At 36.6% G+C, this 138,028-nt stretch overlaps 19 protein-coding genes, 1 long non-coding RNA gene and 1 other non-coding gene across 34 annotated transcripts; 12 read left to right on the top strand and 9 right to left on the bottom strand.

Annotated features, from left to right (window-relative positions):
• Positions 1-908: 908 nt before the first annotated feature.
• On the top strand, positions 909-2,832 carry LOC117630372 (probable pectinesterase/pectinesterase inhibitor 20). 2 transcript variants are annotated; one of them, XM_034363115.1, is made up of 3 exons: positions 957-1,558; positions 1,661-1,959; positions 2,076-2,767. In XM_034363115.1, exons 1-3 carry the CDS (start codon positions 957-959, stop codon positions 2,765-2,767), a joined length of 1,593 nt encoding a protein of 530 aa, XP_034219006.1. The 2 variants fall into 2 exon arrangements, with proteins under 2 accessions (XP_034219001.1, XP_034219006.1); XM_034363110.1 differs by having other exon boundaries at positions 909-1,959; positions 2,076-2,832.
• Positions 2,833-6,739: 3,907 nt separating this feature from the next.
• Positions 6,740-6,821, top strand: TRNAS-GCU. The gene has a single exon. It is a non-coding gene; the product is annotated as a tRNA-Ser (tRNA).
• A 2,261-nt stretch (positions 6,822-9,082) lies between these two features.
• On the top strand, positions 9,083-10,641 carry LOC117630361 (mitochondrial uncoupling protein 5-like). Its single transcript, XM_034363100.1, has one exon. It carries the CDS (start codon positions 9,553-9,555, stop codon positions 10,510-10,512), a length of 960 nt encoding a protein of 319 aa, XP_034218991.1. The 5' UTR covers positions 9,083-9,552; the 3' UTR covers positions 10,513-10,641.
• Positions 10,642-10,914: 273 nt separating this feature from the next.
• LOC117615240 (rho GTPase-activating protein REN1) lies at positions 10,915-23,271 on the bottom strand. 2 transcript variants are annotated; one of them, XM_034344292.1, is made up of 23 exons: positions 23,056-23,271; positions 22,783-22,869; positions 22,499-22,582; positions 21,844-21,957; positions 21,140-21,207; positions 20,971-21,049; positions 20,017-20,164; positions 19,293-19,412; positions 17,847-17,924; positions 17,346-17,401; positions 17,167-17,245; positions 16,309-16,393; positions 15,922-16,165; positions 15,128-15,319; positions 14,235-14,552; positions 13,954-14,003; positions 13,439-13,499; positions 13,278-13,361; positions 12,909-13,022; positions 12,659-12,828; positions 12,472-12,541; positions 11,934-12,074; positions 10,915-11,604 (listed from the first exon to the last, which is right to left on the bottom strand). In XM_034344292.1, exons 2-23 carry the CDS (start codon positions 22,810-22,812, stop codon positions 11,248-11,250), a joined length of 2,742 nt encoding a protein of 913 aa, XP_034200183.1. In that variant the 5' UTR covers positions 22,813-22,869; positions 23,056-23,271; the 3' UTR covers positions 10,915-11,247. The 2 variants fall into 2 exon arrangements, with proteins under 2 accessions (XP_034200183.1, XP_034200184.1); XM_034344293.1 differs by lacking the exon at positions 11,934-12,074.
• A 3,024-nt stretch (positions 23,272-26,295) lies between these two features.
• Positions 26,296-29,112, bottom strand: LOC117621059 (putative disease resistance protein At3g14460). 4 transcript variants are annotated; one of them, XM_034351329.1, is made up of 5 exons: positions 27,791-29,112; positions 27,477-27,652; positions 27,282-27,388; positions 26,983-27,136; positions 26,296-26,833 (listed from the first exon to the last, which is right to left on the bottom strand). In XM_034351329.1, exon 1 carries the CDS (start codon positions 29,082-29,084, stop codon positions 27,795-27,797), a length of 1,290 nt encoding a protein of 429 aa, XP_034207220.1. In that variant the 5' UTR covers positions 29,085-29,112; the 3' UTR covers positions 26,296-26,833; positions 26,983-27,136; positions 27,282-27,388; positions 27,477-27,652; positions 27,791-27,794. The 4 variants fall into 4 exon arrangements, with proteins under 4 accessions (XP_034207220.1, XP_034207212.1, XP_034207230.1 ...); XM_034351321.1 differs by having other exon boundaries at positions 26,983-27,388; XM_034351339.1 differs by having other exon boundaries at positions 26,983-27,388; positions 27,521-27,652.
• Positions 29,113-29,127: 15 nt separating this feature from the next.
• Positions 29,128-30,710, bottom strand: LOC117619874 (putative disease resistance protein RGA3). Its single transcript, XM_034349933.1, has 2 exons — positions 29,180-30,710; positions 29,128-29,144 (listed from the first exon to the last, which is right to left on the bottom strand). Exons 1-2 carry the CDS (start codon positions 30,708-30,710, stop codon positions 29,128-29,130), a joined length of 1,548 nt encoding a protein of 515 aa, XP_034205824.1.
• Positions 30,711-31,911: 1,201 nt separating this feature from the next.
• Positions 31,912-35,805, bottom strand: LOC117615893 (putative disease resistance protein RGA3). The gene is made up of 2 exons (XM_034345068.1): positions 32,661-35,805; positions 31,912-32,544 (listed from the first exon to the last, which is right to left on the bottom strand). Exon 1 carries the CDS (start codon positions 35,643-35,645, stop codon positions 32,718-32,720), a length of 2,928 nt encoding a protein of 975 aa, XP_034200959.1. The 5' UTR covers positions 35,646-35,805; the 3' UTR covers positions 31,912-32,544; positions 32,661-32,717.
• Positions 35,806-37,199: 1,394 nt separating this feature from the next.
• Positions 37,200-40,930, top strand: LOC117614060. Of its 2 annotated transcripts, none has more exons than XM_034342739.1 (6): positions 37,200-37,877; positions 38,498-38,591; positions 38,730-38,893; positions 40,037-40,064; positions 40,227-40,335; positions 40,542-40,930. In XM_034342739.1, exons 1-6 carry the CDS (start codon positions 37,578-37,580, stop codon positions 40,621-40,623), a joined length of 777 nt encoding a protein of 258 aa, XP_034198630.1. In that variant the 5' UTR covers positions 37,200-37,577; the 3' UTR covers positions 40,624-40,930. The 2 variants fall into 2 exon arrangements, with proteins under 2 accessions (XP_034198630.1, XP_034198631.1); XM_034342740.1 differs by having other exon boundaries at positions 37,204-37,877; positions 38,733-38,893.
• A 1,495-nt stretch (positions 40,931-42,425) lies between these two features.
• Positions 42,426-44,989, top strand: LOC117616755 (phosphoribosylformylglycinamidine cyclo-ligase, chloroplastic/mitochondrial). The gene is made up of 8 exons (XM_034346161.1): positions 42,426-42,917; positions 43,027-43,121; positions 43,217-43,318; positions 43,411-43,470; positions 43,655-43,827; positions 43,951-44,053; positions 44,161-44,319; positions 44,451-44,989. Exons 1-8 carry the CDS (start codon positions 42,578-42,580, stop codon positions 44,619-44,621), a joined length of 1,203 nt encoding a protein of 400 aa, XP_034202052.1. The 5' UTR covers positions 42,426-42,577; the 3' UTR covers positions 44,622-44,989.
• A 306-nt stretch (positions 44,990-45,295) lies between these two features.
• LOC117637857 lies at positions 45,296-54,934 on the bottom strand. The gene is made up of 23 exons (XM_034372900.1): positions 54,495-54,934; positions 54,338-54,407; positions 53,514-54,125; positions 52,992-53,215; positions 52,723-52,788; positions 52,479-52,613; positions 51,815-51,933; positions 51,422-51,727; positions 51,060-51,147; positions 50,887-50,992; positions 50,688-50,795; positions 49,929-50,092; positions 49,691-49,811; positions 49,295-49,519; positions 49,018-49,208; positions 48,239-48,406; positions 48,044-48,149; positions 47,656-47,793; positions 47,161-47,322; positions 46,881-47,081; positions 46,139-46,333; positions 45,976-46,047; positions 45,296-45,878 (listed from the first exon to the last, which is right to left on the bottom strand). The coding sequence occupies exons 2-23, from the start codon at positions 54,383-54,385 to the stop codon at positions 45,726-45,728; spliced, it is 3,708 nt and encodes a 1,235-aa protein (XP_034228791.1). The 5' UTR covers positions 54,386-54,407; positions 54,495-54,934; the 3' UTR covers positions 45,296-45,725.
• A 2,046-nt stretch (positions 54,935-56,980) lies between these two features.
• On the bottom strand, positions 56,981-62,658 carry LOC117638374 (glucose-6-phosphate isomerase 1, chloroplastic). The gene is made up of 14 exons (XM_034373509.1): positions 61,946-62,658; positions 61,720-61,842; positions 61,298-61,396; positions 60,793-60,876; positions 60,250-60,393; positions 60,106-60,171; positions 59,477-59,545; positions 59,251-59,358; positions 58,708-58,760; positions 58,483-58,621; positions 58,214-58,370; positions 58,048-58,126; positions 57,372-57,438; positions 56,981-57,275 (listed from the first exon to the last, which is right to left on the bottom strand). The coding sequence occupies exons 1-14, from the start codon at positions 62,483-62,485 to the stop codon at positions 57,141-57,143; spliced, it is 1,863 nt and encodes a 620-aa protein (XP_034229400.1). The 5' UTR covers positions 62,486-62,658; the 3' UTR covers positions 56,981-57,140.
• Positions 62,659-65,030: 2,372 nt separating this feature from the next.
• Positions 65,031-70,723, top strand: LOC117630299 (chaperone protein DnaJ). The gene is made up of 5 exons (XM_034363043.1): positions 65,031-65,325; positions 65,460-65,537; positions 65,644-65,719; positions 70,054-70,127; positions 70,234-70,723. The coding sequence occupies exons 1-5, from the start codon at positions 65,212-65,214 to the stop codon at positions 70,303-70,305; spliced, it is 414 nt and encodes a 137-aa protein (XP_034218934.1). The 5' UTR covers positions 65,031-65,211; the 3' UTR covers positions 70,306-70,723.
• A 502-nt stretch (positions 70,724-71,225) lies between these two features.
• On the bottom strand, positions 71,226-74,371 carry LOC117630275 (pentatricopeptide repeat-containing protein At5g18475). Its single transcript, XM_034363024.1, has 2 exons — positions 74,200-74,371; positions 71,226-73,325 (listed from the first exon to the last, which is right to left on the bottom strand). The coding sequence occupies exon 2, from the start codon at positions 73,250-73,252 to the stop codon at positions 71,699-71,701; it is 1,554 nt and encodes a 517-aa protein (XP_034218915.1). The 5' UTR covers positions 73,253-73,325; positions 74,200-74,371; the 3' UTR covers positions 71,226-71,698.
• Positions 74,372-75,804: 1,433 nt separating this feature from the next.
• Positions 75,805-78,515, top strand: LOC117630284 (14-3-3-like protein GF14 kappa). The gene is made up of 4 exons (XM_034363029.1): positions 75,805-76,478; positions 76,768-76,890; positions 77,910-78,023; positions 78,100-78,515. The coding sequence occupies exons 1-4, from the start codon at positions 75,981-75,983 to the stop codon at positions 78,118-78,120; spliced, it is 756 nt and encodes a 251-aa protein (XP_034218920.1). The 5' UTR covers positions 75,805-75,980; the 3' UTR covers positions 78,121-78,515.
• Positions 78,516-78,946: 431 nt separating this feature from the next.
• LOC117630289 (protein CutA, chloroplastic) lies at positions 78,947-81,911 on the bottom strand. The gene is made up of 6 exons (XM_034363035.1): positions 81,693-81,911; positions 81,459-81,568; positions 80,642-80,704; positions 80,004-80,035; positions 79,717-79,811; positions 78,947-79,416 (listed from the first exon to the last, which is right to left on the bottom strand). The coding sequence occupies exons 1-6, from the start codon at positions 81,878-81,880 to the stop codon at positions 79,335-79,337; spliced, it is 570 nt and encodes a 189-aa protein (XP_034218926.1). The 5' UTR covers positions 81,881-81,911; the 3' UTR covers positions 78,947-79,334.
• An 8,432-nt stretch (positions 81,912-90,343) lies between these two features.
• On the top strand, positions 90,344-93,333 carry LOC117637174 (cyclin-D3-1-like). Its single transcript, XM_034372371.1, has 6 exons — positions 90,344-91,181; positions 91,640-91,726; positions 91,852-91,950; positions 92,071-92,272; positions 92,370-92,500; positions 92,677-93,333. The coding sequence occupies exons 1-6, from the start codon at positions 90,864-90,866 to the stop codon at positions 92,911-92,913; spliced, it is 1,074 nt and encodes a 357-aa protein (XP_034228262.1). The 5' UTR covers positions 90,344-90,863; the 3' UTR covers positions 92,914-93,333.
• LOC117638041 lies at positions 92,220-96,499 on the bottom strand. The gene is made up of 3 exons (XR_004587289.1): positions 96,417-96,499; positions 95,938-95,994; positions 92,220-92,423 (listed from the first exon to the last, which is right to left on the bottom strand). It is a non-coding gene; the product is annotated as an uncharacterized LOC117638041 (long non-coding RNA).
• An 11,136-nt stretch (positions 96,500-107,635) lies between these two features.
• On the top strand, positions 107,636-111,146 carry LOC117633362 (transcription factor bHLH145). Of its 2 annotated transcripts, none has more exons than XM_034367025.1 (4): positions 107,636-107,813; positions 108,058-108,732; positions 108,903-109,052; positions 109,159-111,146. In XM_034367025.1, exon 4 carries the CDS (start codon positions 109,163-109,165, stop codon positions 110,255-110,257), a length of 1,095 nt encoding a protein of 364 aa, XP_034222916.1. In that variant the 5' UTR covers positions 107,636-107,813; positions 108,058-108,732; positions 108,903-109,052; positions 109,159-109,162; the 3' UTR covers positions 110,258-111,146. The 2 variants fall into 2 exon arrangements, with proteins under 2 accessions (XP_034222916.1, XP_034222915.1); XM_034367024.1 differs by having other exon boundaries at positions 109,146-111,146.
• A 1,486-nt stretch (positions 111,147-112,632) lies between these two features.
• On the top strand, positions 112,633-123,715 carry LOC117635082 (WD and tetratricopeptide repeats protein 1). Of its 6 annotated transcripts, none has more exons than XM_034369418.1 (20): positions 112,633-113,020; positions 113,153-113,221; positions 114,384-114,461; positions 114,851-114,985; positions 115,079-115,186; positions 115,352-115,480; positions 116,513-116,628; positions 116,713-116,830; positions 117,350-117,455; positions 117,711-117,856; positions 117,986-118,156; positions 118,255-118,365; positions 119,399-119,510; positions 119,867-120,219; positions 120,805-120,895; positions 121,751-121,846; positions 121,934-122,004; positions 122,104-122,231; positions 122,894-123,004; positions 123,320-123,715. In XM_034369418.1, the coding sequence occupies exons 1-19, from the start codon at positions 112,949-112,951 to the stop codon at positions 122,979-122,981; spliced, it is 2,298 nt and encodes a 765-aa protein (XP_034225309.1). In that variant the 5' UTR covers positions 112,633-112,948; the 3' UTR covers positions 122,982-123,004; positions 123,320-123,715. The 6 variants fall into 6 exon arrangements, 5 of the variants coding, with proteins under 5 accessions (XP_034225309.1, XP_034225319.1, XP_034225315.1 ...); XM_034369424.1 differs by having other exon boundaries at positions 112,774-113,020; positions 122,900-123,004; XM_034369437.1 differs by lacking the exon at positions 112,633-113,020 and adding an exon at positions 113,797-114,230 and having other exon boundaries at positions 113,156-113,221.
• A 3,193-nt stretch (positions 123,716-126,908) lies between these two features.
• On the top strand, positions 126,909-128,075 carry LOC117614212. Of its 2 annotated transcripts, none has more exons than XM_034342938.1 (2): positions 126,909-127,098; positions 127,245-128,075. In XM_034342938.1, the coding sequence occupies exons 1-2, from the start codon at positions 127,043-127,045 to the stop codon at positions 127,756-127,758; spliced, it is 570 nt and encodes a 189-aa protein (XP_034198829.1). In that variant the 5' UTR covers positions 126,909-127,042; the 3' UTR covers positions 127,759-128,075. The 2 variants fall into 2 exon arrangements, with proteins under 2 accessions (XP_034198829.1, XP_034198828.1); XM_034342937.1 differs by having other exon boundaries at positions 126,909-127,124.
• Positions 128,076-133,356: 5,281 nt separating this feature from the next.
• On the top strand, positions 133,357-135,409 carry LOC117616592 (serine/threonine-protein kinase-like protein At1g28390). The gene has a single exon (XM_034345957.1). It carries the CDS (start codon positions 133,735-133,737, stop codon positions 135,253-135,255), a length of 1,521 nt encoding a protein of 506 aa, XP_034201848.1. The 5' UTR covers positions 133,357-133,734; the 3' UTR covers positions 135,256-135,409.
• Positions 135,410-138,028: the final 2,619 nt, after the last annotated feature.

Below are 138,028 nucleotides of genomic sequence, written 5' to 3'. Positions count from 1 at the left end.
CTAGGTCTAATAATTAAATATTTATATTGGCTAATGCTCATTTTGGTGACACCATCTCACACATTAAGCTTAATTTTCCTCACCTTTACAATATTTCGGGGGTATGCATGTGTGTCTTTTTGTGCCCCAACACCTATCAATGACCTTCGCCCCTAATTGTCCTTTAAAAGTTCGTAAACCAAAAACATCCATGAAATGAGGGGTTTACATCATCTAGAATGTTGATTATATTATGTGTACCTAACACGTTTAAAAAGCCTAAACTTAATCCCTATCTAAGTGCATTGGATCTAATTGACATTGAGGAATGTTAACTGTATCACATTGCAGTGCACCAAATAGCTCTTGCAATTTAGTGGTATTTCTCTTATATATCACATTACTCTCACGACAATGTTAGTTGTATTTTTTACAGAGACTAAAACCCAATCGCATATATATATATATATATATATATAGCGAATCATAGGTTATTTTCATTTTGATTCAATAGAAATTATCTTTTTCAAGATCACTCTTAAATCTCTGGATAATAAGACAAAATAGGGAGAATTAAGCTTCGTACAAGTATCATTATAAACATATATTTGTGTTTGTAGGTTTAAACATATATGAATATATGGTTGAGAAAATGTCAATAGGGTAGGAATACAAGTTCATTAATAAACCTAATTAATCAAGTGGATCATCCGACACTACTTAACATCTACGTGACACCTACTAACTTCCTCTCTCTTTCCTCAATTATCTAGTCAAGAAGCAAAATAAGCCTACCAAAAAAAAAAAGAAAAAAAAGAAGAAGCAAACTGAAGAGCTAACATTGAGCTTTGGATAAAGTCATGCACTTCCAAATACAATAATAATAATATTATTAAATTACTTCCTCTTCACTATATATGTAGATGTAGACCCCATGACCAATTACACATTCCTCAAAACTCTCTCTAGCTATAGCAATGGCTTCTAAGCTTTTTTCTCTTGCAACATTTACATCATTTCTCATAATCTTCCATTCCCTTAGCTCCCCATCTTTAGCAGATGTCCCTCTAGACACTCCTCTCCCACCAGAAACAATTTGCAAGTCCACTCCACACCCTTCCTATTGCATATCTGTCCTTCCCCACAAAAATGCCAATGTCTATGACTTTGGCAGGTTTTCTGTCCAGCATGCACTTTCCCAATCCCACAATCTCTTCGATTCGATTGAAAATCATCTTCAACTTGGCTCAGTCTTGCCACAGCCTGCAATCCAAGCACTTGAGGATTGCAAGTTGCTTACATTGTTGAACATTGATTTCTTATCAAGCTGCCTTGAAACTGTCAACAAGACAAGTGGTGTTCTTGCTAGCTTGGATGCTGATGATGTCCAAACATTGCTTAGTGCCATTTTAACCAACCAACAAACTTGTTCCGATGGCCTTGAATCTCTGCCTTCTTCAGCTGGCAGTCTCATCAATGATCTCTCTGCCTCAATCTCTAACAACTCACAATTGTACAGTGTCTCTTTGGCTCTGTTTACCAAGGGTTGGGTGCCTAAGGACAAAAATGGAGTGCCAAAGCAACCCAAGAGGCATCTCCAATTCGGGAAGGGACGCTTGAACCTAAAGATGTCAAGCCAAGCTCGTGCAATTTATGACGCCGCTATCAATCATCGGAGAAGAAGACTTCTTCAGGTAGGAGATGAAGAGGTTTTGGTTAAGGGCATTGTGGTTGTGAGTCAAGATGGAAGTGGAAACTTTACCACCATCAATGCTGCCATTGCTGCTGCACCAAACAACTCCGTTGCAAGTGGTGGCTACTTCTTGATATATGTCACTGCTGGTGTTTATCAAGAGTATGTGTCAATTGCATCAAACAAGAAGTACTTGTTGATGATCGGAGACGGTATCAACCAGACAATCATCACTGGAAACAACAGCGTAGGAGATGGCTCGACAACTTTCAACTCTGCCACTTTAGGTGAGTTAATAAATATTCTTAATTCACGGTCTAATAACATAACATGCCAGATTATGACATTTGAACTAAAAACTATTATAGAATGTTTAAACTCACAAACATCTTGGTCAATGCAGCTGTCACAGGACTAGGGTTTGTAGCAGTGAACATTACTGTTCGTAACACGGCCGGACCAAGCAAAGGGCAGGCAGTTGCACTCCGAAGCGGGGCAGATTTGTCAGTTTTCTATAGCTGCAGCTTTGAAGGCTACCAAGACACCTTATACACACATTCTCTCAGACAATTCTACAGAGAATGTGATATCTATGGAACAGTTGACTTCATATTCGGCAATGCAGCAGTTGTTTTCCAAAATTGCAACCTATATCCTCGTCAGCCAAACAAAGGGCAGTCCAATGCCATCACAGCTCAAGGTCGAACCGACCCGAATCAGAACACGGGGACTTCAATCCACAACTGCACCATCAAACCGACGCCGGATTTGGCTTCGAGTAATTTCACTGTCAAGACCTATCTAGGGAGGCCATGGAAGGAATATTCAAGGACAGTTTACATGCAAACTTTCATGGGTAGTTTGATTGATCCTGCTGGCTGGCTTGCATGGAGTGGAGATTTTGCTCTGAGCACATTGTATTATGCTGAGTACAATAACACAGGCCCTGGATCCAACACTACAAATAGGGTTACATGGCCTGGCTACCATGTGATCAATTCAACCGTTGCTGCTAATTTTACGGTGACCAACTTCTTGATGGGGGATAATTGGTTGCCTGCGACTGGTGTGCCTTACACTGGTGGATTAATTTGAGTAACTTGTTAAAAAAATTGTTGTCTGTAATTTTCTCATTTTGATGTCATTGTTTGAGGAAGCATATTCAGATTTGCTTGCTCTCTTCTTGTAAAATGTGGAAGCATTTATCTCTTCTAATTGGAAATTAATGTGTGAGTTCATTATGAACTTCTAATAAATTTTATAGTTTCTTTCTTCTGGGATTCAAATTGACCAAGGGCTCATTTTGGAGTGATTCTGGATAGGCCATAATCACTTTTGGGAAGAAGCATCTCTTATGTGTTTCTCCATATAATCATTTTTAGTGATTTTAAGTGATTCTGGGGAGAAATGTCTCCTATGTGTTTCCCCATAAAATCACTTAAAATCACTAAAAGTGATTATATGAAAAAATGATTTCTTCATAAAATGATTATTAGTTTATCTAGAATCAATCCCAAACGAGCCCTAATAATTTTGAGCTTGATAAGTTAATATTCTATGTTAGCTCAGTCAAAGATCAACTAGCTCGTTTGAAATTAATATTGGGTGGAGTTTTCGTGACTTTACGCGGCTGAACGTTGAATAAATTGAATTCCATAATTTATAGTCAATAGGAACACAACTTGCTGTTTACAAATACTTGTTAATTGGGATATGGTAACTTATTGTAATGCCCACATATATTTCCTTCATCTCAATCTCCTCTTAATTAGTTTCACTAAACCTGTTTAAAATATGTTAATATCACACTAAGTATGTCATGATTCAATTGTCTACTTTTTAAGTAATTCTCAATTTATTATTAGAGAATTTTTTGGGTGTGAAATAAGTATGTCGACTCATGTTACATGTGCATTTATTAATATCTAAACCCTAACTAAATTAATACCAACCATGTTACTGTCATACACAATAATTTTTCGAATGAACGATGAATAGCTCAAAACAAGAGTAAATCCAATCCAATAGATAGTAAAAAACTTAGGTTTATCCTGTTTGTAGCAATTGTTTCCAACATTATGATGATCTTTGGAAATTATAAACCGAAAGTACAGTAAAAACTAGCAAAATATGCCAAAATGGAAGTTTGTCCAGACCGAAAGTATCAAAGTTTTATACTTAAGTAGCCCGCCCCCCCCCCCCCCCCCCCCAAAAACATTATGATGATCTTAGGCATGGTTGTTGTTTTCTTCTTCTCTTCTTTTTTTTTCTTTTTTTCTTTTTTTTTTTAAATATTTAAATTTTTTTTGAATTTTAAATTATTTATTTTCCCGTATGAAATTATAAAAGTTATTGGTATATATATATATATATATATATCTCTCTCTCTTTATCCTGTAAGTCAAAGTTACAAATTGTGGTAGCCACGTCTTTGAATATTCCTTCATTCATCTAATTCTTTTGGCTATAATGTTCTGGTTCCCAATCATTGAATTATATTTTTGAAATGAGGTTGAGAGGTTATGATGATCTAATCCCGACCATAGCAAACATAATGTCATTTTTATTTTTAAAATTTATTTTAATAGACCAAATCGAATCTCTAATCAAGCTACAAAAGATTTAACAATTTAATTAGTTACGACCTACCCACAAACACATTGAACTTATTTAATTGTCAATAAAATTCTAAATATATTATTTGAGACTTGTTAATTATCTTGCAAGGAATTCAGTCTATGTTTTTTTTCTTGCCAACGTTAGGAAAGAGGGAGAGGAGAAAATTCACACACACTGGTGAGCAAACCGAAGGCCACAATTTCATCTATGTTCTTTTTTTTATAGCCCAGGACCACTTTAGAGCACATCAAAAGTCTAGACCAATCTAACTAACACCCTAAGGCCCTGTTTGGTTCATGAAACGGATTTGAGGGGAAATCACCTCATATCTTATTTCTCAAGGGATGAGAAATGGAGATTCATTTCCCATGTTTGGTAATCCTGGAAAAGTAATCGAGAAATACCCCACTTTATTCCTTTCACATGTATGGTTTGTGTAGGAATGTAAAATAAAGTTTGTTTAATTTTATAATTATACCCATATGAAATCAAATAAAAAAAAATGCATTTAGAATTAGAATTCTCATCATGAATTGAATTCAACTTATAGAGGATTCATGCATTTACTTCACATAAAGGAATTGAAAAGTAAGTGGGGCCCACACAAAATTAGGAATTGAATTCCTAATTTTGGAGGAATTCAATTTTTGGGTGGGAGGTGGTATTCTAATTCATGAAAAACTAACCCATTAGGAATTCATCTTTTTTACTCATTATATTCTCACACAATTTTCAAAATTTCAAATTTGCCATCTACTTTAACCCAACAACGAGGACATTTTAGTAATTAGTACCACTGATATTCCAATTCCGTATGGTTTAGTAAACGACTTTAATAGAAATCCGGAATTTAATTATCCTCAATCCAACTCCTCCTTAATTCGATTCCTCATAATCCAATTATGGTTATTAAACATACCATTAATGCTATATTTTAATTCTAAATTGTTAATGAGGACAATATGGTCATGAAAAATGTGCATTTAATATTGGCTCATTTTCTCCAACTTTCCCATAGGGAGGAAAACAAAACCCAAAGGGGAGGAGAGCTTTACTTTCCCCCTTACTTTTTCATGTGCAAGGCAACGATTTCTCATGTCTATATTTACCAAACATGAGAAAACAATTGATTTCCCATGAACTAAATGGGCCCAAGAATGTGATCAAGGTAAAATATAAATGAAGAATGCAGAATATATGGAATGAAGTGAAATTTTTCATAGACAGGGTGTATGCAATATTTCTCTATATCTCTCGTTACATTACGAAAGAGATGAAAGAGATAATGTTTGACTTTGTAAGCCGGTTGGGTGGACTGATTCTCACTAGAGTAACTTGCAAAATCAGAAGCAAGTTGCAGGTCCAATGTTCAATCATACACAAACCTTGTTTATTACGTCGGTGAGTTAAGAAAGACTTAATGCATGAATACCAAATCCAATGGAATAGCGATTGCATCAAAGACCAAGTCCATGAGATCAAACAAACAAAATCTAAATCCAAGTTGCCAAGTTGGTTGGGTCGGCAGCTGGTGATTGGATCCATATTTGTATGCATAATTTAGTATTTGTATTTTCAATTTAGTCAATTTGATTTGTCTATTTTACTTTGTTAGTCAATTTCGTCTAATTAAGCACTCTTAGCCACGATTGTATGAAAACTAAATACTTAGAAGAAGAATTGACTTGAGCAGATTGAAATTATTGATTCTCACATGAGTGGATGTGGAGTGTGGACACACCTACATTTGTCCTTTCTTGAAATTCATTTAGAAATATCATAATGACCCATGTGTAATTTGGTGTGTGAGTCATTCTATAGTGATGACTTTTATCTAAAGTTCTTAGATGAGATCCTATCTTTTAACCGTTGGATCAAATTAAACTAACTAATTTAATCTAACGATTAAGAGATAAGACTGTATCTAAGAATTTTAAATAAAGTCCTCACTATAGAATTCTACACTAGTGATACGGAGGTTTTTCTGATAGCTTCGACATTTCGTATAATTCCATTGGGTATGCAAGTCTTCCTCCTAATGGATTCAAACTGCTAGTTACACAAGCTGTGCAAAGAGATGCCAGGCCTTAATTTGTTTTTGTCTAGCTGGGGAAGCCCATTCATTGTAGTTACTTTATATTGGGCATTTTGGCCCACATATTTCTTTCTTTGTATGTTTTTACTAAAGAACCCCTTTATTATTTTCCTTCCCTCTCCTTTTCTTCTTCATTTTTTGCCCGCATGATGACAAACCTTTTAACATTTTAACTCCTTATTTTGGTCCAAAAATCCAATTTCACTCCCAATATCACTTGTATTCAAATATATATATATATATATATATATATTTATATATCATTGGGCTTGGTCAAGTACAGTAATCCAATATAGTCCACGCTTCACAAACAAGGGTTTATATAGAATTGAACAACAAACACTAACAACAACGACGCTTTGGCCGAGTGGTTAAGGCGTGTGCCTGCTAAGTACATGGGGTTTCCCCGCGAGAGTTCGAATCTCTCAGGCGTCGATTATTTTATCAAATTTTTTTTTCCCTGGGCCCCAAATTGAAGATACGTTAATTCCACAAACCACAGCATATCAATTTTCACACTTGAAAGTTGAAACCAATACAAATAGTTTGAAAGTTGATTGCGAAATGGAGACAAAAAATTGAAAGCCCAAAATTAGATCCACAATTAGTGGCAATTCATTGGGAAATGGGAAACGGGAAAAAAATGGAAAGAAGAAAATTAGATCCAGAATTAGTGGCTAGGCTTCCTCAGTTCCTACCTCCCCAGCTCCCCAGCCTAGTTTCTTTCCCTTTCCCATATGGAGCTTCAATTCAATTAGGTCCAACCAAATTCTGATGAGATATGATTATGCTATATATATATTGGTCAACCACAAAAATTAAATTCCTTGAAATCTTTTTGGTGGTGGATGTCATTTGCTCATTCATTTGTGGCTATTTTTTATTTGACATCTCTCATTGATGACCTCAAAACTTTAGCATGGCCAAGGGAATTTTGAGTTGATCAAGTGAGAATAAAAAGAAATGAATAAAAGCGCACATATTCAATATCTGTGTAATATTCTCTCAAGTGGGCAAAGAAGAAAACTACTAGATTTTTGTGGGGGGTTCTCTTCTCCTCCACACACAATTGAGAATTGACATTGAGAATTGACTGTGAGTCCTGGAGTGCTTTTGAAGCTGAGGCTGGTGTGGAAGATGCTTCACTCTCTTTGTTATGCATGCTCATGTTCATCCCCTTTGAGAAAAAAAGAAGAAGAAAAAAACATCATTAGAGATCAATTATGGGTTTAATTATTATGCTTAAGGCACGCATAATCAATTATTATTTTCTCAAAATGGTTGAATTTAATGTGAACTAGGATCATTTGTTCACGCCAAACACTCCTGAGATAAGACCATATGGTTTTCCATATTAATTTTTCCACACCCAAATGGACCAAAGTTTTCCTCTTTGATAGTGATGCCATGAGCAATTGACAACCAAAGCAACTCGGGAAAGCAAAACAAATAGGAAATGTAAAGGGATGATACCGATGTGGTTTCAGCAACAATTCTCCAATACTTTCACTAAATTAATCTTTCAAATACTTATTCATAATCTCATTATTTGAACCCTTTATTTATTTATTTTTATGTCCGTATTAAAGGACTTAGATGAATATAGTGTTTTCAACAAACATTAAAATAATGGTAATGAAAAGCAAAGTGAGTAAACATTTCCAATTTGGTTGACATATAGAAATGATGCTTAAGGGAATACCTAAAAGTAGAGTGTGGGTCTGACTCCTTGGCAGTGAGTTTGTTTTTTTGCAAATGTGGATTAGGTCAGTTAGTGGAGGCATTAAGATTAGATTATCTCCCTCTTTATAGATTAAATTAATTTAAATTAGTTTAAACTATATTATTTGTATATTCTAAAAAAGAGAGTATGAGTCGGATCTTGGCATATGAAATCAAACGGACTAGAATTGAGGTAGGGGTTTGCCCTAATTCTTTCGGATGCTAACACATGAATTCCCAATCTGAATTTATAATCCGACCCATGTGTGAAGTGAAATACAAGCAACATATAAAATATTCATGAAAGAATCTCTACGCATATCATTACTAATTTTCATTAAACAAATTATGATTCTGAGCTTAAACCTCACTTGAAGAGCGATCATTTTCCATATATAAATATTTAGTAAATTTAGGTTTTAGCCACACAAAAATTTCACTTTTGGAAAAAGTTAAAATTTTTCCTAAAAAGACAGAAAAATCCCTCAACTTTTAAACTAAAGACATGCAAATGTAAAAAATTCTTTAGGAAATCCAAAAATAAATAAGGGTATTTTTGTCTATTTTTGCTTCTTTTAAAAATATTACTCTCTCATTTAGCCTCGTTCAAAATGTCCCTAAATATTTTCCGATAATGAGAATATAAAGAATAAGTTTAACGCGTAGTAGATGCCTGAAAAAACCCGTCCAGAAGCCAAGGAATTTTCCATATTCGAATAAATAACGTGTAGAATTTTCAACGTTTCAAAGACCCGCCTCCTAGAACATTGGGAAGGCAGCAGGCTGACGGCTGTCTAGGGTTACAAATTCAAGCCTAATTAATTTAATTTAATTTTTTATGAAGCGTAGAAGTCAAGCTCAAGCCTAGTAAAAGCTAGCCAACACACAAAAGGAAATTATAAACAAAATTGAAATTATATTTAATATAATTCCATAAAAAGAAATGAAATGATGTTTTCGTGGTCTTGTTAGGGCAGCAACCTAAAAGGAAAGGAAAGGAAAGGGTCCCTGTCATCAAAACCCAAGCGCGTTGGAGAGAGCCATCCAACCGCGCGGCGCATCTGGCATCTGCTTCTTCCCTCCACTTTCTCTTCTTCTTCAATACCTTACTTACTGTGTGGGTGTGTGTATATATATACACTCCTCAGCTCTCTCAGCCTCAACTCACAACGGAAACCCCAAACACAAACCCATTTGGCAGCAGATGCTTATGTCTCAGAGGCCCAACGTCCCTCACTCTTCCTCCATAGCCTTTGCCCTCCATTCTCACCTCCGCATCTCCAGTGAAATGAACCCTGCCTCCTCTTGGTCCTAACCCTAATCTCCCTCTTCCCATTTCCTTCTCTCCAATTTTGCTCCTCTGTTTAACCCCATTCTTTCATTCTTTCAATTTTCTAACAACCCAGAAGAACAAAAATTCGACCATTGATTCTCACTTGAAGAAATGGGTGTCAAAGGTTTCGTTGAGGGAGGCTTAGCTTCCATTGTTGCAGGCTGCTCCACCCACCCGCTTGATCTCATCAAGGTCCGCATGCAGCTCCAGGGTGAGAGCAACAGCGCCGCCGCTCGGGCCCCACAGCCCGTCCACAATCTCCGCCCCGCTTTTGCCTTTAATTCCCACTCTGCCACTCTGGTGGGCCCATCACCACCACCGCCGGCCCCGCCTGCACGCGCGGGGCCCATCTCGGTCGGAGTTCGCATCGTCCGGACGGAAGGCGTCGCCGCCCTATACTCTGGCGTCTCCGCCACCGTCCTTCGCCAGACTCTCTACTCCACCACCCGCATGGGCCTCTACGAAGCCCTGAAAGTCCAGTGGGCCGACCCAAACACCGGAAACCTCCCCCTGACCCGAAAAATCCTCGCCGGGCTTGTCGCCGGAGGAGTCGGCGCCGCCGTCGGCAACCCAGCCGACGTGGCCATGGTCCGGATGCAGGCTGGCGGCCGCGACTACAAGAACGTGGTGGACGCGATCACGAAGATGGCGAGGAGCGAAGGGATTGTTAGCCTGTGGCGCGGGTCCAGCCTCACGGTGAACCGCGCGATGATCGTGACGGCGTCTCAGCTGGCGTCGTACGATCAGATCAAGGAAGCGATCCTCGACAGGCACTTGATGAAGGATGGCCTCGGTACCCACGTGACGGCGAGTTTCGCGGCGGGGTTTGTGGCCTCCGTGGCGTCGAACCCCATCGACGTGATCAAGACAAGGGTGATGAACATGAAGGTGGAGCCCGGGCGGGAACCTCCTTATAGTGGAGCCCTGGATTGTGCATTGAAGACTGTGAGGGCTGAGGGGCCCATGGCCCTCTACAAGGGCTTCATCCCTACGATTTCTAGGCAGGGGCCCTTCACTGTGGTGCTGTTTGTGACGCTTGAACAGCTCCGGAAGGTTCTCAAGGATTTTTGAGTTTTCCAACCCAAAGACGACGATGAAAAATAATAATAATTACTATGATTGATTAATGCAATTTTCTATTTTTCGTTTGGACAATTCAATAAATTTTCAAGTAATATATAAACCCAGTTAATGATTTAATGGAATCTCAACAGGTAATTAACAAGTGAGTAGCACAATACATCAACAAAATCAAAATTGGTTCTTTTAACAACACTTTGACATAAAGAATAAGATTTGATAGTTTTCGTATGATACTTCGAAAAAGTCATCATGCAATTGAGTGGAAAATTTCACTCAAATGAGTTTATGGTCCGGTGATGTGGGAATTGAACTTTGATCATGTCCATTAAAATTAAAAATTTATAAGCATAGACTAAGCAACTGGAATGGAAATTACACAACGCACACAAATAACTGGGCAATTCTGCTGTCTCTGTGGCAGCATAAATGAACAGTTTGGGGGTTGCAAATAATTCAGTTTTACATCAAGGAGATGCTTCATATCTGTACATCCTGAGCATTAGAGGGCTATAGGGGGGTGCATGGACTTGAGCAGCTATTTTGATATAGGCATCAAATGCTCAATTAAAAAAAAAACCAAAACCTATTCAATGAACTTCCTCACTCTACTCTGCACAATTTGGTCCATGTCTAGCAGCAATATTTTTCTTCTTCTATGAAATAAGAAGATCCCATTTGCCAAAAAAACTGCCCTTGAGCCTTAAGAGAACATATAAACATTTGCTATGATCTAGAGTCCGCCCTTGGAGAACCGAAAGTTTTAGTCTCTACGATTCGACCTTTCTCCACGCTAACGGACAGATGGCTTTCTGATTTTCCTCTGTCCAGGCTATGCTGCTGTTGGCTTTCTGATTTTCTGCCTCTCTCTGCGTACGAATGACTCTCTCCTTTTCTAAGCTTCTCTGGCTTTTCTGTGGTTTCCAAGCTCTTGTCTGAGTATTGGATTGATTGATTTTTATCCAAATTTTGGGCAGGTTGACCTGAACCTCGGCCTTGAATTTCATTTGCTATTTGGCTTCTCCGCTCCTTCAAAAAATTCAGTCGCGACGTCAACTTTGTTATTGCTGAAGTTGTGCCTCCCTGTTATGCACAGGCAAAGAGGGATGTAACTATTTCTAGCCTTGTATCTAGTCAGAGAAATAAATAAGCTCATCCAGCAGAAACATGAGTAAAATCCAAAGCAGCAAGTAAGCATAAAGTAGAAATTGGATTATTTTTTAGTCTATTTAATTGGTATTGTCATCCTACCCAAAAAAAGAGAGCAAAGAAACCTTAATAAAAAATCATCATCGGGCAATCTGGCAAGATGCGGTATACGCATGAAAAACGAATCTTCAAATATTTGGTTACAGTTCTATTGAACTAGAACAAAACAAACCGGAGCCAAAGTAAAATAGGACGAATCCTACCTCACCCCCTGTACCACTTTTCTTGGAGTTGCTTGGAGCACTAGGCTTAGGCCCCATTGGCTCTACAGCACAAGAATCGGTTGGCAACACAACCGACCGATACTGGCTTCTATGTTTTTCTGCTCCATCTGTTTGAGTATCCTGTTGAACCATGCCCATAAATTGGTTTAAACGAAATTACTACTTTTACTTAATCCACTTTTGCACAAACTGCTCGCTCAAAGATTAGGCTCCATTTAGCTTAAACATAATCCACTTTTGATCTAGAAGTTAAAATAGAAGTAAACAATGATGTTGTAACTTGTAACTACAGCTCTTCAGAGCCAAACACATTCTCTGAGCAAGTTTTGTCGGTTCATATTATTGTTCTTGAAATAAATCAGTCTGCTTCACTTTTAGGTTAAAAAATATTAGGCAATCAGTTATCATTTGTTCTTCTCTTAATCTATCTTCTCTTTGAGGTTAAAAAAGTGTGTAACTTAAAGTCAAGCAGTGACCTTTGTTCATGAAGATATCTCAAATGTCAAAATATATCTACCTTACTTCTTGATGATTCATCACGTGAAGGGGCTATGGCTTCACTGTCCTGTTTTTTATCCATCGCGTTCCTAAAAACAAGACACAAAAAAGGGGAAAAGAAAGTGCAGCTAAGTTACCAAAGGATGACTACATAGAAGACAGGGTGATCCAACAAGAAAGGACCACCAATTAACTAAAGATCTTACGGTTTTGCATGAAGATCCCGATTGTGTTGGGACAACGTGGATGCATCAGCCATAGAGCCATGGTTTCGCTCTCGTTGTTGGTTAAGCTGTACACCTAGATCATCAACCTTCTTCTTCAAGTTGGCAACATTTGCCTCTGCCTGAGCTATTTCATGAAGCCCTGCCCTTGTCTATAGCACATTCTCAAGTTAACCATTTGGTGAATAATGAAAGATCTTATGCCATACCAGTTAAAGGACAGAAGACTAACTTTTTCATCAACAGCGGCTAAATTGGGTACACATCCTCCAGAAATATGAAGTCCTGCTTCAAGAGCTGCTGTTAAATCCCTCTCCTTCTGTAACTCTTCCTGTAGCCTTGCCACCTGCGAGTACGTTTAATGTCCAATAACAGTATATTATTAGCTTCATCATCATGGCTAGTTACCACTGAAGATCTCAACCATTCAATAGAAACTAATTATTTAATAAGCATTAGATTCTATGGATAAAGAAGCATTTAAAACTTCCTTGCCTGTACAAAAAATTAAAAGTTCAATATGCGAAAGACAGGGAAAATAAAGTAAAGAAAAGGAACCATTAGAAAAACCAGAAAATATATTCTCCCCTATGAAACTTACATCTTGCTCGAGAGCTAGACGACGCTCACGCAAGGCTGTCTTCTGTCTTTCCAAACTTGCTTGCAGAGCTGCATTCCCTTGAACCTGTAAAGGAAACTAACGACTTAGATATAGAAAATTCCAAATAACTTGATACAAGGTAACTGGAAAGAGAAATACACCTCTTCTGCAATTCTGTTTTCCAACTCCGATTTAGTAATCTCAAGCATCTGGATTTCATCCCTTCATACAGGAAGAAAACTAGCTGTTAGAAATAATTAGTCGAATTGAAAGGGCTGAAGATTTTTAAAGTTACAACTTTGCTACAAACATATTTTCCTGTTAGTCAAATAGTTGGTAGTTAGTAGTTATAAGTAATAATGTAAAAATCACTGCATCCTAAATGGCAACACTAATGGTACATCAAGAGTAAGTAAATCACTAATGCCTTTAGCAAAAAAGTAATATTGATGTTGGGGTCATGTGCCACCATGATCAAAATCATGTGTTCTATATATTGTGTACATGCGTGCATGCTTCTGTATATATTGATAGCTCCACTTCCAGAAATAACATCAAGCATGTGACAGAGGGCATCCGCTGACACTAAAAAAGATACAAGGACGACAAAAAAAAAATTATACGCAAGTTTATACGAGGAAAGTAGTTCTACAGATATGAAATATGCATCACTTACTCCTCCTCAAGGCTGTAATCGATGGATTCCATTGAAAGGTTCTTCTTTGCCTGAACTCAAAATCCCCCCACCCCCCAAAAAAGAAAAAACCAATAAACAAAAGACCTCTGAATACAGTCACTAGATTAGGATCATACACATGCAAAAGTAGAAAATGGATAGGGTGTATGGAATAATTCAAAGTCCTTTCTTGGATAACCTAATCTAGGAAAATATAAATAGTCATAGAAAGGCCTAACAAGCAAGGCATCATATTACTACTCCAGAAAACATATACTTACAGCAGTACGTCCCCAAGCAGTACGACCTCTTGTACCAAGTGCAGGTCCATTGGATATAGTTGAAGATTTTTGGATGGATGGAAGACCATGAACAATTGGCTGCTGCACAGAACTTGTTTCTCTAGAAACATCTCCTACTACAGCAGACTCATTAGCCAGCTCTGCCGAATTATTTTTACTTGAAACCAGTTCATTCTCATTCTTTTGCACATCATGTTGAGGCTGCAAAGTTTTAAGTGAGCTTGACGACAACTTCTGAGCATTAATATTATCATCTCCATCAAGGGACTTGGAACCTGAGCTAAAACCATCACCATCCTGCACCCTTGAAGCATTTAGTAACATGGTAACCAAATTTTCCATCTCTTATTGTTTCTTGAGCAAACAAAATCACTAACAAAATGAAAATAGAATCCATTCATGAGAACAGAAGGTTAAAAAAACATCACAGCAACCATGCAGAAACTAGAGTCACACCATCACAGCAACCATGAAGAAACTAGAGTCACAGGGACACAACATAGTACAATTTGTTGAAGCGGGTGAAAAGCCTAAAGAAGTGGCCAAGTAAGATTGTTTTAGTTTGGGTATTAGGATCAAATCATAAGACAAAAGAGCTTGAGGACATAAACATAGCAAACAGTAAATATATTATTATATATGAAAACTTCCAAATTTGTCTCGCAATGGACTAGCAACAGCAAAAGAGATGAACAAAAAGCTGGATGCATAGCTAATGGAAACTATGCAGAGGCACCAACTAACTTGAAAGAACGAAATTGTCTTGTCAAGGTCTGGCACTAATGGATTGAAGGATTAACTAGGCCAGGATCTTTTTATCATCACAACATATGTGCAGTTTAATGATAAAGTCAGAAAGTATAGAAATGAACCTTATCATTATGCAGATCACTGTGTCCAGAGCCGCCACTCTCACTGCATGTTCCATCAGAAACAATTTCAACATCATCATCTGTTTCTCCATCAGTTTCATCATCATAGTAATCGCCTTCGTCAGATGCCCCTTCGGTCTCACTTTCACTCTCTTCGGTGTCACTGTATAGTTCAGGGGAGAGATCACCTTCCTGCAAATACACTAGTATTTATGGAACTCAAAAGTACAGACCCAAGGTGAAATAATCAATGACAGAGGTGTGAAGAAAGAACTTGATTACTTGATTTCAACTTGAAAAATATTGAATATTTTCAACATTATAACATTATAAAATGACCAGTGAATACAGATCATCGTATTGCACGGTATAGATTCCAATTTCACTTAAAATGGCATTTAAAAAAAGACTGAAGGGCTGATGCCAAGGAGACAACACCTGGATAAGACCTTAGAACAAAAAGGAAAACATTTTATAAGAAGATGGACTCCTTATAATGTGAGGTCAAAGTCCAAACTATTTTTCTGAAATAATTCCAGAGTGGGCTATGTGAACAAATAAATTGAGAAAGATACTAAGCAACGAGAGAATGTAAACTCTTCAAGCTAATTAAGACAATTGATGGAAACTAAAAAAATATTTGTTTGGATACCAACATTAATAAAGAATCCCATAGTCCAACACTAACACAAGCTAGTGTACGAGAATGCATGTAATTTGCTTGTGACAAAATAGGAGGAAGTATTATCATAGAAAAGTAATTTTTTAAAAGTAAAAATCTTGTTTGAGCGTACCCCAAATATGTTATCATACTCCTCCAACAAAGTAATAACGATTGCTTGAGCATGATTAGCTGCAGCAGCGGCTTGCAATAGTTGAACCGAACCATCACCCCCCATATCAAAATCATTATCAACTTCACAATCTCCAGCTAGGAGTGGACGAAGAAGTAAGGGTGCCATGCAAGCTGCCACAGCTGAGCAGCTCATTCGATTCACAGCTTTGTGCGCAGCCACAGTTTGCATCATCAATAGAATTCTGAACCAGGAAAAGAGACAAATTAAATCATACCAAATATAACTTGACACCATATACAGGCAAGATGGTAAAGCAAGTGAAATGTAGTTTGGGTATTGGATCTAAACAAAAATCGGAAATAATGATAGCAACATAAAAGTAACCTTTGCAATAAACGACGATTTGGCTCCGGGAATGTATCACATATTGTTGTACGCATAGCATTGATTCTACCACCGCGATCATTACCTAACCATTGTGAAATGGCTGTTAAAGGAAATCAAATGTAATAGTAAAATAAACCCAGTGTAATCTTATAGAACAAATGTTGCAATGTACTCCATTGATAGATTCCAAATTAACTAGAGTGTGAATTTCAGCCACTTGCTTACAACGGACCTAAAATCTAAATTAAATTGGTTGAAATGTAAAACTTATTCTCTGAAGGATTACCCACTCATACTATGGCATATAGTCTGTTAGAATATGAGTGACCAACCCAAGAACAATTGGCAATGACTAGGGAGGTCCAAGATCCTTTAAGCACTAATGCAAAGTTTCCATTTTCTAATGTGGGATACTCTCAACACACCCCTCACTAGTGGTGTCTATTGAGCCTAGCACCTGTTCAATTTTTATCGGGTGGGAGCATATGAGGCCATTTGGCCTGACACGTGGATACTGTACTATGATGTAATGTTAGAACTAGAGTCCCTAACCCAAAACCAATTAGGGTCAGTGGTTCAGTATTTAGGCTGTAAGATTTAGCAACAACAAAATCTTTAACAAGTGCTCGCTCTCTAAAGCAAGCTAGATAGCCTCCAATCACTAGGTTTCAAATAACTTTTCCCCATTATTCGCCACTCCAATTTCACAGAACAATAAAATTAAAGGGTATGAAGAGGGTGTTAAAGAGACAGATGATATGTTTTGCCCAACCTTATGACACAATACATATCCTATGGTCATAACTAAAAGGAATAAAGAGACAGATGATACGTTTTAAATCAGAAGCATCATACCAGACTTACGGAAGGCTTCTAGTAGTGCATTGCAGCAAGAGGCAGGGACCGGAGAAGATGGCAACTCCCGAAGGACATACTGCAAATTTGCATCAAGACAACAAATATAAAAACAGCTTTCAGAGCATTCGATCAACTGAATGAAGAAATCAACATTTTGTGTTGTGACAAATAGATACCTTGACACAATCAGCAATAATATGTGGATCCTCCTCAGGAGAAAACTCAACTTTCCCTGATTCATAAAACATAACGCGAAAGTATCTCAGATATTGACAGTGCACTCCAACAGAAAAACATATCTAATATGAAACTACCATGTAAATACATGACTCTGGCTTCCTTGTTTACAGAAGATCATAAGCCAAGAAGAGATAAATTACTATAGAAATTAATTTTAAAAGGACAGTCCTGAATCTACAGAACAGATGAAAATTTTCACCACAGGTAGAATAAGATTAAGAATAGAATAAAAATTTCCATGACCAACATCTGGCATATGGCAAATGAGCTGTCGACTTCTTAAGCATACTTGTTAAAGAGAAATTAATGGTCAGATGTGCAAAACATAATGATGAAAGAACAAACTCTGCAATAGATATATTAAACAATAAAAGTAATTAAAAAAAGAAGAAGATGATTTAACACCAAATATTAAATAAAAGAAAAGAGATACTAACCCTGTTCATATTCTCGTACTCGACTTTCAACATCATCAACATCTGCAGCTTGCCGTAAGATCCCTTCTACTTTGACTCCTATTGATTTCCACCAAATGATCAGATTCATATATCGAACAAGTAAAAATAATAATTATAACCAAAACTAATAATGGAAAAGATCATACAGACACGAGATTGTTCATAGTCTATCTACAAAGCACCCTCAAGTGACAGCTTCAACTTAAGAGCCTTAAGTATAAATATGTTAAATTTATAAAAATCTGAAAACATTTATACCTATTAAATCCTTGTTATGCCAGTATTAACCAAAAAGAAATAAAACTGAATATAAACAAAACATCAATGAAATATACTAGATTATAAATACACAACTTGTGCAAGGGTTAAATTTAAATTTCCAAAATAAAAATTGAACTGAAACACACCTTAAGTTATAGACCTATTAAATCCTTGTTATGCCAGTATTAACCAAAAAGGTGCGATTTATTCAACAAAAGGTAAAAGTATAAAACCACTAAGGAAACCAAGAAAATAAATATCACAGCAAAATTTTAAAACAAAAAACTGAAGCCCTTAAGAAGAAGAAGATGCCTTTCAAGGGAAAAATTAAGCCAAGAAACTTTTTGAATTTTATCAAAATATTTGTAATTTATACAACTCTCTCTCTCTCTCTCTCCCTCTCTCTCAAATTTTACAACAATCTGTCTCCTCTCTCTCAAATTTTACAACAGTCTCCTCTCTCATTGTCTTCTTGTCTTCACATCCTTTTCCTCTCCTCTCTCTCTCTCTCTCTCTCTCTCTCTCTCTCTCTCTCTCTCTCTCTCCTCTATTTCTCTTCGTCTACTGTCTCCTCTTTTATGTTGAACCCCTCCATTTCTCTTATAACAAGGAAAAAAGATACTGTTTAAGCCAGAAAGCAGTAAAAACAAGAAAACAGCCAATATCCGTGGGCTGCTGCCAGTTTCCAATTCAGCTGGCTGGTTGAATTTTTTTCACCAATTTTCATACTTTCCCATTTTTTAGGTACAGAGAACCATTTCTACTAAATCCCAGCAGGAAATCTTATGTCAAGGCATTGCTTGACCACAAATCAATACACAAACAGACAGAGATATTGAAAACTCTGTAATTAACTGCATGCATTAAAGGATACAAAATGAGTGTTCTATATCACAAGACCAATGATTATAATTAAAGTACCAAAAAGGTCAAAAATACATCCAAATCAGAAGACTAGATACCAATTACGGTGTCTCCGACAGTGCAGGCATTAAAAAAAAAATCTCAAAAGCATGAAAAGACCAATCTACTAAAAGAACTACGAATATATTTCTTTATATTCAGAAGAAAAAATAGGCAATATAAATTAAGTCGGTGCACTATATTGAATACAATTGTACTACTAAGGTGAGGTGACATGATTGTGAGATAAGGAGAACCCACCATATTCTTCTACGAACCTAAGGGCTTTTTCCAAGAAAGATGGAGCTCCATCGACATCTTCCAAGGCCAGCAAAACAGGCACCCCAATGACTGTAGATTTTGCAGGCTTTTTCTCCTTTGCTAAAAAGAAATACAAATGCCAATATTTCAATGAGGTGGAATAAGCAAAGCAAAGAAATTAATTCAAGTTCAAAATATACAATGCAAGATCCCATCATAAGAAAACCTGTGCTACAGGATTTCATGCTTAATAGATTAGCCATGATGAACATTGAGTACCAGAAAACTAAATATGATGAACTTTGATTTCACTATACTGCATACACAACTCAAATCTTTGTATTCATAATGCAGCAGAACCCATCAGTGTACAATTGAATTTGGATAATGACCAGAAGTTCCATCAATACTTGTCGACTTTTGTTATCTTACGATAATGGTTGCACTGAAATTCTAATAAGTTTTAAAAAAAAAAAAACGTAGTTCAAGTTGTCTCTTTAGATTTTTCCAGAGAGATTTTACTTAACCAGTAGAAAGTAGAGTTTCTGCATACCACATAAAGGCCAAATAAATATGATAAAGGCTCAGGTAGTGTAATGTGTAAATGGTTTAAAACCAGAGTTGATCTTATGCGACTACGCTAACTGAGGAAAGACAAATCCACACAGCATAGCATAAATATGTTAAACACTATGTCTAAAGCATCATTATAGGAAGAGCATACACTGGTCCAAAGAACCATCGACTGAATCAGTCTTCTCATTCCCCAATATACCATTTTGCCCCATTGCATGAGCTCCACCACTTGGGGCTTGTGCCAAAGCATTCTCAAGTGCAGTCTTCCACTCATGTAGATCCTCCAAAGTTTCAGCCTGCAGAAGGAAGAGGTATAACCAATACGTCAGCAGCAGATAGCGAGACCACAATAGCCTCCATATCTAACTTTGGTCAAAAGGTTTTCAAACTAGTCAACTTCTTTTGTCAACTTCTCAATGTTTTCCCTACTTTTACAAAAGTGTTATGCACAGGTAGTGTCTTTCTTCTTCCCTTGAAGTTCTAGCTTGGGCACACAGCCGATGCAATTTCCTCAACAAGTTTGAAAAAATATAGATTCATATTTGATAGGATATGGTAGAACCAAATATAAGTTCCTTTAAACAATAAATTTTTACATTCTCTAGACAGGAATATGTAGAAAATATGTGCTCAGATTGTCCTTGTATCAAATCATGCATCGCCCTTTATATATGGAAACATTAAAAAAATGAAGAGATAGAGGAAAATGTAGAAGCACAGATTAACCCAGTTTTGAAGGAGTTTCCTTTATACATATACAGGAAGGAAATTTATACAGGACCATAGAATATTTTTACAGAAAGGAATCATATTTATCCATAAGCGAACAGCAGATTCTATGGCTTCTATGCATGATTAGTCATATAAAGACTAGATTACATATGATTTTTATGAGGAATTTTTTTTCCCAGTCAGTTGAATATGCTGTTTCATGAGAATCCTGCTGAAAGATCCTGTTATGGCTTGCTCTAATTAACTTTTCCTATTTGCAAAAAGAAAATGGAGAAGTTGAAAATCTAAAAGTTCCATTAAGACAATAGAAGCATTTTTCAAGTTTTCGACCAAGAAACAATTATAGTAGAGACAAAAGGGAAAGACATGCCTTAAGTGTGAAAGCTCGTCCATCACGGCCATCCGGAAATAGCACGGTCAAGAGTTTCTTCTCTGCTTTGACAACCACACTAGAAAAATTTACAATTAAATGCTGTGAGGTTAGCAGTCATACAAGAGCAGAATAGCAGATAAAATCCAATTCAGAATTACAAGCCAACCTGCCTGAATTGTTGAGGTCAATACCACCCAGGGTCAAATTCACTTCACTCCCCTTTAGAGCAGCACTCTGGCAATGCAATTATAGTAGATGAAAGTTGAAACATTTAAAAAACTTATTAATGAAACAAGCATGAGAGAGAGAGAGAGAGAGAGAGAGAGAGAGAGAGAGAGAGAGGACCATAGAAAACACTGTCATTAAATTGATACAGGAAGGCCCATGTTCCTAGCCCGCATTTAAAATAACCACATCACCTACCAAAATATGATTCTTTTTGGGTTTTTTCTTCTGGTATATGCATACAGAAATAAAAATATTATGAAAAAAGGCATTGGCTGGCCAACACATGTCAATCGGATGAATGATCTGACACAATAAAACTCCTGCAACAGGACTAGAGGGGACATACTATAAGTCCTAACATGAAGAGTTTCTAGGCACCATGCTTTTGCCAATGAATGAGTTCATCCACTTTTATGAAATGAGTGCTCATCATTATCGCATTGCAAGCTTTTTCATAAGAAAAGCTCAGTGTAGCGCTTAATGACAATAATACGTCAAATGTTTCCTTGCAGCCATTTTGCTGTGATGAAAGATAACTAATTCCTTAGGATGTCAAAATATTTACGGATAACACAAGAAACAGACAAGAAGAAACAGATTTAAGCACATGCACACACTATTTACCAGAAAATAACTACTTACTGGATCACTTCTGAAAAAAACCAGCGAAGTACGTGTTAAAATAAACCATCTTTTTTTCCAAGATGTCCATCCAATTCCTTTCGATGATATAAATAGTGGCCCACTCTTGAAAATCTGCAAAACAGTGTATACTTCAGAATGGTAGTTTCACTTCGGTGAACCCGGAAATTTTTGAAAAAAAAAAGAGATTATATGAAAACAAATAGTAAAGGGCATTATTTCATCCTCATTCATCTAAATTATTGATCACCACCTAAAGTCTCGAAAGCTTTTGTCTTTTGGTAAAGGCTGAGGTTATGCAACAATATAAAGCTATAAATTCTCTGAGCATTGCAATCATATGTTGCTGTTCCTCTTAACAAACTTTATCCTTAATATTTTAACTGCAAAGAAAATATACAGTCAACAAATTTGTTTCACATGTGGTATATTAACAGAATATACATACAAATTCTAAGTTTCAATATGAGCCTATCAACTACAATGGCAATAAAGGAAATGGCGATGATAATCAAGTGATGATAATGATCCCAAATCCCGATAATGACAACTATGTTTCGTGAACTCACTGATAACAGGCTCATACAAACCAGGGATAGTATGAAAATAAACTTCAGCCACAATATTGTTATGATTGAAGATAACATGACATTACCGTATTGCCACTACGAGAAGGCTGTGATTCAGGTCGATCAGGGCCACCAGGCGGGGGAGGAGGAGGAGGAGCATTGCCTTCTCCCTGAAACACACAACCACCATATAAATTTCCTTTCCAACAAAAATAATGCACATTCGAATTGTGTCTGTATAGTACATTTGTGTGACTATGCATGTACAATGTTCATGTGTGTTCCTTCCTATAGATTCAAGCTATTGACAACAACAACAAAAAAGCAGCATTTGTCATAAAACAGGAATATAATTGAACCATAAACGTACCTGAGGCGTTTCCGCGATTCGGTTAGTCATCCTCTGAATCCCAGAGTTACAGAAACATATCCCACATGGATCCACACCACCCCGCGCCTACATTGATCAAAACTCACAATGTAACCCAAAAGATCAAACCCAGAAACCAACCAAACCAAACCCACAAAAACAGCAAAAAAACCAAATCAAACAAGCAAAACCATGATTTATTTTCCAAAAGTAAAACAACAAAAACAGAACAATTCACCAAAGGCCAAAGCTTTTGAAATGAGAAAAACATACCTTGTATAAAATATGAAGAAACAAATTGAAATGTGGGTTGTTATTGATTTGGAAAGAGAAGATGATGAAGAGGACAAGGAAGAAGCTTTTGTGAGAGTCTCTCTCTTCTCTCTTTTGTTCTCCTGAGAGATTAGAGAGCGAGAAATTGTTGTTTGTGTTGTTGTGTTGTGTCCCCAACAGAAACAAACCTGGGTGGTGGTCAAGCAAAGCCCATAGAGAACGGGCCCTCCGAATATGCGACAGTTGTACACATCACCCCTATTCTTAGTCTTCTTCAACGTGTTGGAGGGAAAAACGTGCAGGGGCCTTTTTGGTATTTCACTCCACCAACTCTCTGACTTTGTACTTTCTTTTAAGGTTCGATGTCTGGTCCTCTAATTACGTCCTTAAAATATGGCAAGCTTGTCCATATCCCAAAACAAACTTGTCAATATATTGTGAGTTACAATTCTAAGCTAACTCATCTAAACGCATCGTAAATTATTGAAAATAAATGTTTATGCTACATATTATTACATATTTGAAAGGTTTTTATTAATTATATTTTCTTCCCGGATAAATTTATAAATTCAAGTATGTTGATTTTTGAATTTGGAGATTCAATTCACATAAAGACATTGAACATAATTAAATGGGATTATATTGACAGTTTGGACAAATTGGATAAGATTTTGAACAACTCTATTGGACAAGTAACATATTCAATTTATAACAGTTTATGGACAAAAACTTTTTGAAAGATAGGGACAGCTTAGGTACAAGTCGGATAAGTTCAATATCTGATTTAATGACAAATTTATTAATGTTAGTACTTAATTTTGTTGAAATATAAGTTAATTGATTAATTTGGTTACTTTACCATAACCTAATACAGATCTTTTAATTACAGAACACCATTTAACTAAGACCAAACACCATTTTTCGCCCTTACAATTGGCTTATTTTCCGCTTTAGTCTCTTCAATTTCGATAATTTTAATCACTTAGAGCACTTCCGCCTATTTGCCTTGGCAAAAGGCAAGAGGAGGCAATGGAATTTACTGTTCATGTGAATAGTATATGTCCTAGCATATTTTTGTTCCTTTTTCACCCATTGTCATGACAACTCAAAGACAATTACTATTCACATGAGATTAATTTTATTTATATGTATGAGATTAATAATAATAAAATTACTAAGTATGCATAAAATAATATTATGAACTTTTCGGTATTTTTTACGATTTTTTTTAATAAATAATTTTGCCGCTAAAGTTAATGCCCTCAGGCAACACTTTGTGTTGTTCTTGCCTTCCAGGTTTGCTAGGGCTTGGTGGAGCCCATGTCCTGCCTAGGCTATTTTGTACCGCTGGAGTGGATTTTCTTTCCCTGAGCAGGTAGAGCCGCTGGAACTACTCTTAGCAATCAAGTCCTACATGTCTAAACTTCGTTAAGAAAAAAAATAAAGGAAACTCTTACGTTGGGTTTATTGTGCATTTGTTAATGTTGATGACAAATGTTATGGAGAAGCAAAAGTGTCCTCATATGGAGATTGTCATGCATTGGTTTTATTGTGAATTTATTAATGTTGTTTGGAGTGTTTTCTTCACAACTTAAGGAGGATTAGCTTAATTAAATATAAGATTTCCTATAGTGTTTGCATTGTGCGTGCAACGTGACGTCTGAATAGTATTTTAATTTAAAAAAAAAAAGAATACAAAAAGGATTTTGTGAATGCTCTTTAACCACTTGTATTAACAAACCTCTTTCAATTCAGTTGCTTATTGACAAATAGTCATCCTCCATCATCATCATCATTATAACATAATCTTTAGTGTCGATGCATGTGTGCCACTGCCACAGCTTGTGAAGGAGCTATGACCAAATTAGAGGCGCCAAGTCCACGCAACTTTTAAAAAGAGAAATAATTGTTTGCACTGATTTTGGCAGCCAATAAGCCCATGCCACTACTAAATTCAAGGACCCTGATGAGCGGGTGATGAATATGGCAATGATGCAAGGTTCCTTTTTCTGCTAGCATAAGCTCCAGCCATTTCTGGAGAACTTTTGGGGTGTGACTGTATATACAGACACATAATGGTCTATATGCAAACGAAAAATTTGATATGTTATGACCTAAAATTTAAAATAAATAAATGACTACACGTATTATAACATGAGTAAATTAATAACATATTGTCATCTCAGTGTGCTTTTCTTGCTCGTGGTTGTAAACTTGTAAACAATGGGCACATAGAAGTCCAGGCCACATCATTCAAAAAGTGACCCCTTATTGGATAGTCGCATATCCCAGTTCAGAGGTACAAAAAGGCCAATTACCAATATCTCCTTTTAAACAGCTAAAACAAAGTAAATCATCATCTATCTACCAAGATAGCATCTTTAATTTGAATATAATATAATTGTTTTTAAAGGTCATTATTGGCTTTAACTTAACTTCAATTGACAAATGAGGGTTTGTTAAGTTTGGCATACTCCAAGAATGGGATTGCCAAAACGGGATCCTCCAGTGTCAATCAAATCATACATTGCCAATTTTTTGTACTGGGTTTAGAATGGACATTTTAAAGCATATTGGACTTTGGCTCAAATGGAAAATTAAAAGGTGGTTATTTTATTCACGTTTCCTTTTTCTTGGTTATTTTCATGGGGCCAAAAGGTCCAAACTCTAAATAAACACCAATCTGAACCTTTGTAATGTCTTTTGGCGTCACCTTGCAGAACTAAAAGCTCAATCACTTGGAATTCTTTTTTTAAAGGCAAGCGATAATTCACTCAAATAATCAAGAACAACAGAGTCAGCATGTAACAAAGTGGCCTCGTTAAAACCTTCTCGAAGAAAATCACATGGGACAAAACTTCGGAGTAAGAAAGAGTACCATACATACCAAGAAATTATAAGAAAATCAAGGAAAGGAGCGGAGCAGGTCAATCATCTTGAAGGCTTGAAAGACCAGTTTGGTTCCAAATTCCAAAAATATTACCTTGCAATATTTACTTACCAATCAAAATCCTATCCACTGTAGTAGCGGTTTTACCAAACACTACTAAGGCCCCGTTTGGTTCACAGAATGGATTTGAAGGGAAATCACTTCCCATGTCATTTCCCAGGATATGGGAAATGAACCATGTTTGGTAATGTCGGGAAAGTAATTGGGAAATTTCACTTTGTTTTCTTTCCCATGTTTGTTTTGAGTAGGAATGAAAACAAAGTTGGTATAATTTTTCAATTATATCCATATTAAATCAAATAAAAAAAAGAATGCATTTAATGATACATTATAATTCTAATTTGTTTATAGGGACAAAATAATCATGAAAATTATGCATTGAATGTTGGCTCATTTTCCCAAACTTTCCCAAGTTGAAAAGAGGGCTTCACTTTTCCTCCTACTTTCCCATGTGCCAGGAAACCGTTTCCCATGCTTGAACTTACCAAACATGGGAAAGCAATTGAATTCTCATTCTCAAGCCTTCTTCCCCATGAACCAAATGCGGCCTAAAGAGAAATTGGGGTGGAAAGACTGAAAAGAGCTCCAAAATAAAGTATGCGACTTAGAAACAAAAACTACATTGGCGTGGTTTGAGCGGCTTTGCAACATCACGAAGTCGTGCCCTCTGGACTGGAAAATGTCCCTAACTTCTTAATTGAGATGCAACGATCCTAAGCACAATTCTCAAATATGCTGCTCCTGCAGATATGTTTTGCAGGTGCATTAAGAAACTGAAGTAATTTCCACTTGACAGAGTCTCCACAAACATGGTGGTCGTTTTAGACACTGCAAGGCAAAGTTAATGAGAGAATTCAATTGGATTTGAATGTGATTACACTTTCAAAACAGAACCTTAAACAGATGTAACTCGAATAGTTGTGACAGGAAAAAGTAAAGTTGATATTCTCAATTTGAACAATTTGAGGCAAATATACCTTGGAGATGAGCAAGTCTTCTATGGATCTCATGACACTCTGACTCTGTCCAATTCCATCTTGATCAAGTTAATTACAGCAACCGAAGCTACTAATTCCATGCGAAGAACTGCATCGTTTCTTCTAAAGCTCAGATGTGTCAAGTTTGACGGACCTGAAAGAATTTGATCAATTCATCATGTTCAGTTTCTTCCATATTCAGGGCCATAAAAAAATGACAACAAATATTGAAGCATATAACTGGACAGAAAAAGGTCAGGAGGAAGAAGAAGGAAAACTTTCGGAATAGATAAATAAACCAGAAAGATCCAGAGCCACAGAAAGTAAAGCTGATCCTTGTGAGGACTGAGGAGATGACATCCATGCATCCATGATTTGCACCAGGTTATTGTCCCAAGTAAAGACCCTGCATAACAAAATGGCATAAAACACTAGGACTAGGAGGTAAGCATGATGAATTGAAATCAAAGAAGGATATATAGCAGAGACGGGACCTGCTCGAATTAGAACAAGGGCAGCTGCCAAGTCAATTACGTACCATAAGGAACCTGCGAACTGAACACCTCAAAAGAAACATACTAGATAAAGACCTGCTGTCAGTGCTGTGTTGATTCTCCTTATTCCAAAGGATCAAAGAATGATCAAAAGTCATCAAGGAATGTGTTTATACCTACAGTTTATGGAAATTTTACACTAATTAATTAAGCTTATAGCTAATTTAAATTCCTCCTTTGTATTTATTGATAACAATTATCAGAGAAACTTATAAATAAAATTAAAGAATTACAAGGAAGGTGTTCAAAATCACCATTTTAGCCCAGGAGGTGGATCAGATAGGCAGGCACCTCCATTTGAACTCCGTCTTTTTTCACAAACTCGCCATTAATTTCGATGTTTTGGACTTGAGACGCCTTTTTCACCCACTCCGTTCCACATCTCGTGTCGCAGATTCTCAATTCCCGCAGCGGGGTCTTCCATAGGAAGTTGGGCAGTGCTTTCAGCTTATCGCAGTACAAGATTGACAAGAATAAAAGAGATGGCATTATTGTAATTTGAGAATCCTCTTCTTCTACTCCTTCCCATTCTTCCCACTGATCCATTTCTCCAAGTATGAGTTCTTTCAATTTCGGAAACGACTTTATTAATGTTTGCGGTGTTTCGCCAGTTATTCCCAAAAATTCAACTCCCACCTTTTTCACACTCTTCATCCAACATATCGTTAAATATTCAAGGGACCGGAGTTTTCCCAGAGGAGCCAAAACCCCACAAAATGGAACCTCATAGAATACAAGCTTTCTCAGATTATGACAGCTCATCATCCAACTGGGACACAGTTTGGGACTATGGTGCCCATAGATAGCCAACGACTCCAGATTTGTATGCACTTGAAAGCCCTTCAGTATATCTTTATCCTTTAAATCCGCCTCAGCTCTCTTCGGATCTCTAACAGAGCCGCGCCCAAAATGTAGACTCAAATGAAGGAGGTTCTTCTTGTTCACCAATTCTGCATTTTTAGCCTCACTCCCATCTTTCGCTGACTTCAAGTTTGCTATGTAAAGGCTCCCTTGAAGCTGCTCCAAGTTTCCCAAATCCCCTAATTTGAAAATTCCTTCATCATCCTCGCCACCGTCTTTAAGATACAAGTAATCTAAGATTTGCAGATTTCTTAATCTTCCAATCTCTTTTGGTACTTTTATAACACCGCACCCCATAATATAAAGATGCTTTAAGTTAACCAACTTTCTTAAGCTCACCGGTAGTTCTCCAAGTTTAAAGCACTCAATGAGACGCAATGTTTCCAGATTGAATAAATTACCCACAGAATTGGGTAATTCTTTCAATTCCCTATTTTGACTTAAATCGAGGTACCGCAAATGTACTAGTCCACCAATACTTTCGGGAACTTCTTTGATTGAGTTTTTATTCAACTTTAATGTTCTAATGCTTTTCAATTTTGAAAATGAGTCCGAGGGTAACGGAGGAAGTTTCCTAGTAGAAATTACCAGAGTCCGTAATCCTTTGCAATTGTAGATTGAAACAGGAAACGAATCATTGTACGTTGACATTATGTTCAAATGACGAACCTTATTATGGACTAGCATGTTTTTCTCTTTGCAACTTTCTGCCACCTCCATAATAAAACATTCATTTTTGGCGAGAAACTGTACAAAGTCATGCACAATATCATGCATTTTGCAAGCTATAATATCATCATTCACTCTATCTTTAACAAAATCTTGGAAAAAAGAACGCATCACCAAGTTATCAAAGTATTGTTGGCCTATCATTCTTTCTTTTCTTTTATCTCCTTTCATACTAAGATATTCTTGTGACATCCAACACTCAATCAACTCATTTCTATCAAACTCATAATCTTTTGGGAAAACAACACAAAATAAAAGACACCGTCTAACCGCTGGAGTCAAATCATAATAGCTAAGTAATAGTGATTGAAAAACCTGTTGTTCAACCTCTTCTAATTCCCACACCTTACTCTCCAAAACAGCTACCCATTCGTTTCTTGTCTTCTTATATCGCATGAGACTAGCTAAAGTCTTTGCAGCTAGAGGCAAGCCATCAACCTTTTTTGCAATCTTGTTCTTAATATCTTCATCAAACAACTTAGACTCATCTTGTTCTTTATCAAAGAATGCAATTCTACGGAATAATTCCAAACAATCTTGGTCGCTCAACTTATTCAAATTGATCATGTGATCATTGGTTGCTCCCATCATAATAGCAACCGTGTTATTTCGTGTGGTCACTAATATTTTACTATTTGCATCACCTTTTTGCAAAGCTGCCTTCAATGGCTCCCACATAGTGGGATTCCACACATCATCTAAGACGAGGAGAAACTTTATACCTTCAATATTTTCAGATATACATTCTGACAAAGTTTGAAACTCATTTGAGTTCTTTCGAGTATCGTTTTTATTCAGAACTTCAATGATGGCTTTGGCAATCTTAATCTCTTCAAAACGGTCCGACACACAAACCCATGTTCTCTTGTGGAAATGAGTTGTTACATTTTGGTCATTGTACACAGATTGGGCAAAAGCAGTCTTGCCCAACCCTCCCATCCCGACAATCGGGATCACCAATTGATGACGACTCTCACTTTTCAACATGCTAAGTAATATATTTTTTTCCTCTTCACGACCAATTAGGGTAGACACGTCGACAAAGGAACTGGTTTTGGATCGCTCAACTTGTTCAGTGCCTCTAACTGTGCTTTGAAAGTTATAGTTTTTTCTTAAAATGGCTATCCAAGTTAGCCTTTCATTGATTTCTTTTATCCTCTTAGCAATGTCATGGCGCATAATTATGCGATCACCAATTTGACCAAAACAGATGAGAATATTTCTGAGGAAGGAGGGAATGGAGAACCGTACCTTACTCCTCTTAGCAAGGACAAGATCATTATTCTCACCTTCTTTTTCTTGCTTCTCCATGTGATGCTTGAGAATGGCGGTGTTCCAGTCATCCAACACGTCGTTTATCTGGTACGACACGTCTTTCAGATTGTACAGCCAATCCTTGACGTTGGCCTCCTTCACTTGCCTCTCCTCTGCATCCTGGAGCACGCCTTGAACTGCCTGGAGATGGCCGATGAGATTTTCGACTTCTTGGTCGACGCCGACGACCAGCCTCACCTCTTCCTCTATCTGCTGCAGGGTGATGGAAGCCAACTGTTCTAGCAATACGGAAACCAGAGCTTCAGCCATTGTTGTTGAATATGATTAAAGCAGAGTTTGAAAGATAAGGTTACTAGCTTGGTGTCAATGTGGTGAAGGAATGACACCACCCCCTGCCTTCTATAACCAAGTGCGGTGAAGGAATAATGTTAACTTGTACTACTAAAGTTGCCGCCAACCCTCGAATTGGTTTTGCTTTGATGCGGCTGTTGGTATGTTCTCTTCGAGGAAAAGAATGTTTCCTTGGTTAAGCAGAATATAACTGTCAGACCAAAAGAACAAACAAAACCAAAAAAAAAAAATATGCAGAAGATATCAGGGCTCATTATTTTTCATTTTCGTTTTCTTTTTCCTGTAGTGTTTCCTAACAGTTTTCCATATTCTTGGTCTATATATATATATATATATATATATATATATATATATCTTGGCTATATATATATATATATATATATATATATATATAATGACATTGAGGATGCTAGATTGTCTTCGAAGAAAGTCGTTTTCGAGATAAGGAAGTATATATCTCTTGATGGATTGAACCAGTTAAGGATATAAAGAGGTTCACTGGCAAAGCCAGAAATGTGTCGCTATAAGTCGTGATCAACACATTGCCACCGGTGCCCGTTTGTGTGTTTTTTTTATTTTGTTTTATGAGATTGCCACCGGTGTGTTGTGCTTGTGTTTGCAGTATGTTTTTTGTTTTTTATTTTTTATTTTTTATTTATGTATCTCAAACTGCCAATTTTACTGAAATTAGAATCATGTCCTTGCCAGTGGTGTCCTACCATGGTGGTAGTGAGTTGGAGATTGTATTAAATATACTTTTGACTATTGGAGTTCAAATCCTCATCATTTAAATAACCCAATTCTTTAATTTATGGGAGTTGATTTTCCCATTCCCCTTTTCTACTTACATCTTTTTTGTTTTTAAATATTTTTTAATCAATTTTATTCTTTTTTATCGAAAATGCGTCTAATAGATTAATTGGAAAAAAGATTCATAAAATAAAAACAGTGAAATTTTTTTAACTAAAATTCTAATGTTAAAAAAAATAGATAATAAAATTCTATTGTCTTTAGTTTAAAATAAATATGAAATTGAATAATATATAATGGTTTTAACTTAAATGAAAAAAGAAAAAATATTGAAAATTGAAAAAAAAAAAAAAATCAGAAGAACCAACGAAACAAATGAAAAAAGAAATTATCAGACCAATACACTGGGTAGAAAATGAAAACAATAATTCATTCAAATAATCAAGAACAATAGAGTCAGCATGTAACGAAATGGTGGATGAGATTGGCAGATCCCATGATTTGCCATCTTCATCATCATGAATTCTGTATTGTGCTGGCTCCATCAGAACTCCATCTTCATCTCAATTTTGACAGACGTGATGAAAATAGGTAATCAAGAAGTCCATCTTGAGTAAGTTAATTACGCTAGCAGAGGCACTCATTCCATGAGAAGTTATTTTTGGTTCGGGTTGTCTGACAAGTAATCGTCTAGTGTAGTCTAATTGTGTTTGAGAAGCAGGACACCACGAGGGAGGAGGGAATACCTGCAAGAAAACACTCCGACGGTCAAGTTAGTAGGCGTTCCAAGTGAATTGTAGTACAATATAGCAGGAAAAATTACCTTCTTTCTCGTAGAAGATTATGCAGTGATGGAAAAGATTACCAGAGGAGGTGGATGAGATTGGCAGAGCCCATAATCATCATCATCAATTCTCCGGTGTTGGATAAACATATTTAAACGAAGTGATTTGGACTAGGAAACTAATGTAGCAGGAAAAACTTACCTTCTTCTCACAGAAGATTATGCACTGTTGGAAGATTACAGAGGATGCAGCAGCCACTTGAATTGAAAGCAAAAAAGAAATTTCAAGATGGTAGCAACTAGAAACTATAAGTAAATAATGAAAAATTAATACATGAATAATTATCAGGAAGGGGGGTTAATTAACATTTTACCGGAAGTGGTGGATGAGATTTGCAGAGCCCATCATCGTCATCTTCATCAGTTCAGCGTCATGAAATCTCTGTTGTCTCTGGCTCCATCCGAACTCCATTTTTTTGTACATATTTATGATTAATTTTGATGTTTGGGATGTGAGAGACCTTGTCCCACTGCCTGCCACTCGCTGTTTCGCAACCTTGGAGAATATTCTCACAATTACGAATGAATAATTTCTGCAGCGGCGTCTTCCACAGGAAGTCCGGCACTGCTTTCAGATTAGGACATGACTTGATTTTTAAGGTTGAAAGAGATGGCATTATTTTAATTTCAGAATCCTCTCCCTCCCTGTGCCCTTCAATTCCTTCCCAATCTTCCCACTTCACCATGCTTTTGAACCAGAGCTTTTTCAATTTCGGGAATAATGGCGTTTCCAATTGACCATCTATTCCCAAAAAATCAACTCCCAACTTTTTAAGACTCCTCATGTACCATATTCTAAGAGATTCAAGGGACGGCAATTTCCCAAGAGGAGGCAAAAGCTCACAAAATGGAAGACAAAAAACTACAAGCGTTTTCAAATTAAGCAACGACGTCATCCAATTGAGGCGCAGAGTGAGACCGTGGTAATTGCCGATAAATAACCTCTCCAAATTTGTATGTGGTTGAAAGGCATTCAGTATTTTTTCATCCATTTCTCTCTGAAGCTCACCTTCTTCGCTTTCACTTACATACATTGACTGAATAAAATTTAGAAGCAGAGTATTGAGGTTTTTCTTATTCACAAATAGTGCCTTATTGACCTCACTCACATCTTGCACTGACTTCAAGTTATGTATCCAAATATCTCGAAGCTGATCCAAGTTTCCCAAATCCCCTAACTTGATCAAGCCTTTATTCTCGTCAACATCATCGTCGAGAATTAAGCCATGAAGTGTTTCCAGATTTTTTAATCTTCCAATCTCTTTTGGTACTTTTAGACTTTTGCAACCCTCAAGATTAAGGTGCTTTAAGTTAATCAACTTTCTTATTGTCACTGGTAGTGTTTTAAGTGCACTGCAAAACCCGAGTTCCAATGTTTGCAGATTGCATAAATTACCCACAGTATCGGGTAATTCTTCCAACTTAGGATTCAAAGATAAATTAAGATACCGCAAATGTATTAGTACCCCGATCTCTTTAGAAACATCTGTTATCCAGCCGTCACTCAAATCTAATGTCCTAAGGCATTTCAATTGTAAAACTAAATCTGAGCTTAATGCAGAAAGTCCCAACCCAGAAGCTATAAGAGTACGTAATCTATTGCAACTGTAAATTGAAACAGGAAATGATCCATCTGAGATGGACGTTAAACACAAATGACGAACTTTATCATTCAATACCTTGTTTCTCTCATTGTCACACCCAACCTCCATAACAATACATTCATGTTTTGTCAGAAACTGTACAAAATCGTGCACAATATCATGCATTTTGCAGCCTACAATATTATCTTCCTTATCTTTATCAAAATCTTGAAAGAAAGACCGCATTACTAAGTTATCAAAATAGCATTCACCTATTAGTGTTTGTTTTTCTTTATCTCCTTCCGTACTAAGATAGTTATTTGACATCCACAACTGAATCAATTTATACTTATTAAACTCATAATCTTTCGGAAAAGTGGCACAATATAAAAGACAACGTCTAATTGCCGGAGTCAACTCATAATAACTTAGGAATAGGGATCGAAAAACCTGTTGTTCAATCTCTTTTAAATCCCATATCTTACTATCCAAAACATCTACCCATTCTTGTCTGTTTTTCTTATATCGCATAAGACTAGCTAAAGTCTTTGCAGCCAGAGGCAAACCATTGCACTTTTTAACAATTTTTCTCCCAATATCTTCAAGCTGATCATCTCGTTCTCTATCAAAGAAAGCAATTTTATTGAATAATTGCAAACAATCTTGATCACTCAAGATGTTCAAATGGATTACGTGATCAGCGGTTGCTCCCATCACAGCAGCAACCGTCTCGTTTCGTGTGGTCACCAATATTCTACTGCCTATAGCACTATTTTGTAAAGCTCCCATTAATGGTTCCCAATTATCAATGGTTGGATTCCACACATCATCCAGAACAAGGAATAATTTTTTACCACTAATATATTCATTTATACATTCCAACAAAGGTTGCAAACTAGTTGAATTAATTCGATTATCATCTTTATTTAGAGCTTGAGCAATGGCTCTGGCAATCTTGATCTCTTCAAAAGGGTCTGACACACAAACCCATATTCTAGTGTCAAAATGAGTTTTTATATTTTCATCATCATTATAGACTAACTGGGCAAATGCAGTTTTTCCCAGTCCTCCCATCCCCACAATGGGGATCACAACAAATGGGCTCCTCTCTTGTTGACTGCTCTCGCTTAACAACATGCTTATTAATCTTTTTTTCTCCTCTTCACGACCAATTATACTAGACACTTCGACAAAAGAAGAAGTTTCAACCCGTTCAAGTTTCTCAGTTGCTCTAGTTGTGTTCTCATGAAAGTTATAATTTTGTTTTGAATTGGCTATATCAGTTAACTTTTCATGTGTTTCTTTTATTCTCTTAGCAATGTCATGACGCCTAACAACTTTATCAACTGGACCACAACCACAACAAACGCTAGGGGAGGGAATGAAGAGGCATACCTTCTTCCTTTTTGTAAGGGCAACACCTTCTTTCTCTTCTTTCTCAATTTGGTGCTTGAGAATTTCAGTGTTCCACTCGTCCAACAGATCGTTAATGTCGTACGACACATCTTCCAGACTCCGCAGCCAGTTTCTGACGCGGGCCTCCTTCACCTGCCTCTCCTCTGCATCCTGGAGCACAGCTTGAATAGCATTGAAATGGAAGATGAGATTTTCAACTTCTCTGTCAACATTCACGACCAGCCTCACCTCTTCTCCTATCTGTTTACGTGCGATGGAAACCAACTGCTCTAGGACCACGGAAACAAGTGCTTCAGCCATTGATGGTGGAAAAACATCTGGGAAAATACGCCAAGTGCAGATGAACAACTGGGAAATATGATTAAAGCAGAGCACAGATCTCGAAAGCTAATGGCAAGAGAGACTCAAAAGAATAATTGTTGGTGAAGTAAGAAGCCTCACCGGCACCAGATTTTATAGCAAGATTTTTCGAACGTTGTACTAAAGTTGCTTGGTTTTACTTTAATCCAGTAGAGCGGGCATTACTTTTTGACAAAAACAGTGTTTTCCTATAACGGCACATAATTAACCTTATTCTCAGCGATGCAATCGTTCTTGACCGTTAGCTCTTTTTTGGCTTTACCCAAAAAGATGAGCTCAAGTGGCTTCATTATTGCCCCACTGTAACGGCATCATGTTACTCTTCTTGTTTGTATGACTCATCTGGGACTTCTGTTGGAAATCAAATCATATTTTTGTGCAAATGGTGGGGTTGATGCCTGTTTTTGGCCCACCCTTTAATCTTGTATCATTTATAACCCACATGGTATTGTTATGTGCAACGGCAAAACACCGTGCGTGCACGGTATTATTATTTTCATAAAATATCAGCTAGAAAGCTTGTCGCTACTATTGTTTTTGACATGCCCACATAGTAATACTGTCACAAACAATAATATTTTTCTAAAATGAACTACAGAGAGAAGTTACTGTAATTGAAATAGCACAATGAAAAGCGGTTTATTGATCTTTTTTCTTTTTTCTTTTTGTTAATTGTGTAAGACCAACTCAAGACCCAAACTAGATGAACTGTATACCTGAGGGTGTAATTTTTTATTATTTCATATTGGCTCTTATTCAGTATAACTCCTTAAACCAAGAAACATGGTTGAGTAAAATCCGGATCAAACTTAAAGAGTTTCTAAAATAAATTTATATTTATAGTCTTTTTAGTTAAAATTTTGTTTAGAAATAAGAGAGTGATTGGAGGAGATGCTCTTAAAACTTATGTGCAATACCTATTAGCTTAGTGGCATGTAGTTTGATCAAGGTTAGCATATTAGTTATTGAAACCCTAGTCGGGCTAAGATATATATTTTTCAAAAAACACTTTCAATTTATGTACAATTGTTAAAAGTATAGTAAAATACACATTAAAAAAAAAATTTCCAAGCAAACTATATACACATATATTTACAAATGTATGAACAATATAGGTAAAATTCACGTATTTTTCACCTATTTTTGAAAACGCTTTAAATTTTTAAATAATTAATATTAAAATACTCTATAGTTGCCAAACTTTCACAATATTTTTTTAAAAAAAAAAATCATATATTACTAATTATAATTAAAACCATATCTCAAATAAAATGTAGAACATATTAGATCAATGAGTTTATCATTCTCTATTAGGGTACATATTAATCATAATCCATTGATGTTATGACATACATCACATGGCTATATTTGATTAGGGTTTGGGTTAACCTAGTACAGCAAGAGAGATGGATAACTTAACGAATAGAAAACCTCAAAAACCAAAGAATAATAATATAATTGAGGAAACAAACGAACGGTTCCGTCATTCTGTGTGAGTGGGAGATATTCTCTTCCACGGAACCAAACAGCCCAAAAATGTATGTAAGAATTTAGTCCTTTCTTCCCTTCCAAAATTCAATCCCACCCGCAACCCAACCATCCAAATCCAAATTCAATCATAACACTAATTAAACCACTTTTATTATTAAAACAAAAACACAACCCAACAAAACAAAAATTAAAAAACACCATTAATCAATCACATGTTGTTGCATTCCAGCAACAACATCAGCAGCAGCAGAAGCAGAAGCCGAAAAAACCCACCCCAATAATTCTTCTCTTCGAAAAAACCCCCAATCCTTCTCAGGCCTTCTTCGTCGGCGATCGCATAACAAATTTCAAGGCTTTCGGAGCTTGCTTTCTGTTCTGGGGATGGAGGTCGAGGTCTCCGGTTCGAATCCCTCGGTCGATGCGAAATTGAGGAGAGCGGATTCGCAGAAGGATAAGCTCCGCGTGAAGCGGAAGACTCTGCAGGCTGTGCTCGAGCAGTGCCAGAGAGCCCTCGTGTCGCTCGATACCACTGGGGGTGCTGACGGCGACAGCGATGGAGATTATAACGGTGAGGATGAAGACGATGATGATGATAACAGTTCTCGTGGTGCTGTCGATGACGATGAGCGCCAGCAAGGCTGCAGATCGACGAGTTCGCGCCCTGACTGCGAAGCCGACGAGGTATGGATTGGGGTTCCGTGTGGGGTTTGAGCTCAATTTTAGGGTTCGATTTTGATTGAAGTCTGGTGTTTTGGGGATTTTGGAACTTTTTGGTCGAATACTGGAAAATGTTAAATTTTGGTTAAATTATTGAGATTGGGATTAAGGGTTTTTTTAAAGACGTTGTTCTCCTAAATGTTGAAGCAAAGAGCAATTGAGCTGTTACGGGTTTAATCAATAATTAATGGTGAATTGCGTACTTGATTAATATGATTAGTGGCACGTGTGGAGTGTGGACAGTGATTGCTTATAAGGTTAAAGGATGAAGCTCTTTATATGTTCAACACAATTGCTTCGACTAGCTCAGTAAAACCATATAATGCCTAACCAATATGTTGTCTGGTTTCTTGGTGGCGGTAGACTGATTCCTCTAAGCTCACCGCATAATGTCTTTTTGTAGGAATAAAAATTTCAGATTTCACCTTCTGATGGTACCTTGAGTCTAATCCCAAGTTAAACCCTCTATTGCTGACTTTGCTTTTTCGATTGAATTGTAATGATGAATAAGGGGGAGACACTGTACTACTTGTTATCAAAGCTTTCCATATTCTAGCTCACATGTCATTTGCATTTGGATGCAGTTATGCAATCTTCTAAAATCTAGAGTTGAATGTCCCGACTTCCTTGAAAAGCTAGAATGCGCGCAAGCATCATCAGTTCCCCAAAATATGGCTGGTATGCATCTGAATATGGTCACAGTGAAATTTTATAACCATGTGATATGTCTTCTGCATTATGAAGATTAGACTTTTTAGACGACTTCTTGACTATGTTCTTTATATGGTGCCCTGCTAAACTATTCTTGTATGGCAGCAGAAGAAGGTAGTTCTTGGGATCTGGTTAATGAGAATGATCTATGGGAAGATGAGGATAGCGACTTGGGTGAAGAAGACTATGTTCTTGTTAGGCAAGAAGATATAGTTGAGGGTATTGCATGCTTTATGGCTGCATACCTGTTATCCCTTAAACAGACTAAGGTACCCTGAAACTCTGCTCAACATAATTTTATTAGACTTCATTTGATTTTATACTACCCCAACTATGATCGACACATATATAGAAAATTACCCCAACATGACTGTCTACCAGAATATTGTGTGTTTAGCCATATCCAGTTACTTTTCTACAAACCAAATGAACAAAACAAAAACAGTTCTATCCTGCTTGGTGGATTTTTGTGATGCAGTATGTTATGGTTAAACATGAATTATGCCAATTGAAAAGTTTGGCCCCACTATTGGTGCTAGTTTCATCCTAGTCTAATATTTAGCGTTAACCTGCATGGCCAATACATGGGCATGTAGTACGTTCATATCCTTTTGTATTACTGGTCTTCCTTTTGTTATGAGAGCACCTATGCATTAGCCTTGTTTCTTGTATCTTATCACTCATACATGGCACTCTCAATGTAGCGTTATTCTCTATGTTACATGGATGTGTTGCTAATACATAGGCTAGCTTCTTGTACTTTACAATTAATAGGTTCCACTCTTAATCTGTCTCTTGTACACATATTTTTAATTTGATCTTTTCTGGGCATTCGTATTACTCATCATCTTAGGATTCCCATTCTTATCATTTGTCTTCTTAACGTTCTCATCTCTGTTAGGTGGGTATGTTGCTCTTGCTTTTGCTTTAAAACTCAACATCATCATGCAAATAATATTTTTTTTTCCCCTGATAGGCTTCCCATAAAATAATAGTTTGCTTGGTGAGAGTTCTTTAGAACTTTTGTTTTTAGTCTATTTGGTAATCTGTTATAAGGTAGGTTGGTATTTGATGTATGACCTAATGATCATGACAGACCTTAAGAGATCAGGCTTTCACTGCATTTGTAGTTTAGCATCTATCATTTACTGCGCAGAACTATGCAAGTAGATTAAGAGGTGGAACCATTGAATTTATTGTGATGAACCATTACACATTAGCACTAGTGTTGGCATTTTTAACATATCTAGTTGCCATGTCGACAATTTCTTTCTATGATTGTCAAACAATTTGAACAGATTGTGCATATGCGGCCTTTCTTGTTGTTTGAGCATGGTTTATACACCAAATTGGATTATTAGTAGATATGATGTATTGACTCTTTTTAATTGATTGCTGTGTGTGATTTTCAGGAATTGACCCCTAATCAACTTCAGGATGGTGAGTTTGATACTTGTTTTTGTGTTGCTTACTAAGTTTGAAGAGAAATTGAAAAATTCTCTTAACTTCAAATCTATTCTGTATGCATTTTGTGCTTTATTTGACCAAGTTTGTTTCCCACATTTTAGGAATGGAATCTTACATTTCCTATTTCTTATGTAGCCCTTAGCAAAACATTCTCCGTGAGAAAGAAGAAGGGAAAACTTCGAAAGGCTTGGGATGGAAGCAAAGTCATTTATAATGTAGCATCATGGGGGGCAACCGCCATCGGGTAGGATACTTAAATCTAATGTTACCTGATCTGATGGTTGTAAAGTTTCCCGCCATCATTGTGCAGCGTGTCTTTGATCACTAACGTAATCTAGTCGTGTTGCTTGCCGAATTTATAATTAGAATTCATGTATACAGCAATCATTGTCTCAGTCTTAATTTACATTTATACTGTACTTTGACCTCTAATGTTTTCATTATTCGCAGGATATACCAAAACCCTGTAATAGTAAGGGCTGCCACGAAAGCCTTCTGGACATCTTGTCAAGTTATATCAAAGCTTCTCTAATTTGTGTTTGCTGCTGGGGAGGGTTTTTAGTGCTCAGAATTTGCTTCTTGTATTTGGTGCTTTGAACTGCTGACTCTGCTTCGTCCGTGTTCCCAAAATTCTGTAACATTACTGGCATTCTTTTCCTGCTACAGATGGCTTGATTCCTTGATCAAATTTAATCTTGTAAATATTTTCTTTTGGTTGGAGAGTGCAATTCAAATTTATGTAACATAGCATCGAAATGCTTTCGTTACCTCATGACTGCAGTTTAATTTCACCAATACTGGTGAACACCAGATGCATGTTTGCAAGAACTTGAACTTCAGATCACGTTTAGCACACTTTCTCATAACTAGATTCAAAAAAATTTGTATTGCTTCCAATCTCTCACATGTAGAAGAAAGTCAAACAAAAGATACCATTTAAGTTAAACCTGATAAAGCATCTAAATGTCGAGTCCGATTTTCCTGTTATCAAAGTCCCTGTGCCCTCATGTTTCCTCCCTAGTTTTGTGACATGTGGACTTTAACTTAACAGGAATTTAACTCTGTTAATTCTCTTTTAGCATTTTTTTTCCTTTAATTAAAAAATATTATATTAGAATACACGTTTGACAAAAACACTTTGCACGTTTCATCTTCATAGAGCAGAGAAGATGAAGTGGCTGAGTTTTGCAGTGCAGAGAAGATGAAACGGCGTCCTACCAAGTCGAGCTGGCCCGAAGGCCAGTTCAGCCCGAGGTCCAAAACGAGGGCTGGTTATGATGTCATTGCTGAAGCCAGGCTGGCGTCAGCCCACTCATGTGATTTTTTTTCCTGTTGGCACGTGGCGTCGTCTGGGCTCTCCGATCCGATTTTTTCCTCCAATCCAACGGCATCCAATTTTTTTACAATAAAATACTGGAAAAAAATTGGGAATTTTTTTTTTTTAAAATACCCAAAAATTAATTATTTTTTTCTATAAATACCATCCAATTTTTTTTAAAATTTATCTGAAATTTGAAATTGAAAATTTTATCCGATTATGAGATATGAATAGTATTGACACGTAAGAACCCGGAAATATTATCCAAATTAATTAATGAGGTAAAAAAATTTGTAAAAAAAACAAAAAAATGAATAGTAATTGCCCTTAGCCATGGCAACGGATGGAAATACAAAATACTATTTGAAAGGGCAACCATTATTCACGTAAATAGTGGCTACCCTAACTTCCCACTTGCCATGGCTAAGGACAAATGGGTGGAATTGCTTTAAATGTCCTCAATCTACGTTTCTTCAAACGTGTTGGCATTTGGTTTGGAATTCTGTCGACTTTGGTTTGAGAAAAGACTTCTCTTATTCAAGCAATGTAGACAAATCTTTGTTCAGCAATATTATATGCAGCAGATTAACAAAAAAAACAAAAATAAAGGTACCTTTTTCTTGTGTGTAAAAACCAAAAACTTGAATTGGACCCGTTTGAATTATCCCTAAAATGAATTAGTTCAAATCGATGAAACAGCTTAGGTGCCTTTTTACCAACAAATTCATATTATGTAAAATAAATAAATAAATAAAACAGTATTTTAAAGGTTAGAATATCAAGTTCTATCTCTCCCCCATCGGTATTGATTTGGTATTAAAAATTCATATGTAATAATTATTTATTCTGTTTTTAGTTGGAAAATAATTATTCTAGGTTCAATTCCCCTGTACCCAATATAGTATGATTGTATTAAAAATAAAAAGTAATAATTATTTAAAAATAGAAGTTAAATTAATAATTGTTTCACTCAAACTCAAATAGCAACATAATTCGACCCCCAAAAAAAAAAAATTTAGCAACACAATTTACGTATTTACATAAACAAAAACCCTAGCTTCCTACTTTATTCCCGCCCCTTTCTCTCTCTCTTTCTAAGCTCCGTCACTTTCGGTAAAACCCTGCAAGTCAGTGACACACTGCCTCAGGGCCTCTTTCACTTGCTGCCATGGTCACCTCCGTCAACCCAAACACATCTCGTTGCTTTGCTTCTTCCCTCAGACCCTCTTATTCCAAACCCAACTCCAGCCAAACCCAGCTATGCAGACTCTCATCTGGGTCTCTCTCCAACACCTTCTCCGGCCTATCTATGGCTCCATCAACTGAATTTTCCCGCAGCAGGCGCATATTTTCACTGTCGAAGAACGAGTCCGGAGAAAGTGCTAGTGGACATGGTGGTTTGACGTATAAGGATGCTGGTGTTGATATAGATGCTGGCTCAGAACTTGTTCGACGAATTGCCAAAATGGCTCCTGGGATTGGAGGCTTTGGGGGTCTTTACCCTCTTGGTATTGAATATATTGTTAGCTGATTGTGTTTATGTGTTACCCATTTTGGGTTGTGCTCTGTCTGTTTGAATTTTGTTTACTTGGGCTGATGGAGTTTTTTGGTGAACAGGTGATTCATATCTTGTTGCTGGTACAGATGGTGTTGGAACAAAACTTAAACTTGCATTTGATACTGGAATTCATGAAACCATTGGTATTGATTTGGTAATGCTAATGTTTCAAGTGAAACTTCATGTGGTGCACATGTGTCATTAAATAAATAAATCAAAATTGCTCATCTGATCAATTTCAACTCCCAGGTTGCTATGAGTGTCAATGATATTGTTACTTCTGGAGCAAAGCCGCTATTTTTCCTTGATTATTTTGCTACCAGCCGGCTTGATGTTGATCTTGCTGAAAAGGTAGAGGTCGCAATGTGCCTAAAAGTTGCTTTGATTGCGTAAATTCATAACACTAATTGAAGCTTTTTGAAATTTTGTTTTATTGTTTCTAGGTTGTAAAAGGTATTGTCGATGGCTGCCAACAATCTGACTGTACTCTTTTAGGTGGCGAGGTATTCTAAAATGATTTTGTTGTTTTGTGAATTGCCTTTGTCCTGTGATCTGGAGAAGACATATATCAAGCGTGTATTCTTGCGGTTAATTGTTTAAATATGGTCTTTGCTTTTATTTTTTGCACACACATGTTGTACATATTTTGATAAGGTAGGGCTCACTGAATTGCATATATTACGTCAGACTGCAGAGATGCCAGATTTTTACGCAGACGGAGAGTATGACCTCAGTGGTTTTGCGGTTGGAATTGTGAAAAAGGATTCAGTGATTGATGGGAAAAACATTGTGGCTGGGGATGTCCTCATTGGCCTACCATCCAGTGGGGTTCATTCTAATGGTTTCTCTCTTGTAAGAAGGTTGGTGCTGCTTAGAAAACATTATATACTATTTGCAATAGATGCAGTTAACTTGAAGAATGTTCCTTGCAGTCTGACCCTTTAGAAACTCATGACAAAATTCCTATTGGTATATCTTGACAGGGTACTGGTTCATAGTGGGCTGTCTCTGAAGGACCAACTACCTGGTGAAGCTATTACATTAGGTGAAGCTTTGATGGCCCCAACCGTAATATACGTTAAGCAGGTCAACATTAAATCCTGCTTCCCAATCTCCTTGTCTTGTGCATATTCTCATTACCTTGTGTTTGCTGAAAATGCTCCACTCCTTATTTTTCCCTGCACCAAAAACAGGTGCTTGACATTATCAGCAAGGGAGGTGTAAAGGGGGTAGCCCACATCACAGGGGGTGGTTTCACAGACAATATACCTCGAGTGTTTCCAAAAGGCCTAGGAGCTGTCATCTATAACGGTTCCTGGGAAATCCTACCTGTTTTCAAATGGATCCAAGAGGTAAAAATATTTTTCATCCAGAATCCCAATTTAAAATTTTTAAATTTTCATATTAGATGAATGTCATTTAGGAGGCATCTTGAAATCATGGATTGTAGTTGTTTTCTGATTTTACTTATTTCTAACACCAGGTGGGAAGAATAGAAGAAGCTGAGATGATGCGAACATTTAACATGGGTATTGGCATGGTTCTTGTTGTGAGTAGAGAGGCATCCCACAGGATACTTGAGAATGGAAATGGAGCTTATAAAGCTTACCGCATTGGTGAGGTTGTAAGAGGTGAAGGAGTGAGTTATAGTTGAAATGTCTATAATTCTTGACTTCGTCTTCGTATAAGCTCTTTTGAGCATATTCGACAAAGTGAGATATAAGTAATGTAAGTGCGGCTTGGAGTTTTCTGCTGTTCATGTATCTTGACATTCACAAGTTCAGCAGGTTTTGTAGGTCAAGTTTTTATGAAAGCTTGAATTCAGTCATTCACTATAGGATTGTAGGGCTCCGTTTAAGTTGTGAAGCCCCTTCGTTTAAACCGTTGTGCTAATATGTGCTTCAGCTGTTATGCTATGGGAGCTTATGATCCAATTTGATTCTGGAACTTCTCTTCAATAAACAGAATTTTTCTTCCCTGCCCTGGTGACCTAAGTGTCAGTGGCTGGTGATTGGCTAAATCTGTAATTGCCTCAAGTGTCTATTGCTTTTTTCAGGGTCTTGATCCAGCTTGGTCGAGCCAATACTATTAACTATTAACTAGCATCCTAACATAGCCAATGAAAGAAAGCCAAATTACGACTTTGATGTTTTTCTAATGGACCAAGCTGACATAATTATCAGTTTAAGATTTAACTTCAAACCATTCGTGTAAGGGGTTTTTTTTTTTTTTTTTTTTTTTTGGGGGGGGTCAACAGTGTAAGGTTCTATACATTGAAATTATATAAGAACAAAAGTGAATTCAAGGTTGCTTGATCGGTAGCCCAAATGAAGGAATATATATAATTTTTTAATAGATGCGTCGCATGAAGGGTTAAATAATATAATCTCTGTGAAAGCGGACCATCTAATATTTTTGGTGCGAGTTCACATTCAAAAGAGTTGTACAAAACTGCTTAAAGCAAAACTATTAAGCCAATTACAAAAAAAAGTGAATTAATTTTGCAGTACCTATATCTTGAGTAATAAATATGTGAACATAGCAGAATTGTGACTCAGGAGCAGCCGAGTTGCTTGCTCCCTCTACAAAATTAGCAGCACCCGGCTTATACACATTGACAACTAAAGCAATATGGTGTTGATGAACATGCAGGCTGAAAAGCTGATCTTTCAGCACCTTCATTCCCCAACTTGTTCAGCATTCACCTTTCTTGATGATGCATTCCATGTCCTCTTCACTCATTTAACACAACAAGCACCTAAAAGTAATAGGTGTTGTCCTTGTGATTGGCAGCATCCTTGCAAAGCATTGATCGGACTTCCATGATGGATCGAGGAGGCTCCAGGTCCTTCTCCTGCAGTGCATTCCCCAACAACTGCTGCATCTGTGATGCAAAAGTGTCGTCTAGAATCTGAAAATCAAAGAAAGGCTGCACATTAGAAGGGAAACTACTACCATAACCAGAAGAAAAAAAGGTGGGAGGTTGAAGGGGTTCAGCCACTACTTACAGAGACAGCAATTCGTGAACCCTTATACCATGATCTATTTTCTTTTCTGTTCTCTAAGAAACTCAGCACATCCTGTAACAGAAAAGGGTTCCATTAGATAAGAAAAGGCATCAGCCGAGAGCCCATTGTCCGGATTCTTGAAAGACTAGATTGAAGAACTTACTTGTCCCATTCTGTCCCAATAACCTCGACAAATTGCAATGAAGACGTGAGTCCCAAACACTGTATGTAAGTGATTGACTGTATTTGCCAGCTGGTCTTTCAAAAGCTGCATTCTACTTCTCACATCAGATTCTACCACAGTTTCTTTTGAATCTTGGAGAATCTTCTTCATTTTTGTAGAACTCTGCAACTTTGTCTGGAATAAAAGATGAAAATCAGTGGCCCTTTACCAAATAACTAAATTTTAAAGCATCCATATTCTTTCGCTTGGCCAAGTAATTCTTTTTCTTGGCCAAGAGGACCAGTTATTCAGCTCTTTACACACTTAATGTACCAGCAACTGAGATCTTTATACACTAGAATCTAGTCTCATAAACGCACACAGAACATGCATAAATACACATTACTGTATGAGATAGACCTCCTTACCTGGCTTTTATTATTCTTTAAGGACAAATAAGGCGTTCTGTACATAATGAAAGATTGGCAGTTTATATTATATATTCACTCAACAAGACTATTATCCCTAGCAAACACGTTGTCCCTGCAGATGAATCTATTTATACTTAGAAGATCTCCAGATCAATTAATTATTTTGTGAAAGATTGACAGTTAATGTATTCCCTCAACAAGACTGACAGTTTTTTATTTTCTCCAGATCAATTATTTTTTCTCCAAACATAATTTTACAACACTTTCACACAACTTCAAACAGAAATGCACCAAACCACAATGATACTCACATTCTCTGCAAGTTTTTCCACAATTGCTTGTAGGTAATTTTTAAACTTGGCTCTCAACATCACAGTAACTTCACTGAGACGCTCTCCAGCAACTGTGTTTCCACCATCAGGGATGCAGGAACCCCATGATTTGAACTGAACTTCTATTTGGGGCCGAAGGACATCAAGCATTCTCTTTAAGGAATTTAACAGAATTCCCAACTGAAATGCAATTATCGAATTTCAAAATACAAACAATCATATTTCAATCTAACCCAAAAATTTGGAAAAGTCAACTAACCTCTTCAGGGACGGTATAAGAGCTCACAGACCTTTTGGCAAGTTTTTGAACATACTTGAGGCCAAATTTCTTGGGTGCCAAATTTTCCTTCAATGGTGCCAGGATATCTGCATACTGCTTGTCTAGAGATTCTACTATCGCCTTCTCAACATCAGCAACAGCCTTTCATAGAAAAATAGTTGAAATTATCAAACAAGTTTAAGAAGTTTCACTCTTTAAATTAAACCAAGAAAAGTAAAAACATGACAAAACTTAAGAAATGAAGGAAAAGAGTATTTATTATGAACTGAATATTGAAATGTGCGGATGAACAACACTGTTGTAAGATAAGACTAACTAGCATTTTCCTATTTCTGATAAGCTAAATGAATAGCTCTGTTTTTTATCACACATGTGCAGTTCCAACAATAAATTGTTGGGATCATAATGGATGATGGTGATGAAAAATGCAAAAGTAGATTATAAAGATTTTGAGACACAAGAAATCTGACTTACATTCTCCAGAATGCAGGCATATTCAGGCCACCGGCAAATGATGATCTCATAGTCACTCAAAGTTTCTTTCAGACGATCATACATTTCATCCACAAAAGGAGTCGTGGAATGTTGTGTCCTAACTCCTGACCATTTTACCTGCAAGTGCATAACATTTAGATGCCTTTTTTAACTGCAACGTTAGAACATACACCAATTTACATAATTACAGAAATCTTTCAAAAGCATCCTTTAACATAGTCCTCCAAAACGGTGGGGGTAAAAATGTTAATGACCACCCACAAAATAGAATACAGACTCATTTGAGATACATTAGCGTAATCAAATTGTTTTATCTCCATATAATCCAAAAGTATCCATGCTTAAGGATTATATATATAACACTTACCTTGTCTAGTTTGCATGCTTCAAGCAAAGAACCTCGTTTATTTTGAATCCACAGCATAATGTATAGGTGGAACAATTCTTTTGCATCAACTCCACCTTTAACATAACTGAGATAATAAAAAATGTGTTAGAACCATGCAAACATAGTATTATTATGAAGTTTTAATAATAGTAGTAGCAACAAAATTAACATTACCTGATGTGCCAGCTGGCAAGGTCCCTTTGAAAATCTGCTGTGGCTATAACAAGGTCTGCTACAGGAGGTGAAGGACCTGTTGGGGGATATGCAATGAGGAAAGCACGCAATCTACTGCACAGCTCTGTGCTGTATATTGATGACGACAGATGTGGGAGGTCTATGAAACTGTTCAATGAAAGTTAAAGCATTAGAATCTTATCAATCCAACGTCGACAGCCGGACAAACCACCAGGAAAAGGCTGTGAGATAAGCAATCTGGGAACACAAAGGATGACCTGAAGTAATGATTCCAACCTACATGTTTTGGAACAAATAACAGAAAGCAGGCATTTAACTATGGCAAGGAAATTATGCAGATATGGCAAAGTTCACTACAGTAGGAGATTGTCCTCAGTGGTTCATAACTGCAATGGTTCAGAGCATATATGCACATGAAATCATTATTCATGCTAGTGATAGTTCGACATAAATTGTATCATATGCTAAAAAAAATCACGTGGCAACACAAATTCAATATCCAATGTCAAAATATGACTTCATGTAGGCTTACAATACTGTTATCCACAAATGACGCCTACGATATGCATGACAGATTTTTGTCATCATATTGCTAATATCTTTTTAGGAACATCATTTTGCTAAAATAAGATCAGCCTAATTGTTCAAAAATTAAGAAAAGCATAAATAAATAAAAATGATACGGCTCTAATGACAAATAATTTTACGGCATAATTAACCATATTTGAAAGTACCACTTGACGGTTTGAAGTACATACCTGGGCAGTATATGCTGATTATGGATCTCAATATCAGTGAGGATTTCATTCCTAATGTTAAGGCACAAGGATTTCATTTTCTGGTACGCTGTCGTCATACTCAAAATATCAATCAAAGTTCCATCACTATTGTTGGTAACATATTCATCTGTCTCAGCCAAGTGCCTTCTTGATCTTTTTTTCGCGGCAACCTAGCAAGTCACACTACCTCTATGAGAAGCAAATAGATAAATCAACTACAGAAATAATTGTTAAATAAACTGAAAGTTTCTCAAACCTGGAAATGGTGGCATAAAGCAGTCTGAGCCTCTGGAGACAAGATATCGTGAAGGAGCGTGTAAAGTTTCACAGCAGGCTCCAATGCAGGTGCAGCATGCCCAGTTGCAGGTCGAAAAACTTCCAAAATACCTGAAAGCGATGACTCATCCAAGGACTTGTAATTCTCAAAAGCTAGAGCAAGAATCTGTTGAATATGAACCTTAGTTTCTCCTAAGATTCGGTTCTGTGACAACCAAAAGTATTAGACATTATGTTAGAAGAGAATGACAAGTAGAATGAAAAAACAAAAACAAAAACAAAAAGCAAGCCAAACCAGCATAAGCTAGTCAAAACATAAAAATCAATATCAAAAGAAGCAACAACGATACATGCTTGAAGACAAGTGCAATTGTACCTCTTGGTGACTCAACATGCTCTTATGGTGGCCTTTCATCAAAACAGGCTTTAGTAAATCGTAGACCAAGTTGAGGCAATCAGCTGTTGGTGTAGCTACGTCCATAACATAAGAGAGATATCTATCGAAATTCCAGATATAGAATCAGTGAACAAAAAGGAGCGACTTATAATACTGACAGTACATGGCCATATTATTTTAACAGGAACAAGCAATCAACCCAACAACACTCCATTACCTCAGCTTGGTGTATACATCAGAAACACCATAATATGATGCAAACTCTGTTAAAAGCCATTTCCAAGGACCATGCAACAATAGATTCCTTTGTTGAAAATTCTGAACCTTCATAGCGACTTCTAAAACTAGATCATATGCAACCGTTTCTGCAACAGAGCCACACTGAAGCGCAAAAACAAATAATATCATAAATCTAGTTTGAATACGTTGTATAAAATGAAGTATCCGGATTCCCACATTCAGGTAATATAATAAGGATCATTCTTTACACAATATTATTATTATGTCCAAACAATAAAGAAACGTCTATACTTTCTTCCCTTTTTTTCTTTTCTTTTTTTTTTTTTTCTTTTTTTTTCCATTTTGGACCCAAGACTGAGAGGGGAGTGGGGGATTACATACGTTACTGATGAATAGTCCTAGAAATTTCTCAAGAAAATATTCAAACTATTATCATTCCTAGAAGATTGCAGCAGCACAATATTTAGCGAGGGTATATGTTAGCAAATTTTGTTATTGGATGAAAACCCTGAGCTCATACCAAAAGTTGAAAAGAGAATTGAAGAGATGCTGTTTTTAATGTCCTGTCACACAAGACTAAATATAAATGAATACCTAGGGGCCCAAAACAAGATAATGAAAAGTAATTGGAAGATTGATTTAGATTACAAAAGTCTAACTCAATTATGAAACAACGAAAAACACTTAATAAACAAGGATGATATATTTTAAGGCTCCTAAAGTAACAAAAGCACACCTTGGGATTGTCATCTGAACTCGTTGAATAATATACAGAAAGCTGTATCTTCCCCACAAGCTCATGTTCAGGTTCACAATAGACATTGAACCAGCGTTGCTTGTCAGCCTGCAGTCAACGTTGAGATGAGCCTTTCTACCAGAGCCACTATCATTTTAACTTATCCTTACAGCTACAATCAGGATCAAGAAAGTCTTACCGGGTCATCAGCAATAGTTGCCACTTGAACAAGGACTCTTCCGAAATGTTTTCCCTTTGAATCAAGTACTTCAACTATTAAATCATCTCCCAAACTATCTGGAAAGCTGTACGAGTTGTCAGTACCTTTTTCCAGCAGATATAGTTCAAAAGAGTAGGGACAAGAGAACATACAAGACATGAGTTTCACCAGATCCAGGTTGCATCCTGACAGCCTCTTCTTCAGTTGAACTTTTCAGTCTTAACAAGCAAGAGTACGTTTCTGATGCCAATCAGAGTGAGGGTTAAAACTTCAAGTAAGTCATGAAAAACATTTGAAGAGAATGAAACTTTATACATTACAAACATAGCAGTATATATCAGCAACTTGTAACATGCAAGCAAAAAGAAATAAAGGTGCCTCATGAGCGGCCCATAAATTTTCATCATTTTGGAAGATATATATTTATTAAATAACTCATGATTTAATGACAAAAGAAGCATATAATAATCTGGATATACACAGTGAGAGAGCATGAAATTTGCCATTCTCATACCATGCACAACTTCATATGAGGACGAACTCTCCCGCAGACTTGTTACACCAGTTTTCAAGAGTCCAGACACCTGTTTTATATACTGAGTACCAGCATGCACATATGCCAAGCTTTGACGTGAAAAAGAACCATTTGCAGGTACACGAGGTACAACTCGAATCCTTCGAAGGGCTTGCCATCCAGAAGCGAGTGTAGACTGGAAGCTGGAGAGACGATATCGAATGGATTCCAGTTTGATTACTGGTGGCCTTAGAGATGAAATACTACAGCCAGTTGGCGGGTCCAGGCCCGGTTTCATTCTACGCACTGCAAAATGAAAAAGAATTCGGGATTATCCTGTAACCAAGCACTTACTTAAACAGTAAGACTTTATAAATGGGCGAGAAATGCTACCTTGCACTTTCATCTTGCCAACAATTTTCTTGGGTTTTGGAGCAGCTTTCTCACCGGCAAGCTCTGAAGTCTGCTTTGACAACAATTCTTCCTCTGATTGTAAAAGTACTTGTCGTAAACTACAGTTTTGAGAACAGGGTTTTAACAAGATTAGGAGTTCGTGTAATAATTGAATAGATAAAAGTCAGAAGCTTTTATATCATGCAGACATTGTTGTCAAAATTTCAGCACTAAATACGACTAGCTGGTCAGATCAAAACATTTTCAACAGGATTGAACTCCCATAAGGTTCAAATTTGTTATCTGAAAACCTAGCATTACCTAACTTTTCAACTTCGGTTTTAGCCAAACTATAAAGTTGCAGCAACAAACTCAATTATACTATTTTTATATATCGTAAACCTAGCTTAAGCAATAAATTTTCTTTTTTTCTTTTTTCTTTTTTCTTTTTTTACAATAAACAAAATTGGCTAAGAAAGAAATCAGGGATAGCACTGAATAACCTAGTGCAGTGATTTACAAAACTTTCTTTACAATAGGAATTTATGCAAAGATTTGAACACCAAACTGGCAACAGCAAAGGGTCCTGTCCAAGAATGTATCATAAATCCAACTAAATTGAAGGCAAGATAGACGAATAAGGTGATGAAGAGCGTGGACTCACCTAAATGAATCGCGTAGTTGAGCACATTCATTTTCCAAAAACATGGGAGCTTCCATGCATTCCATTGCCCAAGCATGAAGGCACAAACGCACACAGGCATCATATGCAATAACAGCATGCCATGACCCTAGAGCACTAGTATTGAATTGCAAATGGCACATGCACAGTTAATAAAAATTTAGATGGCAGAACCAAGTACACAACATAAAAAAGCATGTACAATTGTGGTGTTGGTTACAGATACCTTGCATAAAAGGTGGGGAGGCGAGCAGGACATGATGGCACAGCAGCTTCGGAACTAGTGGTAGTTCTGTGAACAGAGATTAACGTAAGCTGAACCAAATTTATACATATATATGACAAATGTGTATTCATTAGTTAAAAAAACATAGAAACCAGAGTAGCATGCCTCAAATATTTATGTTTGTGAAGCCACAAGTGTCATGTCACTTTCCAACACAAGCACATTGCATCACATTTTCCCAAAGAGAAGTATTTAAATAGTGCACAGACCTTACAAACTGGCCAAGATTGCCATTTTCAATATTGCCCTCCTGCTTTCTAGCAGGGGTTGTTTTGAACTCAGATGAAGCGGTTGCATGTGGTGTCCTATGTACTCTAGATGGACTTATGTCATCGTCCTGTTTAATTTCCTGAGTTGCACCACAAAAAGGTGGTGCACTAGGAACATCATCATCAGATAACTTTTCACTCTGCAGGTTTGTGGAATTAAAATTCTGCAAAATCAACAGATTTATGCATCAGTACCAGAGTAAACCATTATTTATCGACATTGATGTAAAAGAAAATGCCAGCTTGTTAGATAGAAAGTCCTTACAACATGAATTAAACTATTCCTCAACAATTTACCTGCGCCAACCTTTTAAGTAGAGGGAAAATAGGAAATAACATCCAACATTTATGAACTAATATAAACCAAATGTTTAGTCACCATAATGCTAAAGCCTCATTGCATGGTGTTTTTGACATCAAACAACAATCCAAGCACAATTAAACAAATAGAAAGTCACCAACCTTTTTGGCAGAGCTTTCCAAGTTCCTCTGTGAAGGCACGCTGGAGGCATATCCCTCTGAAACATAAGCTCTGTTACGTGGCACCCCACTGTTGATGCTTCCTCCTGCTTGTGAAGTAGAATATTCTGAGCTTGCAGCCGAATCTGATGACTCATCCTCAGTGTAACCATTCCTTGCAACTGGATACTTCCCAGTTCCCCTGACCAACTTCTCGGCCGCAGGTTTATGTCTCCCCACAACAGTGTCCATCGATGAACTGACATCTGAGTACGTATAATCACTGCCATAATGGGGTTGCCCTTGCGACGGTTTCCCATACCTATGAGCAGAAGCACTGGGAACCCTATCATCTTGTGGTGATGAATCCAGTGAGTATCTACCTCCATAAATGCCGTCTTCTGAATCAGTGGTTCTGTCATTATCAGAAGCAGACCCACTCTCATCCCCATCAGCTGGAATTGTCCGAACCGGTATGGCATTGGAAGGCAAGTGCCCACTTCTAAATTTTGACGGTGGGGGCAGTCCAAATCCCCTGCCGCCACTACCACTACGAATGTGTGTAATCGGATCAATTCGAGTTCTCAAATTAGAACTCGAGAATGGAACATCCTTCTGATTAAGAACAAAACCCATAAAGTCAAATTTCAAACCAAAGTTGTCAACTTTAAAGAACACATGCAAGTTAACACATACCCAGATCATAAAAACACTAGAACAAGAAACAGCACTCACTCTAAAAATAGTACAAATTAAAGTCTATTTAATTTTTATTATTTTTTCTCAAATGAGGAAAGGAAAGTGGTAAACAAGTTTGTGAAGCAAACCTCTCTAACCCAACGAAGGGCGCTCCTATCAAGACCTTCAGTGAACATATCGTCTGGGTTGTTCCTTTACCTGCACAAAAAGTTAAAAAAATTCAAAACCCAGAAGCCAAAAATCCAAAATTAACTTTTTCACAGATTCTTCCGAAAAACAACTCACATATGAATCAAACTTGTGGGTTTGCACCACTGAAAACGCTCAACAACAACAATGCCGAAAGCCCAAATGCGAATTGCTATATAAACAACAAAGAGAGAGAGAGAGAGAGAGAGGGAGAGATTTTCAGAGAAGATCAACTTAAATGCAGAAGATGTTGGAAGAGAAAGTTGGCTTCTGCAAAAAGTTATCAGAAGACCCTAAAGCTGCTTCTTTTGATCTTTCTCTCTGCAAATCTGCGGGCTGGGTTTTGTTTCGTTACTCAGAGTCAAGAGAGAGAGTCTTTCACTGTGAACTATATTTTCTTTGTTTCTCTACTTTTATTTTATTTAATGGGATTTCTTTTTTTCCTCTTCTTTTTGCATTTTTTGGATTTCAAAAATCTCCCCAACAAATCTCGTACGTGGTCCGTAGAATATTTTGGAGATCGAAACGGCGACGTAGCAGGGAGCGAAATAAAAGTGGATTTTGTGTTATTGATTCAACGTACTTAACGTAGATTCATTAATGATGAAAAATAAAATTCCGGAAATAAAGCGCACGTAGCTGTCAACAAAGTAACGGGTAGTTGACGTGGCAAACCGGAGCTCCAATTTTTTGTTTTTAACTTCTTTTTTTTTAAAATATTTGTTTGAATAATAAATTGAATGTTTTGTTTTTTTTTAGTATTTTATTAAGTCGAAGAAAATAAAACAAGTTTCGAACGTTGGAGGTGGGGACAGACAGACTTTTTTGGGTCTAATTTCGCGCTAAACTAAGAGAATCCGGTCACATGGGTGGTGGTGGTCCAGTGGGTCCGCCGGCCCATACTTTTTCTTTTTCTTCTTTATAAATTTTTTTTTGTTGGCTCTTGTTTTGTTTTCTTGGTCATGGGTAGAATGTGAAATCATGGATAGGGCTTCTGGTCACTTTAATTTGAAAAAATAAAATAAACCTATTTGTCTAAATTTGTTCGTACCACTGCAAATGGAATTGGAAATTATTTAATTAGTAATTTAGTATGGTCGTTGTAATTTTTAAGTGTGATTAATTTGGTGTATTGTTAAATTATTACTAGATTGAATGTGGTTGTTGCCTTAGCCCTTAAGCTATTTTTGCATGGGCTGGGATCCACTACGACCACATGCCACTCGCACCGCCAACCAAACCTCAGAGTCTCTCTCTCTATTTTGGTGTTTTTTTAATCATTCTGTTGGGTAAACGTTGATACATAATACGTGTGAGATGCATGAGCACCCCTAAATTGTGAGAGAAACTTCTTGTCTCTGTGTCACTGCTTATTTCTTTTTATTTTTCTTTTCATGTCACTTATTATATTAAGAGCGAGACACTAGATATATATGAGTAATTTGTACACAATGACTATTTCAAGGCGTTGATAACAATTTCCTTGAGAGTATAATTGACTCATCTTTTACTCATATATGAATACAAAATACCGATTAAGTAAGCGATACGACAAATCTCCAAAAACAAGAGTGAAAATAATATGCATCTTGACTATATGGATAGTGTATGGTTAAAGTCTCCTAAGGTCATATCTAAAAATTTTGGATTGTCCGTACTCCATTGAGTGCTACTAGTAGTTGTACATACCTTTTCCCATAAGATATACAAAAGATGGATACATTGATAAGATTAAAAAAAAAAAATCAAAGATGAAGCTTTCCAGCGGTGCACTTTTCAAACTATCTTATTTAATTAAGACAATGACTATGAGTATTAGTAGCACTAGGAATTTATTAGGCGTGTGCTGTTTGATAATGAAAAAAGGGTAGGCAACAGTTGGAGCCTTGGAGATGGACAGTGACATGGACAAATTGGATTTCAATCTCACAGCCCCAAACACACAATCATCCATTGTCGTCTTTTGCAGCCTCTGTGCTGGACCATATTATTGAGACCGTTTATTTTGTCAATTTTTAGTCAAGTACCATTTTCAAAAAGCATTTTGAAAATTTGAAAATTGAAAATTGACTCTGAAAGTACTTCTGAATTAGCCAAGAACGTTTCTAACTGCGTTTGATAGAATATTTTTTTTAATTATTTTGCTTGCTAAAAGTTTAGAAGGAGGGGAGGCTACGCCATCTCTTAATCCCTTCTTTTTATTTTTATATATTACCCACAAAGAGGGATTGTCAGAAGTATAACTCAAACCTAAACCTTGATAATGACAAAACAATTTTAAAGTGTTTATAAGACATACAAACGTTTTCTGAAGAAGCACTTGACACTTAAAAAGCACTTGAAATTTTAACAAAAAGTATGACGTTATAATAAACGCGTTTATGAACAATAAGTGTATATTACCATACGGACCCTCAATCATACCATCAATACTTTCATGTGCTTGGGGTGTTGGAATATCTGCTATTATTATTATTACTATAATCAAATAAACATTGATCAAGAGAAAGAAAAAAAAAAATGTTGGCACACTGCAGACAATGTTGACAAAGGATGAAGATTATGACTATATTATATAAATATTTCTGATAAACCAGCTTATTATTCTTAAATGTCGGAACATAATTTTTTATTATTTCCAAGCTAACTTGGCCAAATAAGAGACAAGATACAACGGGAAGGAAGATCAAATCTTCGGATGTGTAAATTCAAACACATGCATAATACAGGGGAAAACAAACTTTAAGCATACAACGCATCGACATTACACTCCCCAAGGAAAACTTTGATGCTCCGTGGTGAACCGCAGCTGCCTTCGGCAATGAGTGCTCTGTCGTTGGCAGCCATGTGAGCGATGATCTTGTAAATCATTTCGATCTGAAGCAATTATGTAATAAGGTTAGCGAAGAAAGTATCTAATTTTTGAAACGGGATTTCATAAAGAAAAGAATGAAACTGAGAAACTGGAAATACTTGTTCGGGAGAATGGCACCGGTCAGCTACTTCTTCAAGCGTCAACGGTTCAACAGGCTCCTTGCAACTGAAAACAGAAAGATGGTGGTGAACGGTGACAAATCCAGTCACATCTATAGTTTATGTGGCATGGTAGAGGTGGTCCTTCATCTGGGTTTTGTCTGTTTTCCGAATAATGATAATGTTGTCATATTCTCAGTAGGATACAGGTAAAAACCTTCCACATATTTTCTTTCCATATTTGAAACACATTCACACTCAAAATCAGGCATTTCAACACCAGGATGTGACAGCAATTTTGTTCCATAGCAATTGTCCTTTTTCCTTGTAATTTTGTAAAAATACAAAACTACTTGATCTGGATTCTTTCTAAGAATCGTTCCAAATAATGATCTGTTGTCACATTCTCAAAAGTATTGCAGGAACATCTTGCACACACCTTTTTTTCCCCTGCCATACCCATATTTGTATGAACTTTGCACTCAAAATCAGGCGTTTCAATACAAGGATGTCTGTGAATGACATCAATTTTGTTCCTAAAGCAAATAGCTTTTTTCCTTTAATTTTGGACAAACTCAAAATTATTTGCAAGGACCACCACAACAGAATTGCAGAGTCGACACATTTCAGAACCTATACACAAAATGAGCTAGATTGCTAATAATTGACAGCATACCTGGCCTCATTGAGTACAGCTAAAACCCGCTTCTGAAGAGCTAAAACTTCTCCAGCTGCTTTTTTACCAGCTTCCACACCTGAGCCAAGAATAAAATGAAAGGGGTTAACAAAGATGAAAAGCTTTCTCACTTCCAGACCCAAGATGGATAAACATATTTATTTACCAGGTTGATGATACGCATTAATGTTGACAAGTGAAGCATATATCCCAACTGCTCTCTCATAAAGTGCTATAAGAGCACCAACAGATCTAGGTGTCACTTCTTGCACAGTAACTGTAATTGACTCCCGGTCGTTACCATAAAGAGCTGACCTTGTTCCCTGTAAAAACTCGTTCAGATGGATATAGGCAGGCAGGAACTAAAAGGAGAGCAAGTGTAAAACAATAAAACTAAAATATCATCTCCAATAATAAAAACTGTAGCATTCCAACCTGTAGCATTCCAAACAGGTAGTCCCCACATGTGACGCCTGGTTCAAGCTCCCAATCATGACCAGGAGGCCTATCGCGTAATACTTCAATGAATGTCACAAAGAAATTGTGGACGCCTTCTCTCAGTTGTTGGATGTAGCTGCACGAACAGGTGCATCAGGCTCGCAAATAGTTTGCATCAAGATATAGATGAGCTGCACTTAATAAAGAAAAATGTGAACTCACGCATGCTGATCCGTGCTCCCCTTATTTCCATAAACCGTAAGTCCTTGATTCACCTGTGAAAGCCAAAAAGGTGAGCTGCAAGCAAACCATGATGAAACTATACATACGTACAAAGAACCTAGGGGTGGAGCATCTTTAATGATGGATACTACTAAGTACAGCAGGAACAGACTGAAACAATCCACTATGCTTGGCCACCAAGAAGGATCAGAAAGAAAACTATGCTATTTGACAAGTGATAAACTCTGAAGCAAGTCAGCTCATGGAGCTGCATGACTAATACTAAACTCATCATTTATGCAGCCTCGTAAAAGTGATGAAGCCTCATCATCGTGGGTAAATGGCATTCTGAGAGTACTAAAAAACAAATGAAAGAATCAACTAACTACCCCTTGTTAGCTGAAGATCATGCCCCGCAGTTGAAAGACTAACACCTCAAGATACTGCAAATACATGTTTATATTGGCAATCGAACTCGCGTTTTTGGGATGCTCATTTTTCGATAAAAAACAAAAGATGGGTCTGCAGATTTGTTACACATACCCGATTACCATCAAGGTCAAATTCCTTCCCAATAGATTCCATGACCAGCTGCTGCAAATACCGACTAAATAATAATAAGCTGTCCTTGTACGGAAGAACAACCATATCCTGGGGAAAGAGAAAGGATGAACAGTTTACAAAATTCAGAAAGAAAAACCCACCATAAAGAAATCTCAATCAAATGTAACACAATTTAGTGAGTATAAATAGAGGGAGCATATAATACCTTGGATCCTAACCCATCAGATGCCCAATACCAACTTAGAGCAAGCAATGCAGCAGGGTTATTCTTAACCTGAACCAAAAAAAAATTGTGAAATTGTAAAAAACATTAATCTTTTGTTTTCCACTCCCATTTTGGTTAGGCAAGTACTAGACAAACAATAGAACTAGTCATTATTTATTACTTTCGATTTAGTTATGCAATTTTGTTCTCATGTAAGTTCTACAGGGAAATCATTCACCGTTAGGAAAAAGAAGAAATTATATTATCAGCAACAAACAACAAGAAATGGATTTACTGATGAAAGCAGAATACAACAGTAAACAGAGATGGCAAGTAAATGACTTTCAATCATAACTCGTAGCAGATCAAGTCAGATACAGAAGAGAAATATTTGCAACACAGCAGAATTATCCATCACATAAACTGAATAATTTTTTCCACTATTTACAAAATTAACCCTTGTTGATAGCCTTGCTCGTTTGCCCCAAATAAGTACATCACAGGAATCATGACTTGCCGTCAAAATCAGAATAAATATTTCATACTGACATTATGAATCAGTAACTTCGCCCTTGCCAAACTGGAATATATCCAAACATAAAAATCAGAGGTAAAGAACGAATACGTACCACAGTGGTTCTATTTGACTCATCCATCAACAAGGCACCAGCGAGCATTTCTTCAATGTCAATTCCCTGAAGCAAAGATCAAATACATATCCCATATAAAAATGAATGATGATCGCACCAAAACCTGAAGTTAAGGTCACCAACCTGAAGTGCTGCCGGAAGAAGACCAACTGCAGACATTTCAGATGTTCTACCACCAACCCAGTCAAACATGGGGAATCTAGCTAACCATCCCTCAATTCTGGCAGTGTTGTCTAATAATGAACCCTCTTGAGTTATAGCGACACCCTACAACACACACAAATAGCATGAACAATTTTGTTATGTGTGCCCCATGTGGACATGAGTACTATCCCTCTATCATACTCTATTATTATGATTCAAAAGGCTTATGATTGAAAAGGGCAAACCAGAACAAAGCAATAATGCTTTTAGGAGGAGGTTTCAGAAGTTGCCTATAATAGAAACAATATACCATGACAGATACCAACAATCATCTTCCACTATAGAAATGGAAAAGGACGAATGCAATTTCCTCAGGCCCATGAAATTTATGCATGTTCGTCAGTCCCAATAGCACTAACACTTGTTTCTACTTTTCTATTATGGAGCGGGGAGAAAATTAACATCTCATAAATTGAGCAGAGGAATTTTAATAAAGCAGAAAGAAAAACCTGAGATCAAAACCTGTTTTGCAAAATTCAGGCCAGCCTCACGGAAGGCCTTCTGTACCTCCAGTAAACCATTTCTAGTTTCAGGAGTACCTCCACTCTGAAAACAATTGAAATCGGCATTATATCAGCAACATGCATCACAATATAATCAAGAACAAGAACTGTAGAATACAAAACTAGATGGCAATGCAACATAAATGCATGCACACATATTGTCTCATATTAGGTTCTCACATTTGTCGTATACTTTAAGGGTTATTTCTCTCTAATCTGTGGTATCAGAGAGTTAACTGAAAAAGGACGATGTAGGAAGGTTTTTGCCGGTAGAGTGGGGATGAAGTAAAATTCTTTGATATGGCATAAAAAGTTCTATTTTTTTGCAAATATCTCTAGTATTTTTAGATATGGTTCAAACTTTAAAACACAAGTCTATACAGAAGGATAGTTTACTTCGTATAGTAGCATTAACAATTTAACACATCAACAGAGTAAAGGGAAAATTAAATGTCCATTCAAACCTTTGAAATCACAATTACAAGTGTAGAAGCCAGCTCGGGGCCAAGTTGTGCAATCTGGTGATCAATTCCTGCTGGATCGGTATTGTCAATGAATCTTATCTACCAATAAGAAGGAAAAAAAACGGGTGTTAAGTTGCACATATTTAAAGGATCAAAATAGAAGGGATAAAGTGATTGAACTTTAACAGCATCCAATAGCATATTTCATACAAAAGCAGAAGCTTGGGCCTTCTTTCAGCATATAAAGATAGTACATCGCTCTTAGTTCAATGGGGGAAGTCTATAAAAAATTGCATATAGGCAGCAAAGATATTGCACTTAATTGGGAAATACCATACCCAACAAACAAACCCAACCACAAAATATTGAGATAGAAAGAGTAAAAAGCAAGGGGTGTTTGCATTGCATGTTTATTAGTTTACCTTAAGAGGAGGATTATCAGGAGCCAATGCCTCAGCAACAAACTGTGGTCCAAGTGCTGAACCTCCAATTCCAACTGAAAGTATCTGAGTAAAGCGACCAGCTGGAGAAGATGGTGGCTTAATCTGCAATTTTCAACCAACACCATTTCCTCTATTAAACACCCCAATACCTCTTATCAAATTTAACAACACTTCACAAATGCACATAGAAACACAAAAATCTGACCTTACCGCTGACGACGTCGTTCGAGAACTTAAGGAGACCCTCGAGCGTGTTCTCAATCTGCAACCTGAGAAACGAGTTGGGGGCGAGCTTAGGGTTCCTAAGCCAGTAATGGCCGACCATACGACCCTCATCTGGATTAGCAATCGCGCCTTTCTCCAACTCCTCCATGGCCTTAAAAGCCGCCTGAAACCGGGGCTCCATTTCCGAAACGAACTCGTCCGTAAATCCGACCCGACTCACATCCAAAAACAACCCGAGCTCCTTGTGCTGGTACAGCCAGTCAACGTATCGCCGCCACAGCGCATGCGGATCCTTCACCAGCCCCTTCTTCTTGGCCGGAGCCCCATCGGCCGTCGACAACTCCGCCGAGATCTCCCGAGCCACAGACACAGGAAAACCCCGATCGGCCGATTTCGACCGGGCGGAGAATGAAACAGAAACGGAACCCGAGTCCTTCCGGAACAAACTCGTCGATTTCAGGAGCGGTTTCTGGCGCTTGAGAGTTGGGGAAGCCGAGTAAATGCCTGAAATTGAAGCCATTTGGTTTGATACTTAGGAATTTTGGGGCTTTTGGCCTCACACCATGGATGTGCCTCTGGTTTTTTCTTGGTGCTCGGGAGTTGAAGTTGAGAAGTGGCTTTGTCTTTTTGGTTCTCTCTATATTTTTGTTGTGAACGGGCGGCGTCTCACAAGGTTCACACATTGGTTGGTTGGTAGTTTTTTTTTTTTTTTTTTTTTCTTTTGTCGTCGACGGAAATGGGCCTCTGTTGTTCCTGTTATTACGGTAGTACCCTCAAATCTTCTTCGTTTTTCTCCTGCGCGCTCTTTTTTGCCCTCTGGTCTTCGTCATTTGCCGGCGCGGGATTAACTAACCCTTTAGGTCCTGAAAGGTCAATTTTGTCAAACGCTATCGATCCGCTTCAGTGCCTTTGATTATTTTATTTCAGCTTAGCATCAACGACGGTTCACGTTTTAGCCTCCCTTGCTCTCTTTTTTCCTTTGTTTTTTAAATAGAAGCCATACTGTAATTTACACATGTTTGAATTAAAGACCACTAATCTACAAATGAGGGGCTGATTCCGTTGGCCTTTTATTTGAATTTTTTAACATAAAAATTAAGCCAATATATATATACATATATATAAATACATATGAAAAATATGCTAAAATGCAATTGTCAACAACCTTCGTATGCATGACCAAATTAAAGGTAATTCCATAAAAACATCATCTTGTTTTCTTAGAGCATTTTCATTCATGGTGTCATGGCAAAGCACAAGGGTAAGTAAGGGCATGCAATATTTATGTGAATAGTAGCAACTCTTGTAAAAGACAAGTTGTGTTTCCATTCATTGTCATGCCAACCTAAGGGCAAATACTATTTACATTAAATAAATTTTATTTATATGTATGAGATTAATAATAATAAAAATGCTAGGTATGTATGAAAATAAAAAATAAATTTTGAATTTGTTGGAATTTTTCAAAAGTACTTTTTATTATTATTATTTTTTAGTTGATGATGTCAGTGCTGATGTCATCGCCCTCATGCAACAACTCAAGCTGTTTTTACCTTTGAGCTTGCCCAAGCTTGTGGAGCCCACATCTACCCTGACTACTTGCTTTGCTGGCCTAAGAGACCTCTTGCCCGGGCTGAGTATAGCGATGGATGTGCTCTTAACCCACCAATATCACAAAAGGTAAAATGCCAACACATGATTATTTCATAATGTCATAGTATATGTTTAACAAATTAATTACATGTAATTAAGATAATTTTGCACTCCACTATCACTTGTATCACTATACTTAATTAAGATAAATACGGGTAGTAATATTTCAAACCATAAGATCCTTGCACTAAATTAGTGTTCAACACTCTCATATTGACTCATTTATGAGACACTACAATGGCCTCCTCTCTCAACAAATGAGTACACGAAGGAATCAAAAGTTTTTAATATTTATGTATTTCTCAAATTAATATTTACATTTCGGTCTCTCAATCTTATAATTATAGTTATGTCCACGTCTCTAGCATTAGTGTATTGTGTGTATGTATATACAAGTGTATAAGTAATTTGATTGCGCCAATAACTAGAATATTCAAAATATGTGACTCAAGTAACGCATTTATTCACTTTAAAAGATGCATTATTTCAAACTTGGATAATCACATTTCTTCAATTTTACTTCGTAGTTAGCAATATAATTTTTCTTTTAAATTCCCAGCAGTAAAATGTCAATTAATGGGAGCAATTGTGTTTGTTGAGCAGCTCATGGGTTCAACCCAAAATAAAATACAAAACAATTCGACATATATGTCTTCGGCCTTTTTCCTTATTTTCTTTTTCATGATCATGGTATCCATCCAATCCAACTATGACCTTGTTTCGGGTCAAGGTTGCAGATTTGGATACGGGCCTTGGGTCCGGTATGCAACGTGGGCTCCGTGATTTACCAAACATCAGATTTTTTATTTTTTATTTTGTTGTGGATCAAGTTTCTTATTTCCTCCTAATATTTCTGGTTCAAGTTTGACAAAAAAATATATAACCAAAAGAAGGAAAATAGCTTAACAAAAAAGATATCTACTACTTAAAAGTTAAAAAGATATTTCTTATCAATTCCGGATAAATGTCGTTATTTTTATACAGAAAATATAGGGTTTAGCTTTTATCATCGCATAAAAATATAGGATTAGTTAGAAAAAAGCAACTATCAACGACCCATTATCATTTTCCAACTCAAGAAAAAACTAAATTATCTATAACTTAAAAATTTTATTAATATAAGTGATGATCTAAATTATTCTAATTTATAAGAAGAAAATTCGAATACTAGTGTAAGAGAACAGATTCACCATCTTAACTAACTGACGTAACCCACACATACTTTTTAATTAGATAATTTAAACGCCGAACTGTGTGTAAATTTCTAGAAACCAGATATATTTGATAAATTTGACTGTTTTTGTGCTCATTGTTTGGATCAATACAATGAGTTTTTGATAAAGATCCACACACGCACACACACACACAGAAAAAAAAAAAAGAGCAAAGAGGAGGTTATGCATAAATAAACAGACAAAAAAACATTACTTACATTTTACAAATTTATGCAGAGACGCATCGGCTCTCGCGATAAACAGAGAGAGAAAAGACAGCAAGACCACCTCAGGCTCAGCATATCATATACCCCAACACCAAATCTTTCAAAATTCCCCTTTCCGCACCTCCCAAACCCACCGCCACCAAACAACCAGCATGATGTGGGACGAGTGGGACGACGCCAATTTCTCCCACAACGAACAACAGCAGCAACCCGACCCGGATTCCCACTTGAATTTCGATTTCTTCTCCGACCTTTCCAAGCCCAAGGTTTCTCCTCTTTCTTTTTAATTTATTTATTTACCGCAAAATTAGGGTTCTTATTTTTTTTTTTTTTGTCTTTTTTGAAATTTTTAGTTTTCAATTGGGCAGCTTTTAATTTTCTATTTTACATGGATATTTAGGATTACTATAAGATATTGGAAGTGGATTATGATGCCAACGACGACGCCATTCGCTCCAACTACATCCGCCTCGCCTTGGTTTGTGGTTTTTCTCTTTCATACAAATTTTTTGTTTTTATTTATTTTTGTTTGTTCCTACTTTGCAATGCTTTAAAGTTTGCATTTTTTTGCTCTCTGTCTGCAGAAATGGCATCCGGATAAGCAAAAAGACCAGGACAGTGCCACCACCAGGTTTCAAGAGATAAACGAGGCATATCAAGGTAACTCACTCGCTTTCTTACCCTTTTGCATTTTGCTTATACTTTTGAGCTTTGCTTGGTTGGTTAGAATTTTTAGGTTGTCAGAAAAAGAAGCCTGGGTTTGGTGCAAAAATTTGAGCTTAGAACATCCTATTTGACATGAGTTATTTGTGTGCTAATTGGGGAGCATATGTCTTGATTTGGGTAGTAATCAGAGACTGCGTTATTAGATATGGCTTTGTGGGGTTTAATAATTTTCGGGCTAGGAAGTGGTGGCGTTCATGGTTAAATTTTTTTACAAGAGTATATGTTGGTGAAGACGTTTGTGGGGTTTAAAAATCTCGTTTGGTGGTTTGCTACATCTACCTAACAGTCGACCACTTCGGTAGCTGTTGCTGGTGTATTGTTAGTGGACTCTAGTGCAACATTTAGGTGTCACCAGTCACCACTGAATCATCCTACCCATTTAGCGTGTTTCAATCCTTTGCTCATTATTCTTGTACGTCTTTAGTGCTTTGCTGTTTGACTGTCAACCAGATAGGGTTAATGAACCAGCTGTAGTATTTGGGAACCTTGTGTTCCCCTCTTTTCCAGATAAGAGTGTGAGGAAGGTGGCTCGAGGTTGTTATAGAATGTGCGTCTGAATTTGGTACACTTGCAACAAGCACTTCAAGGTCAAATTTTTGGCACCTTTTATGGTTCTAATGATGAGAATTTCATTTTAGAGTTGTACATTTTGTGGCTCGTCTAGTTCATGCTGTAGCTGATTCAAACCAAATTTCATTAAAGAAATTGGCATGTCAGCAATTGTTAATCGCTCACCACCCTATTATGACTAAGGCAGTATTGAAGTAGATTTTGAACCCTATGGTGATAATAGTTCAAGAGTTGCTTCATGGAGAACATCTATGGGCAAACAATGACTTGATGCATGATTGCTTTACTACCAAATGTATCATGCACAATGTGAGGGAATAGTTAGACAGGCTTGCAAAAGAATATAGTGGGGAAAGTAAATGGTTGCAGAATTGGTTTTTCCAGCTTGTTCATTTTTGTTCTTGAGAATCCTTATAAGTAATGTGGGCGTCATCTCTCATGGTCAATATATTTCATCCATTTAAGTTTCCCAACTTGATGAAGAGCTATCTAAAATTATTATCTTAGATATGAGTTTCTTGTTGACTATGTGTGATAGGACCTGCCCCGGATTCCTTGGAACCTGGGACGAATCCCGTCGTATTTCCCCCGATGTCCGGCCCACTTACTAAAGACCGAGACTTTCTACCAAAATTTTGGCAGTCTCCCCTGTAAATTGAACAGATAAGGGTACTTGGCCCGCATCTGCGCCTCGGGCTCCCAAGTAGCTTCTTCAAGAGTTTGACTTCGCCACAAAACTCACTACATGAGTGGATCTGGAGCGCAACATTTGTTCTTTCCTATCCAGGACCTGGACAAGTTGCTCATCATATGTCAAATCTTATCTCAACTCCACGGGTTGATGTTCCAGAACATAAGAAGGATCAGGCATGTACTTCTGTAGCATGGATACATGAAACACGTCATGGATCCGAGATAGTTTTGTAGGTAAGGCAAGTCTATAGGCAATTGGTCCAATGCGCTTTGTGATCTCATAAGGTCCAATATAACGAAGGCTTAACTTCCCACGTTTCCCGAATCTCATCACACTTTCCAAGAAGATAGTTTCAAAAACACCCAATCTCCAACAGTAAACTCAAGATCCTTGGACTTGTTGTCCGCATAACTTTTTTGTCTGTCTTGCGTGGTTTTCAACTTATCTCTAATCATCTTCACCTTATCAGTTGTTGCTCGGATACTTTCTACCTTTTCCACTTTCTTGTCACCCACCTCATTCTAACAAATAGGAGTTCTACACTGTCTCCCATATAAAGCCTTATACGGAGCCATCTCAATGCTCGAATGATAACTGTTGTTATATGCAAACTCCACCAAGGCAAGGTGAGTATTCTAATTATCTTTCAGCTGTAATACACAACATCTCAACATGTCTTCCAAGGTCTAAATGGTTCTTTCCGACTGTCCATCGGTGGAAAGCAGTACTAAAACATAACTTGGTACTCATAGCCTCATTCCCTCCAGCATGCTCTCTGACAGGTGGAGGAAATAAGCTTGACCTACGACATTTATTATCACAGTTCACCCGAACCGTGTCTACGACCTTGCAAGGGAGACGAAATACTGAGGGCTCCAATATAAAGAGATAAAAGAAATGGGGCCAAAAGAGTTCTATGGTGGTTCAGATCCTGCTGAGGCCGATGCTTGGCTTACGGATATCTGAGGTTTTACAGTGCCCTGATGGAGATAGGGTTCGGTTGGCCGCCTTCCTTTTGAATGGGAATGCTTATCACTAGTGGAAGACAGTCTGCAGAGGGTATGCTAACCCTATTGCCCTTACTTGGGAAGAGTTTCAGAGGGTATTCTTTGATCAGTTCTACCCGTATTCTTACACGAATGCGAAGAAGTCTGAGTTCTTGCATATGAAGCAGGGACGAATGTCCATACTAGAATGAGCATAAATTTAATGAGTTGTCCAGGTTTGCACCTGAGTTGGTAACCACAGAGGAAGGCAAGTTTACACGCTTTGAAAAGGGTCTGTGGTTAGATATTCAGGTTGTGGTCACTGCCACCACATATCCTACCATGAGAGCCTTGGCCCAAGAAGCGGATAGAGTGGCCAAGAAGTACAGTTTGGGTGCAAGTATTGGTAGGTGCCGCAGGGGCTCATCAGGCCAACACTATCAGCAGAACTAGAACTGGATCCACCCCTCTTTGATGAGTCCCTGCGGCACCTACCAATACCTGCACCCAAACTGTACTTCTTGGCCACTTTATCCGCTTCTTGGGTCAAGGCTCTCATGGTAGGATGTGGTGGCAGTGACCACAACTTGAATATCTAACCACAGACCCTTTTCAAAGCGTGTACACTTGTCTTCCTCTGTGGTTACCAACTCAAGTGCAAACCTGGACAGCTCATTAAATTTATGCTCATACCAGTACGGACATTCGTCCTTGCTTCATATGCAAGAACTCAGACTTCTTCGCATTCGTGTAAGAATATCCATGACGTGTTTCATGTATCCATGCTACGGAAGTACATGCCTGATCCTTCTCATGTTCTGGAACATCAACCCGTGGAGTTGAGAGAAGATTTGACATATGAGGAGCAACCTATCCAGGTCCTGGATAGGAAAGAACAAATGTTGCGCTCCAGATCCATTCCTGTGGTGAAGTCAAATTGTTGAAGAAGCTACTTGGGCGCCCGAGGCGCAGATGCGGGCCCACTACCCTTATCTGTTCAATTTACAGGGGAGATTCGGCCAAAATTTTGGTAGAAAGTCTCGGTCTTTAGTAAGTGGGCTGGACATCGGGGTGATGCCGGAAATACGGCGGGATTCGTCCCGGGTTCCAAGGAATTGGGCGGGTCCTGTCAATGTAACCTTCAGAAGGCATGCTTCACAAGGGTAACACTTGATTTTGGGCTTTATCTGTTTCCTACTGCCCTTTCTTTTGTATTGATATCTTTGGTTTTTAGCTGCTTATTTGGATCTTTATTGGCTCCCCAAAATATTAGATCAGATAGGACTTGAAGCATATAGTTTGGCTTTCTGCACCCCTAATTTGTGCCTATCACACCTAAGATAAGCTGGATTTGCAGAACAAGCATGATTGAGGCAATAATCACTTAGATTAGTTCCCTGGATATATTTCTCATACACAAATGCAGTCTTGGAGTATTATATGGACAGTGCCAAATATTCAATAGATGTATGTCTCACGTATTTTAATGGCCTTAGAAAACTTTAAAATCATATCGTTCTCCATTTTGATAGACCGGTTGTGTGATAGTAACCCTGGAATATCAACTGTGTTGGGTAATTATGTTATCCAGTCTCTACTATAATTGTGTGATTTTAGATGTGTAACTCATTTATCTTGACATAACATTGATTAATATATAAGAGCACTGTGAGATTTGAGTACTAGTGGCCACCTGACTAATAATTATATTAGGAGCTAAATAGTGGGAATTGAAAACTGTATCCTCACAATGAGAGGCCTAAAATCGTATGGCTTTTTCCCCCCTTAAAAAATCATATGGAGTTAAGTACTGGATATATGAGAGAATATGTAATGGCAGAAGAAGACTATTGTAAGTAAACCAATTGAGATTAAACTTATTTGAGCCAGTGTGGCCTTCATCCTTTATAATTTTCCATGTATATTTATATATTTGTTTCTCCTTTATAATATAACTGTAATGAAATGTGTAGCAAATGATTTGAATCTAACCAAGGTGTTTTGATTTTCTTATACAGTTTTGAGTGATCCAGTGAAGAGAAGAGAATATGACAAGCAAGGGATGCTTTATGTCTATGATTACAATGTAACTGTAAGTATCCTCCTCTTTCTTTGGTATCAGATATGTTTCTTTTTCTGCTTCTACATTTCCCTTTTGTGGCTTGCTTGCCTTGCAACTCTTACTTTTTTGTCTGCAGGAGTATCTTAATCGCTACAAAGGTCTTATATTGACATGCAATGGCCTTGGGATAAGGCATTCAATTTGGTAAGACAACACATGCATAGATATCCTTTTTGGCGTGGACGGAAAAACCTTACGGCATGCATGGCACATTATTGGTGACACTGGCATAGTTGGGGACAAGGACTGGTGGGTTGGTTTGGTTGGTTGTATTCTGGGGTTACTATTATCATGTGCTCATGTATAAAATAGAAAATGGGGATATCACTATCGTTTTGTTGGGATGTCTCATGCTTGCCCACGTTACTCTTGTAGAGTTCTATTTGTATAATCTTCTTGCCCCTATGCTTATCCATTAACTAATAACTATGAATTGTTCAATGGTCAAACATAACACAATCCTTTTTCTCTTTTTGGGTACTAAAATTGGTTGTGGGTGGCATGTGAGCGCACATGGTAGATTGTTTATGTTTTTTTAATGGCTCTTCAGGTTTTGCCTTTTGATCTCTTCTGTTGAATTCTTATGCTACTGGTAATCTGTGGATTTTAGTCCAGGTGGATCTATTGCAATCAAAACATGGAAATACAATCACCGAATAATATTAAAGAAAAATACTACGGGTCAGTCATGGTTAATCATGGATGATTCCTGTTTGTTGATGCGTGTGAGGCTCAAACAGTATCAACAGTCAATCCTGAATCGTGAGCGATTCCTGTTCCTGTTCATTGATGTATCGTGAGCGATTCCTGTTCCTTCGTTGATGCGAGTGAGGTTCAAAACATATCAAGAGTCAGATTTGCACCTGACCCAACCAACATATGAGTTTTTGAAGCCTTGAAGGCATGGCCCAACAACTGCAGAGAATGTCCCTGGTTATTTTGCCTAGCGGCTTAGACCTCTTTCTATTAGGACGCAGGTGTTCAAGTAGTGTTTAAAACCGAAAAATGATGGGGAGTTCTCTACCCGTAGCATGCTTTTGGGTTTCAAATTTTATCTCATACATAATCAGCAAAAAGATTTTACATTACGTATGTCAAAGAATACTACCATGTAATTGGTTAATGATACAATTTTTTTAGAAACAAGGTTAATTACTGATGCTCCCTTAAAAATAGAGGTGCCCTAGCACAATTTATAGACCTCTTTCTTCTCTTCTTTGTTCAACAGCTTCCCCTTGACCTTCCAATACTGGCTTGAACAAAGATCCAAGGGGTTTCTCAAATGAAAATTTATTTTCTTTCATTCTGTAGCATGATACTGTCTTTCAAATTCCATTTTCATGTGAAGGATTTAAAGCTTCTGCGTCTCTTGAATAATATCAAAAAATAAGATCCATTTCGTCTTACCGAATAGAAGATGTAGATCACAGTTACAAAATAGGTCAGAATTCCATAACTGTTTTCTATTATGAGCATCTTCATCCGTTGGGTTTTTGAGCCAGGATCTAAAGTTTCTGTTGCATCTGAAATCATCTATGGGCTTAATCCTGCTCTATAACAACTAACTCATCGAGCAGTTCAAATGCATACAGCAGCTTTCTTTCTCTGCAGATTGACTCTACCAAAAGAGCCCATGAATCAGGCTGTGGTTTGAACCCCATCTCCACTAATCTAGACAAAGCCATAACAGCGTTTTCTGCCATTCCAGCCTCAGAAAGTCGAACCAGCAAGTCATTTGAAGTTGCATAATGTGGTACAAACCCCCTACCCATCATCAACCCCAACAACTGTGTCGCTTTGTTCAATTCACCTTTTTGACACAAGAAATTCAACACAATTCTGTAGCTTGCCTTGTTCAGATAGACACCCTCATAAGGAAGTTTCTCCAGCATCTCAAGAGCATCCTCAATTCTACCTTCTCTACACAACCCTCCAAGTATCACATTGAAAGTCACAGTATCAGCTTTGCATTCTCTTTCTTTCATCTCTTTGAGCAACTCTATAGCTTCATTCATTTTTCCTGTCCTACAGCAGCAATTGATTAAAGCAGTGTAGCCAACTGTATCAGGCTTTATACCAAAGCTCGTCATTTCATGAAAAATCTCCTTGGCCTCCTGCAATCTTTTCTCCTTACAGAAACCATTCATCAGAGCCGTGTAATTGAATACATTTGGCTGGCATCCATTGCTCTTCATAAACTCCAATATCTTCCTAGCCCTATCAACTTTCCCACCATGGCAAAACCCATTAATCAAAACGTTGTAAGTCAGGGCATCAGGCAATATTTGATCCTTTGAAATCATTTCTTCAAAGAGCTCCATTGCTTCTGTGAGTTTATCACTTTCACAGAGACCACCCAACAGAGTTGAGTACGTAACCAAATTAGGGTAAGAAATTTTAGACTTTTTCATTTCCTTCACAACCTCAAAGGCAGATTCAAGGTCCCCATTCTTGCAATGGTGCTTAACCAAGATGTTGACAATGCACGTATTTGGCTTGAAGTTAAGATTCTTTTTCAGATGCATGAGAAATTGTTGGGCCAAATCAACCTGATTCGATTCAATCAGTAAATTGAGACAAGTACTGATGCATTTGAGAGAGGGCTTTTCACGAACTATTGGCTGGATAGCATAGAACATTTCAAGCACTCTTTCATGCATAGAGGATTTTGAAAAATGCTTCATGAGGTTAAGGAATATACCCTCATGGAATTTGCAGGTCTCATAGGTCATTTGGTGAAGAATTGCATCGATAGCCTTGAACTTCTTGGACTGAGCAAGCTTCTGGAGGATAGTTGCATAGGTGGCATTATTGTGGTTAAAACCCTTTTGTTCCGATACCATGTTAAATATTTCCAAGGCATGTTGTGGATCTCTCTCACGTTTGATTAGGTCGATGGTAGATTCGTGAGAAATATACTTGGTTTTCCTCCTGGTTTCCGTCTGGGTGATAGTGGTTTCAGGTGGGGGGTCTGGTTTGTGAGTGTTGACTTTTGTAAACTGAAGAGGAGAGATCCATGGAAGTGATGCTGAGAGTGTTGAAGGAGAGGATGAGAACCACCGGCACTGACTAAAGTTAACTCTCATAACATTCATGAAAACTGTTGCTGTCTGGCTAGGGCCCTCCCATCTGAAGAAGATGAGGATCTTAAATACCTACGTCTGTGAGCTGTTTTAAAGAAATAGTGTAAAATCAGTCCATGGCACAGTTAAGAATAATGGCGATGACAACAACAACCATATAAGATAATAGCCATAGACAGCAGCTGTATAAACATGGATTCATCCAAACGATTGCAAATTGAGTAATTGTCATTAACCTGGATGAAAAATCCATTCTACTTAAAAGATTGAGTAGGACTCAAACAATACGATAAACAGACACAAGACGCATAAAATGAGTTCATGAGGAAACCCTTGGAATTATCTTGGCTATACACACAAAAGTCATCAACCAAAAGAGAACACAAAGCAAACGGATTCAGATATCTAATATATTTCTGCCCTGACCGCCAATTTAAATGAACTTAGTCTTATTCATATAACACCCTAGGTCCCTAGATACTAATTGTTTCATTTGAACCATCCATCAAATCCACAAGTTCACTATACACCATTGCTGTAAAAGTTGAATGCCATATAACAAAAGCAACAAAAAATTCATGAACATAGGGGCATCACAATTGCAAGATATGGGTTCTCCATCCTCAATTAGTAAAATTAATTCTCACATCCTAATACTAATCCTCTAAACCTGCTCTCTGAAAATCCAACCCACCACATGCCCCATAAATGTTTAAAAGAGAAATGAAATGAAATGCTTCGTGGGCAAAGAAAGTTTCTAAACTCAATTCCTATACTGGGTTTCCTTTTATTTCGATCAAAGTTCCTTGAAATCAAGCCGAAGGTCAACACAAAATGAAGTTAAAGAAAGAACAAAGAAAACCCAAATTCCTTAATACTCATGGAAACTCATATGTATGAGAAGAGGCAAACAAATACATAAATTTTGGATTACACATTGCAATGCCTGGAAAACTGACCTCAGTAATTAATGTGATCTGCAACAGCGCCCTTTGCCTTGTAGCAGAAAAAAAATCACTTTATGACCAAAATCTAGCTGTTAACTTGAGCTCATACCACTTTCAACCTAGTAAAGTTGGACTGGATCGTCCCAGCAGGGCGAGAAGACGAAAGAGTGCTGCTTGCTTCCGTTCTGAGTGAGGAAGGAGCACCAAATTCAAAACGCAGCGTTGTGGGGTTTGTTTTTGGTCATGAGCATTGTGGGTTTTGAGGCCCAGGGAAAAAGCCCAAGCTGCATATGGCCAGTTTCTTTCTTAATTTTTTTGGGGGAAATCTTTCTTTGTTTTTTTCCTACATAAGCGTTTGATAATTAATCAGCTGCCTAACATGACAAAGAAACATATCCTAAATTGACCATTTTTATGATTGAAGGCACTGATTAAAGTATTAAATAAGTTATAATTATCTTCAAAAAATAGCCATGATTGGTTATTGTCCCTACGTAAAATCAGTTATTTTGCTTTCCTCCATGTTTAGAAAGAGATAATAGAAGGAGACTCCATATAAAGTAGTTTGTCCATATGAGACGGGGGGCTAGATGCTCCCAATTTGACAAATCACGACATTTTTTATTTTAATTAGTGCATTGATGCATTGAAGATATGCCACACTTGGGTACGTATTGAATTTAGAGAAAACTGATTGATTGAACTCGTGCGAACTTGGTTGGTCCAATTTTATATCTATATATTTTTCTTTTCTATTTTGAGGAATTTTATCTCTATATCTTTTAAATCAAAGTTTAAAGAGTCACAAATCAAAACAATTTATGCTCATTTTCATCTTTATCTTATTCGATTAAAAATGTCGTTTATGCGAAGGCCCCACGTGTACTGGTTTAGAATAATTGTTCATCTAGAAAAGGTCATAAGTTCGAGTTATAGCATTTGTGTAGTGAAATGTATATGAATTTAGTATGTTATCGTCTCTCTTAATAGAAAATGTCATAAATATATTTTTTTAATCATTTATTCAACTTTGAGCATATTATAATTCTAAAACAACACTTGAGCTAATCCCAATGACTTAATATTTAATTAAATATTGCATGTACTTTCAAGTGGTACGTTTTCATTGGCTTAATTTTGCGTACGATCTAAACTCTATCTCTCTAACTACATCTATACTTTTTTTTCATTTCTATATTCAAAATTCTAACTACACAAACTTGATCTCTGTATTCACTTTTAATTTAGCGTTTCTTTTTAAATGCTCCATTTCTTTTTGTCTCCTCACTCAAAATCGAACCAAATCCTATTTATTTGATCCAATCCAAACCAAATTTAACCATTATTATTATTATTATTATATTTTTATTTATGCAAACTCATCCTCATTTTTAGACTGTGGCCCACTTGGGTCCAAAACATTTCGAATAAAATTCCAAAGGGGTGACAAGGCAAATTTAAAGGCAGGCATTGACGGCATTAGGAAAAGGATAAAGACATTGTTCCCAACGAAAACCCTAAACAAACTTACAAAATAAAATAAAAATAATAAAATTTAATTTTAGGAAAGTAAAGTGAACCAAAAACAATGCTGCTGACTGGCATTTAGCAGTAAACCAACCTTCTTCAAGCCATATCTGTCACCACCAACTATCAAAATCCGACGGCCCCCATTAAACCCCCGTCCCTTGGGCCCCACTTCCCTTCTCTTATAATCCCCTCCCTCCCCCTCCTTTTTCTCTTGGTCATTTCCACAAACACATCACACGCAGAGCTCTTTCTCAAACAGTCCAATGGCGTCCGTGGTCCCCGACAACCTAGCCAGAGAGCAATACGTGTACCTGGCGAAGCTAGCCGAGCAAGCCGAGCGCTACGAAGAGATGGTCCAATTCATGGAGAAGCTGGTCGTCGGCGCAACCCCCGCCGGCGAGCTGACAGTGGAGGAACGCAACCTGCTCTCCGTGGCTTACAAGAACGTGATCGGCTCGCTCCGAGCAGCGTGGCGCATCGTGTCGTCGATCGAGCAGAAGGAGGAGGGTCGCAAGAACGAGGAGCACGTGGTTCTGGTGAAGGAATATAGATCCAAGGTCGAGACCGAGCTCTCTGATGTCTGCGCCAGCATCTTGAAGATCTTGGACTCCAATCTCGTGCCCTCCGCCAAGTCCAGCGAGTCCAAGGTCTTCTACCTGAAGATGAAGGGCGACTACCACCGCTACATGGCTGAGTTCAAGGCTGCTGATGAGAGAAAGGCTGCTGCAGAAGACACCATGCTCGCTTACAAGGCTGCCCAGGTGATGACGTCGTTTCATGTACTCTATACTCTAAAGTGTTGACCTTTTAAACATCTCTGGGTTTTTCACCTTATATTTTTTGGGGGTTTTACAGTTTTAGAGTTTTGAGGCAGTCATTCAGTCAGCGTTGACATTTTAATCACTTATTTATTTGTCTTTTTCATTTTTGGGTTTGCGAGAAAAAACCCAAACGTGGAATTTTGCCAATTTCAATCTTAAAAAAAGATTTAATTGGTATTGATTAGAATTTGAAAGCTGAAATTTTGAGGCTTGAATTTTTGTTGTGAAGGACATAGCGCTTGCGGATCTTGCACCAACGCATCCGATAAGATTGGGTCTAGCGCTGAATTTCTCAGTGTTCTACTATGAGATTCTCAATCAGTCTGATAAAGCTTGCAGCATGGCCAAACAGGTATCTTTCGATATCCCATCTTGTTAGAATCTAATACGATTTTCCAGTTATTGGTTTTCTTTCTTTCTTTCTTTCTTTCTATTGTTTCTTGTCCTCTCTTTGAATCACTTAGAAATTTTGATTACTCATGTGAGGTATTAGGTAAGTTGATGTAGTGAATTTTGTATATTGTTTTGTGTCACTGCTCAAGTGTTCTATATAAGGTCAATTTATCTATTTATTTGAATCATCTGCTTAGCTGTGTGAATGGGTTGAAGTTTAATTTGTCATAATTGGTTTCTGTATGGTGTATTTTTAGGCATCAAGTCATGATAATAACTGAATTTGGGTTGTTTTACATATGACTTTGTGGGGATAGGACTTTAATAGGTTTTGATTTTTTGATTTTTACGAAAGTCACCCACGAGTATTGTGTTGATAATTATTGCTCTTTGACTTTGTTGCTTGCATGTCTGCTGCACTAGAAGTTACATAAATTGTTGGGTATGTATTTATTTTGATTACCTATTTGCACATCTGTTTGGCGGTGGACTGTATTAAAAATTTACAATTATATTATATGCATAAATATAATATGAAAAAAGATATATACGGAAACGAAAGAAGATCATGTTCTGTTTGTAAATTATTGTTTTCATCCCTGCTGTACCAGTAGTGACATGAATTATTGGGGGTACGATTGTTTATTAGCAGTACCTCTCTCCACATGTGTTTGGAAGTTGACAGTCTACTTAAAATCTTGCTGAATTTGTTTATTTGATATGATCCATTTAAGTCATTTTGTTGAAATTCCTTGATCTTTAGTTTTTATATCCTTGGATGGCTTAAAATTTCAAGGGGATATTAATATAAATTGTGGTTCATGATTTGCCTTACATGTCCCAACTTTAAGTAGATGATGAAGGCCATGTTAGGCTTGTTGTGGTTCAATATGTCTTACTTTGAAATGGCCTTTTTCTACAAACATTCCATTTGGATTTTACATATTTATTAAGTTAAGTTGCTTTTATTATAATTAGGCATTTGAGGAAGCTATTGCTGAGCTAGACACTTTGGGAGAAGAATCATACAAGGACAGCACTCTGATCATGCAACTTTTGAGGGACAACCTCACTCTTTGGACTTCAGATGCGGTAACTCTCTCTCTCTCTCTCTCTCTCTCTGAGAACCTGATTGATCAAGACCTAATTATATGTTGGGTTTATGCAGGACCAGTTGGATGAACCATAGAGAGCATTGAAAGCTTGAAGGGTCCTCCTATCCTTCCTTTGGAGGAGGTGGGCGTTGAACGTCATTTGCCTGTGTGAAGCTGATTGAAAGAAAGTGTTAATTTGTATATTAGGTCATGCAATATATGCTGTTCGAAACATTGAAACTGAACTTGTTCTTGATTTGTTAAGTGATTTGGAATGGGTAGAATCTGATAGCAGCAACCAGCTGTCTTTTGAGCTATTTTTATTCTGAATTTGGATTATAGCATTATAGCATATGAGATAATCGAGGATAGCAAAGTAGAAAAATGGTAGTGTCATTGGATTCGTTGATACTTGTTTAATGGGATTCATCGAAACTTTGTAAATTAGATTTTTCTTAATCAACGAGAAGGAAGAATCGAATTTAGAATCTTTGTGTTGTGGGACACTTTGCTTTTCTCTATGGTGAGAAACCTTGTAACTCATAGTGACTTCTCTATGGTGAGAAAACCTTGTAACTCATAGTGACGCAAGGACGAACTTGGGACATGTGGTTAGTTTCTTTCAATCGGATCTAAATTTATTTACTTTCAAATAATTGTTCAATTAGTTTCCTGAACTTCTAATGAAATTATTTTCATCCCTTGTCAATCCTATGTTTCATACGTGTTTCTATCTCTCACGGCACATCACATGGGAGGAAAATTAACGGCCAATTTCCATCTGTGTAACTTGTTCCAAACATAATACCCATTTCAAATTCACGTATTAGCAGGAAAGAAGAATACAAATAACAAAAATTAAATAAACAAATTCAAATTTTTATGTGATGACCGAATTTTTCACCGTATGTGCGTAAGAAATTTGCCGAATAATACACCCACATTTTATAAGTATTATACCCGTCCTACAGTTAAAATAAAACACTCTGAAAGATGACACAAATCTGTGAGGAAGCAGAATGCCATACAGGGGCATATTCAACTAGTATGCTTTTACTAAAATAAGTCCGCACATTATCTTAGAAAGTAACCAACAGAAAACCCAAAGGCGATTAAAGATTCCCCATTACAACTGTAACACTAAGAAGCTGATACATAAAGCTAAGAAGCTGGCATGCAGCTCGCTTTATTTGAGATGCGCATATACACACAGACTTGCACACAGACAAACACATAAACCATCTGCTTGCCCACTTCAAGAACCAGTCAAATGGTTCTATGTACTTGAACCCTAATAATGAGCTTTAAGTCAGTCCCTTGTGCTGTTTTTGACCCATTCTAGGTACTGGAGACTGCCTGCGTTGATAGGTAGCGCAATAACTTCCGGAACACTGATCAATGAGGAAACATCAAAAAAAGAAGTGAGTACTTAATGTCAAGGTGGAGCTCTATTTTCAGCCATCAGGGAATGCATAAACATCTGATTCTACCAGGTACAATTTGTGGCAACAGTCCCAACGGAGGGGATTAGGCATATGATCTTGTGTATTAATTCCGTAGAGTACTGTGGCCACCACATTTTCTATTTGTTTGGCATTTTCAACTTGCAACTAAGTTTGATACAGCAAAGTTCACCAAAAAGAAAGTAAATCAGTTATGTCAAATTTATACTGGAGAAGCTTTGGGCTTACTCATATGGATGGTTTGCCTTCACATGCTCTGTCAGAGCTTCAAAAAGGGATTGCCTAGTCTTGATTATAAGAAGTTCCTCGGAATCTGTCTGGACCTATCAACCGATATTAAAAAGTGAAATCAGTACAACATATTTTCATATCTCATGAATTGTGCAAATATACAAATGTCAATGCAACAAAGTAACATGTAAATAATCCAAATGGCCAGGGTTATAAGGGTTTCTATGCACCCTTCTCTATGATCATGTGATAATCCAGGATATCTTGAGGAATGTGATCCATACCTCTCCATTCCACTGATAGACGGACTCAATGCCTGCATTCACAGAGTTTATCATGAATCAGACAAGAAACTAAAAGCTTGATGCAAGTTGTATGCAATAATATTAATAAGAAAATTCAAATGTTCAATTGTCAATTGAAGATTAAAGCACAATATCAATGAAAGGGAGGACGTAAATACTCTTTTTCTTATTATACATATTTCTATTTTAAGAAGAAGCAAATAGTAGTTCAAAGTAGATACAGTTTATGTTAAGCAGTACATAGTCCATGGTCTACTAGTAATATATGACAAGCTGAACACTAGAAAAACAGAGTAATAAATAAGGTACAAAGCTCAGTAAGAACTACGGGCCACAACCATGTTTTAGATGACTACTAGAAAGATTAGATTGCAACACTTCAGTAAGAAATAAGAACAACGTTCTGTTGACAGGCTGCAAAAATCTGGACAACTTAAATGATCCAAAACTTCGGGGAAGTTCCTAGTCAGATGGTTGGTGATGACCTGAAAACTTTTTGTGGTTGAGTTTTGCTATTTAACAAAAAAGTTCGGTAATATCATGGGAACAAGCAACTGTGAACTTAGCAGCCCACGCAATATACAAGCATAATGAAAGGATTAAGATGAAGCGCATACCTGGTACTCGGTTAACACATGCTGCAAGTTTTTCTCTGACCAAGCTTTCAGCTAACTTCTTTCCTGCACAAAGATAGTATGTCTTAAATAATAAATAAAGCGGTTTCAACTTCAGTTTTCCAAATGGTAAAAAAAAAAACTCAGTAGTTATGCAGTTTAGAAGTTATGAGCAAATAGTGCAACTCGTAATATTGATCGAGTACAGTGCAAACATAGGCTATTGTAAGCCCATGTGTGTTGTTATTATTGGAGTCTCAACTAAATATATCACAATATATGAAAACGAATAAGAATACTTTATTCATAAATCTAATTACAGAACCCTCTCTGGAAAAACAAAGTTCAAACACAAGAATATCCCACGTCTCTAAGTGCTCGTTGCTTGTAAGCATTACAATATGTCCATGTTTAACTTTTCTGGCCTAAATTCATAAAACGCAAAGCTAGCAGGATGGCTTGAAATGGGATGTATAAAGTTCTCAGCTAGTGAAGGACTACATCACTGAATGACACTTTGTGCCTCCAGTTGTTTGTGCCTTCCTGCGGCAGATATTGTCCCATTTTCCCCAAATTTGCAAATATCCAATCATTAGAAATGCCATTTAGCTCACCTATTTGTTACAGAATGCTCATAGAATAATTTGTCATGCAGACTACTCTCAAGTCCTCATAACTTTGCTTTGCACATCAATTCAACCATACCCATCCTTTTTACTCAAGAGTTAGTACCATATAATGATCAATCACATAACTTTTTCAAAGGGATAACAAACCAAAAAGAAAAATAAAGAAAACCCAGTATTCATAAAACACCAACCTGCTTCTTTGTTGGGCACAGTCACATAAACAACAATACTTGGTACAGTGGTGCTACTCCCTTCCATTTTCGCAGAGTGAACAGCCGCTGCTTGGCTACCAAACCTTGATCTAAAAACCCACAATTCAACACAAATTCTGATTAAACAATAAATAATGAAATCACAGAAAGAAAAAAAAAAAAACTTTTGAAATCAGAGAAAGAACAAGGTGAAGAAGGCTGGTGGCGCTGTACCTCAAGAGAGGAGCGAGAGACTGAGCAGAGCCCGTTTTGAACGCGGACAAGGAAAGAGCAGGAAAGAGGTTGGAGATGCCCAAGCTGAGCACGCAGAATGCTCCCACCAGGGGCAGACGACGTCGTACTGTGGTGGGGGAGGATAGGGCGCGTATGGCTTTGGCTCTGCACGAGAATGTTGAAGCCATTTGGGAGAAGCAGTTGGTGTGTAATTATCATATTTCTGTTGCGCGTCATCATTAAGCCTGTTTGGGATGCTTTACTTCATGCTCTCACCCGGGATAACATAATCACATCAGCCAAGCAATTCTCCTTCTTGGTTGAATTTCTATTGGGCCAAGAGCACTTTAACCCATTCGTCATGGTAAAAGGCAAGAGGAGATAAGGGTAGTTACTATTTATGTGAATAGTGCATGCCTTAGTAATTCTTTTGTGCTTTCAAGGACAATTACTATTTACATGGGATTTATTTTATTTATATGTATGAGATTTATAAATAAAAAATTGCTAGGTATGTATTAAAAAAATTATGAATTTTTTTAGATTTTTTGAAAAAAAATATCTTTTCAAGCTGACCTTACCTTTTGGCTTGTCCAGTCTTGGTGCAGCCCATGTCTTGCTGGGATTAGAATGCATTGGTGGAGAGGTTCATTCAATCCAGGGGGCTTTTTGTCATGACAAAATGCCATGGGTGAAAATGCTCTAATAATGTCCGACTGGTAATTTAAAACAGGTTAAATTTTGTTTTGTAGAAGAAAAAAAAAACGAAGCTAAATATCCATATCCAAACCCCCAGTTTCTATCCAAATTTCTATCACAAAAAATACCAAATAAATCTAATGAATTACGAGTTAGTCTGATTCCATAAAAAAAAACATATGCAGGTAACTTGTAATTGGTTCCAACTTCCAAGTGCAACAACAAAATAAAACAAATATACTTCCTTTTCAAATAAGTTTTTTCGTAATTTTAATAAAATAATTTTCAATTGTAACTTATAATAAGGGTTATGTTATGGAGACCGCAGTTATATACTACTTTGTGCACCACCTCTCTAATAAATGTGATCCAATTCAAATTTTTAATGACTTTTATAGAGTTTAAAAGTCTGAAGGTATTCAATTTTAACTTTTAAAGAGTATATAAAAGTCTAGTGGCATTCAATTGTGACTTTTAAAAAGTATTTAAAAGTTTAGTGGTATTCAAAAAGTTAATGACTTTTAAAAAGCTTATTAAATGAATGACTTTTCTATACTTTTAAGGCTAATTGGTAAGAGCAAAAGTCTTGCAAACTTACTAGTGACTTTTATCAATTCTATAAAAGTATTTAAGAATTTGTCATCTTTATGAAAGTCACCCCTTAAGGGCAGAGCTACCTAAGGACCAGGGTGGGCCCATGCCCCTCTCAATTTTTTCCATATGAGTACTTATGTATGTATATATATGTATACACGAATTGGGTGTTTTGGGTCATTTGTTTCTCTGGGTGATCTAATTCGCACGGTAGCTTTTAGTTCTTGTTGACTTTTGGGCTTTTGCATTGGTTTCTCTACCTTGTAGCTTGTTTTTTCTTGTGATGTTTAAAAAATCTCTCTTCCTCTTGTATTTAACTTTGGGATTTATGAATTTTTTTTGTATTTCTTTTGAGTATGAATAGTGTAGATAATGAGATTAATCTTCAACTATTTTTAAATTTGAAATTCAAAAAAATTATATGGTTATACTAAATTGATATGTTATTAATTAATATAAAATGATAGTATGAGATGAGCCAAAACAAGTAGTTAATGTAGATTAACCAGTTAGCGCTTGAGCCACTGAATAAAACGAGAACTCTCTAATTATTTTTTAAAATGTTGTGAAGGGTTCCCTCTAATGTGAAATCTTGACTCCGTCACTGATGAGACCCATCATATTGGTGGCCTCCACCTATATTAGAAAGGTGGTACACAAGATGATATATAAAATGTGATCTCCCTAGCATGACCCGGGTCTAAATCAAGGTACCACTAACTTTATGATAAGAAACTATGATGGTCATGTGTTACGTGTCGGTGCTAATAAGCTTGGAGAATCGACAATCATTTTAGCTGAGGGCATAATTCTGAGAGATAGCCTTGCCAATGCCCTTAACCGCAACTAGAAGAAGCTTGTGGTTGAAGGTGACTCCAAGTTGATTATTGTCTACGTTCTTACAACAAAATTTAGTGTCCATGTTGCATTGCATTGGTCTAATGTACCATTTTTATATTTGGGCCTTTATTGCAGCCACCCTCAAGATATGGGCTTATACAAAAGCCTTAGCATTAAGAGGTTGGGTTGGGCCATCTAGTGTTGCAGTTTTCTTGAGGCCCATCAAAAGTATTATGCATTCTAGGATCTACTCCATCCAATACATTATTCTCAGTTCCCAACCTTCTCCTTTATTTTATTTTTTGGTCAAGCACCTTCTCTTTTATTACTCATCAAGTCGCAACTCTTTCTGTGGAGAGAAACTCTCATGCAACGGGGATAGCAAAAATGTTATCTTTGGCCAATAATGTAATGATACATAGAATAATTTTTTCACATGTCATTGTGTTATTGACTGAAGATAACAAAATAATGTTATCCCCTTTATATATAAGTTATTTTCCCTCCTATAACAACTTGAAGTGGAAAGATAACTTGTAATTAATAAACAAAAGACATGAAGTCATATATAGATATTATTAAAAATGGAAATATGTGATGACAAATGAAACGAAGACATGGCTGAATAAACAAGTGTGGTTAGAAATGGTCCTAGGAGGAGCACAAATAAGAAAGAGGTCCCCGTCCTCCATCTCCATGCGAATTGCGAGGTTTTGTTGGTTGCTATGGCATTTTGTTAAATGGAGTTTGGCATCTCCACAGTGAGACATTGAGAGTGCATTTGACTAAACATGAGATGAATCATGGACTGGGATTCCCAATTTAATACTTTATTTAATCTATTAATTAAGGACATGACATGAGAAATGTACCTCCCTTCTCCCAACCATATGGTCCCAACCTACAAAACACACACAGAATCCCAACGCACAGTAAGCATTGGAAGAAAACTCACATAAGTTTTGCAGCTTAGAAACCGTCATTTTTATGACCATATTAGTTGATCACATGATATAGCTGGTGATTTGTTAGTTAACCATAACGATATGAAGAGTCACCTCTAAAAGTGCTAATTCAAGTTGATATTTGAATTATTCGATCTTATTTAAGTAAGTAAATATCTTCAATGCGATCCAGGAGTTAAAACTACGGTATATTAATGAGTTTGGATGAAAAGTTACATTTTAATCTACTAATTCTTTGGTCAGAAATTACATTCTAATCATTCATCAAATGTGAATTCTACATTAATCTGTGTTAATAAATCGTAAACATATACATAAACGACTGATGATAACATAGATTTTAGTATTTTCTTAAGATAGAATCTATATAGCCATATGAATTCTATAATAAGTTAGATAAAAGACAAAGCTTCAAGATAGCTTAACAAAATGAAGCTAGAATGGTAAGACAGGTGGGCTTGCTTCGCTTGCCAGCTCAATCTGCGTTAGAAAATAATTTATGGTCTATATAATAAGAATGTTATTGCTAATGGGAGACCAAATTAAAAATTCACTAAGGACATGGTGTTCATATAAAATTGCACGAGAGGCGCGAAAAGGGAGGACGTGTGGACCCCAATCTTGTGCCACGTGGAGCCTTTATTTTTGATCGATGGCTCTAAGGCTTGTCGTGGAGACACGGAAGACGCGGCGGATGTTCTGGATTCTGTAGATGGCGGACCACGGCGTTGCTGCTGCTGCTGCACATGCATAGAATATTTAGTTCTTAAAATTTAATTAACCAATTTTTTAAGCTTAATTTATGACTTGGGTTTTGTTAGTAAGCTCTTTCAAATTGGTTTTGGCAGTCAAAGGATGTAACTTGTAAGTGAAATTAATCAATGAAGTGGTGAATCTCAAGGACTTAGGTTTGAGTTTAATAGCTCAAGCACTTTAGGTCTATTGTGAATGCAAAATTTAATCAAAGTTTTAGCCAATTAGATGCAGCTGATGGATGCTTAATTAGTCAATTATAATGCAAGCGTGATCCAAATGAACACTTTATTTATGTAGAAATTCAAGTTAAAGACAAAGATCATGAAAATTGATTATAATAATAACCCTATCTCTATCCTTCCCATGAATTGTTTTTCCATGCATGCTTAAGGAGCTAAAATAGTTATAAACGTCATTAAATAACGAATGGTGCAACGAGGTGGTGAATTTTTTATATTTTATTTTAATACAAACAATATTAGGGAGCGAGGAAATAAGACATTGGATTTCCCTTGCATCAAGTGTTAAATATAATCATATGACTCAGCATCGGTCATTGAAATTTAGCAGTAAAAAAGAAAGTAGCAATAGATGAGTTAAAAAAATGTGTAGTGGGTTTGAATGACACTCTGTATGTTCAGATCTCAAACAAGAAGACTCTCTTTAAGATTCATATACCAAAAGGAAAAGTCTTTAGAGGAGGAGGGGGCCTCATCTTTTATTGAAATAAAGAGGGCTATGGTCTTTGAAATTAGCACAGGATCTGACATAGACAAAGAGTTTAATATTAGGGTTTTGGTTTTGTTTTTGTTTTTTAAAAAATTAAAGAGAAAAAAGGTGAATTCTAAAGAGTAGAAAAAGAGCATTTGAAAGAAGGCAGAAGGGGGGGAAAAGGGTTAGAAATTTGTGTCCCTTAAAGTCTCTTTTGGATCTAGAATATATAAGCATGCCTTAATATTGAATCCAAGGAACAAGCATCCAAGGTTAAAAACATAGTTACTCTAATATGTGGTCCAAAACCATTTTAAATTTTTTTTTTTTTTACCAGTGTGTTTGCTAGGTTATGGTCAAAGTAATCAAACAAATAGGAACCCATTTAAGAACTAATAATTTTGCAAGTCATGAAATAATAATTTTATGGACTTACATCACACAAATTTGTAACTATTAAGTGTCCTAATCCTGTCTTAAGGAATCAAATGGTTGAAAAAAATTTCATCCAAGTACAAATATTTTGACTGAAATCTGATTATATAATTTCTTAAGCTGAATTAGTACCACTAAGTCCCATCAATTTAATCAATGACTTCTAATAAACAATACTCTGATTCCCACCTGAAAAACAAACAGAAAAAAACAGGAAAAAAAGAAGAAAGAAAGAAAGCTTGAATTTCAAGTTTCAACTCTGCTGCAGTGACCAAAACCATCCATTCTGCACAAAATCAATAGCAAGGCATAGTCGAGAAGCATCTGAGAGAAGGACCATAGGAAATGGACCAGCTTTTGTAACCCTAAAGTTGAAAATTTCCATGATTTTTGTCCCCCCAGAATTTTAAACTAAGTAAATAATCATCAACAGCATTTTCAAGGAGAAAGATATAATGTTATATTGACTGAGGGGGGACGGGTTAACTTAGCAAGTCAAGGTCTCCACTTAGCATTCGTAGGCTCTCTTTAGACTCGTTGTTTATAAGATCTGTTATCTAAATCTGTCATTATGCTTTGTGATTAAGGGTCCTAATCTACAAGACTAACAGTCATTATTGCTGAATGTTATGGAAATTTTGTACTTTACATATAAATCCCCAATTTCACACATTCCAAAAATAGATATCATGCCTAAAAGTAAAAATAAAATAAATAAAAAAAGCAACAACCAAAAAAAAAAAAAAAAGCAAAAGTACATCTCTTTTTGGGATTTTTTGGTCACTAAAAAGACAAACCCTAATTTATTTTTTTTATTTTTTTTCTAACATAGCTTTTGGTGCTATGGCCATGAGATGCACGCGGTTAAAAAGGTAATAGGAAATACACGGATGTACTATTTGCACATTTTAGGCTAATTTATAAATGTGAATATATATGTGATTTTCTTCTTTAATTAAGATTTAAGCATCTCTAATTCTTTCTAGGCTTAATTAATATGATATATACAATGCTTCTTTGGCATTTTCAGAAAAAAGAATTGAATAATTAATTAGTTAAGTTTGTTTTGCAGAATTGCGTTTCGATTTAAAAAAATAAAAGAACAGGGTTTGACACTATATATTATATTCTGTGATGTGACATTCTATCTTATTCTAGTGCTAGTGCCAAGGTTTATGTTAAACTTCGTACTTCATAATAAATGATAATTACATAAAATATTAAGCAACTTCGAGAGCGTCTAACTATTTTTTAAATATAAAATATAGAGGAAATTTAAGGAAGTCTCGGGTTTTGTAACAGTGCTAGTACTACTATGCATATGTACAATACATTTTATGCAATGGATTTACGTAATCGATATATTGTCAATATGTTGTATTGATAATGTATTCTCAATAGTTAACCACATTAAAAAAGAACTATATACTTATTTTGGATGAAAAATTTAACATGCTTGACGGTGGGAATTAAAGTGAGACACGAAAGTAAATTTTTAGGGCAAATTGAATAAAAATGACTTTCATAAGGCAAAATGAGATTCATGACATCTTTAAAAGGACACTAGAGCAACTAAGCTGAAATATTATTCCAAAATGTTCTTCTCATTGACTTTCAAGCATACATAGAAATATGCTTAAATTCAACTTGCAATATCTAGTTACTTCTCAAATGCTAATAAATTCTTCAATTAATTTCAATCTCCCCTTCATGTATCAAATACTTACGACAATTTATTACCTCTTAGTAAACTACGTATCAATCATTAGCTACTATTCTCATTGCAAATTTGGCTTAGCTTGTTGCCTTTCCGGTGCTAGAATGCGAGCCACCAAATAGGTAAGAGTAAGTTGTGTAGCATTACTAAAAATCATGTATGAACAATAACACGACATGAACACGTATGAAGAATTAAGTGTTAGTGTCGAATCCCTAACAGTTTGACACAATAATGAATATTTCTTAATAGATTGAGTCAATGTTCATTCATTAAACACTATTGACATGAAGATGTTTGTATCTCTCTTTATAGGTAAAATGGGTAAACACAAGGCCACATTTTTATATTCAGGATAGAATAAATTCACATTATACAAATATAATATGACACAAACACACTGAAGCACCACACGTTATCAAGTCTATTATTATTTATAAATTTACGTGAATCATGATTACCCTTTGAATGGTATTATATTGTCTCGTTAAGTTACAACTTACAACCTTATTCTTTGTATCTAGAACATAACTTATATAAAAAATGAGTTGTTGTAGAATAAATAGAAAGTTTGATTTGAGTAAACTTAAAATTGAGACGATTTCGATGAAATTAAAGCAGTTTATATCGTTACCATTTTAAGTCAATACACATTTTGTTACTATAAAACAATAAAAGAATTACAAATTTTGATAAAGAAATTTAAACATGTAACATGTATAATGCCTCTCATTACCGTAACTAACAATCCATAACGATTTATAACGTTTTACAAGTAAACATCTACAAATGCTTTAAAATATGCAAAAGTAACTGATTCAAAACACATTTCACACAGTGTTGGCGAATGTGGTTTCTTCCACCTTTAATTACAGAAGTTTTAGAATTCAATATCGTCCTAGCAAGGAGGTCTAAGATGTGGCAACTATTTAACAAGTAAAAAAAAAAGAAAAAAAAAAGATGAAAGGTAAAAATAAACAGTTATATTACAGAAAACACGTACGTCAAGGAAATACTTTCTTTTCATAAAGAGCACGCATGAGAAAGGCCAAAGACGGTCCAATTTCAGAAGCGGACATCCGCTGCTTGTACACGCGTCAGCATGGGAGCAAAAAGACAGCCTCATGCTCCAACGCTCCCTCTTCTTTATTCGCATTTACACTTTTACCCTCATAGTTTGAACCATATTACTAGCCCGAAAATGTCCTTTTATTTGTGTCTTTTTGGGGAATTCAGCAATTCTTTATTGGGATAGGAAATTTTATAATTAAAGAAAAGAGAGAACCAAACATATATGAATAACTAAACGGACATAATTCTTCTGTTGTCATATAGCATAAAATGAATATGTTGAATTTTGACTATTAATTAGGTTTCTCTTATATGAAATTTAGTCTAAATTCACAATCTGGTAATACGAATACCTTATCATGCCACTCTGTCTAATAAAAGTAAGTTACGTACTAAACAAGTATTACAAAACTAACACAATCAAAATAATTTATAAATAAAAAAGTATATAAAGGAATTTTAGAAAAGCTACATGTGGTTTAGATATGCTTAATATGACAAATCTAAATAACAAAAACAATATTTTGATGCAATGGTCAAACTTTTGATTATGCAATTTGATTCTTCTATCACATGGTTTTGAGTCCTTTGTCACTACTTTTTCTTGGTCTTGGAATGGATATGATTGATTGATTTCATTTACATGAACCAACTGATTCACATTTAAAGAGAATAAAATTTGAATAATCTGATTTATTGTTTACACGGAAAATAACAAGGTGGGTAGCATTAGCATATGGTAGTTAAGCGAATTTATTAATCGATTTATTATTGTCATAGAAAATATCCAAAATTAAAATTCTAGCAAATCTTCTTGCCATGCACACCCTTATGACATTTCACTCCTAGACAGTAACATCTCTCTCTCTCTCTCTCTCTCTCTCTCTCTCTCACACACACAAAATCTGGCAATTACCCTTCTGGTCTCCAGCTGTGTATATTTTCTCAATCTCTCTCTCTCTCTCTCTCTCTCTCATACTCACTTTACCCTAAAAAGAGCCGCTCATTTCCTTCATAAGCTCCTCTCAAGCGGCAGTCTTTTCAGCAAACCTTGAGAGAGAGAGAGAGAGAGAAGAGAGAGGGAGTGAGAGGGTCTCTGCTTCACTTCAATACACTATTCATTTTATTGGGTTTTATTTCCTTCCATCTATTTTTTGTTCTTCTATTCTTTGATTGAAAATATCATCTTCTTCATCCCCATTATCTGAAAACACTCAACAAATACACTGCATATATAAAACAAAAACCAAAGTATCTGTCTTTAATAACTTTTGTTTCATAGTTGATGAAATTTTGGTATCCAAAGTGAGAGAGAGAGAGAGAGAGAGAGATAAAGAGAGAGTTTGTGTCCGTTTTGGAGAGATTATTGTTGTTGTTGTTGCAATGGCACCCAGTTTTGACTGTACGGTTTCAAGCCTGCTTTGCGCAGAAGACAACATTTTCGTTGATAACGATTTTGGGTCTGTGAGATTGGAGGAGGAGTGTGAGGAGGCTATGTGGCCTCTTAGAAATCATCGAAACTATGATCAAAATCGTGGCTTTGATGATAAGGGTGGACTGCCATTGCAGAGTGATGAGTATTTGGCTTCAATGGTTGAAAAGGAATGCCACCACTTGCCTGGTTCTGATTACTTGATGAAGTTGCAAAGTGGAGACTTGGACCTGGGTGCTAGAAAACAGGCTGTTGATTGGATTGGAAAGGTAGGTTCTTGTTCTTTTTTTTTTTTTTTGGGGTTCTTTTCATTTGATGGTAAGTTTTATGAGATGGGTATTATTCTCCAATCAGAAAGAGCTTTTCTTTTCAATTGTTTTTGGGTTCGAAGAAATAAGGGTGCTGGGTTTTTGCAAGTGAACCGTAAGTTTCATGATTTTTTGGGGTAAATTTTTATGTTTGGGTTTTGGATGAACATGGTTCTGGTTGTCTTTCATTTGGACATCTCATTGTATCCCAATAATTCTTAGTTTGGCTTGGTGGGGAATCTTTTTCTGTTTTGCTTTTGGGCCAAAGCCAAAACAGAAATTGGAATTTTACCCTTTACCCTGTTCTTAGATGTACATGCCAAGGACCAAGCCAGAAAAAGAGGGGAAAAGTTTGATTATATTTTTCTTGGGTTGATTAAGTTAATGATTATTGCTAACATTGTTTTTGGTTTCAACAGGCAAATGCCCATTTCAGTTTTGGACCTCTCTGCCAATATCTATCCATAAACTACTTGGATCGCTTCCTTTCTGCCTACGAATTACCTGTAAGTCTGAAGGAAAAAATCAAGCAGGACTTATAGTACCTACCTGTGCTTCTTACACATTGTCTCTTTTATTGCATCCAAGTCCATTGCTGATTGCATCTATTCTTTTTGCATTCTATGTGAAGAATGGTAAAGCTTGGACTATGCAATTGTTGGCTGTGGCTTGCTTGTCTCTTGCAGCCAAAATGGAGGAGATTGATGTTCCTCTCTCTCTAGATTTACAGGTCAGAGAAACTCATTTGCATCCTCTGTTGTCAAGTTTTCTTTGTTTGATCTTTCTTGATTTTTCTGTTTTAGATGATCTTAATTGTCCTAAAGATTTAGATTTTCATTCAATCAAACAGGTGGCAGAGTCAAAATTTGTATTTGAGGCTAGAACAATTCAAAGGATGGAGCTTCTGGTTTTGAGCACATTAAGATGGAGAATGCAAGCAGTTACCCCTTTCTCCTTCATGGATTCTTTTCTTCTCCAGATCAATGAGGATCAAATCCCTCTCAGAGCTTCAATCTTGAGATCATCCCAACTCATTTTGACCACTGCTAAAGGTACTGCATTTTCTGCTATATGTTATAATTTCTCTGCAATTGCACCAGTATTATGAAAGAGGGGCTGATGTTTGTGGTGGGTGGGAATTGAATGCAGGAATTGACTTCTTGGAATTCAGGCCATCAGAGGTTGCAGCAGCAATAGCAATTTCTGTTGCAGGAGAAGCCAAAACATTAGACACTGAGAAAGCAATCTCTATGCTCATTCAACATGTAGACTTAGTAAAGGTATATGGTTGGTGGTCCAAGTCCCCAAAGGGAGACATAAATGATGGTTTTTTTTAAGCTTTTGCTCATATCATTTTGAGTTGATTACAATTACAAACAAATACAAATATACAAATATGATTGCCCTAAAAGACATGCCATACTGAATTTTTTTGTTTTTATTTTGGTTTTTGCAGGAGAGAGTGGTAAAGTGTGTAAATTTGATTCATGATATGTCTTTAATGAGTGGGGCCTTTAAGGATGCTAGTGGCTCTGCCCAGTCTCTGCCCCAGAGTCCAATTGGGGTCTTGGATGCTGCATGCTTCAGCTATAAAAGTGAAGAGAGCACAGTTGGGTCATGTGCAAATTCCTTCCACAATAGCTCTGATTCTAAAAGAAGGAAGCTAAACAGAGCCTGTGAGGTGGAGTTATAGAAGCTAAATTATTTTTATTTTTGTTACATAAGTAGATTGGTGTGTTTGATGAAGTTGATCAAAGGAAAAAAAAAAAAATTGAAAAAAAAAGGTTGGAAAAGTACAATGAATGGGAGAGGAATGGAATAAGTTAGGTCATGGATGGAGGATGGAGGATGGAGGATGGAGAAGGGAAACAATATGTGCCATGCTTTTGGCATGAAGAAGATAACCTCTCCAGCTGTTAAATATTAGACTTCTTAGCAGCCAGAGACTATGAGCAGAGAAAAGTGAGGGGAACAAAATGGAAAAGCTAGTTCTGTTTGTGAGATACAGTTTGGTTTAGTTTTTGGAGTTTGTATTTTTTTTAATTGGTTACAAAAAGAAAAAAGAAAAAATTGGAACAGATAAAAAGTAATATATGATTGCAGGAATTTTATATGTTCTTATGTTATATTTTTATTGTCAGTCTTACTTTATCTAGTGCTCTGTTTCTGTTTGACCGATTGTCCTTTTTGGACCGTGGGGGTGATGGGGTCTGCAGCTTTGATGAACATTGGGACTTTGGGAATACAATAATGAATATACTAATGTAAAATTAAGGTGATATCTTTGTCAGAGAACAGGGAACCTATTTTATCCACCTACAGCATTTTGTTTTGTCCATCTAGTTGCTGTCACCAAGGTCCAAGTCCAAAAGCAACACTTAACGTATATGACCTTTCAACCCATCCTTGGAATTTATTTCTAGGCCTATTAAGTCGTTATTGCGCTCTCTTGGTTTTTTAGGTCAAATATTTGGCCTCTCTTAAGCTCTAGGTTAAAGTGTCTTTCAGGCTTGTCCCAATGCTAGCAGAAAGAATTATGGTTCTCTTTAAAGAAACTTACATGTGATATGTGACTAAACATTATTCTTTCAAGTGACTAACATATAATCACATGGTGTGAGGGGAGATAACTTATCCCATCTTCATAATCCTTCCTTTCTATTTCTCGATTAATGTACAAATCACTTATTGGAAAGATATTTGAAGAGGCAATACATCCCGTAATATGTAAGTTTTTCTCATATTTTGTAGTTTAGGTTAAATTAGTGACACTCTATGCACATACATAATGTGGACCAGTAATTGTCAACCAAAGATGCTTGTAGATCCACTAGGAAGCTTACACACACTAATGGTTGATGGTTGTCTGCGGGTGTGTGCTGATTATTCTTAAGCATTTCCCTAATTTAAATATGCAAATGATTCTTATGCACCCTATATGAAAATGCAGGATAAGCCTGGCAACTGTTACGAATGATTCTATAACTCAAAAGCAAAGTATGGTTCAAAAAGAAGAATCAAAAGAACACCTAGAACACTGACTACAAGCATTTTATGTAACGTATGAAAGAAAAAAACCCATCAACCTCTCAAAGGAATAGTTGATCACAACAACAACAATAGACTAATCGACCAACAAGTCACTGTAAGAATAATGTCATGTGCACATCGATTGTACAAAGTTAATTTGTACCGACAATCGTGAGAATCACAAAAATACTACTAGCCTAAGGAAATTGCCATTTGGGGATATTCTCCACAGAGAAAAATATATATATAAATCAATCAAAATGAGGCTAAGAAAATCAACAGAAATAGTACAAGGGCTCTGATCAATAATGTGCCAACAGCAGACGTTTGTTTTCCACTAAGTAATGTCGTTTTTTCATTATTTTAAGAATTATCACAAATAGCAGAGAACCCTGAAAATACGTTGAGGGAAATAGATAAATATATGAAGGAAAGGACATAAGTCTTGATACTGTAAAGCCACCGTCCTTCAAAAACAAAATTTCAGAACCTCAGTGTAAAAGAATAAGTTTGAAACCAAAGCAAATCGAGCAGAATCAGCCGTGGTGGTTGAGGATGTGCTGCAAAGCTGAACCTATTAGACAAAGTCCAAACTCTAAAAGCTACCTTCCTATGAGACTGACAAGCACCAATGCCAAATCATTTTCTTGATCTATGAAATTTCAAGCAAACAAACAAAAAAGTCCAAACAATTATTTAAGCAATCTTTGGAAATCCAAACGTCTCAGACAACAATTTAAGATGAAATGACAGTTCAATATGATACAGAACAATAAAAATCCAAGGCCAAGCTTGTGACAATTTAAAGGATGTAGATGAGGAATGGCTTAGTGTATGGGAGATGCTTATCCTAAGGATGTTAAAGAAAACTATCCTAAAGCATTAGCTATAAAAAAATATATATAGATAACCATTCACATTATTGCTTATCCTAACACCATCCGGGTGGCAAATGAGAAAGTTTATTCAAGGTCCAATCCAAGTGAATGAATTGTCATTTTCCCAGTTTCATCAAGCTGCAACAGGCTGGTGAGAATCAATCATTTGTCAAGAAAATGAACATGCAGAGCAGCCTGATTTGTCACTTCTATAAAACTATCGTGTGGACTGCCTTTTTATTGAAGCATCCCTAAAGTTATTTAAGGGGTACCTCTGGAGTCCACTTTGGATTTGTACTTCAACAATTCAAAATTGTTCATTTTTAAAAATTTATTCAAATATCATCTTTGTAAGAAATAATATGATAATGATTAAGTGGTTAGTGGTTTCTGATTCAAGTCGGTTTTTAGCAGGAATAAACTTTGACAGTCGGATCATTGAAATACAATGCCAAGTAAGCCATACAATAATATCCTAAAATAAACTTATTTAAACTTTGACACTCGTATTATTGAAATACAATGCCAAAGATGCCATACAATAATATCTCTAAAATAAACTTGTTTTAAGATCCCTCAATCGAAGTTACCTACTATTGTGTATACATATGTTGATTAAATTAGAGAGGAGCAGGCTGAGAAGGGTGATGACTGATGAGGTTGGTAGTTGTGAGTCATAAGGTAATTCTCATCAAAGAACAGGTGTAACTAAGACAGTACAAATCATAACGATTGAAAATTTATAAAAAATTGTCTTTTCCTTATATCTCTAAAAACATTTGCCAATCAGCCCAAGTGAGAAAACATACCACATAGCAGCATGTGGACAATGCTCATTGAACACTTTCAAGTTGCTTGAATTGGGCCTGAAAATAACAAAAACTCAACCATCTAAGAACATTGATCATACAAAATTACAATGTGAGCAAAGATTCAAGCGTCGAATAGGTCATGAAATATCATCGACAAAAAAAAAAAGGAATGGCACAAAGAATGAATTCATGGAAAGGTAACCGAAACAAATAATAATAATGATTATTTGTTAGATCTTATATTGAAAATTGATAACATTGATTTTCCATTAATCACCAAAAAAACAAAAACTGCACATGACGGAAGCAGTTTTAATCAGGTATAAAATCGTATGAATCTGAATATGCATATGAACCTTTGATCAAATTCTTTTCCTAATTTTTTTTTTTTTTTCAATTGAAAATTGATCGACGATATAATTCTAAGCAGTCTGATTCACCTAGAATATCAGATGAAGTTGAATATGCAAACTGACCTTCTTCGAAGAAGAAGCTCTCCAGGATCCGGGCCACAGTCTCCCTGGGGCGCAGAGCTGGATGTGAGCTGGAAATGGCGGAGGACCACAAATAGCGAAAGAAAAGGCGGGACTGGTTTAGTTTGATTTCAAGTGAATGGCGGTGAAGCTTCAATTACTATTATATCCCTCTTGTTGGGCCCTTTAAGATAGGCCTTTAATCTCGTATTGGGCGTACCATTATATAAGGCCTAGCTTTGGTTGAATAGGCCCCAAACAGACCCAAACTATACAAAATCGTGCATTCTAGCAGCCCTCCTGCGCTATTGAGCGCCACGACTGTGTATGAACCAGACCCTCTCATTTTAGGGGAGAATGAAAGATGATAAATTTTGAGTGCTGCTAAACGAACCTTAAAATTAACTAAGTACATCATATTATCAAACTATTTATTGAATTACTAATTTATTCTAATATAAAATGACAAAAATGATATATTGAATTGTGAAACAAATATAATTTTAATAAGTACATCATACTCACCATATTCACCCCTAATCAAACATAGAGAAGTTTTTAAATTGCTTGGTGCCCACTTCAACATTTACTCACTAGGAGTTTTTGGGGGCCCCAAATCCGGGTGAAGGGGCTTCTCCGGAAGCAGGGTAGCCCAACCAAGGCCCCGCTCCCAAGCAAAGGAAAAGTTAACGGCAAAGGGGATCGATATGTTTGCATCAACAATGATGTGACTAGTAGTTTATTTACGCATCAGTCTCTCTTCAATAACAATTCCATGCAAGGAGTTTTAAGAGTGGAAATTCATGTCCCATGGATAGTGGAGCTCGAAGGGTTCATCCCACGATGGAAACAATAATTCCACAAGGACTATCCAAACATCACTGGTGTTGAATTGGATTATTTTGTACTGTGGGCTTATGATGTTGTTTTGCCTTAGCCATGGCAATTGAAAAAATTAGGTACACAAGCTCTGAACTACAAAAGAGGAATGCTACTTGTTCATTCGACTCGACAAATCTTCATACCTTCACAATTTCTCAACATGGTCCAGAACTTTCCTATGCCTTATCTCTCACCAGATTCGAAGGCATTGTTGGAGATTTCAGCCTTATTGGATAGTTAATATAAACGGTGGAGGAGCAAGAACAATTGGAATGGGTTTGGTGTTGTGTGATATAGTGTATTAAGGTGTACTAGAGGTATTTTGGTAGTTAAATAGGGTATACTAAGTTAATTTTACATTTTGATTAAAATATTAAGGTGTACTTAGATCATAGGGTGTACTCAGTTAATTTTAGGATTCATTTAGCAGCACTCTAAATTTTAAGGTGTACTTATGTGGTAATTTAACACGTTGTAATATTTTTTTGTTTCCAACGATTCGTTTTTGTTGTCGAAGATGAAGCCACGTTTTTGTTTTGTGTTACCTTCGTGATCCATTTGCTTTTGCTGATGATTCCCTTATTATCGTCAGCTCAAAATGTTTTCTTGCCACTCCATCTTGTCGACCATGGTGCCTCCGAGCATGCGATTTCGAAATTTTGTTCTTGATTTGGATAACAGAGGGGGGCGCCGGGGTTGGTATAGTGGGTATTGTTTAAAGTAAAATTTGTTTTCAATGAGCTTAAGGGAACAAGGGGATTGTAGACGAAATGATTAAGAGTATCTATCACTGCACTGAAGTCTTAAGGCAAGCCCAATGAGAGCTCTAATTGGGGCTGAACCACCTTAAGGCTGCAAAGTATAGCAACCCACCTCAAAAACCCATCCCTAATGAAATAGGATTGACTCTAAAAGGTCAAACCCAACCGGAACATTGCAACCAAGTCCACAAATGTATAGAGCTTGTTCAAGCCCCTGAAACTCAGTGGACCCCATGCGGAACAAAGGTTGCAGCTTACTTGCCCTGTATTTTACAATAAATGGGCTCCATACATTCATTTTGTGTTTAGAGCTTTAAACCATTGAGAGTACGATTTTAGATTTAGTCGGAGCTCTATATGCCCTTTTTGGAGCCCCAGCGATTCGACTTGCTCTTAGGTTTTATTTTGAGATATATTGAGCCGTATGCTTATTTTTAGCACTAATTTTTATAAACAAACTCATTGAGTGTTTTGAGGTTTTTTATGAAGTTTTCGAATTGGGCTTGTTTTAATAAATTGATGATAGTTTTGTAATTTATAAGAAGTTAAAAGTCTCTTTGTTATGTTATAAATAAACTTTGGGTGTGCTTTTAAAATCCATTACATATATAATTTTTTTATAATTTAGGTCCTTATATTAAATATAATCGTGAATCCCCCTTTAATTTTCCCCTCTTCAATATTGCATATATTTTATCAGCCAATTAAGCATGATCCAATTCAAATGTGATGTTCTGTCAAAATCGACTGACGACAGAGAACGTGTGTGTCATGCATTAAGATAGTGTCATTGCAATTAAGCCTAACTTTGGAGCCTAGCTGGAATCGACCCTAAAAAGTCACAAATGGTTAAGCTATTAGGTAGGATCATGAGTCATATACTTACCTCATGAGGCAAACTTTATTTGACTCGTTAATCACTTAAGAATAGTTGCAAGATTAGCCTTGGACCGACCAACCACAACTTTATTTTTATAGGTCCAATCGACCCCAATGTAGAGCATCACCTTCGACCTTAAATAATTTCACAATGGCCAATCCAAAAAGATAACGCCACAATCATACGACACCAATGGACTGGACCACAAAACCATAATTTTCAGTCCATTGGCCGCCTCAGCCTCTTTCTTAAAATCCGAATATTCCATTATGCAGTAGAGCGACGCGTCGTTACAAAAAAGTAAACCCTAATTTGCCTTTTAGACTTAGCCTTCATATGCCAGGTTGACGACGATCCAGTAGGAATCTAATGCATCACGGCTAAAGGACCTCATCGCTGTCACCTACTTTGGAGCTACTTCTGAATTGGATGGGTTGACCCACGCGTGATTTCCCTTTTTAAATTTATTTATTTACTCATACCCTTTTACTTTGCTATTATTCTTTTTAACCCCCTCTATTTACTTGTATTTCTACTCCATTCTCTTGCATATCCCCAGATGAATATTATAGAATTGCAATTTCATTTTCAATGTTGATTTCATGGTATAATTAGGGCTAGATATGCGCCTAACAATCATCAAGTTTGGTGGCAGCATAAAAAAAGAAGTGAAGATGATTCAACAAGTACCTAATTAGTTGGTTTGGGTTATATGAGATTCATTTATTGATACATGTGTGCCTAATATTTACACGTGACCTAAGGAATGTGAATATAGGGAGTGTTAAAGCCTATAGGTAATAATATATTCTACAAGTTTCGCAACACTTACAGAACTAGTCATTACAAATTGTCAATGGTTGGAACTTTTGACCTTAAAGTGCTTTGGTAAGTTTAGGCTTTCGATGAAGATAAATCACTTAGGTGAAATGCAATGGAAGTTTAGTCAATATGAAGCGTTTTGTAATCTCATACAGTTATGGTGTTGATATAAACTTATGAACAATAATCATGTGTTAATTTGAATACATGTGGTTGGTTTTAACTGAAGATCGAATTACATAATATATAAAATAATTTAGTTAGAAATATTTTTGTTAGGAGTAAAATTCTCACAACTCTTTATCATGTAAATATAAACTACGTATACGTGCAATCACCTACAAACTATATGTATTAAGTAAACTTAAATGACTGCATTCATGAAAGTTTAAACGTCAAATTTTGAATGTCATGAATTGACAATTTATCTTGATTGCATCGATATCATAGAATCAGCCATTTAGTTTGGTAGAAAACCATTCATTTGGATTTGGCTGGACATTGTTCAAGTGAAAAGGGCAAAATATCGGAGGCATGGTAGACATGGGCGAAATCAAGAAATCCCCGAAACTAGAGGAAGGGGTCAAAACGCAGAAAAAATCACCCCAAAACATGACAAAGGCGTAGAAAAACTCCCTGTCAAAAAAAGCGTAAAAACACGCCAGAAGAAAGCACGCTTAACTGGCGGCTACGCGTTCGCAATAATTCCGCTGATGCGGTGGGCCCTACACCCAAGGGTTTCCATCTTCAGTCCACGTGTCGCCCATCCGCCCAACTTCCCCCGTACGGCCCCTGCTGCAGCCTCGCGTGCATGGGCTGAAAGGCCCATTTAACTACGGTTTGACCAAAACTCCTCTTCTTCTGGAACCGCGAGCCCAGAGCATGCGGCCATGCGCCTCCTGCCACTAGATCCCAACGCCGATACGGTGCGTATCACACAGCAGATCGCCCTGCTTTTCACGCTCATCATTTCCTCTTTGTCTTTTGCCTTATCCTCACCCGCCTGTGACGACTTTTATCGGGCGTGAACTCTCAGATTCTGCCACGTGGACAGTTGAGCTGGAAACTGGCAGTAGTGGCAGCAATGAGCAATTCTGGTGGGGGATGATAAGACGGCCTTGTTAATTAAAGTTTGCGGGTCGCGTGACCAACTTTTTCTCCCTAAAGTCTGCTGTTCCTTACTGTACCCAGAGATTTGGTGGTCTGGGATTCATAGATTTTCTGCCCTTTTTTTATTAATCTTATTTTAATCTCCTCAAAACCTTCCAATTTTTTTAAGTGCTTTGGTTTACAAGGTCAGTGATTAATTTAATTACCTAGCTAAGTACCAAACCACAGTTTTAGCCATCCATTTTTATCAATAGTAAATGTATTGGTTGATAGTTCTCTTTTAAATGGTGGAAGACATTTGAAGTTCAAATGATCCCTTTTTAATTGATGGAATATTAAAATTCACCCGCATCACAACCGACTAGATATTTGTCTAATGATAGTTCTCGTTTCAATATTGAAAGACGTTTTTAGTTCAAATGACTCCTCTTCAATTAATAAAATTGAAAAATTCACTCACACCCCAACTAACATTCTTTACATTTTCACATAAAATGCATGCGTGTGATCTTCCTTCCAATTACAAAAAAAAATGTATAATTTAGGTCATAAGGTCCAAGTTACCCACTAAGATAAAAGCACACTTTTCTTTTGTGTGAATGGGTATTAGCTTAATAGACGTTACTTTGATGGGTCAAAATCATAATTACTGCACTGCTATGGGTGGATAACCTTGACTTAGTGGTCCTAAACTAATTAACACAAAGTAATCCATATATAAAATTGTAATGAAGCCCTCATTCGTGGGTGAAAAATGTGAAACATAAGCACCCTAATTATGCCTCTCATCCATTATTTTCAACCTTAGCATAGAAGTAATGTGGAAGCATGAGCTCATTATATATGTGACATTGGTATTGCCCTTATTATTACCTAGAAATGTACGCACGGTTCAATTCATTAGAACTTAATTAGCGGCAATTAGTCCACTACTATAATGTCTTCCCCTTTGTCCCAACAAAAAAGTGTTTTTCCACTTACATTGCTCTTATTACATAAACACGAAGCCCCAATACATCCGCACTTCAAGAAGTAATCGCGTCGCACGCCTAAGATCGAAAAAGATCGATTTTTCATCATAAGTAGTTCATGTGTTATTTCAAACATATTTTTTTCAAGATGATTAACGTCGTCCACATCCTCTTATACCGCACATCAATATCATTCTCGACATCGGTTTTCTGAATTGTATTGATTGGAGCGCCAATGCCATAGTGTTACTATTTCTTTTGTTGACTTGCGATGCCTAATGTTCAATGGATGTGCATAGTGTGTTCGGGTCCAATGATATAGGGCTGGCATGATTAGAAGTTTATAACCATCAATATTTCCTCTTGTTCGAATTTTTTTTTTTTTCAAACACCATATAATTGGTGCTACCTCAAAAGGTCCCAACTCTTTCGCTTAATTTCAACTCTATCTTAACTAGTGGGCGGATGAGAAGTTTACCTCTTCAACGTCACATCTATAGATTGTGATGCCAAAGTTTCTATTTTCTTGCCATCCAAGGGACATTGGCGTGCAACAAGATATTTCAAACCATTTTTATGTTCAAATTGACCAAAATCTATTTTTCACTAAACTCACACACACGGATATCGTGGGGCCTTTAACTCAAGACCACTTGGGAGCAGAGCATGATCTTTAACTTTATATAAAACTTGTTACATCATTACCAAATTAAGAATATGTACGTAGTTTAGTGAAAAACTAAAACCGAATACTTATATTTTTATATGCTTGTAACAAAAACATATAACTAACCACAAATGCTTAATAATTAAGTCTAAGAAATGACCTCAACCAAAACCTATTATATAAGCACCAAACCTTACATCACAACCTTAATAATTAGAGGAAGACACTTGAAACTTGCCCATCATAATTCCCTTTTTTTTTTCTTTTCATGGAGGCGTGCTTGGTTGCACGTGTTTGATGATGTAAATTTCAAGCCTAACCACACCAACTTAATCAATCGTGCAATCTCGAACAACTACTATATTAACTTCCAAACACACCAAATTAAACAAAGAGATGGAGAGGGTTGACACTACGTAATGGGACATTTTCTTTTGGTAAATTAATAAATAAAGTTAGGGTGGAAAAAAGTCTAAGAAAGTGGGTGGTATGTATGTTGCCATAAAATATGGGAGGAGGGAGAGAGAGGGCATGAATTCCTTCACTTTTTTGCTCTCTTTCCTTTTATTTTGTGGGTTTTGTGTTTTTATTTTTATGAAAAGCACGGCATATGAGCTTTTAGTGCGGGCTGGTGGAGAGAGTATTGTTTTAGCTTTCTAAGCGTGGTTGTTTTTGTTGGAGATTCCACAACCAAATGGCTCCATGGTCTCATGTCCCACGCTCCCCCACCAAACTCAAATACATGTTAATTAACTTTAATCACAATGGTCTCTCCTAAAGAAACTCTCTCTCCCTCTCTTTCCTATAAAATAAAATTATGTAAAATTCCGGTCAATTGCAACACGATATGTTTCACGTCTCTAATCGTCTGATGTCCGGCCCTATCAACTCTTCCTTTTTTTTTTCAAAATTTTTTTTTTCAATAGAAGGTTGTAATATGCAGTACTGTCTATCTTATCAAACAATCCAAAATGTTGTATAAGTTAATATCATATATATAGAAGCTGTTAGGCACTTCAAAAAAATCATTATGTACTCATCTTTTATAACAACGAAAGGGAAAAATTACACGTCTCTCCCCTTATAGAAGAATAACAAATTCTTTGAAGTGCATGATAATTTTTTCAAAGTGTCAATAACAACTCTAATGTCTTCAAATAAATTTTGTTGAGAATTGCTCTCGTTTAATGCATATTGAAAAAGATAGTAATTTAATAAATAAAAAAATTGAAACATGAACATAAAACATTTCAAGTTCGAATAAAATGTCCCAATCAATGCTTACAGTTGATTTAATTAAAAAATGTGCATCTATCATGCTTGATAGAAGTTGTCCATTGCTTTCACCATGACTATGAATCAGCTTGAAGGCAAGTTAAACCCTAAAAGCATTTGCATATGATTATTTGTTGAAACAAATCATTTATGTCAATCATAAAACCATGTACACCAACATACATCTTTACATTCTTAGCTTAAGAACATATATACTTTATTAGACTGTTAAATCAAGACTATAGATTTAAACGCATTTTTGGTCCCTATAAGCTTGGATTATTTCGTTTTAATTAATTTGTTTCATGTATCTTAATCCGTTGACAATATTGTCGAACATGCGCATTGGCTCTCTTATTTGAGAATATCAACAGAAAAGACCAAAATTCCCAACGAATTAAAAAGATTATGACAAAATTAGCTCAATAAAGTATATACAAATTTAACTAGTTGATCAGATCAGTGTGCTGAGCTCTTTCACACAAATTAGATTTCCCCTCCTACGTAAATTTGAAGCAAAGCACATTAACCCAATAGCAATAATGTATTGTTTTTAGAAAGAAAACAGAAAACCGCCGGACATCCACAGAAAATGGAGGGTCCACTAGCTGTGATTAGTACTCAGCTCAAATGCGTTACACAGAATCATCCATTCCTTTCTTCTTGGTGGGTAAGCTGAGCTTGAACTTTAAAAAACAAAACAAAATCAATAATAATAAAAATTCGTGCTACAAAAGGACTTTAGTCAAGTGGTCAATCCACAACCACCATTCAACAAATTTATTCTTGAAATATCATAAAGTATAAAATTCTCTGATATTCAAAGTGGCTATGATGATTAAATAACACATAAGACGTGCGGAGGAAAGCAATATTTCTTTTTCTTTTTCTTTTTTAATTAAAAAAAAAAACACTTGTTTTTTAGATGAACATTGAACAAAGAATCCTTGCTTTACATCTCATTTTGTAGTTTGTACAAGGGAGAGTGTTTCAGTGCCACCAAAAGGGTCGACCCAATGAGATTGGGAGGGGAGGAAGAGACTTGATTGGGCGTGGCCATTGTTCCCTCCACTCCAAACAAGAGGGCATGAAAGTATGTATATTATTGCCAATTAAATAAACCCTAAATACATTTATAATTAGGTCCTTTAGATCTTCTCATCTGTGCCTTAAGATCTCTTTCAGCTGATCAAATCATGGGTCTACCTTTTTATTATTATATTTTTTTTGGTTTAACCACAGTGGGCACTAGCCACTAGGGTTTAGCTTCTTCTTGCTCCACTTCTTTTTCTTCATACTTTTTTTTAATGCAGGCCCCTGTCTGTTTGGTCTCGTTGTTTAAAGTCTGTCACATTTCAAATTAGAATCCTATGATAAATTTTGCAGTTTAATTAAATAAGGGAATTTTTTTGATTTTTTTAAAAATAATTATTATTATTCTTCATTTGTCTGCCTATGTCGAACCATTTATCTTATTATTAATATAAGTTATATTTTAAAATTATTACTATACTAGTCCCTTTTGGTTTTTTATTTTTGTGTTTTTACTCAAGAATTAAGAAAGAGTATCCAACCAAAAAAGAAAAGAAAAGAGAAGTTGTGTCCCATAAAAATAGCAATCGTTGAATTTGACTTATTTTTCTTATTTTTACTCCTCTTCATTTTTAAGGAGACAAACTCTAGTGTCATTTTTTGAAAAAAAAGTTTCGTGGTATTCTTGGAGATGCTCTTGACAAAATAACATATAAAAAAAAAGTGTGAAAAATTACTTTGGACGTGCAATTGAATGTCGTCTTCAGTAGGATAGCAACAAAACTATACATCTTTTGAAGCAAAAACATAAAATGATCCTAATTTTGATTTACCGAAAGAAATACATGCTTTGATTAAATAAATGTGAACCATGTTGTAAATCATAGGGTGATTAAGCTTAATCAAATGCTTCCGACTCTTCGCTCTTGGTTTGGGCCAACCAATTGCGTGGCTACTTTGATGGTTGAGGCACATCCATATATTACATCAATGAAAAGTATTATTGTACCCTATATGTGGCGGGGTCTAGACCTATTGGCCTTTTAACCACCCTCTAACCCTAACCCTAACCCTAACCCTAACCCTAAAAGAGGACATTGATGGATAAATAGTAGCAAAGAGAAGAGATGCAATATGTCAGGTGGAGTGTGAGTATTGGATATCACATTACCCAATCCAGATCAGTGGGACCCCCATAAATGCATCTATAATTCATGTGTTTGAATGGTCAAGCTCCAAATTATTGGTGTTCATGTAAAACATTGGATGCCATCCTTTTTTTAATTTTTTTTTAAAAATCTTTATAACCTGTATATACATTTGCCCTAATTTGCCTTTCCTTCTTCTTCCACCATCCCTTTTGCCCTGCCTTGCATCATTTCACGGTTTGTGGCATACTGAAAAGTGAGAGCACCTAATATGTTTCCATTCATGTTACCACCTTAAGTGGTTCTCATGATATCAAGATAAAGGACGATATTCAACTCAAGTTTATCAGTTATAAGGGTGAAAATGTAACAATTTTTTTGTATACAAGTTATGCACGAACTGTTGATAGTCGTTAATGTATGAAATCTCAAAATAAGTACTCTTTTGTTAATCTTAAAACAAATGACTAACAATAAAGTGGTAAATGCTAAAGAATACTTTGTTTTTTTGAGAAAACAAATATAATAGAGAATGAGGGGAGAAGTTTCATAATTAATATTGAAAGAGTAAAATTGTGACTATACCATTTTTTATTATTGAAAATATAACAAATTTGTGATAAGGTTGGTAATTCTATTCTCACTCACAATTAATTTGCACAATGACAAACTGTGGTTGTAAATAACAACTTCTTAATGTGTTTTTTTTTTTGCTTCCATAAAAATTGTTAATACGCGGAATAAAGTTAAGAAAATAGTTTGAGTTGAATTGAAAGTTAGAGAACTAAGTCAATGAGTTCCCACCACAGTAGTGGTGGATTCCCCCTTCCCCATCGCACTCAGGATCGAACTCTAATAGGATTTCTTTCCTCCAATGTAACAAAAAAAAAGTTAGAGAACAAAGTGACAAACATGGCAAATTTGATGAGGCTTGTTAAAGTTTATTATTGATCAATTATCATAAATAAGGTAAGTTGACCAAGGCAGTGTTGCATTTCAATTCGATCTCCCTCTTTGTACATTAAAATAGTTTGAATATTGCATTGTAAGAAAAACATAAACCATTCATTTGTCATCATGAAATAGGTTTCGAATGCAAATTTTAAAAAGAAATAAGTAAAATCATACCAAGCGAGTTCTAATTTTCTGCTTTCGGTGGTAGGACTATAAGTAGTATTCAATTCAAGACGTCCATTTCCAGAATAAGAAAAAAGGGCAAAGTTATACCAAAAATAGCAAGTATTATAAAACCTAATGCTTACCAAAATGATAATGAGAAGGGCAAATACGCGATCATTCTAAATGATACTATAAGGGTATTTTAGGAAATTTAGAGATAGAAAATGATGAGATGCACGAAGAAGAGAAACAAGACACGTGTGCAGTACAGCAGAAGCGTCCCAACACTGAGACGGAAGAAGCCAACCAGAGTTAAGGCCGTGTTTGGTTCGAACCCAACAACGTGGTCAATAATGCCGTTGACTATTTGACCTGACTCAAACGCTAACTCCAGGTGAGGGTGATGATAAAACCACCCACGGTCACGGGGCCACCCCAACACCCTTTATCTGTCTTTTGTCGCCAAAAAAAAAAAAAAAAATTTAAAAAAAAAAAAAGGAAATTGATACCCCCTAACCAGGGACATTTCGGTAAAAGTAATTTCTATATAATCTCAGCCTCCGTGCTCTCCCCACGGTTAGTTTTTGACTGTATTTGCATTCTCTGCTCTCTCTCCTCTCTCAGACCCACTTTCCTCTGCTTCTTCTGAAAGCTTCCTGAGTTCTGTAATTCGATCTTGCTCTCTCACGCACGGCTTAACCAATCTTGTTCTCGAATTGGGTTTTCGTACACTGTAAGTTTTCTCTTCAATCTTGTAAATTTTAATGGCGGAATGGTCGATTTGTTCATGTTTTTTTGGATCTTGACTCTCAGTTTAGTTCGCCGGAAAATGGAAAGGGAATTTTTTTTTTTTTTAAGTTAAGAAAACACAAACATTTTGATAAAAATTGCGTTTTGAGCAGGCAAAGCTTGCCTCAGCACAAAACCAAGTGAAATAGCTATTGAACTGTGTCTGATAGACGGATTTTCCATTGCAGGGGATAGAGGAAGAAGTGGTGGAGATCGACAAATTAGCTTGTGGGTAAGACCAGAACAGCATGCGGTGGTGTCTGAGTCTCTCTGTTGATGTTTTTCGCAAAGTCATCTCTTTGAACCTTTACTGTAGAGTTATTCTGTAATTGTTCTTTTTTACTGAGCTGTGAGCGTTTAATAAAAATCCTTCAATTTTCTTAGTCTGTCTTACCTGATATTTTCCATGGGATCCACTTTCTTCATCGTCGTTCCTTGTTATGTTCGTCAGATTAGTTGAGTCAGAAAAATCTGAAACCTTTTGCTGAAGTTCTGTTTCAGTCCATATTCATTTTCTTGTAGTTGGTTAACTTTAGCTTTACATCATCAACCCTTTTCATATTTTCTCTCCTTCGTTCTCATTCATCAACCAACCCTGCTTGTTTTGCTGGTTCAGTCTCTCTTTCTTGTCTATCAGTCTGCTCAATCTAGTTTTGGGTTTTACCGTGTGGTGGACTTCTTGTTGTTTGGAAGACTGTTCTCATTCCCAAAATATTCAAGTGCCGGGAAGTTGTTTAGTTATGGTGTGCCAAGCAGCGAGCCAAACAAGATTTCGGGCTTTGAAACATGAAAATGGGATTGATGGGAGCGCCACCATAATTGTTAGAGTTATAGCATGCTTTCAACCTCTCCAGGATTGCCAGGTTAGTCAAGGATAATTTAATACTTGTTGCCAGTACGTTTAAGAGAGAAGAATCAGATTCGCCTGTTTCGTGTTTCGAATTTATCCGTTCATTTTCTGTAGATTCCTTTTTCTTTTTTCATGCTTGGCAGTGGTTGATGATGCCTAATATGATTCTTGGGTGTTTTTCAGGCTGAATACTTTCGTCATTTGCTGAAACCTGTAACGTAGGAAGATTCTGTGCTTTTGTGTTCAAGTTTAAGCTGGAGTTTTTAGTTTATTTCATTGTTGCTGAAAGGGAGACATAAATCAGCTGTTTCTAGTTGTACATACGTCCTTCTGGTATGTTTTATATTGTCCATTTGATACATCATTATTTATTGTTCTTGGTTTTTTTTCTTCTTAAGTTTCTAAAAAAATTTATTTAATTTTTAGGTTTTTGTTTTAGTTGGATGGGTGAAGATTTTGGAACGTGGATTCCTCAGCTGCATCTTGGCTGGCAACCTCCCGATCCAAATTCCTTCGGTGCTCCACTTGGCTTGGGGCAACAAAACTTCATTTCTGCATATGGTAACCCTGGCACTAATATGCCTGTGCCAAATGGTACTTCGCCAGCATATGCATCTCCTGAGTTGCCCCATCCACAACTTGGCAGACCAAATGAACCTCACGGTTGGTTCTATTGCTTACCCCGTATCAGACAGGCCTTCGTGCCTGCTGCACACTCTGTTCTCAGAGAGAAACTTTCTGCTTGCCGTTATGAAAGTCCGGGGGACACATTGGTACCCAATGCAGACTCTGTCTGTGAACAGAAGAGACTCCTTGTTAACAATTCGTCAGGGGATCAAACAACTTTTGTCTTTGGTTCTGGGATTGTGAATCCTTTGCTGTGCCGTACTTCTTGGAATCCAAAGCAGCAAGGGGCTTATTATTTGAACGGGGATGATCCTCAAACTGGAAGAGATTTGAAAAATCTATCAGGAGCAAATTTGACTGATGAGCTGAAAGGAAACGATGAAAGTGGTGCTCAAAGTGAGATGCATGAGGACACAGAAGAACTGAATGCCTTGCTCTACTCAGATGGTGATAGTGATTATACGGAAGAGGACGAAGAAGTTACTAGCACAGGTCATTCCCCTAGTACAATGACAGTTCATGATAAGAAAAATTGGTTTGAAGAAAGGACCGAAGAAGTTGCTAGTTCTGCTGGAGTGACTAAAAAGCGGAAGCTATTTGATGGAGGTTATGGTGAGGTACCATCCATAATGGACACTGCGAGTTCCATGAAACCCAACCGATCGTTGGAGTTAGAGGATGATGCAGAATCCAGTTGTGCCTGCAACCGAAGTTCTGGGTTCAGAGAAGTGGATTCCTTATCCAGCAACAAGAAAATGAGAAAGGAAAAAATACGCGAAACTGTGAACATTCTGCAGAACATAATTCCTGGCGGCAAGGGGAAGGATGCAATGGTGGTGCTTGACGAAGCAATCCACTATTTAAAGTCATTGAAGCTCAAAGCCAAAGCCTTCGGACTTGATTCTCTCTGAGTTCGGATATGTCCGTTCCAGCATTGTTTCTAGTGGCCACTTTACTCTTTGTCATTCTCAAGTATTGTTGATTAGTAATTGTTAACGTGATTATGGAAAATAAGTCCGGTGTACATGAGTTGCTTGTGGATATGGTCTGACATAAGAAAGAGGTTCCAGCTAAGGTGTGGTTAAATTTGTAGCAGCAAGTGGAGAGGAAGAAGAGCTTGAACCCCTCCTGAAGAGTATTTCTTCAATGATTGGAGTGGGAAATCAGCACAGAGAGTTTTGGTTTTGTGATATTTTCTCTCAAAACCGAGGGAAGAAGAAAAGAGGGTGCTTTACATTATGTCCCAATAAAGGGAGGTGAATGATTTCTTTTAGGTTTAAGAGAAAGTGACATCCGCACCTGGGCATGGGGTGGATTGAAAGACTTTGTTTATTCTCAAGAGGGGCCCCAAGAAAGAGAAGAGTGCACGCCCCTTTGGTTGTTTTTGGGTCCCAAACTTCAATTTCTTCTCACTTTTTTTGTTTACTTGTCATGTTCATCTTGTGTAGGGTTTCTCTCTTCTTTTTCACTTTATCTGATGTAAGTTTGCACGAGCAAGCGAAGGCCTTCTCCACTCCATCATGCAACTTGCCAAAAGGGGCCCCAAATTCCATCTCCAAAACCAACCATTTTATGCAAATTCAATTCAAGACAGCTATGTGAACAGAGGCAGCCAAAAAAGAAATATGGAAATTTCACTGTATTGGCACTGTTATTTGAAGATTTTACTGTGATTATCCGTAGGGTTTTGGTTGATGTAAATTTATGTTGGTTGGTGTTATTTGTTGTCCTGATGTATATGTACTTACGTCGCATGCACGCATTTATGATATGAGACAGCGATGTGTTTGTGTGGATTCATTTTGGGTTTTGTTTTTGTTCAAATTATGTTGTTGCAGAATTTCTTTAAAATTGTGGATGATGGATGTGATGTGATGCTGTTTTGATGGTGAAGGGACCACTGAGTTTTGCATTATTAGTGAGAGGAAAATATATGTGCATGAAGGGCACGGGTGCCGGTGGGAGGAATAATGTAAAATAACCCTATGATGTAACACATGTATAATCTTAACTCTTACTTCAAATCAAAATGGCTAACAAGCAGCATCAAATAATTATGTAAAGCTGTTACAAAGATGGGCATTTGTTTCTTGAAATGCAAAGATATTGTGTTTAATCTCAATAATCATCCGCACAAAATTAACTGGCAGATAAATCACAAGTGAAATTTCTTATTTGATGTTAAATAAAAAAATTAAGTGGTGAAGGTTGCATGAATAGATAATCACACTTGGAACGTCCACTGGAAGAGTGACGTGCTAACAAGAAATTGCTCTCTCTTTTCTTTTGGTAAATTAAATATTTCCAGTGAAAGACGACGGTTTATCGGTTCTTGATTTTGAAAATACTTGAGTGACAAGAAATGAGCGTAGATAAAATAAGTGATGAGATTGGGAATGTGAGCATATCTCGGTATAAGGAACAAATAGAACAGAAAAACCCCAAAGAAGTACAAATCTCCAATGTTTGGTAGTGTGTTGCAACAGTACGGAGAAAGTGTGTACATAAGATGGGTCAATAAGAAATCATTTCCCTCAAACCACATGCCAACCTGTATGGCATCATCCGACTTGTGTGATCCGTGAAGATATTTTATCTTAAGCCAAAAAAATCCAATGTATAAATGTTAGCAAAATTATGTGCCCTAGTGATATATACTCTCAATACGTTGGCGACGATAATTAGTAAACGTGTAATTTTATGTAAATTTTATAAATAAAGTATTTGAACTCTAGTTTTCTCCAATATCTCAAACTTAATAAAGCTTATTCGTCATTTTTGATTGACTCATATGCCTATATCAATGTAGTATCCTGCAATTATATGATGTTTATTTTCATGCAAATTTGATTACAAAAAAAAATATATATATGTTGCATGATATATCAGTATCGCTAATATTTGTTGATGATGATGATTCAGGCTTTGAATAGACCCATATAATTCAAACATCTGCCATGAGTTTTTCGTGCCCTTATTTGAGCCCTCGCCGAACATCTGGGCTTCTAATTGTGCAGCGCGAAAGAAAGCCCCAAAAGTATCAAATGTTAAGCCCAAGCATGGTAAAATTCTAGCTCTACAGTGCTGGCCCAAGCCTCGTCGTTTGGTCCATAAAACTGAACTTTTAGAAAACGACATACCGCTGCCCCACTTAGAGGTAACAAACAATACATGACGATATAGTGGGTCCCGCATGCAGAACCTGACTCAAGCTCCAAGTTTCAACCATATCAATCACCGCCATAAAAAGAAGATCAACGGCGCTTGAACACAACGCAAACGTATCACAGCCGTCGAGCTTACGTGGAAAGTGCGCGCTCCCAGACGACACGATCACACTATAATTTTCTACACAAATAATAAAAATAAAATAAATCCTGATTGCTTCCGCGTGTAAAATATAATTAGAAACTGTAAAATAAATAAAATTAAATCAAACAATTTTCAGGAAAAAGCCTAGTGTTCGTGTTCCTTAAAAAATTGGACAAATTGAGTAAAAAGCTGTGGAAGAAGAATCGAGAAGCGCTTCTTCTGCGAGTAGCTGACTGAGATTATCGGACCCTACACGATCGCGTTTCGGTCTCGGCTTTTTTCTCTCATCAATGGAGGGTGTGCCTTTTCACGACGGTAACATCCACGACTTGATTGACAGCCGATACGTCGACGTTCGCAACGTAAATTTCCTCTCTCTCTCTCTCTCTCTCTCTCTCTCTCTCGTTCGCGTTTGGAATTGTGGTTGCTTAAGCTTTCGCAATTCGCTTGTGTTTTTTGTTTGTGATGAGATGAATCATTTTTGGTGTGTGTAGAATGGCAATCACAGCTTGCAGATGCACTCGTCGTTGGTTCGAAGGCTTTCTCAGGAAAGAGAATTGGAGGTTGGCTTCAATTTTCTTTATTTATGCCATGTTATAGCTATGCACCATTTCATTTCGCTTCCAGCTAATATTATTCTGCCAAGGACTCAAAAATTTTCAGTACATGTGAATTTTTGTGTGAAGTAGAGAGTGTGGTAATCTAAGGCAATTGAAATGTGTTAATGGTAAGTATTCACAGAATGTTGTAATCTTTTACTGGTAATTCTCATTGTTACCACCAAATACACGAATGATGTAATTTTATTGCCTGTAGGCAGAGTTGAGAGTTCGGTCAGTCGTGTGTACTTAGTTTTGCATTTTTGCTTTTAAAAAAGGAAAGAAAAAAAAAAATCGAAGTAACATACTGGTTCTTCAGCTGTTATTTGTGGATTTACAGTTAGAGAAAACATGGTTCCACTGAAAACTAGTTCTCAATGAATGCTAGTGTTCATTGGTGAGTTAAACTATTTAAATCCACTCAATTTCAAATATGATCAAATTGTTTCTTAGGAATTTTTTAGAGACAAAACTGAATTAAGTAGCTAGTTGGGCAAACACAGCCTCAATTGTACTAAACTTAAGAGATTCACTCTCAGGATGAGTTGGAGAATGTAATGACACTTCCAAGGCATCTGGGTGAACTTCTCGTGGTGTGGGGGGACAACTGCCAATTAAACTTCTGCATATGGGGCTTGCCGTGGTCATTATTTATGAGTTCCTACAATTTGGGGAACCTAGATGTCTTACTGGGGTTCATCATATCACGTTGTTCACAGAGGCACTTTTTGAACCGCAGGAGAAAGATATCTATGCTGTAAATGTCCTAAACAGATAAAAAGAGTGTATAGACTGTAGAGTGTCTTATTGGTGAAACTTCATTCTTGACATATACGTACAACTACAATGGTGCAAATCTTATTTGGTGCTTACGTTCTTTGGTACATCAAACTAGTATGATTCCTAATCTTAAGCTTCCGGTGGGCAGTTGTGGTTAGGATATATGAAATTTTGGCTGTGTATACTAATTTTAGTGAGTATTTCTTAATTCACCTTTTGAGTATATTTCTGAATTTTTCTTTGGACATGTGCCATGGAAAAAATTCCATTGAGTCGGAAAACAAAAACGGTTGCTTATCTATAATTGTCATTTAATGTCTCTCTCTCTCTCTCTCTCGCTATACAGGGGCATCAGGGTTGTGTCAATTCTATCGCTTGGAATTCTAGAGGTTCACTATTGATATCTGGATCAGATGACACACGGGTATGTTAATTACTTGATTTCATATTGTTACTCATAACATTTCCTAAGTGACATATTGGTAGCACAAAATACAAGATACTGGTATGGTGTGTGAAGTATTATTGTACGTAATTAATGATGCAGAATACTTCCTAGTTTCATCCTATTGGCTTGGATATATGTGTTAATATGCTTCGGAACTAAAAATCCGACGGGTCATATATTTCTTTATCGAAAATTATTTTCACATTGCATTAGATTGCTCTTTATATGGCTATCTCTGCATGGATAAGGAATCAAAAACTCAGTAATGCTTCTTAAAGGGCTAGTGAAGATGAAACCTTGGGACATGTAGTTGTACATGTTTTGCAACATGAAAATGTTATTAATGCCTCCACCATATTCTGCAGATAAATATCTGGAGCTATGCTAGTCAGAAGCTTTTGCATTCTATAGAGACTGGGCACTGTGCGAACATATTTTGTACAAAATTTGTCCCTGAAACTTCTGATGAGCTTGTGGTCTCTGGAGCTGGAGATGCAGAAGTAATGTTTGGATATTTATAAATTGCAAATGTTGAATGCTTTTTGCTGACAGTTAAACACTGATTATAAGTTAACTTTCTTATCTTTCCGCAGGTTCGATTATTTAATTTGTCTCATTTGAGTGGGAGAGGAACTGATGATAATGCTATCGCTCCATCAGCTCTGTATCAATGTCATACTAGAAGAGTTAAAAAGTTAGCTGTAAGATTCCAGCATATAGAAAAACTTGATGTTAAATTTGTTTATGGTAGTTATATTGGCATGGAAAAAAAGTTAATGCATTGTTGGGTTGTTCGTTGTTTTATGAATATCAACCTTGCTTATACTTGCTAGGGTCTCAGAGTTTCTGACTGCCTCTCATTGCAGGTTGAAGTTGGAAATCCCAATGTAGTATGGAGTGCAAGTGAAGATGGAACTTTGAGACAGCATGACTTTCGAGAGGGAACTTCATGCCCTCCTGCTGGATCCACCCATCAAGAATGTCGCAATGTTTTAGTAAGCACTTATGTTAATTAGACTTTTTTATGTTCATCTTATGTTATATGAAAACATCAAATTTCCTTGGTAGAGGATTTTAGCTGTCCTGCTAAATTAAGGCTTTAGCAACCGGTTTAGCTAGGCATTTTTGTTTACTTGTTGATCTCTTTGTATTTCTGCAATATCTCATAATTTGGCATGCATATTTGCCAATTTTTTTTTATTGAATACACACACATGCATATTTTACCTTTTCACACATGAGAAGCATGTTGGAGATGGCTCCCTTCTATCTAGTTATAAAATTAGATGGAATTCTAGAGGGGGTTAGGGATGTTAAATTAAAATAGTGGTTTTATTTTAATTTAATGCAGTTCCATTTTTGTGTGGAAAAGATAATCTAATAGCAAGTTAGTATATAGAGTGGGAACGAAAGATGAAGGAAACGAGATAACTAAAACCTAATTTCATATCTTCGATACACGGAAGTAGCTATCTTTAGTCTTTACCAGGCACCGGAATGGGTTCTTAGATGTGAAATCTTTCTTTTAATCATGATGTGATTTCTCAAGTGTGGCATGTCCACGATTGACTGATAATATGCTTAGGTTGATTAAGGAACTACCAATTAAATCTTTTATCTCAGTGAATATTTGCTTTCTTCTTTCTATATCAATAATACAATTGTGAATTTACATGAAAAGCCTATATCAAGGAATCTTATTTGGGGCAAGTGTGAGTCAAAGAGCCCAATCAGTAGGCAACAGCTTGATCCTTTACACAGTAGGCTCTCTTGTGGGTTCATTGCTTTATTCACTGTACTATTCTCCGATTAGATGCTGTAGTTTTGTTTTTTGTGAGCTCTGCCTAAAATATTAATTGTAGTTTAGCTCTTTGTAATTAGGGAGCTTTGTCTGTTGCTTTAAAAAAATTCAGCAAAGTTACTTACCTAGGTTTGTTTTGGAGCCAGAAACTTTAGGTGCTTTGCATTTGCCTCTCTGCCATAATTACTAGGAAATCATTGGTTTCACATATAGTTCTTAATGGCAGCTTGACTTGCGGTGTGGAGCAAAGAAGTCACTGGCAGATCCTCCGAAACAAACTTTTGCTTTGAAATCTTGTGATATCAGTTCCACTAGGCCTCATTTGCTCCTAGTTGGTGGAAGGTATTTACTTGCTGTGTCAATGACGTTATGTACTTTCTTGCTGCTCTTCAATTTCAGCTGATTTCTCGTTGTGAATATTTGCAGTGATGCGTTTGCGCGTTTATATGATAGAAGGATGCTACCGCCACTGACATCCTGTCGGAAAAGGACGGCACCACCTCCTTGTGTTAACTATTTCTGTCCAATGCACCTCTCTGATCGTGTTAGTTCAAAGTTCTTAATTAGCAAACTGCTTTCTGTCATTATAAAAACCTTCAATGCCTTTTTTTTTGGGGTAAAATATATGAGAGTTGTGCTTATGTCCTGCTATTTGATAAAACTTTTGGATGTTTAGTACTTTTTCAATATATTATAGTGGTTTAAGTCAACGGTGTTGCAGTGTTTAGCAGAAAATTTAATCTTGAAGTCTTGCTTAGGCTTTTATGGATACACTTTATAACATATTATTTTCGTTCGAGGGCGATTGCCACATCTTTCTCTCAACCCAAAAACATGGGGACTCTTTCAGTTATTATGATTATGACTTATTTTTATCTTTTTAAAGGAAAAAAAAAATCTCATGCTATTCTAATCTTCTTCCCCTCATGTCCAACCTGTTTTAGGAAGGGGAACAAGAAATGGTCGACAGAAGTTTTGGATGTTTATTAGTATGTTTGAGCTGAAGTAATTTAACAATTAGTTTATCAAATATAATTCGAAGAAAGTTGTCTTCTTTTTTCAGGGACGTGCAAGCATGCATTTGACTCATGTTGCATTTAGTCCAGATGGAGAAGAGGTTCTACTTAGTTATAGTGGGGAGCATGTATATTTGATGAATGTAAATCATGGTATGTTAATTAGCCTTGATTCTTATTCTGCTAATGCAGTTGAATGGTGTGATTTACGGATGCAGGTGTAGTTTATAGGATCAAAATTGCTTAATTTATCATTGATTCAGATGCAGGTCCAATTTATGCTTGGACATTATGTGACAACAAAAGCTTTTTAGATATCACTTTCTGCTTTGTCAATTTTCTTTCCATCCGGTTGTATCATATTAATAATGTCCAGCTAACAATTTTGATTGGTTTTGCAATTTCCAGCTAGTGGGAGTGCTGTGCAGTATACTTCTGAAGATGTTTCGAAGTTAACAAGCTTCACTCCTATACTCAATGGGGTAGAACTGCATCAACCAGCGTCCAAGATCTTGACAAATGGTGTTCCTAAAAGAGGCAATATCACTGCTAGGGTGTGGATCTTTTCTTGTTTACTTATACTTGTATCCTTGTCATTTTTATATAGGCTTTGCCAAAAAGAATTGGTTATAGCTGGTATTTCTCTGTTAACCCTTTTTGGCTATCTAATATAGTTGTTTCAGCTTGCAAAGTGCAGGAAACTAATTGAAATTGCGGATAAATCCTTGGAGGAGGGGACAGAGTATTTTTATGGAATTGAGGCGTGCAATGAGGTGTTGGATGGATATGGTTGTGATATTGGGCCTACACTGAAGCATGATTGTTTATGTACTCGTGCCGCATTGTTGCTCAAGGTTCTCTTGATATTTTGCGAAATTACTTGGTTGGGAACATTATTCATTAGTTTGATATTTTCCGGTATTTAATCATTTTTTCCTTTTTCTTTTCCCAGCGCAAGTGGAAAAATGATGTTCATATGGCTATAAGAGATTGTTATAATGCGCGGAAAATCGATAGCTCCTCTTTCAGAGCTCATTACTATATGTCTGAAGCTTTATCGCAGGTAAATTTGTGGTGCTTACTGCAGTTGAGTGTATGAATTTGGTTAGCCATTGTGTTGCAGTCACCAAATGTTGTGACCAATCCAGCACTTAAGTTAACATTGCCTTTGCAGTCATCCTGGTTTTCCCAATTGGCCAATTTACTGGAATGTTTTATTTGTTTTCTTTTTGTAGGTCTAAAGTCGGTATGACATTTTACAAATTATTTCATGTAGCCTCATCTAAATTAAGTCTTCTGTAGGCCAGCATGGTTTGAGCTTAAGAGAACCAATATTTTTCTAAGTGAATAGGTGTTACCTAAGATGCAATAGAACATTTTGCTTTGAGAATCTATTCCTTCTCCCATCCGATCATGATTTCCTTGTCATCCCTGAGCTGAGATCGTAGATCTGATAGTTTCAAAAAATTTGGACTTGCACTCGATTGTTTTTGTTAGATTCTGTGTCACTTAATAAATGATGTGCCCCAAATATGCTTCGACCCATTTGCAATTTCCTAATTATTTTCTCAAATTCTTCTTGTTCACAGACCTTCCGCAAAAGCAAGGGTTTACTTGGCAAACCTATATTCTCAGACTAAACAATTTATTATAATTTTCGTCCAAAAAATAAAAAATAAAAACAAAAATAAAAATTGGGTTGAAGAACTTAATTTAAAAATTAGGAGTATTCAGAGCTTTGATGCTATAAAGACAGTAGCACATTCTCTGTGTTATGGGTTCCAGAAAGTAATGTGTAGAGATGTAAAGCTGTTATAAAGTTTTCACACCAATGCCTCATAGGGCCTGTCATGGCTCAGCCACTATAGAATGACACACACGATATATGGTGCCTTTTTGGCTTGGATTTATAAATTACTTATGGATTTAGCTTAGACCATCCGTTTCTGTTGTTGTCTTGAGGGCCTAGATTTTTAGCCTATAATGTTTAGGAACTATTTGTTAGTTTATGGCTGAAAAAGGAAACTGTGATGAGGTTGAACCTGTATTTGTGTTTGTTAAGCAATTTTTGGTTGGTAATTGTTATTTCCTTGCAGTTGGCTAAACATAAAGAAGCTCTAGACTTTGCTATCGCAGCCCAATCTTTGGCTCCATCAAATTCTGAAGTAGCAGACCGATTGGAGCATGTAAAAAGGGATCTTGCTGCAGGTTTGTGACTTTCAGTGTCTTAGTACATTCCTTCGTTCCCCAGATAGATTTTCAATTGATCAGCCTCTAATAGCTGTCCCGAAAATTGATTATGTTTCGCCTTTTTATCCATTACATTAGTACTGGTTTGACCTTTATAAGTAGGCTAGAACTAAAACGTTTTGCCTTTATAAGTTGGTTATGTTTCGCCTTTTTATCCACTACAGTAGTACATTCTTTCTATTGTTGCTGTCTTTTTAAATAACTAGGGTAGCATACTGGAGTGTCAATTGTATTTCTTAATAAGTCATTATATTTATGATATCTTTATATTAATTCTTTGTCACGAGATTCTAACTCTGTAGTTTCATGGTCAGCTGAATCTGAAAGAAATGGTAAGCCAAATGATGGAGCACCCAGGTCTGAACCTCGAGGTGGAAGAGTACTATCATTGAGTGACATACTTTATCGATCGGAGGGTAATAGTGATGCTTCACAAGATGGTCCAAGATCTGAGAGAGAAGATTCTGATTATGATGAGGAAGTGGAGGTTGACTTTGAAACGTCGATATCAGGTGATGAAGAGCATGACGTTGAGCCCAATATACTACAAGGAAGTTTAAACCTGAGAATTCATCGAAGAAGTGATTCTGCTAGAGAAGTTGGTGGTTCAAATGGCTCATGTGGATCCCCTTCTTCGTCATCTCAAAATGAAAGGCTGCTATATCAGGTTGCTTTCATTCTTATGATGGAAAGTTCTGGTGCTTTCAAAGTGATAACATGTAGTGTTGCCTTTTAGTCACCTTTGGACATGCCTGAACGTATATGCAATTGTGCTAATTTTTTCTTTAAGCCTCATTTTAGGTATTGATTTTGTAGTCACAGATTCTTTTCTGCCCTTTTTTCATGAGAAGTCTTCATATGCCCTTAATTGAAAGATGCAAGAAGAAAATTGGTATTTTTAGGCTTAGGACAAGGATTTTAATTATATATTTAACTTTATTTATACAATTTACAGTCTATTTCAGGATACGTTGGATATTTTAATATTATGAGGTTGCCTATATAAAGATTGTAGTTGAACTTTTCATTTGTTTATTTTTACTTCTATTTCATTTTCTTCTGTTATTTTTCTGTTCTGCATCACCCTTTGCTTAGAAAAGTCCATTTTTCTTATGCCGAGTTCTTTTGTAAATTGCCTTTACTTTTGCAGGATTGCCTCAAAGTTAAATCCTCTTGTTTTCTTCTGTAACATCATTAAAATGATTTCTTCAATTTAATACATGTTTGTTTTCTTTTTAAATTTATATTGCAGCCTGAGGCAGTTATTGATATGAAACAGAGATATGTTGGCCATTGTAATGTTGGAACTGACATAAAACAGGCCAGCTTTCTTGGCCAGAGAGGTACTTGTTTTTGGTGTTGCTCTTCATTGCATAAGGATACAATGCAAGTTGAGTCTTGATCATATTAGTTCTGAGTCATTCTTGGTATTGAATGTTACTATTAAATGTGTGCAATTTACATCGTTTTGTGAAATGTTAACCTTTATTATTTATGCGCTGTCGTTGTGTGTGGTTACTTCCTTTAGATGAATCTACATAGCAGAGATACCTCAATGCCTCGTCATAAAAGTGCTACATGACATCCTAAAATATATTTTTGGTGTCTTGGATCTGATCACTAGGTGGAGACATGACATTGATGATTTTGTCAGTGTCATTGTTGTTGCTTGACAGGGTGGTTTGTAGGTCTCAAGTATTAAGGTGTTAATGTAGAGCCCAACCCTTAACATCTGTTTTTTAAAGTGGATCTTGTAGTCCTTGCATGATATGTTGTGGATCTCTTAGTCTCTGCTTGATTTCCAATAAAGTGGATGGGCCATTTGTCACTTTCTCCTCGTGCATGTCAGGGATATTATCTTCAGTTTAATGCAGAAAGATTGGTAGTTAGCCACGAGCTGATGTAAGAAATCTTTCTTGTTCATCTATTGAGCATAGATGGCTCTTTCGTGTAATTTATCTTTCATTATTGAATAAAAGTTTCTGTTTCCAATCAAAATAATTAAATAAATAAATAAAATTGAATCAATGTAATGGTGTTTATGTTTATTACTTTAGTGAAACATCCATTGTAGATTTACTTTTGTACTAATGAGTTATATCATTTATCTCATGTATAAGAACGGGTTTGAGTTTGCAGGAAACCGGTAGTAACTATAAATATTTCGTGGTCATTTTCTTATCTGTGTTGATTTGCAGGCGAATATGTCGCTAGTGGAAGTGACGATGGCAGATGGTTTATCTGGGAGAAGCGAACTGGTAGACTGATAAAAATGCTTCAAGGAGATGAAGCTGGTAATGTTTTCCCCTGTGACGGAAATAATGGGACTATTGACTTCCTATAGTAGTTTTATTGAGTAACACTTTTTCATGCCTCTGCAGTTGTGAACTGTGTACAGTGCCATCCATTTGATTGTGTTGTGGCAACTAGTGGAATTGACAACACAATAAAAGTGGGTATTATTAAATCAGCCCTTTTCTTTTTCTTTTGGGGTGGCTGCGGCTGGCGATTATGAAATCATATCTGAATTTTCTGTGGTTCATTATTCTAGATATGGACACCAAGTGCCTCAGTCCCATCTATTGTAGCTGGTGGATCCGCAGGGCCAGAAACTGCTGACATTTTGGTAGCGATGGAAGCCAATCAGCGCAGATTAACTCATAATCGTGAAACTATCCTGTAAGGCTTATAAAATTCCCAAGTCTATATGATTATCCCATTTGTTAAAAAGAAAAATTGCTTTTTATAAGTATGTTGCATAAAATATTTTAGAACAAAACTAAACATTTTCGTGCTTTTGTGTGATTTCTTTAAGTTTGTTTGGAGCATTGATGAATTAACACACACACACATTTAATCAGCCATGCTCAACCACATCCCAACTAACTAGGTCAGTGGTATCTAGTGATAGCTTCCAAATTGCTTTATTGGAGTTATGCAACCTTTCGAACCGTGTACATTCCCGAACTGTATTTTCTGCCATCCCACGACCTCAGCCGTCTCCTCCTCTGCCGCTTATAGAATGTTTCACAGGAAATTGTTGCCACCCAGACCTTTCACTCTCTTTGCTCTGAATTCAAGCCCATGTTCTTGCTGAGTGCTCTGGGTTTCCCATTCAAACCTGAAATTCCCAAACTTAGTCTCAACATGTATAAGACGTGCTTCAAACTGTGAGATTAATACAAACATGTCATGGGAGAAAAATGAATCCACGATTGTGCACATGGAATTTTAGATCTTTTAACTAGTCTAATCCCCAGTTTCATTTCAGATTATGTGTTGTTGATCTCATGGTGTTTAAATCCTCTCTTTCATCCAATGACTAATGCCATTTATGTTAGGTACAGCCGTTCTGAAATTCTGGAGCATTTTCGTATACATGAGTTTGCTGAAGGAAGCTTGCACCCATTTGAGTGCGCTCAAAGCTGACATGGTCTAACCAAAGCATGGAGGTAATGATCATGTCTGAATCCTTCTTCAAATTCCTTTAGGCTCCATTTGTTAAATTATGAAAATTACTTATAGCCATATAGAATTTGTGTGTAAAGTATAGGATAAGCTTTCATGACTTGCCTCAACTTTGCCAATTGTGTTTGAGGATTTTGGTTATATGTGATTGAGATTAAAGTGGTCTACTGGGAAATCTCATTGCTTAGGTTTTTTGCCAATAACAAAACTAGTTTGCACGTTGGAAGATGAGGTTACGGATTTTTTAACAAGATGCATATGATTCTGGCTCTGATTTTTTTTGTTCTCTGTTATTGCAGATAAATTACGATCAATTGTAAACAGGGCAATCAGGTTTATGTTCTCTGTAGTGCCAGAAGTTGATCGATCTGGGTCAACTGTTATTGCTGGTGACAGAAATCTTGCGGGACATATAAAGTCTTACGGGCTACCGTAAATATGTCGAAAAGATTGAGGTGTTATTATCCAGTTTTCAACCGTAAAGTTTTACCCAATGTAATTTGTTGTTATCCCGTCCAATTTGCCTTGCTGATATATTGTTCAGAACATCACTGTATAGTTGAGAATGCTCTTCATTTTGTTTATCGTTTATCGTCGATCGTTTATCGTTTTTTCGTGTACAAAGTAAGAAAGGGAAAACTCCTCATGTCTTATGAGTTAATATATATTTGACGCTTATGAGGGGAAAGTCACGCGTAATGTTGCTTTTTTTTTTTTTTCTTTTCCAAAAACATTTTATGTGAATAATAGAGCTATTAATCATTTATCTCTTCCTTTATAGAGCAAATATCAAAACCTAGCACCACAGTACTAGGCAACTTATGAGGGATCCGAAACTTCAACCCTAGTTCCGATACATTGCCCCGTCGTTCCAAACTTTAGAGAAAAAAAGAGTAAAAATAGTAAAGGTACTTGCAACTCAAGCAGTTAAGAGTATTTACTCTTACTTTTTATTTCAATTCTCCTCTTTCAATATTGCTGGTATAAAATGAAAAAGTAAAAGAAAAATAAAAAAACAGATGAACGAATGGCAATTTAACTTCGATGTTGGATACCTTTTGCTGGATTTGGTGGTTGTAGTTTATGCACCCACAGCTGTCTGGTGTTCCTACGTTGTCACTTTGATTTAAATAATGGTGGTTTGTTTGTGTAATGTAAATGCCCTTCATTATTGTAATGCAGAGTGAGTAGAATAGTGCTAAACAATCAATTGGGCGGCCATACGGTTTTGACTGCAAAACCCTAAAAATCATGTTTTGGATACTCCCGAGTAATATTGTCGGCCAAACATGTTTTAATTAAAACGACTGTGAACAAACCAAGGACAGAGTATTGTGCTGATAGTAGCACGATACTTCTTCCATCACCAGCCACCAAATAGGATTATTATTACATGCGTCACTCACTCTTGAGGTCTTACTTGGCTATGGGATCACTTCACTTCCAAGTTAACCGTGTGGCGAATGCTAGTTACATTGCTTTTTTTTTTTTAAATCTTCCCCTTCAACACTCTCTCATTCCGTTCTCATCATTTTTTTATAATTCTATTATCATAACCGTTTATATTTTCGACCAATATTTAAAGATCATCTCTACAACAAATCAGTCAAATTGAAAAATCATTCATTCCTCTATTAAATGTTGAATTATTGTAGTATTAATCAAATGATTAAACAATTTTCATTTTGGTTGAAATTTTACATGAATCACCTTTCTAAGATGACTTCGAAAATAAACAGTTCAATCGTCATACTTTCAATATTTTTATCCGAAGAAAGATTCATGACAATCATCAGATATGATTTGCCAGGCCATAGTTGGCACTTGGTTTTGTAGGCGTATTATTCGAGTTGTTCAACCTATATTTTTTCTTTTTGTACAAACAAACACGTATATAACATGACAGAGCCAGAATGTGTTCACTTGCAAAGTCGGTGTGTTATGTGTGTGTCTATATATATATATATATATATATATATATATATTATTGAATTGAATAATGCACAGCTAAAGAATTATGTATTTATGACAAGAGGGACCAGGAGAGCGACACGTTGATGTGTATTTAGATTCCAAGAAGCTCAAGTATCATCCCTAACACTAATGGTTGTGTTCTAGCAATGCCAAACCATGTGCTCATATAATTCATCTATACACCTACTTCTAGTTTTTTTTTTGGTCCAAAAATTTACTTTCGAATTTTTTAGAGGCTATAGGGAGATTGTGGATTATATGATCTATCTTGTATAAACTCAAATTTTCAATTGATTTTGAGGTTAGAATTTCAACTTTTTTATATTTATGGTATGATGATATCAGAGTTTGGATTGCATATGTGTTAAGTACGATGACCACACGTGTTTAACATCACTCAGTTAAATTATTCAAGCGTTAGGTTTAAAATTTCGTCATATATTAGGAGTGTGTGAGAATGTGAAGAATTATCTCACTTCAAAATATTAAGAAATTTTACAAGAGCTTATAATCATTATAAAACTTATATTACCAATTAATTTTAGGGTTAAAACCTCAACTACCTCAAATTCTTTGCCCACCTTGACCCTAGATTACTATCTGTAGCTACCAGAATTTTATTTCAGCAGAAGAATGAAGAAGAATTCAACAATGGAGTCCAATGTTCATGATAGAATATAATTTAGATATAATTAATTGCTTCTTTTTTCAGGTAGTATTTGAGCCGACCATGCATTTGGTTTGAACAATTTTAAAAAGTAGTTTTAGTTTGACCATGTATTTAACTTTGAGCGTGTGTCATCCTGCCCTAAGGAGCGCTTCAACTATATATATATATATATATATATATATATATATTGTTAAATGCTTCATAACAGCTGGACAGCGTTGAGTGTCTGCAGCAGTCTTCCAGATCGAATTCATTATATATATATATATATTATATTGTATTGAGCTTTCTTCATATACCACCGTAGAATTTGTTAAATCAACCTCATATATCATTCAACTGCCCTTTTCATTTTCAACCCCATTTCCTCCAGAAGCTAATCGATCTACGCCCTTTCTATCACCACCATCATCGTCATCTTTTTAATACGATAAAATTTGAACTCAGAATCTCATTCAAAAGTAAAAAGAAAAATATTATTAACATTCTTTCCGTGTTTTGAATCTAAAACTCACGTGGTACCAACAGAGTATTTAATTTTTACATAATAAAAAATTAATGAAAACAATTCCTAAAATGAAAGATGCTAGGCCAAATTTGATTTTGGTATGAGTATAATTTAGTCATGTGTATTGGGAAAAAATTTCTAACAAGTCTTGTCATGAAGTATTATTTGTCCGCACATTATAATTGAAGTATAGAAAAGTTAACGCAGTAAAATAGTATAATTCGTGCACTTATTATAAATATTCATGATATTATACATGTGAAATACTAACTTATCCTCCAGTACTAATTAGTCCGACTTGTACATGAGACTTGTTTACCGTTAGCCGAGAAAGTGAGGTTGATTGTAATCTCATCCCAAATGTAATCCAAAAACAATTACCCTTCGCATGGATTCGAAGGCTTTTAACCGCGGAATCCAGAAAAGGTGACTAAAAACAAGCCCAAATTATAATTTTCACTGAATGACAAGTGTCAGGCAATTATTGGTTGTGTGACAGAACGGAGGAGCCTTGTGAAAGTAAAGCCTTTCCCACGTTAAAAAAAATCATATTCTTTGGCTTTTTTTCTTTTCAAAAATGATGTGCTTTTTTTTCTTCTTCTTATTATATAATGTATAATTATTTATTTAACCCAATAAAACACCCCTTTACATGTTTTGTGGCTTTTTGTTGTGTGGCCGTCGGCCTACCAAAATCTCTATTATTTCATCACACCTTCCCCCTTCTCTCTCTCTCTCTCTCTCTCTCTCTCTCTCTTCCTCATCCCTCTCCCTCCCTCTCTCTGCATGAAAATAGAAATTAACAGAACAACAAAAACAAGAAGATGACAAGCAGCAAAGGAACCACAGCAGCAGCAGCCCAACCAACCCATGAGTGCTGCATGTGTGGGGATTTTGGCTTCTCCTATGAGCTCTTCCAATGCAAGGTTTGCCAATTCAGATCACAGCACAGGTCCCAAATTACACAAACTACTCTTTTTATATGTTTTTAATTTCTTTTAAATTTTGGGTTATGATCAAAATTCATTTATAATTCAATTTTGACAGTTTTATGATCCAATTTCATGTACAGGTACTGTAGCAATCTTTACCCAAATGCAGAGTCTTACAGAATTTGCAATTGGTGCCTTACCCAGAAGGAGGACACAAAAGAAAAGTCCCAAAATTCCTCAAACTCTTCATCTTCATGCAGAAAAGAGGGCCAAGATCACGACCCAGCCAAGATCAACAAGAAAACGAACTCATCAAAAAACAGTGATCATCAGAACAAGCAGGGGCATGGAGGTAATTCATATGGGGGTCTAAGGGGCACCATGCAGCTGCAGCCAAGTGGCCCTATAAAGAAACAGAGACCACTTGATCTTCATCATAACCATCAGGGTTTTGGATCACCATCTCCATCTCCATCTCCAAAATCTCCATCCACCAGAAAGAGGATCCTCACAAATGGGCAGAAGGAGGCCGAGAAGATTAGGAGGACAAGGTCAGAGGAGATATCAAACTTAAACAATGGGATCATTACAAGGCAGGTCTTTAGGAACAAGGTGAGAAGGTACAAGCTTTTGGATGAGGTTTCAAGTCAATGACTGGTTGACTGCCACTAGCTCTTCCCATTTTCTTTTTTTCTTTTTTTCTTTTTTCTTCTCTTTCTCTCTCTCACTCTTTTTTTCCTCTTTCTTTTAACATACAAATATAATTACAGATAGAATTTGGTTCAGTGTACAGAGCCTATATGTGTTGTGTATGAGGCTAGTGGCAAGTTTAATTTAGTGTATGGGAATTTGCAATAACTACAGAACTGAGACCGCTTATATGTAATGTCATTTTCAACTCGGCCAGACTTCGATGACAAATGTATTAATTTTAGTAGAAAAACTTTTGGTTATTTATCACCAGTTGTATACATGTTCGCATAAATAAATAAATAAACCAGTTGTGTACATGTTTATATCTCGGGCCGGTTATACTTGAGGGAAAGGGAGATGGGAAGTCAGAATTATGGCTTTGCGTGTCGGGGAAAAAGCTCGCTACCATACCACCATAGAACAAAACCCCCAAGTATAATTTTCTATCGTATTTTGAAAAGAAATATAAGAAAACTTAGGTTAGGTTTTGTTTGATATAAAAATAAATCAATTAGGGTTTTGTTAAACACATTATAATTGTTCAATCGAGTAATACAATTCTAATTATATATAGGAAATATAAATATTTAGATTCATGCAAATGATTCACTAGTGTAATGATTTGAAGCAAATGCTCTTTTCAAGAAAGATTTTGAATTTGAGTTTTAGCATCCGTGTAGTGTGTGTGAGTTTAATATGTGAAAAAAAAAACCTAGCTATAAAAATAGGTACAATCAAATGTACCTACAACAAATTAATAGGTACAATTAATAAACAAATTATTAGGTGAAATGAGGTAAAATTTAGACTCCCAATGGTAGTGTTTGTACAATGCCACAACCCATAAACAAATTAATAGGTACAATCAAATGTAGCTTCGTTATTCTATATATATAAAAAATAAAAATAAATAAATAAATAAATAAAAGAAAAAATAACCTAGCTCTCTCTCTCTCTCTCTCTCTCGGAAAAAAGAAAAAGGAACCTACATTTTTCCACTCAAAGTGGGATATCTAAAGATTCCAAGTTGCTAAGGTACAAGGAACATATCGAATTCTCTGGATTTAATTGGAAAGCTTGACAGATTCCATGGAGAAAGATCAGAATGCTAGCACGTTGTAAAAGAATATGTAACTATTTTTTTTGTATATAATCCTCAAAGAGATAGGTTAAAAATATTGGAATAAGTTGACTTGGAAAAAGGCATGGTTTATAACCATCTGGTGGATGAAGTCAATAGTCAGAGAAATACAAACTCCATATCTGAATTATAACTCTTACCCAAAGAAAGAAAGTGTTTGTAATCTAAAAATAAATGGTGAGTCGCAAACTAAAAAGAAATGAGAATATCTAAAACCCTCACTCAAACGCACCGTGTTCTTTTTATCAACTAAATTAACAGAATGTAATTGCAACTACTATGAGACAGTTATATGGAGGTTAGGGGAATGTCACCCCAACTATATTGACCATTTTCCATAATGTGGTCCTAATGGATCCTCTTGGCATGGCACCTTGAAACAATTTTCATCATCATGGTCATGTGCAAATTTCAATACCACTAAACCGTGAATATGATGAAACTAGTAGTCAATAGCTAATAGCTAATTCACACGTGTTTTCATGATGACAATTATGAGACTTGTCAAAAGAAATGACGATCCAATAAAGCAACCCAACTTAAAAAAAGAAAAAAATTGGGAAAATTTCCAGCCATTCTTAGTGCTTGGCCACTGCTAGGTTTAGTATTGAAAGTCACATGTATAAAAGATCCAGATTTTATGCTCACGTTATACCCTTTTGCAAATGACTTACTATAAATTTTATTTTATTTTTGCAATCTTACAGTTTATCAACTACGTCGGATTAGAATTGACTATTTGTTGACATAAACATGACTCGTTAATACGAATTGCAACTCCTGTCACATGGAGTCTATTGGGCTGCATACCACTCCTTAAATCTGCAAAACACTTTTTTGAAGAAGGCACTTAATAATGTGCATCAAAAGTACTAGAGACTCAAGAAAAGTTCCTCGGCCTTTATCTCAAATCTCTCACGTGATGTGAGTTCAATAATATTATAAAATCGTGTAAGGTTCATATAGAGTCGATTTTAAGAGTGTTGGGAGAATTTTTGGTGTGTCTAATATTATCATGTGACATGATCTATCATCCTAAATTGCACATACACATTACATGTACTAAAACCATTGGTCCATGAAAGAGGCCCTGAAACACACGAGGCCCTGAAAGCATTGGTCCATGATTGCGAAATGGGCCACATAACTAGCCATCAGCCATTTTGTATTAGACTTCATATTGTTTTTTGTTTTTTTAAGGTGTTTGATATATTCCTTGCAACATTGTCAGCCTGACAGTTGACCAACTTAATTTATGGTCTAATTAAATTCGTCCAACCGATATCTACGTTTAATTAATTTCAGCCATAATCTGAACACCATCTTGTGCTGTCTTGCCCTAAAGGACGATGAAAACTATTATTCTTCTTGGCTCAAGGTCAAGGACAAGAGTTTCAGGTGAATGGTTGTTACATTTCTGTCATACCTTCTCCTTTCTCTTCTCATTATGCAATATTGTATGGTAATCAAAACTGCTCATTTTCGAGTTAATCTTTCAAGTATCGTTTATGTAAACAAAATTAAAAAAATTGAAAATCATTTAACTAAGCGCTCATTTTCAAAATAATATTTGATAAAGTTAATACTCAATTATTTTTTCTTTGATTGATTATAGACAATTTTGATTATCAAACCACCATGTTACCCAAAAAAAAAAAAAAAAGTAGGAGGTGAAGGGATAAATAGCTAGTCCTTTACTTTTGAATTCCAGGAATGGAATGATCCTATTTTTGCTTTTGAATTTCAATTTGTTTTACTTTATTTATGGGTATTCATTTGTTTGCTTTCTTAGGTAGATTTACAAGTTGACACCTGCTAAGTTTTGATAAGATAAAATCAAAAACTCACAAATCATTTGAACATTATTGGGAGGCAAATCTAGTCAAGATAAAATCATGATTTGCAAGTGTGGCTAAGTTGAAGTGGGATAAGTTGAAAGTTGAAGAAAATAATGGCATGGCATTTTCCATTTGGTATACCATGCATGTCATGGCCCCCACCATCAAATCTTCCAGAATAGAAAAATAAAAATCAAATCAAATCAAATGCTCCCCATGTTTGGTTGTCTTCAAGTGGAAGTCCAACTTACTGTTGCTGTTAGGTTGTGAAATTCAAATGGCTTCGGGGTCAAAACCCAGCCCAAGTCCCAAACTCAAAGCATTTTAACTCCACGTTTTGGAGTGCCGTTAAAGCCAACCACATAATGCCCTCCCAATCACGCTTATGTTTATCTGTTTTTCTTTTGTTCTCATCTACGCTTTATAGAAAAAGATCCAATCAATTTCTAATTAGTGCCCCCAAGTTCCTTATCAAAAGGGAGGTGGATTGTTTTTTCTATAAAAGCGATATTAAAAAGTAAGAGTCGAACTTAAGACCACAAGTATAAATATTGATCCACCATGAAAGAGCAATTCATTATTGGGGAGTTTTTACTTAGTGATAAATATTTTGATAATAATTTGTAATTCAAGTAGTTACTATTACTTTTGAGATTATTTCTAAAAAAGAATAAGGAAATTGACCAATTTATCCCTCATTTTGAAGGATAAATGAGGGATAAATTGACCAATAGTGATAAATGTTTTTTTATACCTAAACATTTAAACCGACCAATTTATCCCTCATTTTGAAGGAAAAATGTAACAAAGTTATTTCAGGACTTTTGTTACAAACGAAAGTAGAGTTGAGGGATTGTGAAAGCCGTTTTGAAAGTTGAGAGACTAAAACTCAAATGGGTACAAAGTTCAGGAACTATAGCTCCTAAAAAAACCTTTCTTTCTATATCTCTCATCAAGTAAAGAACGGAAATACATGTCATAAGTAAGTTTTCTTCAATTGCACGCCTTGGTGACGGGGCACCGCGGCGTCCCCAATAGGTGGCTGATAATGGAAGTTGCTTCACTTTTTTTCTCCTTTGTCCCATGAATTACGTTATTGATTACCTACTCTTACATAAATTGTGCACGTAAAGCACATGTTCCAACCCTGAAAACCTACTTTGTACTATCGTTTTGTCACCGCCAGCCCTTTACCTACCACACACTAACTCGCTCACTCGCTCACTCGCTAATGTAAAGAAAAATTTATTACAATGTGAGCTTTGTCTCAGCTATCATGCCCAACAAAAAATCTGGGTCCACTTGTGCCATCCATTGGAACACATATATTTGGAAGTTTATTTTTTTATGTCCCACTAAGCTCCAAAACAATCGTTTTCTCAAAAAAAAACCCTAGGCCCCTTTCTCCCAAAAAAATACTCTTAGAGCCTTTTCTATTTTGAGGCCCCTCTCCTCTCTTCTCTTCCTCTCTTCCTCCTTTCACCTCTTCCCTCATTTTCAAAGACAAAAGATTTTCTCTATTTGTCTTAGTTTTGTTATGATTTTCATCCAACCATTAGTGGCGGCTGCGGCTCAGCGTCGGATCTTCACCTGCATTTCGGCGTCAGATCTCTACCGCCATCTTTTTTGCAATTTCTTTATGTTTGGAATAAGTTGCAGAGACTCTTTGGGTTCTCTATGTAGTTTTCACCTCTCTTTTTGTAAGAGTTTTTCATCTCTCATTTGTGAGAGCTTTTCATCTCTCCTTGGTGAGAGTTTTATTTGTATTGTTATGGCTTAGTTTTTTCAAGCTTTATTTCTTTTTTATTATTCTAAGTTTGCAATCTTAATTGGGATGCCTATGGCAGAGTTTCTTCGATCTTACCTGATCGTTGGTGGAGACATACCTGATTTTCTTAATTTTGATATTAGACCGCTCCGTTATTGTAATGGCCCTTTTATGGCTAGTTTGTATTGGCCAGTTATAGTTAGTTACTTTTTTAGCTGAATTATGAATGCAATTATAGAATTTCTCAACCAAAAAAAAATAAAAGCTCCAAAACAATCCGTCACTGCCTGCCTATAATAATATATTCTATCAAACAAAACCAAAGAATGCCACCAACAAAATTCATTAATTACAAAGATGCTCAAATGAAATGATGGCATTGGCTGCATTTGTTTGAACTTTCAACTTTCATGGGTTATCAGTCAATGATATATTCCTCGATCGTATCTGTTAATTACTTAATTACAAAACCAATTCCAATTCATGATGAGGGTTTCTCTGAATAAAAGTTGATGATTATCAAAGTGGAACAGCCATGATTGTGAGAGATTATAAAATATTATGGTAGAATGCAGTATATTTTGTATATGTGTTATAATAGAAGTATATATTTATAGATATTATTTTCTAAAAAAAGAGAAAATAAACACTATCATTTATCCATATTATAAGTTAGTATCCTATAACTTCTCAATGATGATGAAGCAAAAAATTTATGGGTCCACCACAAGGCCCAATTTCTTTAAAGACCAACGACCCCAAGAAATGCCTATCAAAGTTGCACTCTTCTGCATGTAAAAAACAATAAAATAATAATTTTAAAATGATTTTTTTAAAAACCCCACTTTGGCCAAAGTTCAAAATTTTGCACACCTTTGATTGTTTCACATCTTCCCCTTCTTTACCACAGAAATAAAAGCTGTAAAACACATTACCTCACCACCACTGAAGAAGACTTTAAGCACCCAAAAAAAAACCAACCCCCATTCTCTCTTTTGCACTAATGGCTTTTGCGGCTCTCCACCACCACCTCCCCCTACCACCTTTAACTCCTCCTTTTTCCTTTCAATCTCAATCTCTCTCTCTTTACTCTCACCATCTCGAAGAACCCACCACAGAATCGACCACCCAAGCCCACCTCTCTTTGCCTCTTCGGTGTTCGATTAATTGACTGTGAGAAACTAAGCTCAATGGGCTACCTCTCTTGCAATGCAGAGTCGGCGATCGCAACCTGCGATCCGTACAACTGGGACCGCAGAAGAAAACCCAAAACCAAACCCAATAACAAGCCGATCAAGATCAGGCACTTTTACTACGACGACCTCGTCGCCGCAACAAATGGCTTCGCCGCCGAGAGTTTTCTGGGCAAAGGAAGCCACGGCAGCGTCTACAAGGCCGTTCTCGACGGCGGCAGTCTCGTCGCCGCCGTTAAAAAAACCAAATCCTCCCAAACAACGTCGTCGTCGGCGAGCCTTCACAACGCGGAGAATGAGATCGAGATTCTCTCCAGAGTTCACCACCCCAGGCTCGTAAATCTCATCGGGTTCTGCTCCGATTCAGCCAACGACACTAAATTGATCGTTGTCGAGTACATGCCCAACGGCTCTCTCTACGACCTCCTCCACTTGAACTCCAGACCGCCCGGTTGGACCCGGAGGATCCGGTTCGGGTTACACGTGGCAAAAGCGGTTCAGGGGCTCCACTCGTCCAGCCCGCCCGTCATCCACCGCGACATCAAATCGTCCAACGTTTTGATCGACAAGGACTGGAACGCGAGGCTCGGCGACTTAGGGCTGGCGCTGAGGGGACACGTGGAGGACGTTCGCATAAAGTGCACGCCACCGGCGGGGACGTTAGGGTACCTCGACCCGGGCTATCTTGCGCCGGGGGATCTGAGCGCCAAGAGCGACGTCTTCAGCTTCGGAATTCTCTTGCTGGAGATTTTGAGCGGGAGAAACGCCATTGACGTGAACTACAGCCCTCCGTCGGTGGTGGACTGGGCCGTGCCGATAATAAAGCGTGGGGACTTCGCCGGAATCTGCGACCAGAGAATTGGACCTCCGGCTGACCCCGCCGTGATCCGCCACGTGGCGGTATTGGCCGCGAAGTGCGTGAGATCCACAGCGGAGAAGCGGCCGACGATGGCCGAGGTCGTCGAGTGTCTGAAGGTGGTGATCAAGAGAATCCACGCGCCGTCCATTTGGAGTAGCCTGAAGCGGCGCGTGAACATGAAGCGCGTGGAGAACCGGAAGCATCAGCATCGACGTGGTGAAAGTCGCGAATACGAAGAGGTTAGAAATGCGAAGTTTGTGAGAGGAGGGAGCAGGAGGAAGCTGAACGGGAAGATATCGAGTGTGTTGGGCGCAGAGTGCGAGGGTGAGGGCGAGGAGATGATTGATCGACGCGTGGCGAAGTCAAAGTCAATTGGGTCGGTGAATGAGATTAAGGCGTGGGGCGGTAATAATGAGGTGCGGAAGGGTGCAGGGGTAGCAGTGAAGGTGCCTTCGGTGGTGAGGCTGAACAAGTCGAGGTCAACGGGAGTGTTGAATAGTCCAAGGATCGTGCGGTATCAAAAAAGAGGATTTGTGTTTGAGTTTGGAGGGAGGGAAGTTGATTCGGTGGAGTTGGATATGTCCAAGTGGGTGATTAGTTTGGAGGGTGATGAGAAATCTGAGAGGAAGATGCTTCAGAAACCTCTGGTTTCTATGTAACAAAGTGGTTAATTAGATGATTAAGAAGTGGGATTTGGATTATTTTGTTGGAGATTGGAATGTTGTAGAATTAAATATTTGTAAGTTTTTTTGGGGCAAGCTCATATTGGTCACCCCCATAAACAATGTTTCTATTTTGATTCTGACCCACAAAGAAAATTGTTAGAGCATCTAGAATCAATGTGTCAAAAGTGTCACATAGATATTTAATGGTTAGAAATAACATCTCACATCACTCCAACTGATGTGTCAAAGCTGATGTGGAATGAAGGTTGGAGATTGAGATGTTATTTTTGACATCCCAAAAGAAAAATGTCAAATGAATATTTTATTATTTTTATTTTATTTTCTTTTTAATTAAAAATAAATCAACACTAAAATATAATAAAATAATAATTTCATTTGACATATCGGGTGGAGTGTAAAGCTGTATAAGATGTCAAATTGCCACATTAGCCATCAAATTTAAATTTGATATTTGGTATTTGACATCTCCCTTGAAGATGCTCTTATATGTTTCTACGGCAATTGATTTCTAGTTGCAAAACTATCTATATGAAGAATAGAGGTTGTAGGTTAACTTAGATGCGTTGGTTTTAAGTTGTGTCAACTTCTATTTAATGAGTGAAAACTACGCACGGTTTAGGACATATTTGAGACTGCTTTTAGAAGACTCATATAATTTGACAATCGAAAGTGCTTTTAAACCACCAATTTTTGACAATGTTTGAACCCTAGATACAATGTATTTTATATAAACTTAGAATAACTATATACAATGTAATATTTTGAATTTAAAATGACTAAATATAGTGATTCACTTGAAATTCATGCATTTTTTATTTATCTTTTCGTCAACAATTTCATATTAATGAATCCCTGAAAATACTTGTAGAATAGCTAAGAAACGCGTGGAGGGGGTTGAATAGGCTGATAAAAAATTATAAGGAACAAACACAAATAAATCATGTTAACATGATTAATAATGTACTGGAAAATAAAAAGAATAAACAAGTAAGGATTATTTTACTTAAAAGATAAGTCATTATTTATTAATGAAAGAAATAAAAGATATTGAAAAATATGCCTCACTAAGATTGCACTCCCAAAGAGATTCTAATTGACCTAAATCATAGAAGATTAATGGAATGAAATCATATCAGACTTGAAAAATATGTTCGTAGCATGAATGCATGAAAAATGAAATATCTTATCGTTGGATAAAATATCTCACATGTATTAAATCACAATTCTGGAATTCGGAAACTTATTGAACTATTTCTGGAAATCAAAGACTGCATTTTTGCTTTAACCCTACATTTAAATGACACTTCTAAACCTATTATGAGTTCTAGGAAATGCAAACATAAATTTCATATGAACAATCCTTAATAGTCCAACCGAGTAATTTAATTTTCCAAAATTTGAAAGTACTCTTTCGAAAAATACGTTTTATGAATTTTACAAACAAACATACAAACCTGGCAGATATCCCATTGTATATATCAATGAGTCGACATTTCTTAAAGACCAAAAAGACTGATTAGTAGGAAAGTTACGTCAGTTCCTAGAAAACGGAAAACCGGGAAAATTATATAATGGGTGCAAACACTTGAAAGTTTCCCGATTTGTGGCTGCTGTCATCCATTTATGTGCTCAGTGTCAGTCTTCTACTTAACAAATGGTGGATGGTTGATGGTCCACGGTTTACTGCGGTTGGGCTCAATTCCAAAAACATTTTAATGCAGTGACCATCTTTAAGATTCTGTCTGTCAGTTGGGTTTGATTGCAATCAATGCTTCTTCTACCGTATTGGATTCTTTTTAATGCAAATTGGCAATTGCTCTTTTGGCTTTTTTCTGTTTTCGTTTTCGTATGGTTATCTAACCAAATGTGAAATGTGGTTCCTGCTCAAGTTTGCATCATTGCATCGCATGTAGGTCAATGTCGGCTAGAAGGTTCATGAAAAAAAAGAAAAAATGTGGTTTCTGGATAATAGGACATGTAGGTTCTAAAGATAATTAGCTGAAGGTAATACTCATTTGACATATGTTTTATTACAGCTAATGAAAGCCTCACATTCAGACATTATTCGTCAGTCACTATATTTCTTCCACGATCTATATATGAGTGATAAGCTCATCAATTATTTTTCTCATAATGAGTATAAGGGATTCGAATTTAAGACTTTTTTCAATATTGAGTAGAAAAAAAAAAAAATACCATTAAACAAAGGGCTAATTGACATTATACAAGCCTCGGATGAGTTAGGTTATTTTTGCCATAGGGTACATCTGAATCCCAGTCACCATCTTGAATATTGTCCCACGCCATTAATTTCTTTATCTGTGTTAGGGATGCATCCCCATCATCACACATGGCTTGGTGTTTGTTTCCCGTGAGTTTGATGCTTACGTTGAATGTATGTACAGAAACATGAAGTATGAAGCATTTATTGAACATGGCAAAATAAGATGAAATGATCTCCAATGAAATGCGTAATTCAAACAGTATTGTAGACACTTCAATCAATGAAGGCCCAACTTGAACTCTTAACTCGGCTTAACTCACCCAAAGGCTTCATGGGCTAAACCCAAATCCTTAAAGGGCACAAATGTTTGCTTTGATCAAAATATGAAATAATTTCCACGGGAAGAACACAATAGAAAAGCCCAATAAGGTGGGGATTGGAAAGACAGTGGGCTCACCACCCATGCATGAAGCTAATCTATGCCCATAATTCTTCTTCTTTCACTCCCTCTCCTCACCTACA

Source organism: Prunus dulcis, chromosome 1, assembly GCF_902201215.1.
Source record: "Prunus dulcis chromosome 1, ALMONDv2, whole genome shotgun sequence".
In the NCBI taxonomy this organism is placed as follows: Eukaryota; Viridiplantae; Streptophyta; class Magnoliopsida; order Rosales; family Rosaceae; genus Prunus; species Prunus dulcis.
This window is presented reverse-complemented; position numbering and strand designations above follow the sequence as displayed.

What these genes read in the sequence shown, in the direction of transcription:
- LOC117630372 (XM_034363110.1), top strand. Translation starts at nt 957, where the DNA reads ATGGCTTCTAAGCTTTTTTCTCTTGCAACATTTACATCATTTCTCATA. An exon ending in TTTCAACTCTGCCACTTTAG is followed by an intron (nt 1,960 to 2,075) that starts GTGAGTTAATAA and finishes TGGTCAATGCAG; the next exon opens with CTGTCACAGGACTAGGGTTT.
- LOC117630361 (XM_034363100.1), top strand. Translation starts at nt 9,553, where the DNA reads ATGGGTGTCAAAGGTTTCGTTGAGGGAGGCTTAGCTTCCATTGTTGCA.
- LOC117615240 (XM_034344292.1), bottom strand. Translation starts at nt 22,812, where the DNA reads ATGACTAACCGAATCGCGGAAACGCCTCAG. An exon ending in AGTACGAGAATATGAACAGG is followed by an intron (nt 17,402 to 17,846) that starts GTTAGTATCTCT and finishes TTTATGAATCAG; the next exon opens with GGAAAGTTGAGTTTTCTCCT. An exon ending in ATGAATCATCAAGAAGTAAG is followed by an intron (nt 12,075 to 12,471) that starts GTAGATATATTT and finishes ATGGTTCAACAG; the next exon opens with GATACTCAAACAGATGGAGC.
- LOC117621059 (XM_034351321.1), bottom strand. Translation starts at nt 29,084, where the DNA reads ATGCTAGTCCATAATAAGGTTCGTCATTTGAACATAATGTCAACGTAC.
- LOC117619874 (XM_034349933.1), bottom strand. Translation starts at nt 30,710, where the DNA reads ATGGCTGAAGCTCTGGTTTCCGTATTGCTAGAACAGTTGGCTTCCATC.
- LOC117615893 (XM_034345068.1), bottom strand. Translation starts at nt 35,645, where the DNA reads ATGGCTGAAGCACTTGTTTCCGTGGTCCTAGAGCAGTTGGTTTCCATC.
- LOC117614060 (XM_034342739.1), top strand. Translation starts at nt 37,578, where the DNA reads ATGGAGGTCGAGGTCTCCGGTTCGAATCCCTCGGTCGATGCGAAATTG. An exon ending in CTGACTGCGAAGCCGACGAG is followed by an intron (nt 37,878 to 38,497) that starts GTATGGATTGGG and finishes ATTTGGATGCAG; the next exon opens with TTATGCAATCTTCTAAAATC. An exon ending in CCCTAATCAACTTCAGGATG is followed by an intron (nt 40,065 to 40,226) that starts GTGAGTTTGATA and finishes TTTCTTATGTAG; the next exon opens with CCCTTAGCAAAACATTCTCC.
- LOC117616755 (XM_034346161.1), top strand. Translation starts at nt 42,578, where the DNA reads ATGGTCACCTCCGTCAACCCAAACACATCTCGTTGCTTTGCTTCTTCC. An exon ending in ATGTTGATCTTGCTGAAAAG is followed by an intron (nt 43,319 to 43,410) that starts GTAGAGGTCGCA and finishes TATTGTTTCTAG; the next exon opens with GTTGTAAAAGGTATTGTCGA. An exon ending in CCGTAATATACGTTAAGCAG is followed by an intron (nt 44,054 to 44,160) that starts GTCAACATTAAA and finishes CACCAAAAACAG; the next exon opens with GTGCTTGACATTATCAGCAA.
- LOC117637857 (XM_034372900.1), bottom strand. Translation starts at nt 54,385, where the DNA reads ATGTTCACTGAAGGTCTTGATAGGAGCGCCCTTCGTTGGGTTAGAGAG. An exon ending in CTTTATGCCACCATTTCCAG is followed by an intron (nt 49,209 to 49,294) that starts GTTTGAGAAACT and finishes GTGACTTGCTAG; the next exon opens with GTTGCCGCGAAAAAAAGATC. An exon ending in ATGCCTGCATTCTGGAGAAT is followed by an intron (nt 47,323 to 47,655) that starts GTAAGTCAGATT and finishes TTTCTATGAAAG; the next exon opens with GCTGTTGCTGATGTTGAGAA.
- LOC117638374 (XM_034373509.1), bottom strand. Translation starts at nt 62,485, where the DNA reads ATGGCTTCAATTTCAGGCATTTACTCGGCTTCCCCAACTCTCAAGCGC. An exon ending in TTCTTCCGGCAGCACTTCAG is followed by an intron (nt 60,172 to 60,249) that starts GTTGGTGACCTT and finishes TCTTTGCTTCAG; the next exon opens with GGAATTGACATTGAAGAAAT. An exon ending in GGTGCCATTCTCCCGAACAA is followed by an intron (nt 57,276 to 57,371) that starts GTATTTCCAGTT and finishes TAATTGCTTCAG; the next exon opens with ATCGAAATGATTTACAAGAT.
- LOC117630299 (XM_034363043.1), top strand. Translation starts at nt 65,212, where the DNA reads ATGATGTGGGACGAGTGGGACGACGCCAATTTCTCCCACAACGAACAA. An exon ending in CCGACCTTTCCAAGCCCAAG is followed by an intron (nt 65,326 to 65,459) that starts GTTTCTCCTCTT and finishes ATGGATATTTAG; the next exon opens with GATTACTATAAGATATTGGA. An exon ending in ACTACATCCGCCTCGCCTTG is followed by an intron (nt 65,538 to 65,643) that starts GTTTGTGGTTTT and finishes CTCTGTCTGCAG; the next exon opens with AAATGGCATCCGGATAAGCA.
- LOC117630275 (XM_034363024.1), bottom strand. Translation starts at nt 73,252, where the DNA reads ATGAATGTTATGAGAGTTAACTTTAGTCAGTGCCGGTGGTTCTCATCC.
- LOC117630284 (XM_034363029.1), top strand. Translation starts at nt 75,981, where the DNA reads ATGGCGTCCGTGGTCCCCGACAACCTAGCCAGAGAGCAATACGTGTAC. An exon ending in CTTGCAGCATGGCCAAACAG is followed by an intron (nt 76,891 to 77,909) that starts GTATCTTTCGAT and finishes TATTATAATTAG; the next exon opens with GCATTTGAGGAAGCTATTGC. An exon ending in CTCTTTGGACTTCAGATGCG is followed by an intron (nt 78,024 to 78,099) that starts GTAACTCTCTCT and finishes GGGTTTATGCAG; the next exon opens with GACCAGTTGGATGAACCATA.
- LOC117630289 (XM_034363035.1), bottom strand. Translation starts at nt 81,880, where the DNA reads ATGGCTTCAACATTCTCGTGCAGAGCCAAAGCCATACGCGCCCTATCC. An exon ending in TCTCTCGCTCCTCTCTTGAG is followed by an intron (nt 81,569 to 81,692) that starts GTACAGCGCCAC and finishes GTGGGTTTTTAG; the next exon opens with ATCAAGGTTTGGTAGCCAAG. An exon ending in ATGTGTTAACCGAGTACCAG is followed by an intron (nt 80,036 to 80,641) that starts GTATGCGCTTCA and finishes CTGTGAATGCAG; the next exon opens with GCATTGAGTCCGTCTATCAG.
- LOC117637174 (XM_034372371.1), top strand. Translation starts at nt 90,864, where the DNA reads ATGGCACCCAGTTTTGACTGTACGGTTTCAAGCCTGCTTTGCGCAGAA. An exon ending in CTGTTGATTGGATTGGAAAG is followed by an intron (nt 91,182 to 91,639) that starts GTAGGTTCTTGT and finishes TGGTTTCAACAG; the next exon opens with GCAAATGCCCATTTCAGTTT. An exon ending in CATTTTGACCACTGCTAAAG is followed by an intron (nt 92,273 to 92,369) that starts GTACTGCATTTT and finishes AATTGAATGCAG; the next exon opens with GAATTGACTTCTTGGAATTC.
- LOC117633362 (XM_034367025.1), top strand. Translation starts at nt 109,163, where the DNA reads ATGGGTGAAGATTTTGGAACGTGGATTCCTCAGCTGCATCTTGGCTGG.
- LOC117635082 (XM_034369418.1), top strand. Translation starts at nt 112,949, where the DNA reads ATGGAGGGTGTGCCTTTTCACGACGGTAACATCCACGACTTGATTGAC. An exon ending in GAAGAGTTAAAAAGTTAGCT is followed by an intron (nt 115,187 to 115,351) that starts GTAAGATTCCAG and finishes CTCTCATTGCAG; the next exon opens with GTTGAAGTTGGAAATCCCAA. An exon ending in CATAATCGTGAAACTATCCT is followed by an intron (nt 122,232 to 122,893) that starts GTAAGGCTTATA and finishes CATTTATGTTAG; the next exon opens with GTACAGCCGTTCTGAAATTC.
- LOC117614212 (XM_034342937.1), top strand. Translation starts at nt 126,997, where the DNA reads ATGACAAGCAGCAAAGGAACCACAGCAGCAGCAGCCCAACCAACCCAT. An exon ending in CAATTCAGATCACAGCACAG is followed by an intron (nt 127,125 to 127,244) that starts GTCCCAAATTAC and finishes TTTCATGTACAG; the next exon opens with GTACTGTAGCAATCTTTACC.
- LOC117616592 (XM_034345957.1), top strand. Translation starts at nt 133,735, where the DNA reads ATGGGCTACCTCTCTTGCAATGCAGAGTCGGCGATCGCAACCTGCGAT.